Source organism: Osmerus mordax, chromosome 4 (assembly GCF_038355195.1).
Source record: "Osmerus mordax isolate fOsmMor3 chromosome 4, fOsmMor3.pri, whole genome shotgun sequence".
Classification (NCBI taxonomy): Eukaryota; Metazoa; Chordata; class Actinopteri; order Osmeriformes; family Osmeridae; genus Osmerus; species Osmerus mordax.
Genome location: NC_090053.1, coordinates 6596522 through 6733214, shown reverse-complemented (window position 1 = coordinate 6733214; position 136693 = coordinate 6596522). Strand labels below are relative to the sequence as shown.

Here is a 136693-nt window from a genome sequence, read left to right as displayed (position 1 = left end):
CCTCTCTATTTTCCTGTCCAATCCTTATCCTCGTTCTCCTTCCTTCTGTCCTGACATTGATGGTTAGAGTCCTTGTGTGGCAAGTCAAAACCTTGCAGCATGTTATATGACATGCAAATGATAAATTTACAGTATTGATTCACATAACTGGTTTTCTTCTTTGCTTCTGATGGTCTGTGCCAGCCCTTCGGTCATCAAGGACAAAGTTTTCACTTTCCTGTGCTGAGAGTTCAGCTGTGCAATGACTCCCAGAGAAAGAGCCAGGCCGTGACTCAGACTCAGACTCAGGTGGAGTCCAGTGGCCTTGAGCCATGGTGGAAACCAGGGTGTTTCTGTTCACCATGCATCCTGGTGTGATGACTCACACACACACATACTCACACACACACACAAAATCTTTTCTTCAGACTGTCCAGACTACCCACGTTGTTAGTCAGATTAATTGCAACTCACACACAGAGAGACGTATACAGGCACACTTTCACTCACCTCACACACACGTAGGAGATAACTCACTCTCTCAGTGTGCACAGCCCATTCTTCACAGGCCTTCACACTCTATGAAACATCTCACACAGACACAGGCTCACCATGAAGGGAGGGAATTGGATGGATGGAGTGGGAGTGTAGAGAATTAGAAAAAGGGGCAATAGAGAGATGGAGGTTTGGGGTGGTAGAAGAAAGGAGGAGAGAGGGATGGAGGTTTGGGGAGGTAGAAGAGAGGAGGAGAGAGGGATGGAGGTTTGGGGTGGTGGAAGAGAGGAGGAGAGAGGGATGGAGGTTTGGGGTGGTAGAAGAGAGGAGGAGAGAGGGATGGAGGTTTGGGGAGGTAGAAGAGAGGAGGAGAGAGGGATGGAGGTTTGGGGTGGTAGAAGAGAGGAGGAGAGAGGGATGGAGGTTTGGGGAGGTAGAAGAGAGGAGGAGAGAGGGATAGAGGTTTGGGGAGGTAGAAGAGAGGAGGAGAGAGGGATGGAGGTTTGGGGTGGTGGAAGAGAGGAGGAGAGAGGGATGGAGGTTTGGGGTTGTAGAAGAGAGGAGGAGAGAGGGATGGAGGTTTGGGGTGGTAGAAGAGAGGAGGAGAGAGGGATGGAGGTTTGGGGTGGTAGAAGAGAGGAGGAGAGAGGGATGGAGGTTTGGGGTGGTAGAACAGAGGAGGAGAGAGGGATGGAGGTTTGGGGAGGTAGAAGAGAGGAGGAGAGAGGGATGGAGGTTTGGGGAGGTAGAAGAGAGGAGGAGAGAGGGATGGAGGTTTGGGGTGGTAGAAGAGAGGAGGAGAGAGGGATGGAGGTTTAAGGAGGTAAAAGAGAGGAGGAGAGAGGGATGGAGGTTTGGGGAGGTAGAAGAGAGGAGGAGAGAGGGATGGAGGTTTGGGGTGGTAGAAGAGAGGAGGAGAGAGGGATGGAGGTTTGGGGAGGTAGAAGAGAGGAGGAGAGAGGGATGGAGGTTTGGGGAGGTAGAAGAGAGGAGGAGAGAGGGATGAGGTAGGTGGGTAGAGAGAGGAGGAGAGAGGGATGGAGGTTTAAGGGTAAGAGAGAGAGTGAGACGAGAGGATTGGAGGTTTGGGTGAGGTAGAGAGAGATGAGGGATGGAGGTTGTGAGTCGAGAGAGAGAGGAGGGGTGGTGGTTTAGGGAGGTTAAAGAGAGGAGGAGAGAGGGATGGAGGTTTGGGAGGTAGAAGAGAGGAGGAGAGATGGAGTGGAGGGTAGAAGGAGGTAGAAGAGAGGAGGGATGGAGGTGTGCACTCTGGTTGCCATGGTCCTGTGCTGTTTTTCTACTTGTGTCTCTCTCTCTCTCTTTCCCTTTGTTCACAATGCATTCAGTGTTCAAGGCCATGGTATGATTGCTTCATCATATTTAATGTAGCACAGTGCTTGCCTCTGTTGGTGTGTGTGTGTGTGTGTGTGTGTGTGTGTGTGTGTGTGTTGTGTGTGTGTGTGTGTTGTGTGTGTGTGTGTGTGTGTGTGTGTGTGTGTGTGTGTGTGTGTGCACCCATCTTTAACCTTTCCATAATTAATGTTTTCCTGGAGCACACGCCTCACAATCAATTAAAGTTCTGGTAGATTTGCATGGATCACTCTCCATTAAACACACACATGCTCTTTTACATACACAAACACACACACACACACACAACCTTAGACACGTATTTAGTTTCTTACGTATACCCTCACAGACAGGTTTAAATGAACGCCACAGTTCACCGTTGCTGTCACATGGGATTTCATGAAGTGCACCACCTCTGTCTCCCTCTGCTTCCAGCTCTCCTCTTTTTTCCTCTCTCTCTCTCTCTCTCTCTCTCTCTCTCTCTCTCTCTCTCTCTCTCTCTCTCACTCTCTCTCTCTCTCTCTCTCTCTATCTCTCTGTCTCTCTCTCTGTCTCTCTCTGTCAGTCTATCTGCCTGTCTGTCTGTCTGTCTGTCTGACTGTCGGTCTGTCTGTCTCTCTCTCTATATATTTGCTTTGTGTGTACAGCCAAGTGCATGTGACTTGAGTCTGATTGTGTGGCAGACCTGTGAGTGCTTGGGATGGTGATGAAGGCTAAAGTCTGTCATGACAGCAGCAGTTGCACTGGCAGCCACAGGCAGAAAAGGCTGGTGAAGTCAATAACAAATTATGTGACATAGTGTTGCTGGGTATGTGTGTGTGTTTTATTTTGCACCAGTAAGGATACATCACATAGGCGTTTGAGGATGACACACCTACTTATACACCTGTGCTATTCTCAAACCCTGACTCTCTCATTTGACCACTCTCTCTCTCTCCCTGTGTTCTCTTTCTTTCTCTCCCTGTGTTCTCTTTCTTTCTCTCTCTCTCTCTCTCTCTCTCTCTCTCTCTCTCTCTCTCTCTCTCTCTCTCTCTCTCTCTCTCTCTCTCTCTCTCTCTGTCTCTCTCTCTCTCTGCTCTCTCTCTCTCTCTCTCTCGCTCTCTTTCTCTCTCTGTCTGCATACAATGAGCCAAAACACCATGACCACCTGCCTAAAATGCTGATGGTCCTCCAGGTGCCCGCCAAAATGTCCACATGATTGGCCGGACACACGGTCTCCCGGCAGAACAGTATCACACTCCCTCCACCAGCTTGTCGATATCCCACAGTGCATCCTGGTGCTGTCACTTCCCCAGGTAAATGGTGCACGCAGGAACAGGCAACCTTCTTCTACTGCTCCGAACTTTAGTTCCGGTGCTCTTGTGCCCATTATAGGCACTTTTGACAGTTGACTGGGATCATCATGGACACTCTGACCGGGTTGTGGCTATGCATCTCCATATGCAACAGGGTGCAATGTATTGTGTGCTGCGATACATTTCTCCCATGACCATCATTAACATGATCTGTGACTTGTACCACAGTAGTTCTTCTGTCAGTTCATAACAGACAGGAAATCATTTATTGTTTATTATTATTCGCATAGATTTAATTTGCTCATCCGTGTCTATTTCTTTCTCCTCCCTTTGTTTTCTCTTTCTCTCCTCCCTCTGTTCTTCTCTCTTCCCTCTACCCTCTCTTATGCTCTCTCTCTCCTCCCTCTGCTCTCTCTCACTCTCTGTCTCTCTAACTCTCTCTCCTCACTCTGCTCTCTCTCATGCTCTCTCTCCCTCTCATCCCTCTGTTCTCTATTTTTCTCTCCACCCCATATTTTCTTTCTCTCTCTCATCCCTTTTCTCTCTCCCCCTCGATTTTCTCTCTCCTACCTCTCTTCTATTTCTTTCTATATGACAAACTGTGTACTATTAGACTAACATCTTGATTTTCTTATGCAGAACTAGCACTATCAGAACACTGTTGGCTTCAAATCTTGCTTTTAGCAGTGACAGAACTAGTCATCTTTCAGATTCTCAGCTAAACAGTCTTTAAGTGTCTTGTACCAGTTATTTATTCAGCAAATAATACTGCACAGTGTCTGTACGTTATCATAATCATATGCATTAATTTACATATTTGTGTAATAAAATATGAATATGATAATGAGAAGTTCATTATTCTCTGACCCCTGTTTACCCAAGCACTGCTGAACATGCAAATATGAATATCAGTCTAGGTTAATGTAATCGTTTTGATTGATTGGGATAATTGATTGATGTTCTTAGGGAGCAGATACCCGCCCACACATGTCACTTCCTGTCCTGTGCTCCTAGATATTCTATTCCCATGGCAACAAGAGGCAGCTGTGTTGTCATGGCAGATGTACATGATTGACAGAAGCAGGGCGGGGCCAAGTATTGAGGGAGGGTTGGGAATACGGAGTTGTGTCCCCTGCTCCCTGGCCTTGGTGTCAGCCTTTTATCTGGTGAATGGTAATGTGATTTATAAAAATTAATCATTTATATGCATGGGGCAAGGAGCACACGCACACACAACTATTCAATCATACACACACACACACACAATTCAACATGGTCTCACGCCACTCAGTGACACACCTGAACACCTACACCAACCACACTGATATATCCCATTTTAACCAGACTCAAACCAGAAAAGGAACTCAAACACACACCCATACACACACACAAACACTCCATGAAACTGCAACTCGTCTTGTTGATCATGTCGATCAGCTAAGTTTGAGATCATTGAGGCTAAGAACCTAGTATTCACACATACAGACACACACACACACGTATACCCACAGAAACACAAACCATGCATACTGACTCACTTGACTATGCATACAGCAATACGTATGCAAACACACACTATGTAGACAGACATACATACCAAGGACACCGTTTGCAGTGCCAGACACACACACCACCTCACATGGATATGCACACACAGTGTATGTAAGGGCACAACCATACGGACTCGTGGGAAGAAGAAGAGAGAATGTAGGGCAGTCTCATCCTGGCCCTACAGTTGTTCCAGGGTGAGCAGGCCACACGGAGTTGATTGAGTTTGCTGAGCAGAGCTCTAGGGAGGGGGAGAAAGATATGATCTTGATGAAATTACAACACAAATACACACACTGACACACTGACACACACACACACTCACACTTTAAATATATATATATATATAGACACTACCAATATATACAGGCTCTACATGCACATCGCCGTGTCTTTTTCTGTATTTTTGTGTCTGGAATTGTGTTCACCTGGTGTTATCGTTTACTCAGCTTCTGGGTACTGTGAAGAGGAGAACAAAACAGATGGGATTCATACAACTAGTGAATAGTGCCTGTGATGCAGTTGGTGATTAAGATGTCAGTGAAACACACAAATACAGATGACTTGTAGATAGGGCACAGTGCCCGCGATAATGTTGGTGACACACAAATATTTCTGGAATTATAGATAGACAGTGCAGTGCCTGTGATGCAGCTGGTGATGACAGTTCTTCTCAGTGGCTTTGGTACCTTTATTTCTCAAATCACAATTGACATTCTCTGTCATCTCTGAAGTACTTGTTTAACCTGCACATCATCTATTCTAGTCACTTATGCACATCATACAAGTAATTTCTCATTATTTTAAACAAATTGCCAATTATTATGTAGCCTTCATTTGTCTGCTGTTTCCTACGTTATCAATTGCTTATGTTATGTTGATTAAAATGTATTATATTGGTCCTGTTAAATTGTCTTACTTCTTATTTGGTCCATAACAGAAGTAATTACATGCACAATGGTTGAGCCTGTTGTCATAATTGTAGGCCTAATTGAATTAGGCTAATTCTCCATACACTTGTATGTACAGTTCTGCCTAAGTGTTTGCTATGTTTACACAGCAGTCAGCACTGTGCTAACCTGGCCATATCGGTTGTAAAAGTGAATTCACTTCTAATTAACAGTAGGCTGGGTACCCAAAAACGTATTTGTGAATTGTCAATTGAAATATTGTCCAGCTAGTGATGATGCCTAAAGCAACGGAAATCAAATCCCTGTTGTCTTTCAACGCTAAACCGTTGTGACTTTGTGTAGTCTACACAGCAACAATTGTAGCTAATAACCTCCCTCCCTCCCTCTCTCCCCTTCTCTCTCTCTCTCTCTCTCTCTCTCTCTCTCTCGTATTCTCTGTCTTTCTGTCTGTCCCTCCATTCATGCTAATTATGTATGCAAGAGAAAGAATGTGAGAACGTGTGAGTAAAAAACAGGTAGATAATAAAAGAGATGATGTGTTTGTGTGTGTATGTGTGCGTGCGTGTGTGATGTTTTTAATGGAGCCCCTCTTGGGAAGGTAATTGCAGCGTTCAGGTCATTTGCCAGAAAGCCCCCAATTAAAAGAATCACAGTGTCTTCCCTCTCCTCCTCTGTCCTTAGCCTGCATTTGATCAGCATCGCATTACTCCTCACATCTTTCCCTCTGTACTCCCGCTTCCTCTCTTCCACGGCTCTCTCTCTATTCCTCACTCCCTCATTCTCATTGTCTCTTCACTCTTCACAGTGATGCAAAGATAATGATTGTGTTTGAAGCAGGTATGAGCGTTGAGAGGACACTGCCTCTTGAGGGGAGGGGAGGGGAGGGGAGGGGAGGGGAGGGGAGGGGAGGGGAGGGGAGGGGAGGGGAGGGGAGGGGAGGGGAGGGGAGGGGAGGGGAGGAGAATGGGCCAGAGGGCTGGGTCATGACCCATGAGGAGTCTGGCAGTGATGAAGGGTGGTTTAGAATATTATAGTGCAATATTATACTTTATTGAGTCATGTAAACATCTTACGTAAAACATTTAGTTTTATCACTAGCTGGGATTGTAGTGGAATGTAGACATTATATTGTGATTTACATGTGATATTAGCAGTATTATGAGTATTAGCATTAGCCACCGTGACAGTTATAAAATAGGGAAAAGGAGAACTGCCTTCTAACCTTTTGTTGAAATTATATTTAAATGTGTTCATGACATGACTTGTAAATGTGGGCATTGGATTAATAGTAGGCCTATGTTTATTACTTTCTATGTTGTGTAATTAGGAAGTACTGTATCGTGCCCCATATGTACACAACACAAAACATCATAAATCCTGTCTATATATACAGCCTGTCTATGTATACATACAGTACATACTATACATATATACACACATTTATTAATTCATTCATTCAAATCTACACATTCCTCTCTCTCTCCCTGTCTCTCTCTCCCTGTCTCTCTCTCCCTGTCTCTCTCTCCCTGTCTCTCTCCCTGTCCTCAGTTTGGGGAGGTATAGAGGTTTGATGTGTAAAGGTGTACAGAGGTGAGAGCTGATGGTCACTCTCTCTGCCCTGTGTCCCTCTCTGCAGTTCCGCCCAGGAAATTGAATCAGCAGGCTGCGAGGTTCAGGGTGAGCGAGCCACTTCTGGAGCCAAACACAGGGTGATTTAATTGCGTGTGTGTCGGTGTGTGTGTGTGTGTGTGTGTGTGTGTGTGTGTGTGTGTGTACGTGTGGTCCCCTGACATCCAGACCAGCCTGCAGCCCAGCGGTGTGCTACTCTGGAGAGAGAGGGAGGGAGAGAGAGAGAGAGAGAGAGAGAGAGAGAGAGAGAGAGAGAGAGAGAGAGAGAGAGAGAGAGAGAGGAAGGGAGAGAGATGGAGGGTGACAGAGGAGAGAGAGGGAGGGAAAGAGACAAAGAGAGAGAAAGAGATAGATGAGCTGTGTGGGGTCAGCCACACAGCCAGGGGACACTCAAACCAGCACACACATAAACACACACGCACATAGACACACATGCACAACTACACTGTACTGTACAACATCACAGTTAGTTGAGAGAAGAGGGGGTAGAGTGTGGGAGACATATGGAGTGAGAAACAGAGAGAAATAGCAAGAGGAGAGGGGGATAGAGAGGTAAGGAGAGACAACAGAGAGAGGAGGGGGAGAGAGAGGTAAGGAGAGAGAACAGACAGAGGAGGGGGAGAGAGAGGTAAGGAGAGAGAGCAGAGAGAGGAGGGGGAGAGAGAGGTAAGGAGAGAGAGCAGAGAGAGGAGAATCTGTTGGAGTGTTTCTGACACTTCCAGCTGTTATATAAGCCAAACAAACAACAGGTGTCTGGGTTTGTAACGCTGTGTTCCCCCGGCTGGCACTAAATTGGACTTGACAGAGCTGTGAAGTTCAAAGGAAGGAAAACATTAAACAAAAGGTCCACATGAATGTGTGTGTGTTTGGAGTCTATGAGTAAAGGCACAGTTTAAGCTACAATTTGTGTCTTATTGGGACTGGCTAATGAAACCACACTTTAGCAGATCAGATGACTGAGGGAAGGAGAGTGTGAATGTGTTTACTGACAAACGTGTGAAGTGTGTAAACATAGCAATTTTCTGTGGTACTGGCAGTAGGGAAAGGAGTAGGTGTGTGTCGCAGTGTGTAGAGATATGTCTCAGGGCCTAGGAGTGGTGTACATACAGGTCAGCCCCTTCAGAGTGTGTGGATCCACAGGGCCAGGTGATGTGTGTTTGGAGGGACCTAGATGAGTGACAGTTGCATTGTGTGATGCCTCTTCAACAGGCCCGGACCAGGGACCTTTGCTGCATGTCTGTCCCAGGGAGAATGGGGTCCTGCTGGGCTGTGGAGGCTGGAGAGACCCCACCTCCCCTCGTTTGACTGCATGGGGCCTAGAAGACTGAAAGGACCCAACTATCAATCATTCAATCCCTTCATTCTTTTACTAATTTAACCTTCCATCCTTCTATATCCTCAAAATCCATCTTTCCAAACTCCCCTCCTCTTTCTCCCCTCCCCTGGTCCCCATCTGCTCGTACTGTTGGCCCTCCTCCCTCTCCTCCATCTCTCACCTTCTCCTCCATCCCCCTCCTCTCTCCCCTCCTCTCTCTTACTCTCCTTCTCTGTCCGCTCCTCTCTCACCTTTCACTCTCTCACTCCTCCCCTTTCCTAATCTCCCTCCATTCCTCTCCCCCCTCACTCTCCTCCTTCTCAATCTCCGTCCCATCTTCTGCTCTCTCATCTCTGTCCTCCATCCCTTTCCCCCTCCCCTTCTTCTCTCTCCCTTTTCCCCCTCCCCCTTTCTGCCCACAGCAGGTCCAGGGGACAGAATGTCAGAGCCACATTGACACTGCTTTTGCCCTTTTCTCCTCCCTCCCCTCTCTCATCTGTCCTTGATTCATTTTTCTGCTCCTCCGTCACTTGCTTGTCCTCCCCCACCTCCCCTCATTTCCTCTCCTTTCTCCTTCTCTGGTTTCCTTGGCCCAGTAAAGCTTGGTTCTGGCCGCTACGGTGCAGTCCAGCTCAGCTCAGTCCAGCTCAGCCCAGCCCAGTCCAGATCAGTCCAGCTCAGCCCAGCACAGTCCAGCTCAGCCCAGCACAGTCCAGCTCAGTCCAGCTCAGTCCAGCTCAGCCCAGCACAGTCCAGCTCAGCCCAGCACAGTCCAGCTCAGTCCAGCTCAGCCCAGCTCAGCCCAGCACAGCCCAGCCCAGTCCAGCTCAGTCCAGCTCAGCACCAGCACAGTCCAGCTCAGCCCAGCACAGTCCAGCTCAGTCCAGCACAGTCCAGCTCAGCCCAGCACAGCCCAGCCCAGTCCAGCTCAGTCCAGCTCAGCACCAGCTCAGTCCAGCTCAGCACCAGCACAGTCCAGCTCAGCCCAGCACAGTCCAGCTCAGTCCAGCTCAGCCCAGCACAGTCCAGCTCAGTCCAGCACAGTCCAGCTCAGTCCAGCACAGTCCAGCTCAGCCCAGCTCAGTCCAGCTCAGTCCAGCTCAGTCCAGCTCAGTCCAGCTCAGCCCAGCACAGAGCAGTCCAGCCCAAACCAAGCCATCAAGGCCCCGGCACAATCCTTCCCAACTCCGAACAGCCTGATACAGCACAGAGCAGGACATTGTTGATTACGTCTAATTAGGGGAAGATTTAGGAGGTTCTGGATGGTTTGCTGCAGAGCAGTCTGGGTAATTAGATTGGAGAGGAGAGTCATCTGTTCACAGGAGGAGGAGCAGAAGGAGAACCGTTACTGCTGCTATTTGCTGGCTGTCCTCAAAGCTCCCCTGTTTACTTTTCATACTCTCATCCCCACTCTAGAACCCTGATTACCTCTCCTACTCTCATCCTTACTCTAGAACCCTGATTACTTCTCCTACTCTCATCCCTACTCTAGAACCCTGATTACCTCCTCTACTCTCATCCCGCCTCTAGAACCCTGATTACCTCTCCTACTCTCATCCCTACTCTAGAACCCTGATTACCTCCTCTACTCTCATCCCGCCTCTAGAACCCTGATTACCTCTCCTAATCTCGTCCCGCCTCTAGAACCCTGATTACCTCTTATTGAAGATAATGTCATGTTTACTGTCTGTTTGCTCAACATGCATGCCAAGTGAGGTCAACTATCAAACAGAAGGAAAAAGCATGAGTGATCTTTCAGTAAAAAAATCAACCTAATTTAAAGTCTCTTTCCCTTCTAAGCAGTGTAATTCCCTTTTACAGTTGCTGAGTGTTTTCACCTTCAAAATGAAAATCTTTTCATTTTCATCGTTTTACTTTTCTTGCAGTATAAACTGCTCACCGGCTCAAGTCCTGACCTTCTGTCCAGACACCAGGCTCAGATCAGATCAGACTGATCACAATAAGACAGACAAGCCTCTCAGACATACGCTAGTCTCCCACTGGAAGAGTTACTCACACCTAATAACTCTTAAACTCCAAACAAGTGACACATCCTCTATACTTACACAGTTGGTAAGAATAGCTCTAACACCCAGGAGCCACACATACACACACACACACACACACACACGTGTGTGTTAATGGCAGTTTGATTCCTAGAGGTGCCATGAGGAGGTGTCATTCCAGGTTGTACTAAGAAAAGCTATCCCACAGGAATAGACACTCTTCCCCTCTATCCTTCTCTTCGTCTCTCTCTCCACCATGGATGTCTTCCCTCCCTCCTTCCATTTCTCCATTTGTCTATCTGTCTATCTCTCTATATCTCTCTATTTATTTATTTATTTACCTATTTATCAATCTATCTCTTTCTCTCTCTTTCTCTCTCTTTCTCCCTTTCTCTATCTATCTCTCGCTCTCCCGCTCTCTGTCAAATACATGTATTCTGTCTGGTAATGGTCTGTTGTATTCCACACAATCAATTCCATGGCCTTGTTTCTTTACCCATAATGTAAGGGCTTGGGTCGGCCCGCGACGCGTGACCTCACTCCCCTGTTGGAGATGCACATGATACTGGAACTCTTATCTACTTTCCTCATCTACTTTCCTTCTCTCCCTTCGGTCTCCCCCCCACCCCAACTCCCCTATCTCCACCTCGCTCCATCCGTCCCCTGTCCCTGTCTGTCAGCACTCCAGCAGGAGTGAATTTAAGCAGAAGTGACAGACGCAGTGGAGGGGGGGGGGGCACAGCCAAAACCAGCAGCACTGACACCTCCACTGTGATGGATGAAGTCTGTCTAAGCTGGGGATGGGGTGGGGGGGGGAGGATGTGGAGGGGGATGGAGGGGCCACCGTGCGGTGGGCAGAGGGCTTCTATATGTTCGGCTCCACCACTCACGGGTCTTCTGCCCCACTGCTGTCCCTATTGGTTACACGTTCAGGCCACACACAAAAAAACACACACAAATTCTGAAAGGAGTCGATTGCTTTATCACACCAGTTGGCATCCCCTGCTCCAATCCACAGCCGCTGACACGAAAACACGCACACAAATACACACATACGCACACTGCCACACGCAAACACACACGCAGTGATACGTACATACGTACCCATACAAATGTACAGAAATGTTGACACACACAAAGTGAGTACATTCAAAACTTGAATGTACAGAATGTTGTGAATGTACCTATCATGTCCCAAACAGGCTGTGACATTCAGAACCTCTGTAAGACTTAAGGTGAATGTTACAAATGACTCTGGCATGTTTCTTGTAGATCATGACCCTTCATGAAAACGTTATTTTACTTACAGTACCAATATGGGATGTAATCACGTACATTCAGGCAACTATTAAAACGTTACTAAATAATGTCATTTGGACCTTCAGAGGCCCCCACACTCCTACTCCTGTATAGACTTGGGACGTAACTTTCGTCAGCTGACACTACAGGTACGTAACCATGACTTTGTGGAGACAAAAATAACTTTGAGGTCACTTCCTGGAACATAATTTTATTATCTGTGTGGTGACCGAGCTGACAGAGGGTTAGGGTTAGGTAAAATGTGTTTTTAGAATTTAGGACATTGTGCTTACTCAGTAACTTAAAGGCTTGGCTTGGGGTCTGCAGGCGCACAAAGAAGTCCAACCAAACCACCTCCTTTACACTATTTACTCCATGGGGTTCACATGGCAGACACTATGGAGCTTACTAGACAGTATAATCAATACCTGTGTTTTTTCAGTTTATGTATGTAAAGTCGTGGTTAAGGTATACAACATGACAAAATATTTCTTCAGTTAGAGGAGTCAGGTGGCTGAGCGACCCAAGGACACAACGTCATTTTGCACAGCCGGGAATCGAACTGGCAACCTTCAGATTACTAGCCCGATTTCCTAACCGCTCAGCCACCTGACTCCTGTTAAAAACCTATATTTACTGTATTCCATTAATTTTAACAAAAATCACAGTTAAACAAACTGTTTATCATAAAAAATTTTATATGATTTCCTTGTCATTTTGAAATACAGGGAGAAAACAAATAGTGAGGATTTTTTTAATAAAAGCTTCTTTTTTACAGTGTACACACACTTGCTAGTTTGTCTCCTCGTTGTCACGGCTACGGCTCATCCTGGCCAGGCTTACAGAAAGTCGTCTCGGTCAAATTTCTCAGTTGCGATTTTCAGGCTCTGTCTTTATTTAATAATTTACATAACCTTTACTCATGTGCTTTGTGTGTCTTAGTTCTGATGCCAGACAGGGTTTAAGGCTGATCAGTGCAATGTCTGTACCAGTCTGTCTGATTCACTCACAAACACACACATTCTCTCTGCCTCCCTGTCTCCCTTTTTCTCACTCTGACTGTCTCTCTCTCTCTGTGTCTCCCTTTCTTTCTCTCCCCCCCCCTCTTTCTCACTCTGACTGTCTCTCTCTCTCTCTCTGTGTCTCTCTTTCTTTCTTCCCCCCCCCCCCTCTTTCTCACTCTGTCTCTCTCTCTCTCTTTTCTTTTATCCAGGCAGAATATCTTGCGTGGCAGAGGTTCCACAGCGTAGGAGGACTTGGCACACCCTTCCACTTTCACACACACACTCAGACACTCACAAACAACCCCCGTGCACAAGCACACAAGGATCCACACACTTTGGTAAAAAGAATTTCTGTGTCCTTCAACAGAGAGTGAATACAGTTGAAAGATTCCTTCAAACACCTTTATGTACCCTGCAAGAAACCCTGAAAGAAAACAGGCACATTCACACTCTAATTGAAAAGCAGCAGAATACCAGAGGTCAGTCACTTACTCTTTGAGACAGGATTCCAAGGGTACACACGCACCCACATATACCATAGATAAAGCACATACGTGCGCACAAACACGTATGCACATGTACAAACAGTTACACACCGGAGCACAAACACACACACATTCACACCATACAAGGCGCACATGCACGCACACACATACGCACACACACACACACACAAACCATTCAGCTAGATTTTGTTTGCTGACAGTCTGACAAAATGTGTATGTGTGCAACCCTCAGTGACCCCTGGTTGTCTGTCCTTGGGGAGAGCTAACTTTATTTGGCTGTAATCAAATTACAGCCAAGATTTAGCCCTGCATATTCAGCAGACCCTCTTCCCACCTCCTCCTCTGCACCCGTTTCCTTTTTACCCAGTCCCACCTCCCCCTCCACACTCCCCTCCCTCTTACCTCCTCTCCCTTACCTCCTCTCCCTTACCTCCCTCCCTCCCACCTCCCCCTCCACACTCTCCTCCCTCTTACATCCTCTCCCTTACCTCCCTCCCTCCCACCTCCCCCTCCACACTCTCCTCCCTCTTACATCCTCTCCCTTACCTCCCTCCCTCCCACCTCCCCCTCCACACTCCCCTCCCTCTTACCTCCTCTCCCTTACCTCCCTCCCTCCCACCTCCCCCTCCACACTCCCCTCCCTCTTACCTCCTCTCCCTTACCTCCCTCCCTCCCTCCCACTTCCTCCTCCACAACCTCCTCCTCACACCTCCTCCTCCACACTGTTACAAACTGGACCCAGGCGCAAAGGAAGGTTTTAACAAAACTAAATGTATTTACAAAACATACAAACTAAATGAACATAGCCCAAAGTATTGGCCGATGTCACTGAGTGTCAGTGTGTGTGCAGTGCATGGTTGGATGTGCATGTGCAGCATGAGTGTTGTCAGGTGACAAACCAAAATGAAGGTTTCCCCCCAAAGAACGGTCAGCTCAGGTGGCAAGAGACAGAGAGACTGCTGGAGCAGGTAACTTGAAGGCCTGGGACACACCGGGCCCTTGGGTAGTCAGGTAGCCCTCCCAAGCCACGCCCACCAGTCCTGAAAGCAACCACAAGCCCAAACAGAGGGGAGGGCCGTCACAACACCCTCTTCTCTCCAACCTCCTCCGCCACACCCTCCTGCTTGCCACCTCCTCCTCCAACCCTCCTTCACAACCTCTTCCCCTGCCACCTCTTCCCACACTCCTCATCCCATCACTTGAATAAAGACAGACAGGTTAGGAGTCTTTGTTTCTCCAAACAGACAAATGAGGGTTCACACATGTGTGAGACATCCAGATGACGGGGCACAGACAGCCTCCAGCTGTTAGCTCCTCCTGTTCTACAGCTTCTCATCTCTTTTTGCAATGTAACACAACCCGGTAACACCAGGCTGTTCTGAGACAGGGCTGCCATGGAGTACTGGGAGTGTGGAGGCTGGGTCAGGAGGCTGGGTTAGGGGGGCTGGGAGGACGCTGGGTTAAGGAGGCTGGGTTAGGGGGCTGGGAGGAGGGTGGAGGCTGGGTTAGGGGGCTGGGAGGAGGGTGGAGGCTGGGTTAGGGGGCTGGGAGGAGGGTGGAGGCTGGGCTAGGGTGCTGGGGTGCCAGGTTAGGGTTTGAGTTTGGGGGCTGGGAGGCTGAATTAGGGGTTGGGTTAGTGGGCTTGGAGGCTGAATTAGGGGTTGGGTTAGGGGGCTGGGAGGTTAAATTAGGGGTTGGGTTAGGGGGCTGGGAGGCTGAATTAGGGGTTGGGTTAGGGGGCTGGGAGGTTAAATTAGGGGTTGGGTTAGGGGGCTGGGAGGTTAAATTAGGGGTTGGGTTAGGGGGCTGGGAGGTTAAATTAGGGGTTGGGTTAGGGGGCTGGGAGGCTGAATTAGGGGTTGGATTAGGGGGCTGGGAGGCTGGGTGGGATGTGCAGGATTGAGGGGCTGTGCCAGTGTACTCCAGTGGGGACGGGCTGTGCTTTACTGAGAGGCAGAGATGTCCTGGGGGGTCTGGGAGTTATCTGTCTGTCTAAGATGGAGGCTTCGGCTCCTGCTCTGCTGCACTGCTTCTTATGAAGTTTTATTGGATCTCACACACTCCCTGAGGGAAAACGCTTTGAATGTCTCCGCAATTATACCTCTAATAACGCCTGAGTGTGTGTTTGTGTGTGTCTGTGTGTGTGTGTGTGTGTGTTGCTTCAAGGCCTGGTACTGACAGAGACTACAGGAAGTGAGAGTTACTCTGTCAGTCGTCAAGGCTATTAATCTCTGTCACCTGGGCTGGGAGGACAGAACAGAGAACAATGCAGTGTCCTGACCTCCACACACACTCACGCACTCACACACACTCACTCACACATACACACGGACAAGCACTCACACGCACACACTCTCACACACTCATGCTGATACACACCAGCCAGTCAGCAAGGGGACTGTTTTAGTCAACACGTCAGCATGCATCAGTGTAGATTCTGTCATGGTGACTCTGAGGTTTCTGCAGTGTGTGTGTGTGTGTCTGTTTGTGTGCGTGAGAGTGAGAGAGAGAGAGAGAGAGAGAGAGAGAGAGAGAGAGAGAGAGAGAGAGAGAGAGAGAGAGAGAGAGAGAGAGAGAGAGAGAGAGAGAGAGAAAGAGAGAGACAGAGAGACAGAGAGACAGAGAGAGAGAGTTTCCAAGAGAGCGAGAGAGCTAGAGAGATCCCAGAGGGACTCAGACTAATCAAACAATGAAAGTGGAGTTGATCATCTGCTCTATCCTCCGTTCCTCTTTCTGTCTCTACTCCTCTGCGCCCCACTCTCTCCCCAGTCCTCCATGTCTCCACCACCAGAAACAGAGGCCAGCCTCATGGCTGAGGGAGCACAATTGTGCCATGACAAGACTGTGGTTCTACCCAACCAACACTACAAAGTCATGAAAATGTCATCCACAATAGATGAGATGAATCAACAGGAACAAACATTACCCTTAACCCCCTCTGTCTCCCTTTCTCTCTCTCTTTCCCTCTCTCTCTCTCTCTCTCTCTCTCTCTCTCTCTCTCTCTTTCTCTCTTTCCCGCCTCTATTGTTGCTTTAGTAAAAGGCAACTCATCCTCTTTTTTTCAGGATCAAGTAATCATTGTGCCCTATCCTTCTGTCTCTTCCTTCGACCTTCTGCCTCCCCTCCTCCCATTCCCCCTCCATCCCTCTCTATGTTTGATGAAGGGAATAAGGCTGGAGATTGCCCCATGCTGGGATGCTTCTTTCAAATGTCTGGGTCACTCGCACACTGGGAACTGGCTCCCCGTATAGATGGTTCATGTGTGTCTGTGTGTGTGAGAAACACAGAGCTACAGGGAGCATGCAGCAGTGTGTCAGAGCGTGATGTGTGTGTGAATGTGTGTGTGTGCGCGTGTGCATCCTCGTGTGTGCGTGTGTGTGTGTGTGTGCGCGCGTGCGCGCGTGTGAATCGTCGAGCTGCAGGGAGTGGCAGGGATTGTGTCTTTGTTAGCATATCCTTCCTCCCTGCTCTTCCACACAGCTGTTCAAGTGGTCTCAGCCCCTGCTGCCTCAAGACGCCCTAACCCTCCCTCCCTCCACAGCAGAGAAAAAGTCCGCCCACAATGTTCCCAGCGCCGCCAGACCGGACACAGGACTCTGTTGGCGGAATGCCTCCTACAGGATCTGCACGTCATTCCTTTCCTCAACAAGTGATATTTGAGGTGAAGTCTGTCCACATTCAGAGTCCTGTACTGCACTGTACCTGTCACCCACTCCTCACCCAGGTCCAGTTCTGGATGGATCAGTGTTCACAAGCTCCAGTAGGGGTGAGGGGTTAAGAGGTGAGTGAACACTGCTCTGCGCCTTTTTCCGTGACCTTGCTGTTGATAACATAATTTTGTTGTTTTAGCTATTTAATTATGAGACAGGTAAAACAAGAAGCAAGTGAAAAGGAATAGACCTCATACCGTATATTGTAGACTTGGTATTGTATTGGCATTGTTCATTATTTTACGTTGCAACAAGGTGTGTGTATGTTTGTGGTGCGTGTGTTTGTGGGCATTTGTGCGTTAAGAAATGTATGTGTGAGCACTTTTGTGTGTGTGTGTGAGTGTGTGTGTGTGTGTGTGTGTGTGTGAGTGTGTGTGTGTGTGTGTGTGTGTCTGTATGTGTGTGACGCTCAGCAGATCTCCCGGAGGATGAGTTTCCCCAGCAGTGGATAGCAGCAGAGGATAGATCACCCAGCTCCACTGCTGCTGACAACTTTGTAGCTGTGTCGTCCGCCCTGCTCCCCTCACCATCATCTTGGCAGTAAAACATAAGTATATGTGCAACACGCGTGTGTGTCTGTAAGTGTGTACGTACGTGTGTGTGTGTGTAAGTCTTATCTCCAACACTGCTATTTGACTGCTGTGGTATAAACAGCATAAAGAACATCTCACTAACTCCTCCATTTACTGTCCTATCACTCCCTCCTCTCCTCCTCCTTTTACCCCCCCCCCTCCTCCTCCTCCCTCTCATCCACTCCTTCTACCGCCACTCCTTCTCTCTTTCTGGTTTGTTTTAACAACGCCTTTCCTTTATATCCTGCAAGAATGACATCTCTTCCTATTCATCCTCCTCATAAGCACCATTGCCATCCTCATCATAACCATCCCCTCTCTCTCTTTTTCTCTCTCTCTTTTCTTGCTCGCTCTTGCTCTCTCGCTCTCTGCGGCTGTCCGTATCTTCTTTCTTTTCTCCTATCTATTTGTTTTACTGTATTCCCATCAACCATGACCTGTCTCGTCTTAATCTCTACATCTCCTGCCTCTATCTCCCTGTCTCCCTTTTTCTATTTCACTTCAATGTTCTCCCTCTTTCTATCTCCATCATTTTCCTTCCCTTCTTCTGCACCCTCCTTTCTCTGCTTTTTTGCTCTAGATTTTCCGCATCTCCTTTCCCTTTCTCCTATCTCCTTCCATCTATCTCTCTCATTTCTCTCCCCTATATCCTTCCTTCTATTTCTCTCTTTCTATCTCTCTCCTTCTGAGTACCGTCCACTGGGTGTACTTCATCACTCCTGGCAGCACATACTTAAAAAGACGAGAATTTATGCAAATATATGGCTGAAAAATGAGCATTCACCTCCTTGCAAGGTGCAGGGAAAAGTAGCAACTCATTACAATATTCTCCCTTTGTTTTGAATCTGTGGAATAATAATTAAGAATGATTTGTGATCTGAACAAAACTGTGTTTCTTCCAGCAGTTAAAGAAAGTAGCAGTTTTTCATGGAGAGCCAAACTGTTTGATCAAATCTATTTAGCTCCTTCCCTCTCCCATTTTCACACTCTCTCTCTTTCTCTCTCCATATATCTCTCTCTCTCTCTCTCTTTCTCTCTCTCTCTCTCTCTCTCTCTCTCTCTCTCTCATTCTCTCTCTCTCTCTCTCTATGTCTCAGGGAGTCAGGTGGCTGAGCGGTTAGGGAAGCGGGCTGGTAATCTGAAGGTTGCCGGTTCGATTCTGGCCGTGTGACTGACGTTGTGTCCTTGGGCAAGGCACTTCACCCTACTTGCCTCGGGGGGAATGTCCCTGTACTTACTGTAAGTCGCTCTGGATAAGAGCATCTGCTAAATGACTAAATGTAAATGTCTCTCTCTCGCTCCTTCATTCAGTCTGCTCCAGAACTCATACTACTCAGCCAGAGGGGCACCTGCCAAAGTAAATACCATTAAAATAACAGACACTGAAGAGGAATGGATAAGTGGATGAGTGGTTGGATGAATGGATGAATAGACCAATGGATGGATGAATGGCTAGATGAGTATATGGATGGATGGATGGATGGATAAATAAATAAATAAATGAATGTATGGATGGATATGGATATACAGACGGATGGATTTTGGATGGATTACCCAATCCATTTTTTTCTCTTCTCTTCCCTCAGGACCCAGAGTCAAGCAGTTCTGACATCCATGACTGACACAGCATAGCCCTGCTCTCAGGGGTCAAAGATCAGGATAGAAAGGTCAGTCAGAGTCTAGTCCCTTGACAAACACGCAGACACACACAGAAACACACATTCACACCCCAACACCCAACACATACATAACAATAACAACACATTCTGTTTGTTTGTTTGTTTGTTTGTTTGAGCTCCCCTTCAGGCCAGAGAGAGGGTGGGGTGGGAAGAGAGAGAGAGAACGGAACACCTAGAGTGAGACTTCAGGTTCCATCAGGTGAGGCTCCTGTCAGACCGGCAACTTGAGAACATTGAGACTCTAAAGGCACTAACACCTACTGTTAACGTATCACCGGAGCTAATGAGCACACACACACACACACACTCTCTGACACACACACACGCACACTGACACACGCACAACTGTGATCAGCGTCTCGGTCGCTCCATACGATCATTAATAGACCGACAGAGGGCGGGTAAGAAACGGGGAGAAAGACAGAACGTGCTGGAACGGAGGGATAATAGCCAATTTAGTGCATGGTGGAGAGGATAGAGGGATGAGAGAGGAAGGGATGGGGTGACTATTTGGGGGTACCCTCCCTCCTCCACCTGCTGAGTCTGAAGAGGATAATGAGCAAAACGGAGAGAGTGTAACAGTCGCAGAAAGGAGAGAAAGAAGAATAAATAACATGAAATCATGGGGAGGAAGATGACGGTTAGGAAGGACTGCTTGTCCTCTCTTCAGTCTCCCTGTCTCATTCTCTCTTTCCTTTTGCCCTTCCTCTACTGTCAAACTCCATCAAACTCTCAACCTGTAGCTTTCTCCTATTTTACTATGCCTTGAATGAACCATAACCAAACCCAACCCCCTTACCTGCACACGCTAGCTCACTCGCACACACGTACAGACACACACTCACGAACGCACACTCGCCTCTCTCAATACCACAGATGCAAGTCCACTACACTTTAATGACCAGTTCCGTAATAAACGGTGCGTGTTACCGTGCATTCCAAGTATGTTGCTCACAGTTTAGTGTGTATGTGTGTGGTGTGTGTGTGCATGTGATGTGTGGTGTGTGAGCGGGTGGTATCTTTGTGCATTTGTGTGTGGGGTGCATGGGTGCATGCTTGCGTACGTGTGCGTTGCTGTGTGTATGTGTGGCGTGGCTCAGGTGACGAAGGGGTTAGAGGGGATCACCAGGGTTTATTCTGGGCCTGGTGATTGGGTCGTCTTCTGCAGGAAGAGGAAGAGACGGGGAAAACAGTGTAATTATTCACCGTGTGTTTGGGAGCCACCTGGGGACCTGTACAGAGTGTGTGTGCGCTGTGTGTGTTTCTGTGTGTGTGTGTTTGTGTGTGTGTGTGTGTGTATATGTGTGTGTGTGTGTGTGCCAGCTGGGGACCTCTTCAGCAGCACCAGCTAATTTATGGCTGCTCGGTGTTTCTTGGGACGCAGTCACCCCCCCCCCTCCCCCCCCCCCACTCCACCGCCCCACACATCCTCCCACCCCCCTCCCACACACCCCATCCCAGCCATCCTAAGAGACAGTGGAGCAAAAGGAAGGCGCTGAGACTCAAGACTCTTCTGAAAATGTGAGTTGACTGCTTAGCATTCATTCGCCTCCACCCCTCATCCTTCCTTTGTATCTTCCTTGCCCGCCTCCATCATCCCTGTACCCTCTGCAGTCCCTCCCCGAATATCCAGTCCTCCTCCCTCCATCTTCACAGCTCACCGCTAAATTGGTTGACATCAGACATTTACACCGAGGGTGGAAATATCACACCCAATAATAGCCTGACCTGTGGAGCCCTGCCTGGCCACGGGCACCGTCCCCCCTCTGTTCATCTGACACACAGAACAATATGGAGGCAGAGATACAGGGAAGGGGACGATCGCACGATGGAAAGAGCAGGTGTGTAATTTATTTTACTGTTGTTTTCCCTGTCTGTGTCCCCTCCCCTTCTCTCCTCCTTCTCTCTCTCACTCTCTCCCCCTCTCTATCTGTCTCTCTCCCCTTCTCCCTCTGTTTCTCTTTTGCTCTCCCTATCTAAATCCCCCTTTCTCTGGATAACCTATGCTACCATTAACAGCTCATTTGTTTGGGTGTTAAATCTCTCCTCCCCCCACCAGTCCCACCTACACTCAGGTCATTAACTCTTTAACAGCTCATTGGAAAACACAAACATAATGTCCCATTACACTCTGCACACCTAGCAACTAAACGCACTGTAGACCCAAATCACAACACACAAATCACTTCTCTACACATTACAATTGTACGCACACATCAATGCTTCACACACACCGGTATGCCACATTCTACACACTACAAATCTACAAACACACACACACACTCTGCGCATGGATCAGAGCTACACAAACATATGACAACCCCCCACTACTGTTATTTGTGCTTTTTCCTCTATCCTTAATTTCAGCAGTTCTGATACCAGGGCCAATGGTTGGCCATTGTGTGCTTGTGTGCCTGTTTGTGTTTGTGTGTGTTTGTATGGTGGGGGGTGGGGGGGAGACTGCATGGGGGGGGGGGGGGGCTGTGTGTGTCTGTGTGTCTGTGTGTCTGTGTGTGTTTGTGTCTGTGTGTCTGTGTGTCTGTGTGTGCCTGTGTGTCTGTGTGTCTGTGTGTCTGTGTGTCTGTGTGTCTGTGTGTCTGTGTGTCTGTGTGTGCCTGTGTGTCTGTGTGTCTGTGTGTCTGTGTGTCTGTGTGTCTGTGTGTCTGTGTGTCTGTGTGTGCCTGTGTGTCTGTGTGTCTGTGTGTCTGTGTGTGCCTGTGTGTCTGTGTGTCTGTGTGTCTGTGTGTCTGTGTGTCTGTGTGTGCCTGTGTGTCTGTGTGTCTGTGTGTGTTTGTGTCTGTGTGTCTGTGTGTCTGTGTGTGCCTGTGTGTCTGTGTGCCTGTGTGTCTGTGTGTCTGTGTGTCTGTGTGTGTTTGTGTCTGTGTGTCTGTGTGTCTGTGTGTCTGTGTGTCTGTGTGTCTGTGTGCCTGTGTGTCTGTGTGTCTGTGTGTCTGTGTGTGTTTGTGTCTGTGTGTCTGTGTGTCTGTGTGTCTGTGTGCCTGTGTGTCTGTGTGTCTGTGTGTCTGTGTGTGTTTGTGTCTGTGTGTCTGTGTGTCTGTGTGTCTGTGTGTCTGTGTGTCTGTGTGTCTGTGTGTGTTTGTGTCTGTGTGTCTGTGTGTCTGTGTGTCTGTGTGTCTGTGTGTCTGTGTGTCTGTGTGTCTGTGTGTGTTTGTGTCTGTGTGTCTGTGTGTCTGTGTGTCTGTGTGTGTTTGTGTCTGTGTGTCTGTGTGTCTGTGTGTCTGTGTGTCTGTGTGTCTGTGTGTCTGTGTGTCTGTGTGTCTGTGTGTGTTTGTGTCTGTGTGTCTGTGTGTCTGTGTGTCTGTGTGTCTGTGTGTCTGTGTGTCTGTGTGTCTGTGTGTCTGTGTGTGTCTGTGTGTCTGTGTGTCTGTGTGTCTGTGTGTCTGTGTGTCTGTGTGTCTGTGTGTCTGTGTGTCTGTGTGTGTTTGTGTCTGTGTGTCTGTGTGTCTGTGTGTGTTTGTGTCCCCAGGGAGTGGGAGCTTGTGCAACAGAACCACACACTGGTCGATAACCAACCTGAACAACTCCGAAAAACCTCTTAACCACAACTCAACAACTGCGGTCTCTCCCTCTCTCCTTCTGACTCTCTCTCCCTGGCAGTATTGATCCTTGTCTTATCTATCAGAAGTGATTGGTTCAGCGTGACATGGACAGCCAGACCAACATTTCCCACCAAGCCTCTGGCCATCTCCAGACTGGGGAAGCATGTCTAAACAAACTCCCTCAACCTATTTCCTCATCCTTCTCCTCTTCTCTCTTCTGCCTCTCCTCTGCCTAATCTTCATCATCCTTCATCTTCCCATCTTCATCCCCCTCGACTTCTTCTTCCTCAGATTACTTGTTCTTAAATGTTTGTGTACAAACCTTTGCTGACAGAATATTTTGACCAGTCTGGTTTGAAGGAAAAGCGAGCCCAGTTGACAGTTCTTTTGACCTGTATCTCTACTGTTTTTAAAATAGTGTGATACATAATCCATACAAAAATTGGCTGCCACCCCCTGGCACTGAACAGCTACTGCACTGTGTGTGTGTGTGTGTGTGTGTGTGTGTGTGTGTGTGTGTGTGTGTGTGTGTGTGTGTGTGTGTGTGTGTGTGTGTGTGTGTGTGTGTGTGTGTGTGTGTGTGTGGTGTGTGTGACCAGTCATTATGACCACAGACTGGCAACGATCCCCAAGTCCGTGGAAGGTTGATGGAAGAACACTGTACACATACTCTCACATACACACAGTCTCACATCCACAGACTGTCAGATACACAAACACCCTCTCTCACATACACAATCTCACATACCAGAGAACGGCAAGTGCATCCCATATGGTAATTGCGTTTCTCACACAAATGGTGTCACCATAAATAAATAGTCCAAAAACTCGAAAGGAACTTTTTCCTGGTCGAGAGATTATTCAGTGATTAAATCAGTCCTCCCGCCGGCTATATCTGTTGAGAGGTGGCAGAACAAGGTTATGCAAATGATACTTCAATTGTGCGAGAGTCTGCCTCTGCCCCGTCATGCCGTGCGCTCAAGCGTCCTTGTCTGGAGAGGCCCGTGCCTTTTGTCTCTGACCGGTGAAAGAGTCAACTCTCCGATGCACCCCCGTAGGCTGTCGGATCCACTGTCCATGCTGTTTCTCTCCCTGCTCGTTCTGGGGATGCCATACTTCCCTACCCCCCCCCCCCCCCACCCACACACACACACACCTGAAAGCTGGGGGTCACCAAACACGGCCCAGCAGTAGGGTTGGTAACACTTGCGATTGGCCTTGACCGGCGCTTCCTTGGCAAAAGGCTACAATACAGGGGCAGGCTTCACTTTGGTGGCCTTCCTTTCCTCCTTCGGGGAGAGTGATGAGGTCAGAGGCAGCGCCGGCAATCTCAGGTTGGTTTCTTTCTTAGCTGATGAAGGGGACGAGAGGGTCTGGATCGCTCTCGAAGGGCCTCTCGAAAATGGGCAGCCCCGCTTGATGAGGAGAGGGATCAGGATCCAGGCCTGTTCTCACGGTGAAGTTCCTCTTCAGGTTCTTTCCCTCAACGTGACAGTTGTGGTGAGCTTTGGAGTTGCCGTGGACACAGGAAACCAAGAGGATCTTCCACGGTCTTCCCTCTGCAAGCTCGGGTCTGATCAAGGTGACAATGCTTCCAGAGTCAAGGAATATGCAGGTGTCTTGGCCAGCCAGCCACGTGGCCAAATTTGGAGATAGATACTCTCACACACATACACACTCCCATGCACGAACACACAGAAAAAGCCAAATGTAAGCTCAGTACTGTGTCTGAAGGATAACAGACGATGATGATTCACAGGTGAGAATCACACACACTGACACACAAACACACACACAAGCACACACAGAGAGAGTTCACAGGTGAGAGTGTCCAGGTGTGGCTCTCCAATTATCTCTTCTAGTTTCCTGCGACCACTGGCTGCCGACTGACGCCCTCCCCTCCCCAACCCTTCATCTCTCTGTGTCTCTCAAGTACACAATTATCCTGCCTCTCTATGCCAGCACCTGGGCTCCAAAAGGGTGAGAGTGGAAGAGAAAAGGAAAGAGGGAGGAAGCGAGAGAGAGAGAGAGAGAGAGAGAGAGAGAGAGAGAGAGAGAGAGAGAGAGAGAGAGAGAGAGAGAGAGAGGAGGAGGAAGAGAGAGCTAGAAAAGGGAGGAGGATGTAAGAAAAGGGGGAGATCAATCACATTGGTATTGTCTTTTTCTTTGTCTGTTTTGATGCTGCATGCCAATGTCTGAAATGATTTGGCAGCGCAGATGTCCTATTTGCCATGCCAGTGATGCTATTTGACTTTGAAATGTGAATTTGGGAGAGAAGGGAAAAGGGATTGAATGACGGGTGTGGGTGAGAAAGAGAAACAAGAGACGGGAGAGGAGAGGCAAAAAAAAGAGAAAAGAATCTGTAAAACAAACAGAGAAAGTAATAACAGACACAGAACGAGCAAAAGAAGAAGATGAGGGGAGGAGAATATGAAAAGACAGGAGAGTGGGAGCGGATCAAAGCGAGTGAGGGATGAGAAATGAAATGATGAGATGAAAAGAGACGCTCTGAGAGTAACAAAGCAAACGATGGGGGGAGGAGGGAGGGGCTTCCCGGTGGGAGGTCAGGGGTCGTCCTATAGCTTCCTGTGGGCGGACTGACTGTGGTCTTTACCTGTCTGCATGTGTAGTATATTATATGCAGGTGTTCTGTCCAATTCTTCTCACATCTGCGCACATAACTCACACACATACCGTCCAGACACTCCTACACACTCTCTCTCTCTGTCTCTCTCGTTCTCTCTCACACACACACACACACATACTCTCTTTCTATCTCCTCCCCCATCTGATCTCCCCAGATGTATTTTTTGTAGTTTGTGGTGCTCATGTGTGTAATGTGTGTAAAGCCGCACTATTCAGGTAGGGAGCCTGCTTCAGTGGCCTGTTTAAGGAGGCTCTTGATCCTAACCACACCTCAATCCATGGGGGTGGGACATCTACATGTTGCAATGGTTATGGTGTGTGTGTGTGTGTGTGTGTGTGTGTTTGTGTGTGTGTGTGTGCCCCCAGATGCAGGTAACATCATTAGCGGAGGAGGTGTCGAAGCAGGTAAGTATGGCGGTCCATCTCTGTCACTTTAAGATTTCACCTGCTACCCCCTGCAAGGCACACACATTCACATTCACATGTACACACACATACATGCACACACACATTGTTGTAGCAAAATGCAAACTTTCCAACATGTGCCACACATACAGTATGAAGCCAGTCCAAAATGTACACACACACATACAAACATGATATAGCCTAAAATTCTGCTACGGAAGAGGTTAGGGGTACGTTTTAATTAGAAATGTTGTCTTTTGGCAGATGTTGTCATCCAGAGTGACTTTCAATTAGGAAAGGTGAAACAATCACACATCTGAAGTATTTGTGTGCGTGTGTGTGTATATGTGCATCTAAATATAATTGAGTGTATCATGACACATGAGAGTGTGTACTACATGTGACAATGAGGTGACATGTTTATAGGATCCAGATCTCTAGATTGTTGGCTAGATAGAGCAGACATGCATTTTCCTTCATACAAACACACACTCACAAACATCCATACCGTTCTCTTTACATTTTACCCAAAGACAGTCATTCAAGACAGCTCTAGAGTTTATCCAGTCAGCACACAAGCAACAGCATGCAGGCAAAGAAGCAGGCTGGCACTGAGTTAGGCTTGCCGCCAGCAAGCAACTGGGCAATCACGTAGGTAGACAAACAGCCTGCCAGTTAAAGCAGGCTGCCAGAAAAGCAGTCAGCCGGGCAGAAATGCAGGCTGGCGGAGTGGAGGAGTTAAATGTCATGAATTCTTAATGCTTAATGAGCCTATCAGCAGCGGAGGAAAGCAGCGCCGTAGCTCTTCAACTAATTAGCTTCTGTGGCTGGTCGCTCTCCCACTGAGGGTGGGGGGTGGGAGGGGGGGGGATTCCAAAGCTGGAGGGGTGGAAACACTGAGGGAAATAGGGGTATGGAGAATGAGAGAGAGATAGTGGGGGAGAGAAAGACAGGGGGAGAGAAGAGAGAGAGGGGGGGACAGAGGGAGAGAAGGTGGGGAAGGAGGAGAGAGAGTGAGTGGAGATAGACAGAGAGAGAGAGAGAGAGAGAGAGAGAGAGAGAGAGAGAGAGAGAGAGAGAGAGAGAGAGAGAGAGAGACAGAGAGAGAGAGAGAGAGAGAGAGAGAGAGAGAGCTGTGATCCACAGCATCAGAGTCAGCATGAAGAAAGAGTTTGTTCCACCATGAATGCATCTACTCTCCTGTTATTTGTTCCCTACACACACAGAAATTTAGAAAGAGAAAGGGAGAAAGAATGAGGGAGAGAGACTGAGATAATAGACGTTTTCCAAGTTGTTCAGAGCATAGAGGAGGGTATCCAATCAATGGAGTGATGTGCAGACAACATCGGCCAATGTATGAACAGTCCTCCCTTTTCTTGTCCATCTGTGTTTAATCTGTGAACATTGCCAGTCTGTTGTGCATGCTGAGAGGAGAGGGAGAACAACAGACCGAGGTCACACAGCATTGGCTTGATTGGCAAAATGGAGAAAACACAAATGACTGGATTTGCAATCCAATGTGACCCAGGTTTGCGGTACATTTTGTGCCTATTGGCAGTCCTTCCACCCCCCTCCTACCCCCCCCCCCCCCACACACACACACACACACACACACACATACACACACACGAGCACACACCCCATATCTTCCACTACACCCTCCCCTCAACGGGCATCGACTTGGATTTGGCAAAATTCCCTGTCCCTTCCCTCGCTGCAATTGGTAAGAGAAGCACAGAGACACACGCCACAATCCCCCCCTTAAACGATCACACACACATACAAACACACACACACATTAAAACAAACACACAGCACCTCTCTTGCTCCCTCTCTCTCTCTCTCTCTCTCTCTTGATCTCCTTCTCTCCATCTCTATCTGTTCCTCTCTCTGCACACTCCAGCCTCCCTCCTCCTGTGTTCTGTGTGCTTGTCCCTGCTCCATCACCAATTACCAGAGCAGTGCAGGAGCAGGGCCTAAATGTGAGTCCAGGCAGGAGAGGCATGTTTTCAGCTGTTGTCCTGTGGAGTCTGGCTTACCGCAGACCAAGGGCTCTGCAGGGGGTAGGAGGCAGGGGGCGTGGTCTGGGACAGGACAGAACCCTGGGGAACCTGGACGACACGCTACCTTGTAAAGCTAATGTCCCGCCCCCGCCACAAATCTCTCTTCCTCTTTTTCCTCCTCCCTGTATCTGTCTGTAATCCTCTAATTTTCTTTCTTTCCTCGGCTACCGTCGAGTCACGACACACCAACATGGAAGTGGGGTTGTAGCAGTAAAGAATGGTATATGTCCCACTGTGTACCACCAGAATATATGCCATATTGGCCAGTTTACACACTCGTTAAAGGATTGGTTGTTGTGTGTACAGAGAATCGTCAGGATGAGCTGTTTCTGTGTGTCATCCTTCCTTCAAGGCTGCAGCTCTTCTCTGCCTCAGAGCACAATGGCACACCGCTCTATCAGAGTGGCCTACACACAGCCCCAGCTGCCTTCCCACAATGCACCTGTACAAGAGCTGGTTTGGAACCACACTGTTGTGGTAAGATAGATGTAAGCAGGTCAAATCAAAAGCTCCTCCCTATCAAACAGGAGGATGCCATAAAAACACAACGTTAACACACACACACAGGCGTTAACAAGTTTATCTGCAGACAGCTTTGGTTTTGCTAACACTCACATATACACACACACACACACTCAGCCCTCCCTAGCAGATCATGTTGAGTGGGGAATAAATATGAAACCAGATAAAAGAGCAGGATCATGAATAAAACACCAGCAATAACTTTCATAATCCGGAGTGTTGATTTATGAATGTACAGAGTGGGATGGCCCGACCACCGAGTAAATATTCATGTGACGTGCGCTAAGCTGTGTTTAATTGTGATAAATGATGATGGGAAGAGGACGAAGCCCATAACTGCCAGCCTTCATCACACACAACCAGCTGAATTAGGATTCCACTTCCTGTTAAAACGCCCAGACAAAGTGTCCGTCTCCTATTGGATCACACACCACCTTAGGAAACATCAGTCATGATTCTCACCAGATGCAACATAAAGTCACAGACAGAGATGATCCTTCAGCATCCTGATGCACTGATGCTAACAGCATACGAAACATGGACACTTTTAAACGCTAATACAAAACCCTGAACACCACACTGCGTGCGCAGACACACACAATAACCTGAGGAAGTGACCCCTACAACTGTTTAGATTTGTATCTATTCACCCATTATTGTATCTTTTATCAGTATAAAAAAATATTATTGGGATTTTGTCCATCTGAAATCCCTGGTAAACAAGCACACATTCACATACACGGTCTTGAAATTATGGTATTTTTCAAAGTCGGTTCTCTTCTGTCTTGTTTAAGACATTTCTTCTTGCTGAGCTTTAATAAAGACTAAATTCTCCTGCTATGCGTGTCTGGACCTCAAATAATGAAAAATATTGATCTGAAACATTATTTAGTCAATAATACTCGCTGTCACAGGGAAATGGAGGAGGATGGATCTGAGGTCTTCCAGCCAGAGAGGGAAGAGTACCACCTAGTGGTACAAAATAAACACACATGTGTTGGGATGGGATCTAGTGCCAAAACGCACCCTACTGTCCAGGTGCAGCTGGAACAGAGGGAGCTGAGGTGGAAGGAGGAGAGCTGGGAAAGAGGGTGGGGCGGATATGGATGCAGGGTGGATCGATGGGGGTAGCTGAGTAAAAGAAGGGGAGAGAGAGGGATAGCTTGGGGGGGGGGGTATAGCTGAGGTGTGTGTGTGTGTGTGTGTGTGTGTGTGTGTGTGTGTGTGTGTGTGTGTGTGTGTGTGTGTGTGTGTGTGTGTGTGTGTGTGTGTGTGTGTGTGTGTGTGTGTGTGTGTGTGTGTGTGTTGAACGGTACTGTATAACAGCAGCCACCCACATAGCTCCCTTTAGTTCTCTTCTTTCCAAGGCCTCATAAGTCTCACAGTCTCTTCTTTGCTCGCTCTCTCCCTCCCTCTCTCTTTACCCACGCTCACAATACTGTCCATCTTTCACATAGGCCTATACAACCTGTTGCTGTCAGTTTGTTTTATAAATTAATTTCTATCAAGTGTCCTTTTTGTTTACTTAGATTAATACATTAGAACAGAAAAATAGCGATACAATTGTATTTCGACCACCCATCTTCTTAATTCATTGTAGCCTAAACGTATCCTTCTCCGCAAACATTTGGGCTTGTACTTAGCCAGAAGGGGATGCAATTGCATCCCCTTTTTTTTAACACTGCCTTTATGTCTAGCAAAAATGAACACTTAATCATCAGGAATTTCAGGCAGCTTATACAGCTATGGAAATGGTTTATTTTCGCTGAATATATCGTGCTTAGCGACATATCTTGAAAATATAGCAAATAATTAGATAAGATCAACCTCATGGATACCAAGATAAATAAACACATTGTCGTATTTTGATGACATCATCACTGGGACTTTCCGGGTAGCGTTGGGTTGTCATAGCTCTTAGCTTGCATGCAAAAGTTATCGAAGTACAATCCCTCATTGGCGTTTTTAACAGCATATGCTCGAGGAACACATGACAAGGGAACCATGAAGGATGGGAAAGATCCAAATGACACCGAATGGTTGATTTATTAAAAAGAGCTGAGACTAAGATATTCAAAAACAGAATGTCAACAACACGGCCCCTCCTCGGTATGAAGCGAATCACCGAGGTAACCTGTTCGGAACCGCCGGGAAATGGGCTGTCATCCTGCGCTAGCCACCAACAGCGAGAGACCGTGGACGAGTTTACGGTCCATGAAGACAAGCAAGAAGAGCTTAAATGTGCCAAGGCCAGAGTAGAAAAGGTTTTTAAGGTAGCTTTCACTATTATCGGCCTCTTGGATCACACTGGAGCCCACGGTAGTAAAGCATCACGGCAGATCTGGCTTCAGCTAAAAGGAAAGAGTGACGATGTATCGAAAGCAAAGGTACTGTAACATTGGCTGCCATTAGCTAAGCTACTCATTCATAATTCCAATTTGGCTGACTGTCGATTAAGATTGTGTTGAGGTTCAATAGTTAACTAGTTTTTGTGTGTATTTTTATTCTATGTAGCCTATTAAATTGTCAAAAATCCGACCCCCATCCAGTACGTAACCATGTTAGTAGTTTTTAGTATTAGCTAGCAAGTACAACGTTTGTGACAGGTGAGTGCAATTACAGATAATGCACTAGCACTAGCTAGTACAGTGTTGTACTAGCTAGTTATAGCACTTGTTGTTGTCGGGGAATGGTGGATAAAGAGTGTAACTTGCTCTCCGCTCAACGACACACTTTTATCTATTTTTTCTTGTTCCTGTTAGTTTTGGTTATGGAACTTAAGAGTAGAACTAGTTAGATGGTTTTACTTAACCTAATTCTCACTGACGTTTTGGTGAAAACTAGCAAGTTGAATGAAAGTGGCAATGTTTTCATAGTTGTACCATGAACCCAAATGTTTATGGGACATATCGGTATCAGAAATCTCATCACCACTTCTAAATCCTGGTACTTTCCCGTTCATTCAAAAACATGTCACACTTCTGTATGACGAGTTCCCCAATACATCATAGCTTATGATCTGAAATGTATGTCGAGTGAGAACCGGATTTGACAGTGGCATGTCACAAAGCGGAAACTATTAGCCTAGTCGGTACTAACTAGGTTACGCCTGTAAACCCGGGTATCCCCTCACTACATGGATACTTAGTGGATCGAAACGCGTCATTGTCATTGTTGAGCTGGTAACTTGTTATCTCCCCTTGTGACGTCCTATAATCACGTGTTGCTGTTGTACAGACTAAAAAGTTAGGAATGTGACTGTGCCATCTGGCAAATAGGTTGATATACATCACACCATCTATCACAAAATCTTGCTGATCATACCAACTAGCAGTTTAAGTGATTGTTTCAGTAGCCCATTAGACTTTCATTGAATTACGGGATTTAATCGATTAGAAGTCACTGAAGTGTGAAATAATAGGGTTTTTCAATCAGTTTTGTCAGAAAACTGGCTTACTTTATTGTTGCCATACTTTGTAGTTATTATGGTTGTTGTGGGGGGGAATGTCCCTGTACTTACTGTAAGTCGCTCTGGATAAGAGCGTCTGCTAAATGTAAAATGTTGTTGTTGCAGGAGTATCTGAAGGGACTGTGTGATCCTGAACTGCAGGAAGATGAGCGATACCCGGTAGACATGCATTGCATCTTTGCCGGTGCCCACGGCCTATTCTTGGACCGCCTATTGAGAGACACCAGCGCAGAGGTTTTGGTCCTGGAGCCGGGCCTGCTGCGGCTGGTAGGCCGGGCCGAGCCTGTTGTCATGGCGCAGAGCCGCGTGCAGCAGTTTGTGGCCCTATTCCAGGAGAAGCGAAGTCTGCCCGGCGACAGGGAGCCTGCGGTGAAGAGAAGCTTCAAGGCGTTTGTGGAGGAAAGAGACGACAAGTACACCATGGAGCTGCTGCTGCTGCCCAGTGCTCTGAAGGAGGAGCTGCTGGGACTGGCCAGCAGCCTCACGCAGACCCATCCCCAGACGCAAAGCCCCATCCCTGGGGGGGCGGACTCAGACCAGGACCGTTCGCAGAACAGCACGCCCGTCACGGAACTCTCCAACCGCATCCTGGACACCAGCTTCGATGAGAGCCCCCAGGTTGGGGCGGTGGCCATAGGGAGGGGTGGGACTGAAGCTGAGGGGAGGAGCGGCGCCAGGAGCGGGGCAGGCTCTGGCTCGGGGCTGGACACGGTCTTCCTGAACGGACGTCCCTCCCACAAGCGTCGCTCATCAGAGAGCGAGCTGAGAGACACTAAGAGGCAGTACTCCCTGGAGAGGAGGGAAGAGTCCCTGGAGAGGGAGAGGCGCGCCGGGGGTCACGGCGGCCAGGACGGCCGGTCTAAGACGCCTTCCGTCCCGTCGTCCACCGGCAGGGCCAGCTGCAGCCCCCTGGGCCCCCCTATCATGCTGGACAGCGACGTGTCGGACGAGGGCGAGGCGGTGAGCCCCGAGACCAACCTGCGTTGTCTGGTCAACTTCTTCCGGACCATGGGCTACCAGCAGGAGGTGGTGGAGCGCGTGGTGAGGAGGACTGGCCAGACGGAGGACACCTTCCTGCTGCTGGAGCGCATCGTGGAGGAGAGCCGGAGGGCGGAGGCCCAGGGTGGGGTGAGAGACAGGGAGGCCGACAGGGGAGGCGGGGGGGCCTCACCACGCACTACAGAGACGTCCTTTGCGCCCTCCTCCGCCCCTTTCTCCTCGACGCTCCCGAGCAGCAGGGAGAAGGAGCGGGGCCCAACCAGAAGCCTGGCAGACGTCCGTGCCAAGGAGAACATCAAGCCCTTGGGCAGCAGCTGCAGTAACGGCGTGGCCCAGCGGGGGCACAGTTGCGCTGTGAGGAGCAGCAGTGCCCAGGGCCGAGCCAACGATGTTATCACCATCGACGACGAGGACGCAGGCGATGAGGACATCCCCAAAATGGTGGACCACCTCAACAACCAATCCGGGTCCAGGATGGACTACCCGTCTAGGAGTGGAGGCCAGCTGGACTACCTATCCCGGGGCGGGTCTCAGACACTGGGGGCGGTTCGTGTGGAGAGTGTAACGGCTCTGCGCAGCGCTCCGCAGTGGTTGACCCAGACCACAGAACCCCGGCCAGGCTGCTCCTACCAGACCCTGGCCACCTCCAGACTGGAGCCCCCAGCCCCCCAGCCAGCTCCCCCTGTCACAGGGATGACTCGCTTCCAGCAGTCCCTGAAGACTCCTTATACCCTGACCCTGGCCAACCAGCCTGGCAGGCCTGACCTCAGACACATCGTTATAGACGGCAGCAACGTGGCCATGGCGTGAGTTACACACACACACACACACCATTACTCTCACCATCCCACGCTCATACACACTTACTGTATGTATCCACCCCCACAACAAAAGCCCAGTTACTGAATCTCCTCAGTAGGAGGATGTGAAATAAAGCAGAGCCCACATTCTCACTAAGAAACTTCTAGAAATGACAGAACCACCACCTGTGTGTGAGTGTCTTACTGGGTTGATGTTTGGGGGAATAAACCGTATGCAACTCCCCCGGCCTTTTCACGAGCTAACAGTAAAGAGTTCCTCTCTGCCAGTAAGAGAGTACTCTGTAAGAGTTCACTTTAAGTTGCACAATATCATTCATAGAATAAGATATTGATAGCTTTCCAGTACAGTGCTCTTTCCCAACCTATCAACTTCTATTGTTCCCTCATTTCTCTTTCTATTTCCCTCTCTTTCTCTATGGGCTTCCTTGTTTCTGTTAAGGCCATAAAATGATACTGGGGCACTAGAGATAAACAATCACAGGTGTTTTCATATTTGGGGGAAAGGGAAAAAAATCACTGGCATTGAACACACTTTTAGATTTTATCTAATGTATTTTTTGTAAAAAATGTTTGAATGGGTCTTTTTGTATTACCAGACTGGCACTGGACTTACTTTACTAGCCACATCATTTGCGCTGGTTTTTCTCGCTTTTCCTGTATTGAATACTTTCTCTTCTAAAGGGAACTTCCCTTTGGCTTTGCATAACACACAGTGGGTGTGGGTGTGTGTGTCATTCGATACGCAGGATTTCCTTTTGACCTTCAGTAACTTCACCTGTCTGTCTCGTCTGTCTGCATGTCCCTGTCTGTCTCTCGTGGTAGCGATCCCATCACCAGGGGACTCATTTTGGGCACGAAACCCTCGACTGACATGGGGAACTTCCTTCTCTCAACGATGTCTTGCCTGTTTTTGTTGATATTAGCGCCAGCAGACAGCATAAATGATCTGGGGCTTTCTGAATGACTCTATCTGGGTCATAACGTATGTACTGCGTATCTGCAGCCTGCAGCATGTAGTCTAGACTCACCCAGCGCTGACGTCCTTGGGGAGCATGTCTTCGATACTGCTGCAGCAGCCACCTGCATCAGGTTGGGTGAAGCCGTGATAAGAGAGACCGTGATAAGAGAGACCATGCGAGGGTTCACAGTCAGGAGGGAGCAGCAGTTGAGACTGGCTCCTCTCTGGTCCGGAGCAGTCATGGTTTGAACTCGTGTTTATCATCGTCATCAACAACAAGCGTCCCCTGAGCCATCTTTCCTGCCAGTCTCATGACCAAAGGTTCAACGAGAACGCTTGTCGTTGACTTCCTGCGTTGTCTACTTCCTGTTGTGCAGCCATGGCCTCCACCGGTTTTTCTCCTGCCGAGGCATCGCCATCGCCGTGGAGGCATTCTGGAGGCGGGGCCACCGAGAGATCACCGTCTTTGTCCCCCAATGGCGGCAGAAGAAGGACCGCTGCACCACAGGTCAGCTGATCGCTGGGTGTGTGTGTGCGCGCATGTGTGTGAGAGACGCTATGTGTCTGGTTGCTAACTCCAGTGCCGTCTTTCCTGCAGAGCAACACTTCCTAAACCAGTTGGAGGACCTCAGACTACTGTCATTCACCCCCTCCAGAGAGGTTTGTGGTCAGAGAATCTCCTCCCATGATGACAGGTACACACACACACACACTTTGTCTCTACCCCCTTAAAAGAAGTAGCCTATACTCACATTTTATACTGCCACCTCAAACTCAATGACGCAGAAATGGCAGACAGTTTTACCTACTTCCACTGTATACAGTATATCAACAAATGCATAAATAGACCTTACATAAAAGCTATGGCTACGTACATAATACCTACAGGAAAAATGCTGTGTACAGCCAATGAAATGGCTCCAACATACTATTCGTCAATGATTCTTTTATGTGAACACCTGCTTGGTAATAAAGCGGATTCTGATTGGTGACCAACTCGTCTTGCTTCTTGGGCCTGCAGGTTCCTTCTGCACCTGGCAGAGAAGACGGGCGGGGTCATCGTAACCAATGACAACCTGCGGGACTTTGTCAACACCTCAGAGGCATGGAGGAGGATCATCCAGACAAGGTGATTGGGTCAGCTTCCTCCAGGATACACGTCTGATAAACCAGTCCCACCCACTAAAGATAAATACCCTGGCTATTTTCTACTTGCCTTATTAGATGATTTGGTACTTTAGTCCACTTGTAGTGTGTTCCAGTAGCTTTAATCATGCTGAAAGGTAAGTGTGACTGGATGGGTTCTTTTAACAAGCCTTTACCCTTTGACTCCTGTCCTGGCCCTCGCCTGTGTCTCTAAATGCTGTGCACCCCTCTCTGTGTCTCTGCCCCCTGTGTCTCTGTTCCTGTGTCTTTGTCCCTGTGTCCTCTCTATGTCTTTGACCCTATGACTTTCCTCGTGTCTCTGACCCTGTCTCTGTGTCCTGTGCCAATACCTCTGTCCCAATATTTCTGTCCCTATGTCTCTGACCTGTGTCCGGTGTCTCTAGGCTGCTGCAGTTCACCTTTGTTGAAGACATCTTCATGATCCCTGACGACCCCCTGGGCAAGCATGGACCTCACCTGGAGGTCTTCCTACGCAAGGACAACAGGTAGGGCAGGGCTTCCCAAATGGCAGGAAAGATGAACTGTAGATGAACTCTTTTATATCTTGAGAGTAGGATATCTCTCAGTTCCCATCTGCTTCTGTTTGTTGGATTCTGTTCACAAATGAGAGAATGCACAAAGCAACTTTGGCCACAATTTGTCTGGATGAGCAGTTAGCCTCTTGTTCTGGCTCGCTCTGAGATCCACTGGTCCTTCAGACAGCTGCCGCTGTTCTGCTGCCGCTGTTCTGCTGCCGCTTATTCAAGTGAAATTCTAGAAAAAAAAAACTGTATTATTGACACCAGTAATGAACCATGCCTCTCTCTCTCCCCCTCTCGCCTAATCCTTCTCCTTCTCTTCCACATGGTCTCAGGAGGAGTCCTGTGACACCCCCTCCTCATCGGCCAGACTTCCGGCCCGTCCCCCCGGTCTACGTCCAAGCCGTCCAGTCTTCCCCTCGTCCCCCAGCGACTCCTGAGACGCAACCTCCCTCCCACCACTCGGTCTCCTATCCCCCGTCCACCCCCCAGCCTCGGGACCACCCCCACTGGCCCCACTCCGGGCCCCCCGGCTGGCATCCTCCTCGATCGTCGTCCTCCCCCCCGCCCCAGCGCTCCCCGGGGGAGACCATGGAGCTGAAGAGGAAGCTGTATGACATCTTCCCTGACCAGAAGCAACGCATCGACAGAATCCTAACAGACAACCCTTACATGAGGGACTTGAACGCACTGTCGGGACTGCTGCTGGGATGAAGTGACGCACACACACACACGGATGGCTGTTAATCGACAAAAGAGACAAAGGGAGAGGACATTGTGCTTTTTGGAGTTTTTGTTGTTTTTGATTAAAGACAAAATAAGAGGCATCCGTTCAATTACTTTGTTTAGAAGGAATCATTCACGCTCTCAGATCCTCCTTTATCCTATTCCCTAAAGATCAACACTAGTGTGAATTGAACATTATCAGCCACAAGCACAAACTGCACTTCTCACAGGTCTCACTTTATTTGGCATATTGAGAAAAAATATATATTGCTTGACCTCGGAAGACCACAAGCTGTCCAGAGGGCACATTTGATATGCACTTGTTTTTTGATGAAGATAATCATTTCCCCTCTAATTAGCTGTGCACAAAGTCTCTAAATTTTCTGATGGAAATGCCTGTTGCTAAAGGAAATTCCCTTGGCTTTCTTGTTGTATTATATTTACAGTTTTTATTCAATGGTTTGGGTTTTTTGTAAATACTGTGAAGGTTTTTGGCCATTGTTCAAATATGTTATTTTTGGTGAACAATCACATCAGTCTGTATAGGGGTATTTGTTGTGCATGATGGATATACATGACTTTGTTATTACCTGCCTGCCTTTTTATTCCAGTGTGTGAAATGTACACATTTACCAACAGTTACACAACATTCTCTACTAGCTATAGCACATACACACAGTATTTCAAGTACACTAAGACTTTAAAGTGGGATTATCTATTGATTGTGTTGGATTCCAGATTATTTTGTACACTGATTTGTCATAGTACATTACTATGGAGTTGACCTAATGTTGAGTGTGTCCTCTGCTGCCTGACAGCCCTTGAGACTCCCCAGTGATTCAGTCCAATTTAAAAATGCCAAGACCTAACTATCCATTGTTACTCAACTAGCTGCTGGAACAATTTGTACTGTCTCTTGTGCAATGCAATCTCTCTTTTATGCACATACGGCATAAACAGCCAACTCATGGTTGGTCAATTGAACCAGCATGGCCACTAGAGGGCAGTATAAACCAAGCTACTCTAACCCGACACAGCGTGATTGATTGGACCCCCTTTCGGCTTCAGAACTGCCTTCATTTAGGCTATTTAATACAATTAAACTGCACAGAGAATCGCCGTTTAGGTATTTTTGTAAACAACCAATATAACATTTTTTTGCTCTGATTGGTTTTATGTATCCAATTTTATCCTTCAAGAGGCATTTTAGTCTCCTCTGCACCTGTTGATAATGCCCCTTTATTTGGAAATGGAGAATTAGGTTAACTCAATGTCAAACTCATTGCTTTTGCGAATTTGTCTGACGATCAGGCTTGGTCAAGATGATCTGCTGGAGTTCAAACCAAGAATCAGAATGAGGAAGAAAGGTGATATAAATTACTTTGAGCGTGGCTATTGGTGTTGGTGCGAAATGTACTGGCTTGAGTGTTTAAGAAACCGCTGATCTACTGTAGCCATCATCGCCACCAGACCAATTTGATTAGATGTTTGCGTTAATGCGCAGTTGAACTAGTGTACCTAATGAAGTTGCCGGAGAGTGTATATGGGGCAGATTTCTTAGTTGTTTTTGCTATGTATCACACAGAGACAAATAAACTGTACAATTATCGCAGACATACAGATTTGTATATTGCTCTCTGGTGATGAGAAGTCACTGTGCTGTATCCTTGCTGTATAATTCATTCTCTTTTTGGAGATGTGTATCAGTCTGGTAAATGAGTGAGGTCACGTTTCAGTTTTGGGTGCATCTTAATAGTCTACAGTGGTTATCTTACCTCCCATTTCCTGTCTTTCTTTTGCACGTATATGACTGATTTCAATACGTGAAAGTGGATGCCTAGCAGGTGTTCACTGCACTAAAACCTGTCGTGTGATATTTAATCCGTTTACATTCAGTATAAACAATGGGATGTGTGTGGGAACACTTTAAAGTATTTAGATCCTGCCCCTCTGTCACAAAATAGTGTCTCTTTTCTCTTAATTTTATGATCAAATGGATGTGATGACTGTATGGTTTACATGGCTTTTCTTTCCAGGTTTCTCAGAGGTGGAGATTGAATGGTGTACAGTTGAATTGTGGGTATCTCACAGTCTGCTGACTGACTGACTCACTGTCTGACTGACAGGGTGTACATATTTCCGCTGGCTGGTTCACGTCAATAAAAACCATGTGTTTGTCATAGACAAGACCCTTCCCTTTGTTTTTACTTAACATACAACTGACTTTGCTCCACTGTCACCACACACCAGAGATACAGCCTCAATAATGCCCATGCATTCAGAGGTGTCAGTGAATGTTTGTAATGAAGAAGGGACACACTGAGACTTGATGGATGGACAGGACCTGAGGAAGGAAACAGATTGTATCTTCAGAAGTCATAGACAATTCTACTTGGTTGAGAGGGTAATGAATGGTACTTCCTGTTTTGAGCGAATGGGGTATGTAGTGTCCTTCCAGACATTTCCAAGAAAGCCCTGATCCCCAAGCTGTGGTACACCAGTAGACAGGAAGGTTTCGTAATTGCACTCACATCATCCGTTGATTGAAGGATAGTCTGATTAACAGTCACTCCAAAGAGTCCATATTCATAAAGTTCCAAGTGATGTGTTGTAGTGTACTGTGTGTCAAATTGTGCCGTGATGCGGTGGTAGTTCAAAAATGGTCTGCCAATCGGTTCCACCAAACATTTTCCATGCTCCCACTGTTTCAATGTTCCCTATGTTCTGCCTATTCTCCTAAAAGGAGCATAGAGGGCATGCTTATTCAAATTCTCCATGAAAATACAAATAAAAGGACCAGGTAAATGGAATACTGTTTTGCAAAAATATCACTGCTCAAATACCTCCAGAGAACCAATGAAATGGCTCCAACATGTAATGTTGGAGCCATTGTAAGCCAAATGTAAATTAGTTGATTACCTGCAACCTGGGTCATTAAGCAAACGTGTGCAGAGATGTCTCTTACCAACTGACCTGGAGAAAATAGAGACCAATACAGACCTCTGGAAAAGGCCATATGAATTCTTACAATAGTGACTTGTGGATGGGGTGAACTTTGTTGCTGAACACTGCAGGTCAATCCATACACCTAGTGCTGCAGATCTTTAGTGCCATGTTGACGACAGCATGATGGAACTGTAACTATTGCAGTGTTGGTGCTTCTGAAGACATAGTCTAAAGATTCCCTCAAACAACTGGGATCAGAATCTTATATTTAGCGCCCTCAGATTGCTTCAACAATGAAGGGTGCACAATGAATAACATTTATTATTACTTATTTTTATTGTCAAACAACTTTGTATTGGGAATATCCCTGAGGAGAAAGATCCCGTTTCCCTCTCTGTCTCCCCATTCTCTGCTTCTCCTTTTTGTTCCCGGCATGTTGTTCTGTGCAGTGAGGAATGTTCAAATTCCATCAACATTCCGGAACAGCTCAACATTCTCTGGGGTTCTGCTCTCCCCACAATACCCCCTCCCCTGCCTCTCTTATTCCACAACAGACCCCCTCTCTTCTCTCGTTTTCTCTTTCTGTCTCTTTTTCCTCTTTTGCCTCTCTTTCTCACCCAATCGGCAATCTGTTTTTCATCAGCTTTTTCATGTCCATCTCTTTTCTTCTCTTGCACTTACTTCCATGAACTTCCCTAGCCTTCTTGCCCTATCTCTCCCCCTTCCCACCTTCCACCTTCTGTGGCCCTGTATCTCCCTTTCTTTGTCCTCCACCCTACTCTATTATTCCCTGTCCCACACTCTCCCCGTTTCTCTCTCCCTCCCTCTCTCCCGGGGTACTGGTGTACAATGTGCTTACATAACCAGTGCTATAATCCCCTGCTGCTTGGCTAGCCCCTCCCCCACCCTTCAGTGCACTTCTCTGCCAGACTATCCTATCCAGCTCTGGGGAAAACCCCTGCTGGAAACCTGAAAGGTGACCCTGGAGAAAGCGATACTACATGACAGCTTAATCCTGTAATACACATTTGTAACAACATGCCTTTGTTTTAGTGGTTTTATGCACCTGCAGAAATAAATGACGGTCATAATGTCGGAGGAAAAGTTGGTATCTTCAGCTGGAAGAATTGTGTCGGTCAATATTTTATTTTAAATACATTTTGTCTGATCCTGTTGTATTCTGAAAATCATGTTGGCTCCTGAAATGCCTACCTGTGAATACTATTAGATCAGATCATCTGAAAGCTTCTCTAGAAATCGAGTCTACTTTGCATCTACACTCAGCCTTGCAGCAACTTTCACAACACACACACACACACACACACACACACACACACACACACACACACACACACATACATACAGACAGACATACAGACACACACGTGACTTTATGCAATGCAGTCTTTCTCATTGATGATCCCGGCTTGTAATAGTATCCAAGCAGAAGCACATGGCAAGTAAAGGTATCGTTTCGTTAATCCTAGACAGGGTCCCTGAATAATAAATAATTCAATGTACAAACTCTTAAATTGCAGACAGTGCAAAACTGCAAACGATAGTTAAAGATCTCAGCATCTCAGCACTTTACAACATATATTACATTTTCTAGTCCCATTGTTTTATGCGTTTCTGTAATCCCACAATTATTGCATTTGTGCAAAGCGCGCTCTTCCATCAACCTCAACAACTGTGCGCGGCACCGAGACCGGCGAGTGCTTAAAAACAGGCGTCTAGCTTTTGCTGTGCAGTACAGCAGCGCGAATGTGGAAACACCGAGCTAACGAGTGAAGGACGGTGAAGAGGGATCCCTTGTGGATTACTTCTCGAAAGCTAGTTAGCTAGCTGCAAATACTTTTAAAGGATATTTCCTATAAAGGTAAGGACTGGCTTGTGTGGATTTATTTGTTGTATTTCTTCGAAAAACAACAAGGACTACGGCACAGGCTAGCCTAACCTAGGTAGCTAGCCAGCCACCTACTGAGTACTGTGTAGCGCGATCGGGCGAAGGCCCTGTATACAGCCCTGTAGCTAGGCTACACCGGAGTTGCAATGTCGTTAGCAAGCTCTCTAGCTAGGCTAGCTTTTCTATCTTTGCAAGCCATCTAGTCTAGCTGTAGGCCTTCTCTTGCCAGACAAGGAAATATCCTAGCAAGCTACATGTATTTGTTTACATTTTGGTTTACGCTAGGGACGATTATCACACCTGTACAGTATTTGTAGCTTTTTGATTTATTCTGTTGCTAGCTACTGTACAGTAGTCGCCGTCGATGCAAGCTTGTTGTACTAGTACAGTACTGTAGTATAATCCTAGCTAGCCTACAATACTTGCTAGTTTGCAACAAGCGTAGACTGGCTTACAGCTATCTAGCTAAATGTTATCGATTGGACAGCCAGTTTTCCATTGTATCAGTCAGCGGTGCCAGCGCTGTGTTGGCTAGCTAACTGATTATGTCAGCCTAACGTTTATTTAGCTTAGCTAGATAACAACTGATTTGCTATACGATGAATTGACGTTAGTGAGCGGTCGTATCACTCTCTCTCGCTAACGCGCTAGCAAAACCTTTTTTACAGGGGTTCGACCGTTCTACTGTACTGTACCTGCTCATCAGAACAGCTGGCGTAAGTCTAGACAGAGCTAGAGTAGAGGGCTACTTGTCTAGTCTAGCTAACATTTATAGCTATTTTAGACTTGCAGTTCAGTGTTTAGCCCAAGCAGTCCCCGTCGAACAAGGTTACTCTAACCGAATAGGCTTTGAACTTGATATGTAACGTTAACGCGACTATGTTGTTAACTGCAGGGGCGACAGGCAGTTGGCTTATGTTATTTAGCTATTCATAAATGTCGATAAGTATATGGTTATTGATGATTTTCTGACCCTGTGTAAAAGTACAGTATGTGGACATCGGTCAACATCAACACAGCACTTTGTCAAAGATGGTTCGATTGCAAAAAGCCTGTCTGTGTAGGACCTATCACACTCTGGACCTTACGATGGTTTGTATGTCGGTGATGGATCTATAATAATGTTCTCTTGCAGATTTTATGTTGTTGAACTGGAATGGTGTTCGGAAACGTTGAACTCAGTGCGTCCGCAATGTGTAGTGTAGACAGTCTGGAACGAAACCCCAAGTTGTAATGTTGTCAAGATGGCGGGGAGGGTAAGCGAGATGGCTATCCCAAAACAGGGAAAGATTATCTAAACCCGGAGCTTTTCAGCCCTCAAAGTTCCGTATTAGGCAGCAGTATTTGTTCATTTTTGTGTCTCCATCTATCCACTTGAATATGAAACGTTGTATGGGCGTTTTGTAAAACGGTTCTCGTTTTATTGGTGCTATTGACGATTGTTGTTCTTTATTAGCCTATTTCTAGTGTCAGCTGTCTACTATCCTGAGACTTGTACTACCATGTGTTATTGTTTGTGCGTGTTTTATTTACACGATGCAAGATTGCCAGTGTTTCATTTCAGCGCCCTGGCCTTGTCTGGTTGTTGCTGTAAACAATGCACCATAGATTACCCACTCCATGGGCTTGTTTTGGCTCCGTTTTTATAAGTGAGAACTGTGACTGCTTCACCAGAGTAGCTAGCTGGCAGCTTGTCCTTTTGTCGCTCCGTGGCTCGCTGGCAGCTGCACATGCCCAATGAATAGAAGCCGGTCACCCCCAGAAAGTGACAGCTGTTTCTCTCTTAGCAGCAGGAGCTCCTGCAGGGTGACTCATTGGCCCTGTGGCAGTGAGGTAATTCTATCCTTCTTACCAGTGCTTGAGGGAGTCCCTGGCCTGCCGTTCACTTGCTCTTCTCTCATTGGGCCTGTTTGCCCTTTAGTCTGACAAGTGTTCCAGTGAATAGAAAAGAGAAATAATGTCAGTCACAATGAGCCACGTGATATTACTAGGTGTGGTGTCCCACTCTTGTGTGTATTTGAAGTGGTTAAGCAATTGGTGCTATTGGATGCTAATGTGGATATTTGCAAGTTGATGTTCTAACAAGCTCTGTTTCACCAGACAAGACATTCAGTAACTTTCTAGATGGCTCTCCACCCTGTGCCCACTCAGAAAGCCTGCATATTGTGGTATTTCTAAAGTTTTTATGGATATTTTAGTTGTTGCCTGCTTGCTTGTGTATGTTGCATCATTTTCAGCCGATATGTTGACACCTATGAGCTTTGAGAAATTCCACCAGCATCTGCTAATTACACTGTTTCAGATAAAACTGGAGACATTTTGCTTTTCTTTAAAACAACCCTTGAAACACCAAACTAGTTGTGACCGCTGGTGTCGTTTCTGCCCCTTTAGTAATCTTCTATTTCTTACTAATATTCTATTTCTTGATATCAAGAACTTTAATGTCGTCTCAATTTGCATCATCACAATCTTCGTGTTAATTCATGATATGTGGTGGTAGGTGTAGAGGGGTAAGGATCTATACGTTATTCTTCTCACTGCATGATTATGATTCCTTTTGTGTTTGTCTTTCTTTCCCACTTCCTCTCATTTCAGAGGTCCCCATATTTCAAGAGAAGAAGACAGCCTTATTGGGGAATCTTATGGACGAAGGTAAGCTACGTCTATGTTTGCTGCCTGTTCGAATGTCTGTTTGTCCGTGTAGTTTTGTCTGTGTTTCCATAACAGAGCAAGCAGGTCAGGAGCTAGGCATCCATAATGTATCATTAACCATAGTGTCATCACTGAAAAATATAAGTGCATAGTGGCTGTTGAATTTGTTATTGGTGGAAATTTCAATAAACAAATGGGCATCAGGGTAATTTTTATATTGGTGTTCCCTGCGTTTTAACTGGACAGATGTTTTGAAGAGAACATAAAAGATTGATGGGTGGGTGGTATAGAGAAAAAGCTTTATTCTCAGCTATCCTAGTAATAACCCTATGTCCATCTGGAGGTCTTATAGCTAACAGCCTAGCCTGCTCTAAACCTTCTGTGAACTGGATCCTTGTCCCTGGGATGGGTTCTATAGAAATCTGTATGCTGTGTGAGTTAGTAATGGTGCTGGCTGCTGGTAGGTTTGAGGCGGTTGCTGGACCAGCTCTGCACCCTGTTTCCTGAATGAAGGTGTGCCCAGTTCCAGAGTTTCCACTGACTGAGCCGAGCAGGACTTGCCTGCCTGCCCAACCCCCAGAGCCTGTTCTGCAGCAGAGCCATGGTCTGTCTACACATGGGCCTGGCCATGTGTGTTTCTCTCTGCTGAAACCCTTTCCTCTAACACACACACACACACACACACACACACACACACACACTCCTTGAAGTAGATAATGTTACTACCACCACTGCAGTCTGTTTCTGCTTGCAGACAAAAGCCCAATCACACTCTGCAGCTGGAGTAGATTGCACCTTAGCTATGTCACCGGGCTGCCTTCTAATCTTCACGTTGTCCTGCTCTAGATTTAGCCCTGTTCGATTTAGCCCTGCGTGTCGTGTGGGTGTTAGCCTTACCACTCATAGCCCCTCAGGCCAGTAGGTCAAGCAATGTGTGTACAGTAGGCAAGTTGTTTACTTATCCGTACAGCATGCTAGCACAAGCACTGACGCGTCAGTGCTAATTTTGATTGGTCACTGCAAGCAGACTGGTTTACAGTCGGCACACTGCTGGCCGGCTGCGGTGGTTGGATGACGAGAGCAGTTTGGCAAGCTAGGTTGGCGGGTGGATGGTGTGGACAATCTGTGCTGGTTTGGCTGACTGACTGACTGTGCTTGACTGGCTGAAAATACTATAAATAGCCAGAGCTTTATCTCAGCAGATGATGGCCAGAGCTTTATCTCAGCACATGTGTTTACAGTCCATCTCCCTGACACCTACAATACAGTCCTGCTACTGCTTCTCTTTCACCTTCACACACGTGCGGTGCTTGTATCGAAACAGCATCTGTGCCAGCGGGGGTGGGGTCACAGACACTAGACGGCACCAACCAGTTCCAGGGAGAGAACATCCATACATCCAGAGCCCTGCGGTCCTCATCTGCTCCACGAGCGATCCTGTGCCACCCCTCCCTTCCCTCAGCCCAAGCACCGGCCCAGTTACCACAGCAACGCAGGGCAGGACGGGAAGCGACACACATCTGAGTTTACTTTACTGTCTGGGCAGTTCTTTCTACTGCCATGAAAATCTCTGTACTTCTGTTCTCCCCTTGGGCCAAAAATAGACTTTCCATCCAAGCTCTGTGTGTGTGTTTATGCGTGTTAAGAATGTGTGTGTCTGTGCTGGACCTAATTCTTCGACAGAACGGTCGGTCTGTATGCCGTAGACAGCCCTCGCTATCTGCAGTCCTGAGTAGGAGAGGTCCAGCAGTGTCAGTTGTCAACAGCGACACGTGAAACAAGCACACATCCCCTCCACAAGGCGACATGCACCACTGTGCTGCATCACATGTTCTGGTGGTCTAGACGGGAGGGGGATGGTGCTAGATGACCATTTCTATCTGGATCTGCCTTCCTCCTACCCACATGGTTGCTATACTGGGTATCCTCTAGCCCCCTGCCAGCTCGCAATGCTCCCTAGCTTTAGTCAGCCAGTTATTCAACCATGGGGGATGTGTATAGCTCAGTGGTATAGCATTTGCATGCAGATCAAAAGGTCCCAGTTTCCAATCTCAGTTTTGGATCAAAGCGTCTGCTAAGTGAATGCATCAAATTCAAATGATGCTTGATAATGCTGTATGTTCTGTTTGTGTGTGTGTGGGAGAGAGGTAGTGTCTTTGTCTGTCATACACACCTCTTCATACTTCTAAGCTGTCTCTCTCTGTCCCTCCATCAGAAATGAGTCGCCAGACCGCTACCGCCCTGCCCACAGGAACCTCCAAGTGCCCCCCCTCCCAGCGTGTGCCCACCCTGTCAGGCACCACGGCCTCCAACAGCGACCTGGCCAGCCTGTTTGAGTGCCCTGTCTGCTTCGACTATGTGCTGCCCCCCATCCTGCAGTGCCAGAGCGGCCACCTGGTCTGCAGCAACTGCCGGCCCAAACTCACCTGCTGCCCCACCTGTCGAGGGCCGCTGGGCTCCATCCGCAACCTGGCCATGGAGAAGGTGGCTAACTCGGTCCTGTTCCCCTGCAAGTACGCCTCGTCCGGCTGCGAGGTGACGCTGCCCCACACGGACAAGGCGGAGCACGAGGAGCTGTGTGAGTTCCGGCCCTACTCCTGCCCGTGCCCGGGCGCCTCGTGCAAGTGGCAGGGCTCCCTGGATGCCGTCATGCCCCACCTGATGCACCAGCACAAGTCCATCACCACCCTGCAGGGCGAGGACATCGTGTTCCTGGCCACGGACATCAACCTGCCGGGCGCCGTGGACTGGGTGATGATGCAGAGCTGCTTCGGCTTCCACTTCATGCTGGTCCTGGAGAAGCAGGAGAAGTACGACGGCCACCAGCAGTTCTTCGCCATCGTGCAGCTCATCGGCACGCGCAAGCAGGCCGAGAACTTCGCCTACCGGCTGGAGCTCAACGGCCACCGCCGCCGGCTCACCTGGGAGGCCACGCCCCGCTCCATTCACGAGGGCATCGCCACGGCGATCATGAACAGCGACTGTCTGGTGTTTGACACGTCCATCGCCCAGCTTTTTGCGGAAAACGGCAATCTGGGTATTAATGTTACCATATCAATGTGCTGAGGCACAGGCTACCAGGACTTGCATATTGACTGGGGGGGGGGGGGGGGGGGCAGCCATATAGCTGGCACACACACACACACCACACACTCCTTTTTATTTGGACATGTCTTTCTGAAAGACTCACTGTCTTTCTGTCTCCCTCTCTGTCTGACACACACCAATCGAATAAACACTCCCTCATACTGTTCTCTCTCTCTCTCTCTCAAACATGTGCGCGTACATACACACATCCATACTGACGTTTCAGACACTACAGGGATCCTGGAGTTGTACTGTATGGGAGCTGTTTTAGGGGAGGGTGGGTATCCCAGGGTGCTTTACCTCAGTGGGGAAAAAGGTTGTGAAGCCCTTTGTCCAGAGAGCGCATTCTGTCGGGGAACCCTCTGACCAGACGCAGCGTTCTGCTGTGGAATCCTCTTGCAAGAATGCTTGTTCTTCAGTGGAACTCCTATCTAGAGATCCATGTTCTGCAGTGGAACCTACTGACCAGATATCTTCTGCAGTGGGAACCCTCTCTAGTGGAACTTGACCCCAGGGTTAGGAGTGGTTCTGTCTAAAGCGTTGGTCAAGCTCTACAGGATGACTGGGAACCGCCCAGGGTCTGTGACCTGAAGAGGGGACACTTCTGCAGGTGGGCTCAGCTGGCTACCTCCCCCTGGAGATCCTGCAACATGAAGGGTGCCAGGCTTGGGAGGAGCAAGGTGGACCAGAGACCCGGATGAAGACTGGGACTGGCGGGGCGGGCTAAATTAGGGGAGAAGGGGGATGGCAAACTTATTTCTTTTTATTTGAATTTTTTGAGAGGGGGGGGATAAACCGACATTTCAGTTGTCAGTGAAACGAACTTTTCTTTGAGTTATGTCATTGTTTTAAGTTGTTTCATTTGATTTTGTTGTCCTTGTTAAGTGTCCTCCCTGGCAGGAAGAGGGGACATGAGAGAACAGCTCCAGGGTGTGTGATTATGGACACATGGGCTGAGACCGAGCCTGACAGAACGGTCACAGTTCCAACCACTGAAATTCACACCTGGACAGACGGGGGGACTATTTCTACAAGCTAAAATATTATTGTTATTATTAAATGGAGATTATCATAATTATACTTTTTTTTTGTTTTTGTTTTTGTAATTACCGTTAATGAATGAAAAAGGCTGTTGTACCCTTGTGGCTAATCTTCAGTGTTTGTAGATAACAAAAAGAAAAACAAAGAAAAAAAAAAGTTCTCAGAATTTTACGTTTTAGTTTCTTTTTGTATGTTTGGTTTTCTTGTTGTTTGTCTGTTCTGTTTGTTGTGAGGGGAGGGCGAAGCAAGGCCAAACACCTGTGTGGATCCATAGTACTGTTGCTGGTCCCCATCTCTTTAGTTTTATTTTGGTTCTGTTTTATTTTGTCATTAAATAAATCTATCTTTTTCATACCTTGTGCAATCTCTTAACCTGTATTTTCTCTGCTCGATGAGTTGATGGCAACGAAGTAAGATGTAACAGCTGTGTATTTGTTAGTTTTCAAGTTCAGAGGGAGTGAGAGCGAGGCCTCGTTGACCCAGGCACAGCTGAGCCCTCGCCCACCATGTTCATGCTAACACTCCTGACGACATTACCCAGAAGCCCTAGGGCATCACTGGGAGTCTGGCGTCATGCCCACTTTGCTGGGAAATGCACCAACGTCCTCACCTCAACGTGTCTCGGTGGAGAACAAACACCTACCAGTCTCCAGCGATCAGACTAGTCTTTACCCACCTCATTAGTCCCCACCTATTGTGGGTTACAGCTTTGGGGTGGGTGGGGTTGCTAGGAGCAGACTAGCCTACTTCCTGAGGGCTCCCATCCCAGATGCCCCATGGACATGTCATCACTCCGTCTGTGGTGAGCCATCCTGCTGTAGCATCCTGAGGTCTGAATCCAGCCATCTCGTCCACTCGGGTAGGCCTTGTGACAGCCAGATAGCATGAAATATTTCATCTTTCAACACGCAATTTTTTCTCCCTGTTCTTCCTCTGTGCCCACTCCTCCTACATACACACATTTGATGAGACGGATGTAGAGGATCTATTATCAGTAGAGGAAACCACCATTAGTAATTGAGGAAATCATCTTTATTTTTGTCTATTAGCAATGCTTTCAGAAGCAACTGTATTACAGCTAGTTAAGAGACAATATTGCTGCATCTTAACAATATGCTAAATGTGCAATCACGCTCATGTCATTATGCACACATAGTTGTCTCGCTATAGGCAGATTGGTTAAACAGATAAGTAATGTTAATTTGTCTTTTCGTCTAGTTGATCCAATTGATACTGGATCTGCAGATTTTAGTTGATCTGCCTCTTGTGGACATACTCCAGCACTGTCTCTGACCCTGTCTGTGCTATAGTCTGTAAACCTGGAGCTTTGCCAAGCTCGAGGTGGAAGATGGGCCCTGTGTTGCCACGGCAACCCTGTCCTGAGCACAGTGGCCAAGCTGAGAGGAAGAGTTTATCCAGCATTCTATATGAACACTGCGTCTCGTCTCCCCTTGACCACCCCCAAACCAAGAGGCAAAACGGGTTATAAATCTGAAAAAAAGGCCATCTTAAAAAGGCCATGAACTCAACTCGGACGGGTGGAGGAGCCTATCACAGCTTGCTGACCAGATGGACGGGTGGAGGAGCCTATCACAGCTTGCTGACCAGGTGTGGTTGTGTCAGGGAGGCTACAGGGAACCCCCCATCGAAAGCAGCGTTCAGGACATCATCAAGATTGGCTGCAGTCACAAAGTCAAGCTCCGCCCTGATGTGGGCAGGGATCTCCTCCAGGTCCTTGTCATTGCGCTTGGGGATGATGAGACGTTTCAACCCTGCCCTATGGGCTGCCAGGACCTTGTCCTTGATCCCGCCCACCTGTTGAGTAAAAAATAACAGATCCTCTATGAGCTCATACTGTTTTAGGTAGAGCTTGAGTGTGTGTGTGTTTGTGTACACCTTACCGGAAGCACCAGTCCTCTTAGTGTGATCTCTCCCGTCATGGCAACATCTGACCTGACCAGGCGGCCGCTGAACAGAGACGCTAGGCACGTTACCATGGTGACGCCAGCGGAGGGGCCATCCTTAGTGACCGCGCCCGCTGGGAAATGCAGATGGATGTCTGTCCCCTCCAGAGGATCTGAACCCCCCACCACTGCAGAACACACACACACATCAAAATGTTTTCTGGATGTAATTGCGTCCCGTGTGTGTTTGTTTGTAAGCGTTCTCACTGTTGGTGAGCTGGTAGGTCTTGGCGTTGCTGCGTAGCCAGCTGATGGCGAGCTGGGCCGACTCCTTCATGACGTCACCCAGCTGGCCGGTGAGAGTCAGCTGCCCCTCTCCCTCCGTGCGGCTGGCCTCCACAAACATGATCTCCCCGCCCAGCGGCGTCCAAGCTAGACCGATCGCCACTCCCGGCAGGGTCAGCCGTTCAGACACCTGCCATGAAATGGAACACAACGTTAGAATGACGCACGTGGACCAGTACAAACATGACCACAGTACAGCCCCCCCCTACCCCCAACCACCTGCCCCTCCCACTGAGAAAGACCAGGAACACCTCTCCCCTCTCCACCCCCACCTTCCGTGACCGTACTGACGTCGCAATAACAGCAACCATCAATGTGGCTGAGTAGCACACCCACTATTCAAGGCTACGTACGAGAAGCCGTTTCGGTGGCGGGACCAGCTCACCTCCATGTCAAAGAGGGGAGGCCCCAGAATGTCCTTCAGGGCGATGTGGTCGATCACTATGGGCATCTCCGGGGGCACTGCCATGTCTGAGCACACAGAAACAACAGAGCGAATGCCACGTTTAAGAAGAGAGATGTCATGCATGTGCATCCAGATGTCTGAGTGCGTGTGTGGAGGACAGAAGGAAAAGAGAGAGAAAGAGAGACACAGAGTGGGATATACTGTGGCGCGCCAGACCTCCTATGCACATGCCAATGACCGCCCACTGATCATGTGATGTGACTACTAATGACCCCTGTGTTCTATTCAACACTGGCCATTGACAACACACAAACACATACAAGCGCACACACACACACACACACACACACACACACAGAGGAAGGAAGGGAGGACAGAGCAGGACAGACAAACAGATGTGATCCATCAAACTAGTCATTTGGCATCTGTTACCAACTGGGAGTTCTAGGGCATCAGCTCATAATACACATGCACACAAACAAGCACGCATCCTTGTCTTCACACACAAACAACACCACCAGCACACACCTCTTTTCAATGTGTACCACTATGTCTGCCGACAATGTTGCGGTTACCTGGCAACAAAAAGACACGCACAAAGGACCAGAGGAGGAGTTAAAAGACTTCTCCTTCTGCCTCTGCATCGTCTCTCCTTTCATCCTCATCTGCTCTTCTATTCATGACTCTCTTCATCATCTCCCTTTCTCTGCTCAGCTGGTTCATGTGCTCCCGCCTGGGCAGGCTGACTAAAGACTGGAGAGGAGGTGACAGCAGAGTTTGTGCGTGCGTGCGTGTTGCCTTGGGGCTGCGGGGCGTCTTTTCCTATTTCAAAAGGGAAACTGCTGCAGGGCCATAAAACCCCTCTGTTCTCTTCCCTCCCTCCTCCTCCTCTACTCCCCCCCCCCCACGACTGGCTGTATTAACTGGCCGGGTCATTTCTCCTGTTACACAAGAGCAGCTGCACAGACACCCAGGGAGGGAGGAGGAGGGTGTGTGTGTGTGGGGGGGGGGGGGCGCGGGGGGCAGGGGGCTTAGCCCCTGAGAAGGCCTCTTATTCAGAAGGCGGATGGCGTGTGTGTGTGTTTTTGCATTTGCGTGTGTGTGTGTGTTCAAGCGTGCCTGTATGTTTGTGAGCGAGCACTCTGCAGAGGTCAGCAGTCTTCTGGCGCCATCGACTCACAGCTTACGGAGAGTACATGATGTGTATGTCTGTGATGAGCGTAGGTGTGTGTGTTGATCCTATTCAAAAGGGTGGGGTAGGTTTAGGGGCAGTTCAGCAGCCTGGCGGTCTAGTCAGATTTGGGAGCGAGTGTGGATGGAGTGGGTTTCGTGGTCAGTGTGCGTCCTACTCCTGGGGTGGTCTCATTTAGGTCCTCCTACCTCCATCCTGCACTCCCTGAGATGCTCCCTCAGCCACCGAGGCTTCTGACTTCATGACCTCGTGACCCTCAGCGACCTTCACTGCCACGGCTCGACAGATCGCCCCGATCTTCCTCTCCAGGGAGCGCACGCCTGCCTCACGGGTGTACCTAAACACACACATCATTTATCTATGAATTCATTTCACGGTGTATCAAATCTATTTGTGTGGCCCTTTGCAAGCAATGTCACAAATGCACACCTTAACTAACCTAAACCCCTCACAGAACCCAAGGACTATGTAATGTACATGCTATACCAGTCAGTCTTATGGTCTGACAGTCTATCTGGTTTGTAACTGTGTCTGTCAATGGGCATTTCCGTGTCTGTCAGGATGAATTTGTCTGTGTTTTGGGCTTGTCAACATGTATATGTGTGTGTTTGTTTATGTGTGTGTGTGAGGGTTAACTCAGTTAACCTGTCTAGTCTCAGAGTAATCCTAACCCCCGTCCCCTCTCAAGCCCCTGTCTAACCCCAGCTAGCCTTTAGAATCCTTAGATAATCAGAAGACCTCCGTCTGTCTGGACGTACCGGCTGGTCATCTCCAGCGTGGTGTCCTGGGGGATCTGGAGCTGCTGGGGGGTGAGGCCATGCTGCTCCAGCTGGTGAGGGATCAGGTGACGGTGGGCGATCTCCACCTTCTCCTCCTGGGTGTAGCCTAGGATAGCGTACCACATGGGGGGGGGGAAATCAATACACGCACGTGCGTAAATACAGTAGGTCCATCCACACACACAATCTACATAGAGTTCCTTTGTGGCCTCTGTCTACGCGATCACATGTCCTATTCATGTGGGAATAAGCGAGGCTGCATCCATTTAAACTTCATCAATATCACAGACATCCTCAGTTCCCCGTCTGCTGCCCCGCCTGACCCCTGCCCTCTGACCTGGCACCTGCAGAACCTCCATCCTGTCCAGCAGAGCCGGGGGGATGGTGGTGGTGGTGTTTGCCGTGGCAATGAACAGAACCTGGGAGAGGTCGAAAGGTACGTTGAGGTAGTGGTCGGTGAAGCTGTGGTTCTGTTCTGGGTCCAGAACCTAGACACATGGACACAAGGTTTATAGATCAGAACATAGTCATGGGTATCATAGATCAGTACCTAGACACATAGACACAGGGTTTATAGATCAGAACATAGTCACTGGTATCATAGATCAGTACCTAGACACAGGGTTTATAGATCAGAACATAGTCAAGGGTATCATAGTACCTAAAGACATACACAGGGTTTATAGTAGTAGTAGTAGTTTATTGGGTGGGGGGGAATCGATTAACTTATGAATTGCAATTCAGTCTTCTAGCGATTCACATCGATTCAGAAATGTCAAAAATCGATTTTCAATTATTTATTATTTTATTCATTTATTTATGAGGCTGTACATTTCTGTTTAATATTTAACCGTGTTGCAGAAATAAATAAGTCTATTCAAGAAAAGTCTACTTATCGTCACTGTATTTCGTGAACGAGTTCAGAGAAATCCTTCAGCAAACTTTTACTTGTTTTGTAAGTATGATTTGGAGGCAGAATATTCTGTATTATAAATTGGCATTTAGTAGTGTCATAAGGGCAACTGTCTTGTAGAAAGTTACTTTGCAGGAACTCTCTGTGGCTCAGTGGGTAAGCATGTGTACCATCGAGTCTACTGCCAAAAACAGTACCCCTGGTTCTAATCTTGCTCAAACCAATTGAAGATTCATTTAACTGATATCAGTTAAGTAATATATATGTTAGTTCCAAGTATATAGAAGGGGGACCCCATGGTGTAGTGGGTTGAGAACAACAACCTGGGTTCAAAACCAGCACAGAGCGTAGTGCCAAACACATCCATGGGCCCAGATCCCTGTAACCGCAGCACTACTCCCCGACTGTCCAGATCCCCTCCCAACTGTCTTTCCAGGTACCCAACTGTCAAATCAAATCAAATTTATTTGTATAGCCCTTTTTACACGCAAGCATGTCACAGAGGGCTTCACATATGCCCATAGAACTGCCCCTCAACCAACTGTCCCACTGGGAAAGGCTCAAAAGAGTCTAATAAATGTACCTTTTATAAGTTTTATTTATACGTTTTGTTTGTTGTTTGTTTTCATAAAATAAAAATAAAGAAAGTGAATCGATTTTTAATCGAATCGTGACCCCAAGAATCGAATCGAGAAGTACCAAAAGAAACAAAGTCTGGATTATAGACTGTAGTAATTATCCAGGTCCAGAACTCCTACTGGTTAATGGCCATAGTGGATACGGGGGGACTCACCTCCAGCAGAGCGGCTGCAGGGTCTCCCTGCAGACTCTTGCCCAGCTTGTCCACCTCGTCCAATAGGAACACAGGATTGTTGACCCCCACTGTCTTCAGGCCGTTGATGATGCGTCCGGGCATGCTGCCCACGTAGGTGCGCCTAAGAGAGAGAGGGAAGGATAGAGAGGGGAGGGGGAGCGAGGGAAGGAGGAGGAATGGGGGGGGGGGGGGGGCAGGGAGGGAAAGAGAGGGGGAGGTAGAGAGAGGGGAACATGAGAAGAAAGGGGGAGGAATGAGAAGGGAAGGACACGAGAAAGAAGAAAGCTGTGTGTGTGTGTGTGTGTGTGGCGGTGGTGGCTGGTAAGGTTTGAACAAAGAGACCCACATGGGACCTGCTTGAGCCTGATGGTGATGTTGTCATTCCCCTTCATCTCCATAGTGACAGCAGATCAAAATAGTGACATCATGTTCTAACTCCCAGAGATCCTCTCATGTTGATATATGTTACCAAAAACCCAGGGAGAAGGGTGTGTGTTTGTGTACGTGTATGTTAGTGTCAGACAGACCTGATCTTCCTGAACTGACAGTTGACCTAGATTTGATTTGGATCAACCCTTAATGGTTTACATAAGGAAAATCATTTGTAGTGACTAACAGCCAAGGTATTTTTTCAGGCGGTTTAGAACTTACCTGTGGCCGCGGATGTCAGACTGGTCACAGACCCCCCCCAGGGAGATGCGGTGGAACTCCCTCCCCAGGGTCCGGGCCACGGAGCGGCCCACGCTGGTCTTGCCCACCCCCGGCGGCCCCACGAAGCACAAGATGGGGCCCTTGAGGTTACTCTTCAGCTGCCGCACAGCCAGGTACTCCAGGACACGCCTCTTCAGTTTCTCCATGGCGTAATGGTCGTTGTCCAATAGGACACGAGCAGCATGGATGTCCAGGCAGTCTGGAGAGGAGGGGAAGGGATGGGGAGGGAAGGTGAGCGGAGAGAGTACAGTTATTATTGGCTGTCCATAGTTATGGAGGTGCTAACATCCCACAGAAACCCACAGTCAAATTCCCCAAACACTTCTAGATGGGGGCTAAGCGCAGTACAGTGAACTGCTCCCTCTGGTGGCAGAGAGGGTAGACAGAGAACAGTGTCAGACAGCGCCCTCAAGTGTCAGAGGTCAGTAGTGTCACGCTGCAGGAAGGTGGACTTGAACAGGGGGACAGAACTCCCTGTTCTGTCAGTAGTACCTGTGGTCTGCTTACTCCAGGGCAGCTCCACCATCAGGTCCAGGTAGTTACGGGTGAGGGCGGACTCTGGCATCGACTGGGGCATCTTCTTCAGTCTGGGGAGGCCAGCACACAGGAAGTATTAGTGCGGGAATTATCACACAGCATAGGATGCCACTATGTCTATAATACATACACACAGGCACACACACACACCTACCTCTTGAGTTCTTTAAGACAGACTTTGAGGGCGGGTTCTGGCATGTTGGCTCCTTTCACCTTCCTCTCTAGAGAAGCTGTGTCATCAGCATCCTCTTCCTCCCCCTCCTCTTCCAGAGAGAACTGTCGCCCTGGAAACATTCCTCCCTTACGCACTGCCAACACCTGGGGTAGAGAGGTATGGAAGCAGTAAAAGAAAGGTTAAAAATTGTTTTCATTTAGCAGACGCTTTTATCCAAAGCAAATATTACAATACAAATAGTACAACATAAATACATAATAAAATTGAGTTATACATTAATAATTAACATCATTAAAAAATAAAATCATTAATTTTTTTTTTTTGAATAACTCAAGTTATGCAGACTTGATGTCTGTTTGAATAGAGGGTCAGATCTTTCTAGTAAACGTCTCTGTTAGTCTCCACAGAGGCCAAAGGGGACACCAGAGGTCAAGGTTTGAATTACGATGCCAGGATGTCCTACCCTCTTGTTGTCGTCAGGTCGTACTTTCCTGGTTTTGTGCAGCAGTTTCAGCCCTTCGATCTGCCTGGTCAGCATGGGCAGGGCCCTCTTAAAGCGCTCCTCCAGATCCACCGCATCCAGGACCTGAGTGTGTGTGTGTGTGTGTGTGTAGAGAGGGACCCGATATAAAATAAAAAAAAGATTACTTTGAGGTGAGGCTATTTCCACACACACAACAACGTTACAGTAATCCAAAATATAGGACTCTCTGTCTGTCTCTCTACCGGTCTCCCATACACCCACACACAGCTGCACCTGCAGTTTCTCCTTGTTGGTGGTGCGTATCATGGAGGCCAGGATGTCAGGAAGGGTCTCTCTCGGAAGACTGTCCAAGAGTCGCCTCAGTTTGGCCACCACAGGCACAGACATGTCCAACATCCCCACCAGCTGAAACACACACAGAAGAGTTGATTCCTTTTCCTCTTGATGGGAAAAGGTCTGTACACCTTATAAAACAGAAAATGCACAAAAACATTCATACACTAGCTGCATGTACATATCCAGAAGCTACTGTGTGCTTACGTACATGTTTGAGGGTATGTATGCATGCACACCAGCACAGAGGACACAAGGTTTATGAACTTCAACACTTCAGAGAGCTGGGTTGAATAGCTAACCAATGAAAAGGAAGTAGGGCACAAGGACATGTGAAACAGAGTGGCAGGGCCATGAACACAGCACCGTTGATAGGATGCAGACAGACAGTATGGCTGGGTATATGTAAACATGACCTAATACACAGAGACAGGGGATAAAGGGTAGAAAACAGGCCCTAACCAGCAGGGTCTCATGTGGCTGAGCCTGAGCAACACTTTACTACTAGGATCAAAGACTGACAGATGACTTTATAGTGTATTTGTGTTGCAAGTTTGATGGGGTGACTTTTAACACTTAGTTCTTACCTAAGACTGAATTACGTGTACTCTAAATCCTAAATCAAGCTCCAGGAGTATTCACGGGGATGCTAGGTCAAGCACACCTAAGCACTGAGAAAGACCAAATATCATTCCTAATGTATGACAATCCTTCTCCAGCACACCCACCCACCTGCACTGCAGCCTGGTAGAACATCTGAGACAGGTCTCTCAGCTCGCCGTCCTCCCTGATGGCCCCTGCTGCCCCGCCCGTCCCGGCGGCCCCTCCAGGGGTGGTGTACTGCTCCAACAGCTCCAGCTGCTCCACCTCTGCCACTGGGAAGGGATGCTCCTTCAGGAGCCCCACCAGGCGGAAGCGACACACACCAGTAATCAGGAGGGTGTAGTGGGGCTTTGGCCAATTACTGCCCACCACCTGCACCGCCATGCCCGCTACCCCGATACTGGGGAGAGAGATTAGAGATCAACAGAGAGAGAGGATGAGTGGAGGGCTGGATTAATTTCGATGAAGCAGGTGAATTCTATAATTATCATTCCCTAATTCTAGGAAAGCACGGAGCAGATTCATAACGTTGCCAGTTAGTAATCATAGTGAATTGTTGACCAGATGAATTATGGATTCAGGGTTAAAGTCCATATGTGGACCTGCCATTCTGTGAACTTTTCTAGAATAACTGACAATTGGCAGTTTCCACGACTGTAGAAAGGTTTATACTGTATCTCAATATAAAAAAAACTTGAAATATTCATTTTACACTTTACATGTCACAAACCATTTTTGCACATTTGCAAATTATGTAAGATTAATTGCAATGTTTATTATTCAGTATTTATGTTTATTAGCTAGGTAAAAACACGTTGACAATAGTAACATTGTTTGACATTTTAAGTTAAAATGATCCTACTAGATACCTAGCTGAGGATAGTTAGTTAACTTACTGTTAAGCTAGCTACTGTACTGCAACGTTAGCATGCTAGCGTTACATCACAACTACTGCCCTGTCAAAAACTAAAGGGTATGGGAACCGACTCTCCATGTATCTATAATAACCTGTGTAGAGATGGTAGATTCTCGGTGTCGTTTTCGGGGTCTCTTGTGTTGGGGATCACCCCTATGATGGTGCTTTTCAATGAAGTCCCCTTCAACAACCTGCTCTTTACGAGTTGCATGTTTCTCGGGGTGTCCACGCTTATTCGCATCGTAGAGCCCGGTAAAAGCACGCCTTCGTGGGTCAACAGCAACGGTAGGCGGGTGGGGATCTGAATTCCGTTGTTAGAAGACATTGTTGGAAGTTGTAGCTCTAATCTAATTCAGTGTTACGTGTGTTCCATCGGCGAACAAAATGTACTTTACTGTGTCAAACGTCAGAGTACAGAAGGACTAATGAAAACATTTTGAACTACGGAACGCAACATGGGACAAGTGGTAAAGAGATACGCTTCCCTGACAATCACCTGTGCACAAACGTCACTTGTTTTGCAGTATGTAACCGTCTTCAGAAGTCTGCGTATGTGGTCTGAGAAGCTGTGAATAGCATACCTCGTAGAAACTCTCTGAAGTAATGGTAATCTCAAATTTGGCCTGAATTGGTATAAATGAACACATAAATGTCAAATGGACTACATAATAACCTGTACCTTTGATAATGAAACCATTATCATCAAATGTGTATAACGCAGCAACACTTCAGGAAGATGTAAAGCTGCTAAATGCATAAATCTAAATGTAATGTATCACACAATATTGCTTATTTATGCATCAGCTTAGCGTTGCGCAATGCTTTTTATTAATTGACAAACACACCAATGCGTCACTCATAAGATCATGGTTAAGGTTCAATAATGTCGGACAGTAACGGTAAGCATTACAATGAACACAATTGGTAAACAGTAACACACTTTTTAGAATTTTGTCATATACAATAAGCATAACACATAATATGCCTAAATAAATAACGTCAATATTATAACAATCTAAATCTCATGTATAAAAACATTCCATTTTATGTTAAGCCACAATCCAACTCGTACTACTGACAAGGTGTAGTATCTCTCAGATCCTCGAACTTTAGGGGTGATGGAGCTCAAGCTCAACTCTCTCCTATCCCAGGAATCTGTTTTGGCATTCATTCACTAACTTATCCAGCAAGTCAGTGCAATATATGTATGTAAGCTCTAAAAACAAAGAGTCAAAACACATGATCACATTGCTGCTTCATCAAAATATGTACCCATTTAAAACATAAACAAGCTTACTTCTATAAAAATTGCATTGCTTTGATCAAGATTAGCATGAAAAACAATTGTTCCCTGAATAGCAAACACCATTGGTTGACCAAAAAAATAAAAGGACTGCAAGTCATTAATTATCTCTTGTTAAGCAAATAACCAACTGCAGTAAATTGCTGATTAAGAATTCACCTTGAAAATACACTGACTGTACATTGGATAAGACAGACTTTCATATGATAAATACAGGTGAGAGCTTTGTCTCTGGAGAAGTGCGAGGAACATCAATACGAGGAATGATGGTGAGGAGGACAAAGACGATGGTGAACATGATGCTGCGTACTGGTTGATTGTTAAGTGGAGGTAACGGTTATAAGCCCTTACGCGGTCACTAGAGGGAACCATAGGCACTGGAGACAAGGAACAGTGTAACAGCACCCCCCTCATGTCTGGTGCTCGCTCTTGTGCCTTAGCCAATGAGAAACATTACAATCTGAAAGATGGAAACAACAGAGGATAATGTGTCAGTGTTTGTCTGTCTTAACAGTTCCGTATATCCCTCTTGATACACTGCGTGTGTTATGGTTCATGGAAAACGGAGAACACTCGCTCCAACTCACTCAAATGACATTCAGGTCAGTGGATTGATGAGTTTGGATGGTAAACGCTTGACCCTAACCTAGACTCACAAGCATGTGTCTGACACCAGTGCTGTTTCTGGACCGTATCACATGTTGTGGTTGAAATGGAGCACCTTGGGATGACAGCCCAGAGTGAGGACCGAGCTAAACTGTTAAGCAGCATAGGCTGTCCGTCAGGGTTAATTTTTACCCATAATCCTACAGCTGTGATCCGCTGGGCTCTGTGTAGATGGTTGAGGTTGGTTAGAGTTTGAGATGTGAATCGGACAGAGAGGAGCCTGGGCTATTTCAGGACACTAAGAGCCAATAGCCAGCAGCGAAGTCCTGAGGAACACTGCATCCAAGTTAATTAATACACTTGGTTCCACCACACATGAAAGATCACAGCAACAGTGTGTGCCCTGATTGACACAGCTAAATCAGTCCAGTGACTTTGTCATACAAGACAAATGCACAGTGTCTTGTTACATCCTCCTTTCACTTGTGGCATATAATTACAGACTGGATTTCATGTCGCAGGAGACCTTATTACAGTGATATATATCAACTAAAACAACTAACACATAAACCTGGATAAGTACTGGATTTACAGGAAGACTAGGTAGACACATGGGTGGAATTTCAGCTATGGATGTTGTATAATATGTTTTTCGATACACTTTCTATAGACTTTTTAGTAAAACAGCTCATGACAAAACTACACTTGGAGGAGAACAGAGTTGTAGTGTGGGGACATAGAAAAAAAGTACAAAGCCTGAAGTAGATTGAACAATCAATTCTTTTAAGATAAGGTCTAGATGTATAGAAGTACTGTATAGTGTATAGGTGCTAGGCTGTACAGTATGTGTGTGTTGTTTTCTCACAGTTAGGTTCCTCAGGGTACTGGATGGAGAAGCAGTCGGAGAACAGGCAGCGCATGGAGCGGTAAAAGTTGTCCAGCAGAGACTTGGGTGTGATGAATGTCCAGCCAGGATAGTCAGGGTCCTTTATCCTGTCACATATCTCCTGGATACGTTCCGGTGGCTCCCACTATCACAAATAAAACAAAATTCAACTTGGTTTGTTCAGTCCTTTTTTTTCTTTTTTTTTTTACAAGCAATGTCACTAAAGGCTCCACATGAAGCCCACACAAATTCACAAACATCCACAAGTGCAGGTGTGTTCTCAATATGTATTGGCTGAGAAATGGCTCTAATATGTGTGGGATGAAAGAATGCTTGGATGATCACAGATAGAAAGTCAGGTGAGGAGAAGAGATTTTAATTACAGAGTGCTGCAGCAAATAGTTTCACTGGGTTTGATATATCAGGCATGTCTCTTACTGAAGATGAGTGTGGGAAGATGTGAAAAGGTAGCAAGGTGCACTGGGGGTCTGTCCTGAGTGGCCTACCTCATCAGGGGAGGGCAACATCTGCTGCACCTTCAGGAAAAGGTCTTCCAGGCTAAACGTGTAGCGATACGACGGGTGACGCTCAGGGAGGACACGGAGAATGTGCTTGAGAACTTCCTTGTTCACCAACAGCCACACCTCCTGGAGGTCTTTGTCCTCTAACCCTTCTACTTGTGACTTCTGAGAGGAGAGGAACATTGAAAAGATTGAATATACCACTATACAAATATCCAAAAGGTGACTTAGATGTAAGCACCATCTTGTGAGCACTCACCAGTCGAGTTATGTTCCGAGGTTTGAAGACCTCCTCATAATGAACCCGGATAGTATAATTTATTGGAAAATTATATTTCTGTTAGAAAGGGAATATATTTCCATGTCAAACACCAAGATGTGCTGTATTATGTGGAAGTTTACTGTGTTTTCAAAAGTCTTTGTCCTACCATGTAGCGCCGCCGTTGTGTGAGGTTGGTATTCAGAGTCCTCAGTGAGGTACACAGCGTTGGTGACGACGGGGCAATCAGGACTGGCAGTACCCACACACACCCTAAAGCGGGCGCAACAAAGGCTGTTGGTTATCATGGCTGAGTTAGAATAGTCTATATGCATGCCCACTTCCGCATTTCAACTGAGCCTGCTTGCTTACTTCCAGACACAGTTACCTGGTAGCATATTTGGCATGGCATTCTTTCATCCCATATGGGGTGAAATTCACCCTCTGCATAGCGATGATCCATTGCTTTCTCGTTTCCAAAGCGGACGGAAAACGCATGAAAACTAAGTATACTTACTAGACGCCTGACACATTGGCACACAGCAATGTTCACATGTTGAACTATCAGTTTGTTGAAATGTAAACCTTTTTTTGGTGACATGTTCGTAACACATTAAATCTATCCGATAGAAAGTCATATCTGTATACAAAACAGGGACAGCGGGAGTAACACAGACGACTGAGATTCTACCAGAAGGATGTCAGCACCACCGTGTGCATACAGGCTATGGCCAACGCTGTCAACACACAACCTGTGATGTGACAACGTCTGACCACCGGTGAGGATGTTTTGGAGACACTGAAGAATAATGCGTGATGACACAGACACAGTCATACCTGAATAGTCATGCATGGGCCAGACTGGCAGTTAGGAACAGATGCCAAACAGAGACAGCATTATGGTATGGGTTGAGGATTATACCACAGAGATGTTTCTCCTCTGAGTGTGTGTGTGTGTGTGTGTGTGTAGCCTGCTGTTTCCATCAGACTCATCTTGATAAGTATCAAACTCATCTAGCAGAGAGGCTTGGCTCAGACAGATTATGACACACACCTTCATCTATGTACATAGAAAATCTCAGTCTAATTTCCATAATAACCTAAGAGACTCCATCGGAGTAATCTGTATTTGATTTAGGTTGGCCAGCAGCTAATCCATTCCTCAGTCGGCCAGATGAGGTCCGGAGAGCATTCATGCTCTTCTGCTGGGAAAGGAGCATTGTAATTGGGTCCTACGGTTGGGCCCCAGATCGACACAAGACATGAGCAGCCAAGTAGCTAAGCTGTGACTGTACTGTACACAGCCTTAAGGCTTTGGTGGTGGTGGCTATCCACAGCTGTCTATCGGCCTGAGTGCCCGTCAGTAGTAGATGTCAGGCTGGTTGGAAGCAGTGTTTGGAGGCTGTGGTTAGAGGCTGTGGTTCAGGCCTGGTCCCCAGAGGGCTGCATAAGTATCAGTGTTCTCTGACCTCCTACTCTCACGATCGAACCCACTTCAGACAGAGGAATGCCGCACTCAGCAGAGACAGGGGCCGACAGACAATATCTACAGTATATAGCCCTCCAGACGTGTTTCCACTTTTTAAAATTCTTCTTCCTTTATTGCCATGACGAACATACTTTTACTCTCTTGGTCGTTTCCTCTTAGTCGTTCTCTCTTTCTCAGGTCCTTTCTGATGTCCCGATGCTATTATCTAGCTATACTTCTGTCACTCTTTCTAAACGGATGTGGTTGAGTACACACTCACAAACAGCTACATCTCACTTTCATTTCAACAGAAACATGCCATAGGCAGAATATCTCAAACTACCCCACAGATACAGTTGCATCTCTCTGTCTCTCTCTAAAAGGAATTCAGATCGGACTAATGAGCTTTATTGCAATTTGCCTTTGTTCTAAGAGCATTTTAAACTACAGAACATTGTGACCATCCATCATGCTAACTCCAGAGACTGGATCCATTGATATTAATCTGTTACTGTGGTGGATATTTTAACAGTACACAGTCCCTCTATTGGCTGATTTAGAATGACACGACACACTCTTGACACAATCTGTCCATTCTTAGGAAACTTCTGTGGCACAGTGACTGAACATGTTCTATTGGAATCCCATTGCTGTCCACACACAGCTGTGACTCCTCAGCTGAAGGAACCTCTTAGATCAGGGCTGGTGGGCGGGCTGATGGGCGGGCGGGCGGGAGTGGAGAAGTGGGTACGGCAACTACCCCAGCCTGCTGCCACACACCCAGAGCTGCTGACTCACTCGCCTGGGAGCCAGGGAGGGAGCTCCAGAAGGAGAGATGTAAGTCGAGGAACACAATCCTTTACAGCGGCCCACAGCTGGGGCAGTGAGCATTTCTCTTTCCAGACCAGCGTGAGACGACACTGCCTCATCATCAGACCCTGACCCCTATTTTTAGGCACCCCTCTTTCCAATCTCCCCCCCAAGGCCTGCTCTTACCTAACAGCCCCCAGAAGAGGAGGGCACAGGGGGACGTCTGTACCATCATGCTGTGCTCTGGCCTCTGTGGTTGGTCACAGGAACTGTCACTTGACAGGAGAACACACAGGCTGCTAGCAGGAAACGGTTCTTTCTCTGTGACCTGTGTCCCCCTGCAGGAAAATACAGACAAACAAGACAGACAGAAATATAGAGAGATAGAAAGGCAGAGACAGTCATGCTCATGTCCATGTGCTCTGTGAGGCAACAATCCAAAAGTACTGTACAATACAGCATTCATGGTCAGAAAGATTTGATTGATGCTTGCATTACTAGGCAAATTATTTTTTATCAAAACCGTTTGGCACAGTTTCTTCCCACCCGAACCATCATTTACCCAACTCGTGAGTGACTTACCAGATAAATATTCTTCTTATCCTCTTCAATTTACACTTTTCTTCTAATCTTTTATTATTCTGGATATGATTACTACGGAGCAAATAAGAATTTAGTTAAAAACTGAAGTCACATTCGTAACAAAAATGCCTACCGATGTTCTACTGCATAAATGCATTTGGAAAATATAGCTGAGGCCTAATGAATAACTTCAATTAGGCTAATCTGATAAATAAATTGCTGCTACTGGCATAACCCGGCCAGATCCAGACGTTTTATAAACATTAAAAAAGTAAAACTTCACAATTTTCCACCATCTCTTGGTTTTTGAGACAGTTGTGTAGCCTATAGGTCTATTTAAATGACCCTAAGTAGAGGACTAGGCGATGATTATCCTAACAAAAATTAGGCTTTTAAATCAAACTGCGCGTACATCTGCTGTTACTTAACACTTCTATAACATCCCTGTATGCCCCATAATCAGTGGTTTTATATTAGAAATAGGCCAAACTGTAGCTACACAAAATCAACAATCTACTGTTGAGTCCTTAGATTGCAAATACACAGTGGCAGCATAACCAGATTAAAATTCAGATTATAAACAAGAGTTAAGATTTGAGTCTCACATATTCTGACATCATTTTGAGATTCACACACCTGTAGCTCCATCGAGGGTCGTAACGTCCGTAAGCTGTTCGGTGACTGGGCGGAAAGTGTCTGCTTTCTCCTAGCACGGTGGCGCAAAACACATGGCCATTGCGCACACACCCACAGACATAGCCTAAAGTTTCAGTTAGGTACAGTTTATGTCCCACGCGACCTGTGTCCTGTATAGATAATCCGGTACGGCAACACACAATTAAATCGCACTATCAATAAAAGAAATCCACGTGACAATGCACAATTAATGCAAGCTGGCAAGACCAACGCAAAACTGATGCTTCTCTATCGAAGAACTGATCTTTTGTAGTCTTGTAGCCTTGCCTGTCCTCGAATGCGGGACTATGGTAGAAGGGTGCGCAGAAGGCAGTGATGTCACGGATATGGTTCCAAAGCCCTATTTTACTTTCACTTTAGACGTAGCCTTGCTCCTAATATGTTATGTTGCCAAATTGGTGGGCTATAGCCTGGGTTTGCAACTCGAATATAAATATGTAATTCGACTACTTCCAAAAAAACTCCAGACAGGCCACGACTGTAAACCAAATTTGAAAATGTTATGACTTATGTTCGCCACAAAGTTCAGCGGACCCCACAGGTGAGCTACACATCGCACTAGTGCTTTGCCAGCGCTCTCGTTAGGCCACGGGTCAGGGGCACTGACGGTATACCAAAATGTAATTTTCGAACTTGAAGCTGCATGGCGAATACATATTTCTTTTGTGATATGATCGGCTGCCCGTTGCAGTGTTGCAATTGAGTTTGGTTATGTGATACAACCAACCTGTCGCCTCGCACGATTAGGTTTGATCAATATGTATAATCAGCACATCAACATAACATATTAATTTTGCGTTCATGACACTTCACCCAAAGCGACGTAGGCTACATTAGAACCTGGCGACATTGCATTTACATTTAGTCATTTAGCAGACGCTCTTATCCAGAGTGACTTACAGCAAGTACAGGGACATTCTCCCCGAGGCAAGTAGGGTGAAGTGCCTTTCCCAAGTACACAACGTCAAATGACGAGGCCGGGAAATCGAACCTGCAACCTTCTGATTACTAGTCCGATTCCCTAACCGCTCAGCCACCTGACCGGTGATACATTTTACAGGTAATCACAATAACTGGGCAATGGAAAATACTTCACCTGTGGTAACACATTAATGACAATCATTCTTATGGGGTTACGGAGGGGGATTCCGGAAAACAAAACCACGTCACAACACCATGGCCGGGGGTGACATCCGATGGGAAATCCCGGAGGGGATGTTGGACTCTATGAAGGGCCAGGGGTTAGCGCTGGCTGCCAAAAAAATACTTGCCATCCATCCCACTTTGAACATAGGTCAAATAATACTTTAACCACTACCTATAACATGCATATCTAGATGGTCATCTCCTATGCACACCACAGCAGTCAAGGACTTCCTGCTCACTGGAAGTCAGTGTGGTTGGCATTAAGGATGCCAATGCTTGTGGTCATATACCACTGTTTCTAAGGCAACCAATGTAATAACCACAAACCACTGGCATGGTACACCAGTCACACAGATACAAATAAACAACCTCAGGACATGACTTTAAAAAACGTATCTTTCTCCCTCCATGCCTACCTAGGTCTGAAAATGACTGTCACTAAACATCGGACTCTACGAGAACACCCTTAACGGTCCTGTCTTCACATGCACAGTTGTCACTCCAAGAAGAGATGGCTCATGTTCTGTAGGCCACACAGCTGGAGCATTCTGTGTATCTGACTGTCACAGGGTCAGAGTAGGTCAGAAGAATGACATCAGATCCCACAACAATCACTTGTCCCTGCTCTGCTCTCGTGATGTGCATGCGGAAATCAACAGATGAGTCATGTCCTTGAAGACAGCAGGGCCTAGGTCGTTACTGTGAACCTTCTGGAAGCATAGAAGAAGAAGCCAATTAACGGTCCATCAGACATATCCCTGGACTTTGGTTGAGCCGGGCACAAGCAGCCACTTTGTTTGGTCCTGGAAGCTCATTAACAGGATGGCGCTGTTCTGAAGCGCAGGGTTAGATCACAAACAGTGACATCCTTAATATCTGCCAAGGGCAAGAAGAAGAAATGAGTCGCTTGTCGCCAATTAACCAGCTACCCCTCCCGACATGCATTGCGAAGCTAAGGATTATTATTATTATTATTTTTTTTAAACATACTTTTACAGCAGGCTTCATCTACATGGATCAACCTGTTGAGTTCCACTCAGGTTCCAACATGAGTCGCAAAGCCGTACAAGGTAAAAAAGAAAAACTTTATTTACAAAACTGCTCTTTTCCCATGACACGGGTGGAATGCGGCTGGTCTGTCCTGTGAGCGTGGCTGAGGTTGGGACTTTACAGGATTGAGGAGGGTCAGACAGCACAGAGCCACAAGGTCGAAAACACCCCACCCTCTGCTGATGCACACCACAGTTCACACACTACAGACCTAGCACTGCTTAGACTATTGCATATGGTTAGACGGCCTGTCCAACTCACATTTACTTAAAGCTTGTAGCAGGTGTTAGAAGACCAGGCTAGAAAATCACATCGATTCATACCAAATGACAATATTTCCATTTTACACGTGGCACAGAGTACAAAATACTCAAGAAGGAAGGAAATAAAAACAGTTGATGCAAATAGGCAATGCAAGGAAAGTAGTGGGCTATCCCCACCCATAGCTAACATTATTATTCACCTCACACATTTAAAAATGTCTCTTGCTCTAGACACAGGCAGTTGAAACACATTTCCTTTCTGTGGAACATCATTTAAGCCACAGAAAATCTCACGCTCTTAAGCATCAACTTAGCTGTTTACCGAACGTCACAGGGACTGAGGTGTGATGAGCATACAGGGTGCCATTGGGGCTCTAGCAGTCCAGAGACAGTGAGAAAATCTGACAGGAAGCTGCAGAGAAAGATGTCATTGCTTCTCTCACACCATCATCTTGTCACTTTAACCGGGGGGGGGGGGGGGGGGGGGGGGGGGGGAGGAGGAGGTGTGACTTCTCACAGCAAAGTTGATGTATGTTTTCCGAAAAACCTGTGTGTGTGTGTGAAACGTGTGTATGATTTTAGGTGTCCATCCCAGAGTGCTCTAGAAGGCGTATCGAGTGCGGATGTCCTCCAGCTTCTTGGACACCTCGGGCGGGGTTCTGTCGAGCTCCTCGGCCACACTCTTCTGCTTGTGAGGGTCCATGGAGTTAAACTGCTCACACAGGTCTCCATCGATCACATTCTGAACACACAACACAAAATATACATGGTATTGATACAACATATTAACAACAATTATTAACTTAAATAACGACAATTATTAACCTGCATATGTGCAGCCTTTGCACTGTTCCAAGGCTCACCACACTGGGTTCACCATTGAATACAGGCATGTCATAGCCTCTGAGCCCCTATGGAGCTTTAGAGAACACTTAATAAGTGTTCAGCAGCAGCACGTTGGGATGTGTCAGTTTTTCTGTGTTTCTATTGGTTGGCTGAACCCACCTTGACGGGGAAGTAGTAGGAGCGGAAGCTGAGGTGGTCTCGACCGCACAGCGGGGGGAACTCGGAGCGCATGTGCATCTCCAGGTGCTGGAAAAAGTCATGGTCCTGGAGACAGAACACACGAGGGTCACGCTTCAGTTCATACACTGTACGGTGGACGTCTCAGCACCACAGAGGGAAGTGTGTGTGCGCATGGAAAAATGAGAGAGAGAGACAGAGTGTGTGTGTGTGTTACCTCGTGTGAGGTGAAGGGCACCAAAATGCCTATGCCCCCAGACAGGGTGGTGTAGACGAGGGACTCGGACCCCCCAGGGATCAGGGTGGTCTTCTGCAGGGACAGGACGGTCTCTCCTATGTGGTAGTTCATGATCACCTCCGCCTGACGAGAAGGAAGGAGGCAAAGAGACGTGAAGAGAGAAGAGGGTGAAAAGGAGGCAAGGTGAAATTTGGAAACTCTTACCTCAAACAAACAAGTCAGACACCCACCCACACAAACATAAAACACAGCAGAACATTCTAACTCCACACAAAAACAGAAATTGCTTACATGCACTCTTTTGCACAAAAGTAATTAGACAGGAGGAAAGTACACATGGGGACTTTCCGTGTTGCGTCTACCTCAACATCTAGAGGCTGTTAACCCAGACACCAGGCTGAGCTGGTAGCATGCTATGCAGGGAGGATTAGGAAACTTAAAAGACCGGACAAAGAAAACTCAAACACACGCCCACAAATAAACAGAGTCCGGAACGTTCACTCTAAACCACACATGCACACAAACACGAGTGCGGACAGCCATGTCAGTTTCCCCCCCGGCTTGTACGTCTTCAGTACACTCTAATTTAACAGGACAAAATACAGGAGAGAAAAAGAGAAGGAGAGAGAAAGATGGACAGACACATGGGGGGGGGGGGACATAGTACCTTCTGGGAGGCTCCATTCAGAAGACCTCTATCCCACAAGGCCTTGTTCCCAGTGGGGTCCTCATCTACATCGTCACTGGTGTTGGGGGGCAGACGCACCTAGGAGGGGGGAGGTCATATCAAGTCATTACCTTCTATTCATTTATGTTAAGGTTTTTGTGTGTGCAGAAAGCAGTATATTCTGACCAGGGCCATTTGACCGCCCCAACACACATGCACACTTTTCAACTTACAATGCTGATGTTGCCGAACTTGTCGGCTGAGGCCATGGTGTCGTAGTCCAGCAGGCAGGCGGCGGTCACCCAGCGGGGGTGGGTGTCGTCAGCGAAGATGATCAGCTGGTTCTCGTTGCGCTTGTAGCGGACCCAGAAGAGGCTCTCTTGGACATCGGTCACGATGACACGCTGCCCGATGGTGTGGATGCCAGTCACTAGGTTGGGCACGTGCTGTGGATAGAAGACAGGGCAGGGGGGGGGGGGGGGGATTGGTCAAATATGTCGTCCAATACTGGAGGCACGCACACGCACGGTCGTCTTCTTAATCTGGATGCTTGAGTCTGGAAACCAGCCCTTGGTAATGCTAGTCTGTACATGCAACAGGGCTCCATAATAAAGCAGACTTTTGTATGTCTGCGGTTAGAAGTGTAACTCCTTCCCTCATTGCCCAGGTCGTTGTGCTGGAGGGCTCCAGCACAACCCCAGGATCTGGAAGCTAAATGCCACTGAGTTAACCAGCTACACTGGTTCTACATACCACATGTCTACCTCACACTTTCTACATCTGATGCAGCAGCCCTCCAATGTTTACCCTGCAGTCACCAGACAGCCCTAATCTCCGTCACAGCTCTCTATAATCTCTCTGACCTCTCTATGCCCATTGACAGAATAGATAAGACCATCTACATCTGCATCGATTTGGGGTTATTGAATGAACAACACTAGCCTTTCCATGTGAAAAGCCTTGAAAACCCTTAAGAATGACTTATTGCTTAAAACACACTGCTTTTGCACTGCACCACAACATGGTATCTTGTACATTTGTATTTTTTGTAATATTTGTATTTTTGTATTTTTATATTGTAATTTACGGCAACTTATATTTATCCCACTTAGTACTGCTAGTTTATGTACCCTTAGTATAGTTAGTCCACATATTTAAATTTTAGGTATATGTTTATTGTATGCACCTTCCTGCCAAAGCAAATTCCTTGTCTGTGCAAACTTTCATGGCGAATAAATCCCTTTCTGATTCTGATTCTGAAGAAACCAATTCGTTTTAAAACCTTGTGAATGGCAATTATGTTGCTATAACTGTTTCCCAACCCCAGGGTTTTTCCTGCATAGAGAAAATGTTGGCGCGCGCCAAAGCCATTTCCTGAGCGCCAATGACAAATCCTGAGCGCCAAAGGCAAAAAAAAGTGTGATAAAAAAATAAAAGCTGGGTTCATCACGCGTGCAATGCATGTCAGCGAATTGGTTCTCAATAGTATGTTTCAAGTACCATAAGCTGAACCCTCGTTCTGTTTTGATCAATAGTAATCGAGTTGATAAGCGTGTCTTCTTGTCTGATCAAGACGCAACTGTGAGGTGCGCGAATGGACAGAACGGCTGCGAGGGCCAGCCCGACGTGCACGAATACACCTGTACAAATGCAAATGAAATTTCCACTCAAAATGCTGACAAAAGTTAGATTTACGATTTCCAACGCAGCCTCCATTGGTATTCTTAACCTGGAATGATAATATATAGTGCAGTGTTTCCTCTATGGCAAAGTTTCTGCTGCCACGGTATCAGAAATCAGGCTGTACAAAATTTTTGGCTGTCTATCAGCAGTGATTGTTAGAGTGCATGTCGGAGAATAGCACGGACACGCGCTTCACACCGCACGCTTCACACCGCACGCTTCACACCGCACGCTTCACACCGCACGCTTCACACCGCACGCTTCACACCGCACGCTTCACACCGCACGCTTCACACCGCAGTTGAGATTGCGTGTGTGCGTCCTTGAGAACTGTAAGTCGTATAACTTATGTTGTCAGTTCATTTAAGCCTGTTATTGTATAAGTTTATAGTTCTTGCAAATTTAAATCAAGTTAACTGGTGATTTTCGTTGTTTGTATTCTTCCCCTGCTAGCTAAATTGCACGTCTGTTGATTCGATAGCGATTGCTGCCCTTGCTCACGTTTGTATTTTAGGTGCATTATTATGCTGAAGTAGTTTTAATTAATAAAAAGTGGGTTTATTGTTATTATTTGCTACAGAATGCTTAGCCTATCAAGATCAAATGAAGCAGGCAGTGTACATGCTTCAGAGTGGCCTACCTTGGCTAGGCTACTGACCATTTACAATAAGTTGTTACGTCAATTATTAATTGGCAGCATTTTTGCCATTTAGAACATACTTTGAGTGTAAGGTGTCTTTAACCCTTGTGTTATCTTCGGGTCATTCTGACCCATCAGTCATTGTGACCCACCGTCGTATTGCAACAACTTTACCGCATACAAAAACAAAGTGAAGCATTTTCTTTTAACCGTTGGGCTGTCTCAGACCCCCCACATTGCAAAGGTTAAAAGAAAATAATTTTTTATTTGTTTTTGTATTGGGTAAAATTGGGATAACACAACGATGGTTCGTTATGAACCTTTGGGTCATGTGACCCGAAGGCAGCACAAGGGTTAAGTAGCCTAACTTCATTGCTTTAGGGGAAATAGGACGACTGTGCAATATTACATTAGCTATTAGATTAGATTTATTTCAATGTATTTATTCACCTTTGAATAAATACATTAGAAAAAAGAAGAAAAAAAGAACACACTTTTTTTTTTTGCACCGAAGACCCATTTTGACCCAGGAAAAACCCTGAACCCTGGTCCTCGGGACCCATGACACTGCATGTTTGAGATGTTTCCATGCTCCAACACACCTGACTGAAATGAATGGGCACTAATCAGGCTCCTGCTGAGCTTCATAACCACCCATTCATTAGAATCAGGTGTGTTGGAGCAGGGAAACACTGCTCTAACCACTAAGGTTTTCCCTCCCTTGTGTTTCCCCAGAACGGTTATGACCCAAGACCTGACATTTACTTAAGTCATTCTACAAATATTGACATTTTAGAACCCCACAACAATGGCTTTTGAATGTACTGATCCCCTAGAGAAATAGATAGGCCATTAATTGGCAGAAAACACAGGCCAGCCTATCAGGCAGCTATCCCCATCAGGCCCAGACTAGTCTCTGATTTGGTACGTTCCAAACCCTCCTGAGTTCTTGCTTCATAGAACATGTCTCAGTGTTTCCAGTGTTCTCCACCCACGCCCAATAAGCCCCCAACATACCTTATTTTCACACTTGCGTAGCAGCTTTCTCTTTCCCAGGTCATAGATTCGCAGCAGTTTTCCTACCCCCACCAACACCCGCCCCTGGAAGGGAGCGATTGCCAGAGGGACATCCTCCACAGGAGTCTGCCAATCAAAACACCACAGTGAGTCAGTTTTGACCAAATGAAAGATCCATTAACTCTCAGCCAATCCAAACAATTAATTTCTGATCCATGTACCAATGACCTGATCTAGATGAGGTTTTTCTGTCCAGCGTGTGCATCTAATGCACACCTGCATTAGCATTTGTTGTAGATCATTTAGTCAGATATGCTATCAGTCTTCTGCACACAAAGCATACCTATGACACAATGATTTGCAGCAGAATCCAAATATACGTTTTTTTTGTGTGTGTGTGTGTGTGTGGGGGGGGGGGGGGTCTCATGGTGGAATTAACATAGGTTAGCGACCCATTTCCTGCGCAAATTATTGGAAGTCAAATTAGGTTATAAGATATACATACAGTATACATACAAATCCTGTCTCTGATCTTAAGAGCAGAAAACATCAATCAATTGCGGTACACGAAACACAACGTATCGCAAAGCGCATTTGGTGTGGGTTGGGTGTGAAAGCCAGCATTCAGGTGGGGGGGAGGGGGAGACGGTATCTCTATGCTTCTAGCTTCTTTGTTTAACCCATGTGAAAGCATTGGCTGTTCAGGAGTCAGAAACCCACTGAGGAAATACCCCAACAATATCACACCTGTTGCCATAATGTATGTGCGTGTGTGTGTGAGAAGTATATTTTTGATAATGGCTAGAATTTCAGAAAAAATTGTGTTGGTGTAAAAAGTGATGTCATGATGATGTTTGTGCATTCTGCAGAGGCCGGTGGATCAAAGGACAAACATGCAACTAAAATGGTAACTCTTACCAAATATTCCCTAGGACTTTAACTGTTTGTGTGTGCGAGAGAGGGGGGGGGGGGGAGAGAGAGAGAGAGACAGTACTCCCATAGGTCAGTGATGAACAGTTCTAAAATAAGTCAGGAAATTCCCAAAAACTCAGTCATGGTCCAACCACAACCAAAAACCAAAATTAGTCACTTCCTTTGTCAATCACTCACCTTGTGTAAGAATCCCCCCCCAAAACCCCCTTTTTAAAAGCCACCCATCTCTACCAACAGTCTATGCTGAGATCAGAGGTGTTGTAGTTCTCTCCAGTGATTATCAGTCAGAGAAGAGACATGGGAAACTCATCACTTCAACAGCATCTAAGCACTCACCCTCACTTCCTCTGTCAATCACACTCACCTTGTGCATGAACTCCAGCTTTTCCCCACCCCCTGTCAGCCTATAGGTGTAGATGAAACCACCAGCCACAGAGCGGGGATTGAGGATCATGTCTCTGGCCACGCCCACCAGAACGTACCAATCATCACCGCCGCTGGCGAAACGACACACGGTGACACTGCAGAGGGAGAGAGCAGGATGTGAGTAATGGTCTTACAACCTGGAGTACACAATAGACCTACAGTATCCATACCAAACTAGGACTGGTCAATATAGCTACAAACTTTTTTCATTTATTGATGAAATACCTATTTTTGATTAAGAACAGGATTATTATACATTTTACCCACTTTACTTAGAATTTCACCATTGTATTTATCAAGGGACACAGTTAAGTTTCAACATGAACAACAATGAACAAGCGCAAATTGAAACAGCAGTGACCACAGACGTGAGCAATTTAATGCATTTAAGTGAAAATATCGAACATTGTATTGAGCAATTTTCCTATGGCTATTGCTACATTTTGCTCTTGTTTTATTGCCATGGAATATACCAAATGATGATACACTTGCTTGGTGCATGTGTGTGCCTATCTTTGCTGAGATCAGAGGTGTTGTAGTTCTCTCCATACATTCAGTCAGAGAAGAGACATGGGAAACTCATCATTTCAACAGCATCTGACAAGTCTTCCTCCATAACCCCTTCTCCTCCTCACGTTAGCCTGTTTTGTCTGTACCCCTCTCATCCCTCTCTCTGTGCCTCCAACCCTCCCATCCCAATCCATCTCCATTTTCCCCAGGTCCTCTGCTCCCTACATCTTGCCCTGCTTGGGTAGAACTTTCCTCCTCTCCAACCACCACTTGCTTCTCCACTCTTCACCCACCCCTCCTCCTCTTGCTGCCCCCCCCTCACCTGAAGGCAGCTTCGTTCTGTTCCAGCTGGACCAGGTCGAGGGTGGTGCCCTGGATGGGGTTGACCAGCCGCACCAGAGAGGCCCACTGCCCAGACCCAGCCTTCGGGGCTCCAAATATGGCCTCGGGCAGGTTCTCGTTCAGGAAGGCGGCCGCCATCTCTGCCGCCAGCTCTCTCTCATCCTCCCCTGCAGCCTCCACCATCTCCTGCAGGAAGCACCACGTAGAACAAGGGAATCAGCTGAACATCAAACCGCACACACCTGCCTGACCTGTGTGTTTCTGTGTGTCCACGCTGAGATCAGAGGTGTTGTAGTTCTCTCCATTCGTATTCAGTCAGAGAAGAGACATGAGAAACTCATCACTTCAACAGCATCTAAACACCCACCCCCCTCCTCTGGTGACTAGGGACGGGGATCGTTAATTTTGATCGATACAATTTTTGAGACTGCTTAACGATCCGAGTCTTTATCGATACCACTATCGATACTTTTCTGGGGTGTGCTTGAGCTAACCACCATCGAAATGAATGAATTTGGCAAATGTTAAACATATAGCAGCACCCACACAACCCACGCCACACTTTATGTAAACAAGATTACTGAACAACATTTATAACAATAACTTAAGTAAAACAGATGTCAAATAGAACAAGGGGAACGTGTTGCTGTCAGGAGGAGGCTGGATAAAAGGAGCACATATTGGGACAATGGATCCTGGCTCTGGCTCAATCTACAATTGTCCACTACGGATGTACTAACCACAACATGGATGAGTAACTAGTATAAATGACTGGTTGGTTGACAAAATGTGACATTGACAAGCCGTCATTGTTCAACACGTTATGAAAAGTTTAACACGTTTCAACAAAAGGCACCCGATATAGCTAAATGACCAACTAACCAAACCCAACCCTTCTTTATCTCATCCCTGTTATTGTTTAACAAGACGCTTAAGCAGCCCACAGAGCCATGCTCCCGGTGACGTTATGTGAATATATGTTTTGAATGATCAGCAGCGGGGCGGAGGAGGCTAGTCTTTACTCACACTGATTGTGTTCGTAAATCATTTTTCCGGTTTGCGCACGCATCACATTTTAGGGGCATATGCGAGTGAAATAGTTGCACTGTAGAGCCCTCCCTGGCTCTTATTTTTAAGGCTTATTATTGTCAACGATGGATACTTGCTACGAAGTTGGGGTGCACTGACTGCGCTCACCATGCATTCCGTGGGTGGAGGAGGAGGGTTGTCCAGCTGGAGTTAGCACCGTTGCTTCTCGAAGACAGTTGAACGTACTGCATTTTACCTTTAGCTGATGCACAACGTTGGTGCTTATTCATTGCAACAGTGTTCCTTACAGGAAATTATCTTCGAACATATTACACGTCGCTTCGTCCTTATCTTTGGCTTTATTAAAATGTAGCCAAGCCTTTGACCGCTTAGTACGTTCAGCCATCGTAGCTAGCAACAACATTAGAAATGTAGCGAAGTAGGGCGTGAGCCAATTAAATTCTTCTTCTTTTAGTTTTAAGGCGGTTGGCAGGCCATTTAATTGAATTTAGCAATTTTATTAGACAATCGATGTATGTTTGTGCACCAGTGATTTGATTTAAATGACCTGACTTATCTCTCGAGACATATATTACCTATAGTCTCGATAGCGGTATCGATAAGCTCAGACCTTATTGATCTTCGGGTTTTGAGAAATTTGAAACCGGGTCCTTACAGAACCGGGTATCGATCCCCATACCTACTGGTGACTCTCCCACACAACGCTGCGGAGGGGTGAAAAAGCTTCACGTGCCCCACCCCCACAGCGCCCCCTGCTGTTGTTGAGGCCCTACCTCGGCCATCTGCTGCTTGCGCTGGGCCTTGGTGGCTTCGGTGTAGGCGTTGTGGTCCGTCTCGATCAGGACCAGGTTGTTGGTCTCTGGGTGGATCACAAACTTCCTGGGCGTGTACTGGAGGGGGAACGCCACCTGGTTGAAGACGGCACCCAGCTTCTCCAACGCCAGGATCCTGGGAGGAGAAGGAGGGTAGAACGAGTGATGGAGACAGGGTAGACCAAAAAGATGTATTTCTTATGAAATAATTGAGTTTCAGTAGGCTAAATACATCAAGATTTGGGTGGATGGAATGTGAGGATGCGGTTAAAAAGAGTGAGGGAATATAATGAATGGGGAGCTGATGTTGGGAGATAAACATGTATGTGCTCTGACATGAAGTCTTCCCTCTATTGGAAGAGAATACATGAGGAACCCATACCTTCCAGAGAGGAGAGAAAGGGCTCCATGACTCCCTGCCCCCCCCCACCCCCCCTTTGTTTTATGCCACCCATCTCTACCAACTGTCTATGCTGAGATCAGAGGGTTGAAAGTTCTCTCCATTGATTTTCAGTCAGAGAAGAGACATGAGAAACTCATCACTTCAACAGCATTGAAGCACTTTACCTCCCTAACCCCACTCACTCTCCTATCAGCCTGCTTAAGTCTTCCTCCCTTCACTTGTCCCTCTCCCTGTAAGCTCTACCCTGGCTGTACCTCCACCCGTCCAGCTTTCTCTCCAGCTTTTCGTTTGCCTACTCCCCTGCCCACACTGTGCTCACCCCGCTGAGCCCAGCTCCTCCTTGTTTACTTGCTTCTCCACCCTCAACCCACTATGTATCTTTGCTCAGATAAGTGTTTGATGTAGAAAATACATCAGGACCCCATCCCTTCATCAATGTGTGCTCAGTGTGTGCGTGTGTGTGTGCGTGTGTCCACACCTAAGTGTGTTGGTGGAGATGGCCACGATGCCCTCAGGGCACTGTTCCGAGGCGAAGCCGGAAGCGTACTCCAGGGTCTCGTAGGACAGCGGCGTGAGGTGGAACCGAGACTGGTAGGAGTAGCTGAGCCAGGAGCGGCTGGACATGGCCAGCACCTGCAAGGGGCCACACAGAGGTCATGTCCCGGTCAGCCCACTGTGAGCCTGAACTGTAGGAATCATAGAGGACTAGACAAGTGTAGGTAACAGGAGGGAAAAGCCAATCAGCACTGTGCTGACACACATCCGACTCCTTCAGATCTCTGTAAGAGCACCGATCTGACCAGGACCACTTACAGCTTCCTGTCCCTGCATCCTGACCCGGAAGAGCTTGACGGGTCGTGACCCCAGGTAGCGGGTGCGGGTGTCAGACAGGTCTCCTGTGACCGGGTCCAGGACGGTTCGGAGCAGCACGCCGTTCTGAGGGGAGAAGAGAGAAGCTTGACAAGCAGCCAAAGCTTGACCACACAGCAGGATCCAGCCATCGTTACGACAGGTCAGGATCTAGTATTGACACCACCTACTGATGGAGACCTGCCTAGTCTAACAATCATCAGCCTTGTCCTTCACTTCAGATCTGAAGAGAAGGCATACCGGTGTAAAAGATTGAGACCCAGCAGTCGGTGTATGCGTGTGTGTGTGTACCTGGAGTCCTATGTTGAGGTAGAGGAAGCCGATGGTTCCCTTCTCCCCCAGCTCGTCCTGCTTCTCCACCCCGCCCATCTCCACGATACACAGAGACTCCGGCTGGGCGGGCAGGGCCTGCATGCTGAGGGGCTGCAGGCAGTCCTGCAGAACACACACACACACACAGTTAGGATACATCCCACACACGCTGCACTCGTACCCGACATGCAATTGGGCGTTTTGCGTGGCCTAGAAGTTACATCTGGATTAGGTTCTGGTAGTCATGACAGCCACACCAGGGAGCCGGGTCGAGCCAAATAAACTCTTGGCCTCATCATCATGATCTGCTCCAAGAACACATAGTACCGGTAGCTCTTAAGCATCCACAGAAAACTGGAGTGCTCTGTGTGTTTATTTCGGTCTACGCTGAGATCAGAGGTGTTGTAGTTCTCTCCATTAGTATTTAGTCAGAGAAGAGACATGAGAAACTCATCACTTCCACAGCAGAACACGACACCCACATCCATCGACACGGTGAGTGTGTGTGTGACATCTGTATAACGTGCGTGTGTGTGCGTCGTACCGAGGGGTCGAGGGAGATGATGCGGACGGTGTTGTCGACCAGGCCGACGGCGAGGAAGCGCGAGCGCTGCTCCCCAGGAGGCACGTTGGCCAGACTCATACACACCACGTCAGCAGACATCTCCTTCCTCTCCGTGTACTCATTCAACTGTCCTGACTGGAGGCAGGGAGGGAGGCATGGACGACAGGGAGGCAGGGATGGACGACAGGGAGGCAGGGAGGGAGGCATGGACGACAGGGAGGCAGGGAGGGAGGGAGGGACGACAGGGAGGCAGGGAGGGAGGGAGGGACGACAGGGAGGCAGGGAGGGAGGGAGGGACGACAGGGAGGAAGGGAGGGAGGCATGGACGACAGGGAGGAAGGGAGGGAGGCATGGACGACAGGGAGGCATGGACGACAGGGAGGCAGGGAGGGAGGCATGGACGACAGGGAGGCAGGGAGGGAGGGAGGGACGACAGGGAGGCAGGGAGGGAGGGAGGGACGACAGGGAGGAAGGGAGGGAGGCATGGACGACAGGGAGGAAGGGAGGGAGGCATGGACGACAGGGAGGCATGGACGACAGGGAGGCAGGGAGGGAGGGAGGGAGGCAGGGAGAGGATCAGGTTAGAAGAATACCGGTGATAAGTCACTTTGAACAGGAGAGCTTCCTGTCCCAAGCTCAGGTGCCACCAGTCTCATGTCACTAAAATACAGAGCACAGTTCACATCGGTGACAAAGTATGTGGCAGAAACAGCCTCCAGCGTGACAGAAGACTAGATTTATGGTCAAACTCAGATTGATGGACTTGAACTGGCGTCACATGACAGTGGAACCCTCCCAGGTCCCAGAGGGAGCAGGTACTGACCGGGTCCATCTCGAAGTACACCAGTTCGCCCCCGGTGAGGGCGATGACCACCTGCCTCTGGTTGACGGCACAGCGGACGATCGTCTTCTTCCCGGGGGTCTTCCACTCATTCACACGCTTGTCTGCTCGGATATGGCGGATACCGTCGGGGTACACCTGGAGAGGAGGAAGAGAGGGGGAGGAGACAAGTTAGACAGAGTAAAGAGGAGGAGATGGAGAGAAATTAAGAGTTTGATATAGGGGGGGGGGGGGGGGGGTAGAACAGTGTGAAAACTGTAGAAGGAGATCACTATAAGAGTGAGGTTGGGGGAGGGGAGACCAATGTAAGGGTGAGGTTAGGGGTGAGGCTGACCTGGACGAGGGCGTCCTCCCCCAGCAGGGAGCAGGAGAGGGTAGGCGTGGTCCCCAGGAAGCCAGAATCCGTCACTTCCTCTACCGTCTCTCCAATGGACAACACCAGAGTGGCGTTGACGAAAGACACGATGATGTAGGCGTCAAACTCATCTGTCAAACACACAGGACAGAGTCAGGTACACATCCTGTCTACAGGACAGGCAGCAGGCACCAGCCCAGTCTAATAAACACAGCAGGAGCACTGACGGAGGAAGAACAGAGCCAGCCGAGCCAGGGAATCAGTGTGTTTTAGAATTTAAACAGTGATGATGGTGCATGGTCATGTGACTGCATTGTGGTTATTTCTCTGGGTTTTGGAAGTGTGCTCTATCCACCCAAGAAAAGAACAAATAGTGAGAGTGAAATATTCTGACACCCACACCCGAGCTAGCTTGTCTCAACCAGCTGCAGTGGAACTCAGCCACTGAACGGTTCATATGACTTCTGGGAAACTGCTGGCAGGGGACACAATTCAAACAAAGTGCAGCATGCTCCCAACAGGGGAGACACATTCCACAGTTGGAACGGGAAGGATATGTCAAGTCAGAAAAGTGAATGGAACTGAAACCAACAATGTGTGACCAACATGTTAGGACTGCTATCTAGTAGTGAACGAGAGAAAGTGAGTAGTGAACGAGAGAAAGTGAGTAGTGAACGAGAGAAAGTGAGTAGTGAACGAGAGAAAGTGAGTAGTGAACGAGGGAAAGTGAGTAGTGAACGAGAGAAAGTGAGTAGTGAACGAGAGAAAGTGAGTAGTGAACGAGAGAAAGTGAGTAGTGAACGAGAGAAAGTGAGTAGTGAACGAGAGAAAGTGAGTAGTGAACGAGGGAAAGTGAGTAGTGAACGAGAGAAAGTGAGTAGTGAACGAGAGAAAGTGAGTAGTGAACGAGAGAAAGTGAGTAGTGAACGAGAGAAAGTGAGTAGTGAACGAGGGAAAGTGAGTAGTGAACGAGAGAAAGTGAGTAGTGAACGAGAGAAAGTGAGTAGTGAACGAGGGAAAGTGAGTAGTGAACGAGGGAAAGTGAGTAGTGAACGAGAGAAAGTGAGTAGTGAACGAGAGAAAGTGAGTAGTGAACGAGAGAAAGTGAGTGCGAGAGAAATACCTTCGATGTGTCTGCGTACAGTCCAGACAGCATTGGGGTTACCAGGCAGCTCAGACACAGCCATCTCTGACACCTGCGGAAAATAATGAGACAATGTTCACACACGCACGCAAACATGAACCTCATTACCTCTCCAGTCCAAGTCCCAAGTAGAGAGCTTGAGGAGCTTGAGTACAGATCCAGGGATTCCCACAGCACTTTTCAGTTAAGGTGGCCGCCTAAGCATCACACGCCTGCCGCCTTTACTACGTTGGTTTGTTTTTCTTATAGCGATATCTGCCGTTGTCCTGTTTTCTCCCTTCCATTCCATTCCAAACAGTGACCAACGGGCAGTCTCCCTTCTCTGCAGAACGCATTGGAAGAAAAACTTTGTGCCTCCGCCCTCTCCGCCCTAATCCCGGCAAACCCCCCCCCGCGTACGCACGCGCGCTCTGCCGGCAAAGCCCGCACTACCACCTTAACTAACACATTTTCTGCTGGAAACCCTGAGATCCCAAGCTTTACAACAGACACACTTCCCTAGGTGCTGCGTACAGTCGAAGTGTGTTGTGTGTATGGTATCTGTAGCCTCCAGTATGTACTGGAGGCCGACCTTGGTTCCAAACCTACCTCCAGTCCATGTCGGAGCACTCTGAGGGTGGACTTGGGGCCCCGCCCACAGGCCACGTACAGCTGTGGTGTGTCCTCATTGGCCAGATCAGCTATCTGTCACATACATAACGAGAGGGGGCAGGAAATCAGGATGATGGGCGGATCTCTAAACAAAGCAAGTAATGATCAAGTTACTGCCTAGACATGCACGGTGAAAAAGTGTGAGTGTCTATGCTGAGATCAGAGGGTTGAAAGTTCTCTCCATTGGTTTTCCAGTCAGAGAAGAGACATGAGAAACTCATCACTTCAACAGCAGATCTGGTGGCACACACATTCCCTCCTTCTCCCTCCACACACATACAAACACACACCTGGCAGGACATGATAGGCGACAGGTTCTCCTGCTCATCCACCAGAACCAGGTTCTTAAGTGGGCGGGGCTGGAAGAAGAAGGTATCCCCCTCCTCCAATGGCATAGCAGACGAGAACTCTGGCTCTTCATCATCATCCCCCAGGTGGGCTATCTGGTACAGGTAACTACGGACAAGAGAGAGAGAGGCCGATCATAACATCACCAAATGAGGATGGAGAGACACAAAGTAGCAATGTTTGTTTGTGAGTGTGAGGAAAGAATAAGGCTTACTGATTGCCGAACTCGGAGGCGACAAAGAGGAAGCCAGTTTTCAGCACACACATGGCTGTTGCCACAGGAATGGTGTCAAAATACTTCATTCGGATCTCTGTTACCTAAGATACAAAACATGAAGGCATGAACATCCAATAGCAGCCCTCCTCACCCAGACCTGTTTGTGTGTATGACAGCTCAACTGTCTCCTGTCATCAATCCATCTGTGGTCTCGAGGTAAGGTTTGAAATCAGATAAGTGAGCCGAGAAACAGTCCGTCCCTCCCTTCCTTTCTTGACCACTACTCCTCTTACCATTTCCTCGTCTGTCTCCAGGGTGACCTTGAAGATGTCTCCTTGCTCTGTTTGAGCCAGGAAGAAGAACATGGACTTGGTCTTATGAGTGGCTGAGCACACGAAGATCATCCCTCGTTCTGGGTCGTCCAGGTCATTCTGAAATACAGCAGAGCGTGTTGGCATCAGCACTGACCTTTACTCCTCCACATGCAGACAGCATTTCACTCAAAGGCTTTCGGCCTTCATATAAAAGCTGACAGAAGCATGAAAGTAGAAGACAAAAGCTTATTTGGTGCTAGAGATCAGTCACAAAGTCCTAGGTTTAATATTTTTACAATTAAAAAAAGTTGTACTATAATTTCTCCAGTCATATCAACGCTGTTCAATAGTGACAGGCATTCAAATAAGTGTATATATGTGTGTAGATATATAGGCAATCTTGGAGAAGCATGTTCTTACCCTGCGTCTGGGGATGGGGCAGCGGATGTCAGGCTGGTCTCCAAAGTTTTTATAGGTGATGTAGTTTTCTGAGCAGATCAGAACCCCACTAGGCCCATCAGAACCTCCAGGAACTGAAAAAGACAGGTGTTTTTATTGAGCTTTTATTTTAATTTTTTGTGTTTTTAATGTGTGAGTGAGAGTGAGTCGAGTTACCTGTTATGAGGAAGTTTCCATGCTCCTCCAGAGCCTCGCTGTACTTGCGGACCACATGGTTAAGACCCAAGTCCAGCTCGTAGAAGGTCAGGGTCTGCTGGGTGTTGGCAGCCGCTTCACCTGTTGGATCGTTGTCAGCTTCCTGTGACGGTCAGAGGTTAGGAAACTTTAGTTTCGTTTTTTTTATGGCAGGAAAGCCAATTTCCCACCACCACAGGGGCCACAGATAAGAGTGCTGGCTTTTACCTCATAGTCCATCTCCAGGCAGGCAAACATGGGGTTTTCAAAACCCACGTCGACTCCGACGAGGTGGTAGACCAGGGTGTTGGCCTTGTGGGCCTCCAGGGGAGAAGAGATAGTGAGGCGGGCAGCTGCATCTCTATTGAGGATGTACACCAGCTTCTGCTTCTCAATGGCACCTGGAGATACAACACCACACCCGACTAGAGTTAAAGTACTGTAAATGCATGGGTCACATACCTTTAAAGCCACATACAGAAGTCTTATAAGAAAGCATGACATCAAGAATTCAATACAGTCCAACTGCATCTGAGTCTTGCTGAGATCAGAGGTGTTGTAGTTCTCTCCAGTGATTATCAGTCAGAGAAGAGACATGGGAAACTCATCACTTCAACAGCATTAATAAAAATCTATGTTCACGCCTTTGCCCGTGTGTGTGCATCTCATAGTCCCCGTACCTATCATGACAGCCCTGCCCTTGGGGTCGACCGCCAGGAACTGCCCAGGAACAATGCGCCTGCAGCCACTCTTCCCAAAGGTCTCCTGGTGGATCTTCTCAAACATGTTCTTTGAGGAGTGATACTCCAGGATCACGATACGCCCCGAGTCACTGCCCACGACAATGTAGTCTGGAGGAAGAGGAGAGATGGTCGGATATCAGTTCATGTCTCTAACTCACAGACGCACAATAAAACTGTGTACAAGCCTTCTTGACTGGCTTTAACTTGTTTTCTCTCCAACACGGGCGCACGCGCACACACACACACCTTTAGTTCCTCCCGTGAGCCTGAAGGCCATGAGAGAGCGGATGATGCCGAACACCTCCATGGTGAGGAGCGTGTGGACCTTCCCCGTGTTGGCGTCCGGACGCAGCAGCTCCAGGGTCTTTCCCCGGGAGACAACAATCTCCTGCATCTTGGTACCTGTCCAAGGACATCATGTTGCAGAGTTAAGTCAGTTCATCCGCCATGGTTTATGTTAAGCTGTAATGTATGCGTGTGCTTTAATACTGAATTGATCAGAGGTTTTTAAGATATCTCCACTGATTTCTTGTCAGAGAAGAGACATGATAGACTCATCACTTCCAAAGCACTTAACCTAGAATAGTCAGGATGGGAGACCATGACATCCAAACATCCCTTACCTGAGAAATTGCCATGGATGGCGTGCGTGATGCCGGTGGCTCGTTGCAAGGTGAGGTTGTAGAGAAACATGGCTGCTGTTTGTCTCTAGGACCTTGAGGTGCAGGTCAGAGGGCCCACAGAGGCACCTGGATCTGAAGGGAACACCGCGTTAGATAACTCAGGAAAGTTTCAAAGCAGCTAACCATTGATTTAGCTTGATAGCTTGATGCGCTGGTTGCACGTTAACAGCTGACTTAACTGTAGCGCCTATTAATCAATCTCTACGACATACAACCAGCTAACCCAAAACGTGCATAGTGCTGTGTCCCGGATTTAAATGTAGACAGTCGGGCATTGCTGGTAAGACAAACACATTGAGTCGCAACTAGACTACATTAACTAGCAAGCTCGCTACGTAGCACTCGCCTCAGTGCTAGCTAGCTAGCATTAAAAGTGGTCAATATTGAGAACAAGTCCAGTATTTAACTAGTTAGCTACAGTTTCAAACACATCTACTCGGGCACTCAATATTACCCCTACACATTACACAATAAAAGAAATGCATTTATAAATAGGAAGCCATCATTCATTAGCAGCGTGGTAGATACTACACTAGCTAGCTTTGCAGATGTAATCTCATTCATACAAAGGTCGGCAAACTGCCACCCTAATCATTTGTCATGTATCAAAATGCATAGGGATATAGCAATTATTGTGTTTGTGTTTGAATGCGGATACTAAATTTAAATGTTTTACCGGTGTGACGATCAAGATGGTAAGGATATCGTTTGGATACAGAAACTATTTCAAACGATAAATATTTTAAAACTTCGTACACAGAACGTAGGACTGCAGGGTCGCGGTTTTGTCAACGTTCTAGCGTCACATCCTTTGCCTGGTTGCCAAGTAATTTCTAACACCCCTAACAATCCCCTATCATGGTCATCAACACAAAGATGGCTTCCAAAACGAAATAAGTACATTGGATGTGTACATTACTACATAAATATATATAATACATGTATGCGAATGAGTTAAATTCACATAAACACATTTGTTTTGCTATACTGTGATTTGTGTGGGTCGTTTGTTTTATACGATTGTTTTACAAATCTGGCATCCCCAAAACGCAGTAGAAACTGTGATGTTTACGTTTTGTTCCCGTAGGGGGTGACAAAGCACATGATTAGTGATCGGCTTTCTAACTTGATAAAAAAAAGTTGTTCGCCTGCCTGTGTTGTTTTATCCATAGATATATATATAAAGGCCTTTATATATAGCCTTTATATATATCTACGGTTTTATCAATGTCCTGGAAAACAAGCAAGCAAGATTCTAGAAAAAGATGCTTGATGCCATTTTCTTTCTTCTGCAACTGTCGCTGTGGTAACCGTAGCGTCTGGGCGTCTGCTAGATGCGTCGTGTTCAGACCTTCTGATTGGACCGAGGCAGAGCGTAATGTATCATGGGAAACGAAAGTTGTTTGCAAGCACAACTTGGATTTATTTCTAGAAGACACTTGCAAGATAATAATCCTTACGATATTGCAAAATCGAATATTGGTCAAAGTAGAGCATAGCCTGACATGTTTTAGGTAATCCTCGTTCAGCAAAGCAGAGAATTGCAAGGTCAGTTAACAAGAAGCTGAAGTAACTACCTTGCGAGATTAGCTAACCAACAATTTGACTCTTTGTTGTCGGCTAGTAAAGTCTGCAAAGAACTAAAACATTATTGAATTGCTTGTTGATGACATGAGATGCTGCCAATTCATCAATTAACCAAATTAACTTGTAATTCAGGTGAAAAGATGACAACGTTCCCCACCTCGGCCTCGAAGAGTTTCAGCTCGACCCCATTGAAGAAGCAAAGCACTGGCACAGATTTACACAGATCTAAAAGTGTGGACGCTGACTCACCACACGGCTCCACGTACTCCCTGCTCTCGCCCATCTATCATGACAGCTTTGACAGTGATGAGGAAGGCCTGAGTCCTGCAACAGGTCGTCTCATAGACACCTCTGCAACACAGAGCGAAGATGCAAGACCCGTCTCCCCTGCCAGGTCTGACTGGTGATCAATTCTAGCACGGCGAGGGTGTAATCTGGGCTTCATGACGTTCAAATGTTATTTTAAACATTTGGATAGCATTTAATTATCAGGGATTGGTCAGAAGCAAAACTGTTTTCAGGCAAAGATGAAGGCTAACCTGGACTAGACAGAATAGGAGGATTTCTGACTCCATTGTAGAGGATTATTGTCTTTGTTAGTCTAGAGGGATTAGGATTACACTAAGTAACAGCCATTTCATTAGGGGAAAACAAGGTTTGTTTCAATGGAAACACGTCTGACTATTACACTACCAAGCGTGAAGATGTCATCCTACACAATGAAAATACTTACATTTAAAGCTGAAAGTTCTAGGTTTGTATGTGATTGTGTTTGTGTTTCTCATTTGTGTCACATTTGTGAGTATTAACACACATGTTTTATGTGTTACAGAGTGGAACTGCCTCGGAAACCTCCTCAGAGCACCCGGACTGAAGGCGATGACCCTACAGCGTCTCTCAATGCCTGGGAGCGATGGCTGGTTTGCAAAGCCAAAGATGAGAGAATCAGAATGGAGAGGAAATTAGAGGAGGTGCACAGCCGTTTACGACTTCACTCGTCTATTTGGGGGTTTAAAAGACTGAAATAGTTGTTGACGTTGCTGTTTGTTTTTATTTTATTTTTTTGTATGTTCTACTCTCACTGAAATGTCTATATATGTCATTACACATGTGATCAAATGTCAGGATTTGAGATTTCTAATCACATTTTCTTGGACAACTGAGAATGGCTGACAGGCTTTTGCGTTATGATCTAGGAGCGCATAGAGAAAGAGAAACAAGAGAAGCAGGAGATAGAGCAACATAGAAAGAAGATGGTTGTGGAGGAAAAGATCCAAGAGTGGCTGAAAATGAAAAGAGAGCAGGTACAGAACTTTCTGTTTGTCATGAAATGACCTTAAAGGCTTTACACATTGCATATTCTTAGCCTAGAGCTAACACTGGGGCTAAGAAGGTGCTAAAAATGCTTTTAGCTCTAGGCTAAGTGCAGTGTGAAAAGCCGACTAGAGTCCCTGAGGAGATTCCTTTTCTAAAACCTACCTAACTGTCATGTGAATGTATGGTTCCCGCTGACAAGCAAATGGAAGGCATCCTGCCTGATTCGAGAATCCAATTTGTGGATGCACTGATCTCAATGGCAGCGTTGGGGGTGCTTTTCATGCAGTGCTGTGAGACCTGGTTTCTGTTCCCCAGGAGAAGCAGGAGAAACAGCAGAAGCAGAGCAGACGGCAGGAGGAGATGCAGAAGCAGCAACAGAAGCAGAGGGACGTGGAACAGAAAGCCCAGCAGAAGTACAGAGAGTGGCTTCGGAGGAAGAACCAGGAGAAAATGGAAAAGGAGATCAGAGAGAAGGTGGGTTTACTCCTACACCGAGTAATCTATACTCGCACACAAACAATTTTGACCATGCACCAAACACTCTTCACACAATAATGACCATGTTTTTTCATAGAAACCATTCTTAGGTAGTGATATTAACAGTTTTTTTTGTTTTTCAGGAGGAGGTGGAAAAGAAAGATGCTCAAGAGAGGGAGAGGAGACAGAGAGCAGAGGAGAAGTTTAAGGAATGGCTAGCCAGTGCCCATGACAAGAGCCAACCATGTCCCAAGACAGCAGGTTGCTGCAGAGGTAAGAAGACGTTAATGTTTAAAATTGATAAGACCTTTCGTCATACAACAATCAAATTGCATACAAATTAAAAAAAGTTATGCCACAAGATCACACCTGCTGACATACTGTTGTTCTGATGCTGCTCCCCATAGGTGTCTATGACACCACATCCTACCCGTCTCCCAGCTTCTACAATCCAATCCCATGGAAGCCCATCCATGTTCCACCTCCAGAGAAACCACCAAAGAAGAAAACATCCCATAGAAAAGTGCAAAGTCAGCCTAAATACCAGCATAGTCCCAGGATGGCCTTCAGACTGAGAGACACAGTGAGCTCAGCTCATCTGCAGACTAGGAGATGACACAGGACAAGGTGCGACAATTTTGCTAATACAGTGGAAACACTGGAAACAACTGCACATTAAGTCCTACAGTTGCTGGTAGCTTTACAGCAGGTATATGTGTTTTACAAATGAGTTGCCAGACAGTGGCTTATAACAATTTCAGTATCTGTATACATTTGTATATTCTACTTTTTATAAATATGTTCTGGATTTTGTAAATGTTTCCACTTGAGTCATTGACACCTATACATTAAAACCATCACTGATACTTGATACTTTTCTTAATTTCGATTTAACAGGATGCATAGACAGCCTGCCTAAATGTTATGTTAAAAGAAAACATTCCTTTAGCAAATCCTTTAGTTCTAGCTCCTGATGTGGAAACATCATGTGACTTCACACACACAGACACAAACTTATCCATTGACTGTCTCCCTTTCTCCCAAACACATTCTCTCTCACACTCTCTACTTCTCTCTCTCTCTTGCTCTCTGAGCAGAGAAAGATGGTGGCTGTGGGGCCAAAGATAGGCCAAGCATGGTGCGCCCATCACACTCACACATTGTTCTTTGTCCAGCTGGGGCTTGTGCTTTGGTGGGCTGAGATGACGACAGACAGCCTGTGTGGGAGGAGAGAGGGAGCGGGGAGAGGAGTAGAGAGTGAGGGTCTCACACGACAGCAGTCGAGACCTCATCACACCACTTAACATCTTACTGAGAGGTCAATGTATGAAGCCTGAGGTAAAGCTGTTTTTCTTACAAGTGTAAATTAACTTAATCATTATTCCCCAAGAATACCTGTAGTTGTATTTTATCGTGTTGTCCCGTTTCTTGAATGTAAATGTGTATTCTATACTTAGTCATTGTCACGTGTTATCGACTGCCATGGAATGTGTCAGTTGAATGTAGTTGTGAGGCTAGAGATAATGGGAAACGATCAACCCAAGGCTCTATTTACATGTGTGTTATTGTTGTCTTTATGACAGCTCTCCAGGGTCCAAAGGACACCTGTTTAGACAAAAGAAACAAGTGTATTGTTTACATTTAAACTACAGGCAGCCTAACTTAATAAGGAGTGGCTCAGTCTGTTTGTCAAAGGATGTGTACACAGCAAGCTTTCACAGCACTGAAGAAGAAGCCTTACTGATAATGAATAGCTCCAGCAACAACCACACCTCTGACTCCCTTGTGATATAAATCTAGAGGAAAAGTTACATGAGAATATGACAGGAATTTCAGTTAAGCAATGTGGAATTTAATGTCGGTTTCCACAATTTCTGCTCTATTCTTAATACACGTAATTACATTAAGTTCAAAGTCAAAGGGCTTTAGGTTTGTGTCTTGTCAGGGTATAACCTTGTACTGTATAATACATATCTGAGTGATGGATGCCACCACTTTCTTATTAATATCAGAGACTGTACTGTACCAAGAAACTACAACTCCCAAGATGCAGTGGAGCAAGTGGGTTGGCAGCTGGAAATCACACCTACCAAGACAGGTAGGGGGAGCTTTAGTTGTCCTATAGCAAGTCAAGGTGGGGAAAGGTTGACTGAAAAAGAGAGGACGTGCAGTGTAAAGGGCATAAGTACACTGGCTGGGCTAGAGTTATTTGCCTAAACAACATTTGAAGTGAGATCATTCTGTGGCTGGGGAATGGAGAGATGGATGCCGGGGGAGCTGGGAGATAGATCCTCTTGAGTGAACCTGATACACCCTTGGCATGGAGAAAGGAATCCTTGGTTATTTCCTTCAACATTATCCACGCAGGATAAGGAAACTGTTTTGCCTCTTTGCTGGGTTACTGGCATCTAATGAGCACCTGTTGGCAGGATGAAGTTCTCCTGTTCTTTGTTAAGAGGAACAAGCTCCTGATGGCAATAGTGGGCTAAATAGTGGTGAGATCTATGTTGAGCTATAGCTAGCTCCATTGGTGTCATTTTGGTGACAAGTGGATTATTTTCTGTTTTTTGTTTTTGTTTGTTTTTTACTAACTGATGGAATGTCTGTATTTTGTGACAAGGCTGTAATCATCTCTGTCATCAGTCACAATCATTACTGACGTAGCTCAGGCAAAACGCAAAAACAGTTATAGTCTTTAAGTTAAAGGAGTTGGAGTGTTGCTTCAGTCTGGTCTACTCCTGTGTGGCCACACACCATGCAGCCCTCGGGACCCGGGCAGGATGACTCCTTTGACTTCCTGTTCAAGATCATCCTAGTTGGTGACTCAGATGTGGGAAAGACCTGCGTGGTCCAGAGCTTCAAGTCTGGGATGTTTTCAGAAAAACAGCAGAACACCATTGGGGTGGACTTTACTGTTCGCACCATGAATATTGATGGCAAGAAAGTGAAGGTACGTAACACCCTATTTCTCATTCCCTATGGTGGCAGGGTTCTGTTGAATTTTGTTATTGCTTTCATTTCACCATGCATTTTGAAAAATGGCCTGTATATTTACAGGAAAGCTAGGAAATTGCAGAGAAGAGTGTTTCAACCTGAATTAGATGACTATTTGGCATTAGATTAGTGACCTATTTGAGAACTATGCCAGCACAGTATACATTAAGTTATACCTTGTAAAACAAGTTGTGCAGAATTATATCTTAAATGTTACATTATGGGACCATGTCAACCTTGTTCAGTAAACTCTCTGACTAGCCTCCTAAGCAAATACGTTTAGGCTTGTTCACTGCTGTTAGCATTCCTTCAAACAAACAGGAGTGTGCCTCAGATCATGTGTGTGCCCCCTGGCTGTGTGACTTGGTCTTTTGAAGGAGCACCTATTATTGTCTTGTGCCTTTCAAAGTACAGCTACAATAGTGCCAACTGCCATCTGAACCACATTCAGTATATCTTCTTGTGTGTCTGTGTGTGTGTGGTGTATAGTTGCAGGTGTGGGACACAGCAGGGCAGGAACGATTTCGCACCATCACCCAGAGTTACTACCGCAGCGCTCATGGAGCCATGGTGGCCTATGACATCACACGCCGCACCACCTTTGACTCTGTGACCAACTGGATCAATGAAGTGCAGCAGTACGGGGCAGCCGGCGTGGTGCTCATCCTCATTGGTGGGTCGGAGAAAACTCAGCGGCCCTGACTCTCGTTAGAACACAGCTGCAGAACTCCATGATGTGATCACTCTCATTGGAGATCCTCATTGGAGATCTGATTTGTGATTAATTTCCTCTTTCCACTCTCACACAGGTAACAAGTCAGACCTGGAGTCCCGAAGACAGGTGCTTTTTGAGGATGCATGCACCCTGGCGGAGGAGAGGGGAGCGCTGGCCGCCCTAGAGACCTCAGCCAAGCAGGCTCAGAATGTCGAAGCTGCCTTCAGTCTGATGGCCCGGGAGCTGCTAGCACGCAACGGCATGACCGTGACTGACGAACCTTCACAGGCCCTGCCGCACTTCCTGCTCGGCACCAACTCTCATCCAATCCACGGCCCTGTTTCATCAGATAAGAAGTCATGTGATTGTAAAGGAGCCTAAGGAGGAGATGAAAGGAATGAGAAGGATGGTTGGTGATACTGATGGCTGACCAGTCAATCTAAACGTGTAGTTCCCGAGAGCAGGGGGAGAGGAGGGAAGCTGTGCTACAGAAACTGTATGTGTGAGGCTGTATGTTGGGATTAAGACCAATACAATGTAGTAAAACATTTCTCTGTTGAAAGTGACTATCAGTGTTAGTTAGTGACGTGATATGCAGTAGTACTTTTCACAATAATCACGGCCAGTAAGACTCATAATATTTTATCAAAGTTTAATAAATGAGTAAAAGTGGTATTTTATTTGAAATAGTCTTGAAGTGACTTTCCTTTCATGTTTTATTGCTCATGATTATTCCATTCAATATATTTGGTCAACTTCACAGTTTCACACATGCAATGGCAGATGTACATTCTGTAAAACATTTTCTGGTAAAAACAATTTGTCAATTAAATAAAACGTTAATGCTGTAATTTCTTCTCCCAGTCTTGAAATACAGGATGTGTCTCGTAAACAATTATCCACAAATATAACTTCTAAAGATACAGCACAAATTTTATCAGTACAGTAAATCGGTTATTAATCGGATATTTTGCAATAGAGACAAAGAAAAACAAACACAATTTCAAAAGCTACAAACAACTATACCTTAATTATTTTGAATGCATCGGTCCACTTTGGTTTGATAATATTGACCAATAATCGTAATAAAACAGTTCACAAAAACCACATACTGTAACTTTCTTTAAAAATCAAGACACTTTACAGTAATGAAAGTGACAAATCTCAGTGGCAGCTTGACAAAAGTCTGTGGAAGTTATGTTGTTCAGTTGTTCTTCTTTGCTAGGTGATCTGTGGAACAAGGACATGTCAGAGTGGACAGAAATGTTTCAGTTCAGTGCATAGGCTGAGGGAGAGAGTTAAGGAAGTCTCAACCCAAGTCTCAAATAAGTAGTCATCATGACATGAACTGTTTGTTGGGTGTAGATTCCTCTTCTGAGTAGTAGCTAAATCACAGTCTGTCCCAATGATGCAGTTAAATTACATATAAAAAAACAGAAAAGACTTACTATTGGTGTAGTGTACTTCATTGGGGTATCACATAATTGACAATAATCAATTGTCAATCCCAATAATGACATATAGATTTAGCAGATTTCAAGCGGACGTCTTGCAGTCTCTAGGCACTTATTACAGATATGTATGGCAGGATAGGAGTTAAAAGTATGGTAACTGTGCTAACTTTCTTGTTGAGAGGCAAACATATTGTTTGTTGTAAGTACACCTATCCTATCCTAAGTCCCTGACAGTATGTTGTACTGATTATCAATACACAGCAGCAGTGAGAATAAGAAGGTGACTCAGCAGGACGGAGATTGAGGTGTGTGAAGGGGGGGTCAGACAGGTTCTACTCCAGGGGAAAGCCCTCCTTCTGGAACACCAGCCCCACTGCCTCCCTGACATCCTCCACCAAGAAGGACGGCTGGGTCAGGCTGGGGTCGAAACGGAAGTCCCTGTGGCCGTGAAAGATGCGGTGCTCTGTGACAGTGTGGTGGGGGTCTGGGGGCAGCTCCTCCTCGTCCTGGCTGTACACGCCCGTACATACCAAGATAGAGACACAAGCCTCGGGCTGGTTCTCTTTCACCGCATACACACCAGAACCCCCGCCCAGCTCTGTGGAGGTCATGCCGGGGCTGTCCTCCAGTGCCTCCCCCTGGGACTCTCCTCCTCCGCACCCCTGGTGGGCCTGCAGCTGTGCCCTGGCCCGCCTCGTGGCCTGGAGGTAGCGGTTATAGAGGTTGGCACCATAGATGTCTGACATGGGGTTGTCACTGAGGAAGACATGGTAAAAAAAACAGAATTAGAAGAGAATATTCCTATTGATGATTCTTTTTTATAAGCATGTTTTTTAAGGGATCAACACAGTGATACAGCACCAGGGGAGGTTCATGTCTACACCCACACATCGACATCACTTCCTTCTCAGAAACAACATTGACAGGCCTTCTCCATTCTTGGTTTTGATGCAATACTAGGTACTACAGTGTGTAGTGTCATTCGAAATCCTCCAAGTGAAAGGGACCTACCCGATGGCGTAGAGCCGCTTCACGGGATGGGTCCAGCCCAGGCTGTCAGCCTGCTGTTTCACAAGCAGCTCTGCGTAATTATACGTCACCATGCTGGGCTTCCCTATCAGAGCCTCATACTTCAGCTCACAGCCTGTGATCTTCTTATACAGACTTTCCAGGCACACTAGAAACATGCCATGGCCAAATCTACAACACACAAAACGTTTAGTTAGTCTGAATCAGATGTTTAACTTGTTCTGAGTTATACGTGATAATAATAATAGTCTATTATCTGTCCATGAGCATATAGAGATTCAGAGTAGAGAATGTGGTGTGTGTATAGATATATTTGTGTGTGTGTGTGTGTTTTTGTATGTGCAGACCGAGGATTTTTCGCCTCTGCCATCCACAAGAGGTCCATATTACAGGCCAGCACTGGTATGTGAGGGTATTTCAGCGATGTCACGGTACTCCCTGGTTGCCCATTGGTTAGGAGGACGTCAATAATCAGCTGGAGGTTAGTCTCCCATCTGACTGGCTCACCAAACAGAATGATTGCTGTGGAATGTTACAATAGCAGAGCATGTTAATATATGTAAATCTCTTTTGGCTGTCGGTCCAGTCCAGTTGGTTTAGAAACTTACCATCTATAGGTGGTAGATATTTAGTCGATGGAACCTGCAAAATATATCACCTAGTTTCACATTTATTTTCTGACCAAACAAAAAAAGGCCTTTGTTTTACATGATGACCTACGACTTTTTGAAGTGTCCCTGGACACTTACATTGTATTTCGGTCTCCTATTATGATCCACCACATCAAGCAAAGGATACGCCTCTCTCAGCATATCAACGGTCACAACGTTCTGGAACCCTAGCCTGGAGTCGGACTGGTTAAGGTCAACAAAATGATGATCCTATCATGTCTGCTCTGTTGTGGCATAGTCTGGCATTTCGAGTACAGCCTATGTTTGAGGCCCATGCTCTGTTATTACAGGATGACTGTGAGGGTAATAAGGATACTTGTGAGCCACCTCTACGACTTGGCCCTGTCCTGACACCAGCACACACATGTTGTGGAACTGGCTGAACATACGCAGAGGACTGTGGGACAGCATCACCTGGTCTGGGGACACCTAAGAAGAAAAAGAAAACTCAAGTCAAGTTCAAAAGCATACATTACCAAACTGGTTAGTATTTGACCTGTACACCAGTCAATCACAGATTGGCTTGAAGCTCACCTCAACTTCCAGCAGGTGTGATAGTTGCTCAGCCTTGGCCTGCCTCATACAGTTTCCTGCATTGGTCACAAACACCACAGGAACCTTGTACTTTCCATTCCGGTCTACCAGGTTCCTGAAGCACTGTTTGGCAGCAGGGATAGGCGTCCTACCCCTCACCAGCACCCCATCAATGTCAAACAATAGTCCAAAAGACTTGTAGACCTGCTGGAACCAGGTTGAGGGTGATTTAAAATGTTATGTTTACAAACTAGAATAAGCAATAGAGCTAGCCTGCAAATGGTAAGATGTATATGTGGATTATCTGTATAGAGTCTAGAAGGGACACAGCTGTAGTTTTATTGAGGGCAGACGTTGTTGTGATAGGCTACAGCTCATGGTTTCAGCAGGTAAAATAGACTAAGACTATAAGATAAAGATAGAGGCAACGGCTCAGACAAGCGTCTTACACATACTAAAGTACACTTCCTAGAGCGAAGTTTGACGTCACTTTAAAGACACCGAAGCAGCGATGTGTCTTCATTTTTCATATTTATCTCTGATTCAGTGGCCAGTTGCTGAAGAACCGCTCGTGGGGCAAGGGGCTGTCCTGGTAAAAGACTGGTTCATGCAGCTCAGACCACAAACAGACCATGGACGGAGCTAGGCAGCTGGGCAGTCTGTCATGTAAGACACACTCGACACTTAAAACAGTAACTTTACCCACTAGAATGCTTACACAGACGACGAGGAAGATGAGAAAACTTACTGTCCATTAAATTGACATAGGCCTACAATAGAACTAATAATGAAAGTCCCACAAGGCATTTTACGGCACTTAGAGTAGGGTATGATATTAATGACAGACTAACTAATTAAGCTAAAACACCGTAGCGTACAGTAGTAGCAATATGAATATTGTCTGCAAACATTACTTACATTGCTGTACTTCCGTGATGTTGGAAACGAATCAAGTTTTCCAAGTAGTCGCCAACCACTTTTTAAAATACTGAATCTTTGCAAAAATTCTGCCATTTTCCAAGTAAAAAATTATCAAAGTAGACACAAGCTGCGGTAAGATAGCATTATCAACTGGCTCTCGCTGGACTACACATACAGGCTACTCAAATAGAAACGCAGTGCGCCTTTCATTTGTCCTTATCAATAACTAACTACCATGCGGGTCAACACAGCTCTGTAGGCTACAGTACAATAAGCTAAAATGATCCCGCCTGTTTTTTTGATGGTTTCGATTTATTAGAAGTTGAATTCATAACTACTGTAAAAGATCCCGCCCCTTCCTCTCGCTTTTCTGTACCATAAGTTACGTAACAGAAGTCGATCTAATTTTCATCGTCTAAATTAAAATCTCCCGCGAACGAGACATTTTTTGATAGAAAGATTCCTGTAGAGATCTAAATCAACAATAAAGGTCTGTTTAACACAGGCTTATAATATGCAACAGGGCCTACATACGTATGGTAGTGGTGGGTGGAACATTCCTTGTGAAGCTTTTGAGTTTTCTTCCGGTTTGTGACTGATCTGAAAGCTATGCAGGACCTCTACACCAGAGCCATAGAAACTCGCTGTCACTGGACGACACCTACAATATGGGCTACTCAAATAGCAACCCAGTGTGCCTTTCATTAGTTAGCCTTATAAATAACTAATACTGTACAATTCTATGGCTCTGCTCTACACCAATAGCTGTAAGAAGGCATGCTGCATCATCACCTAGCTACCACTCCCAGTCATAATCAGTTTGACCTGCTACTCCTGTATGGCAAACCATACTGGAGTTTCTGGAAGACCAGAACCAACAGGTTTTGCTACAGTTTCTTCTCTCTTGACATGACTGCTGATATCCACATGGTCAAAACACCCACAAACTTTCCTCTGTTTCTCAGCCAGTCACTCAGCCCATTTACAGTTATTTTAAATGTTTACAATAAACCCCTCATCGCACCACTCACCTTTTGTACTTGTGTTTATTCAATTTTATATGACAAAGGTTTCTCATATGAGTCTATATTTCATCAATACAGTACACTGATTACATCAAAGTTGCAGTTGTATTTATATTTACTACTCTGACTGCACAAAAGGGGAAGCCACAAAGTCGAGCATCCATTTCTGAGTTCATATGAGATTTAAACTGCATTTTATTTTATTAACAGACATTTAAAATCAAGAGAAATTAGTATCGCAGTTTGTATAGACGTGAGTGAGGCTTAACATCCAAAAGCTGAAGTTTCTATTTCTGCAAAGAGTAATGATTGAGGAATCACAGAATGTTCTTTGATGACAAATACAGAAAACAATCTGAAAGTCATTCCATATACTTTGGTATGCATCCGTCCAGTTCAATCATCTCTGGCCAGCCGTCATATTTGTTTGTTCCTAGTTTGTTTTTAATGAGCTGGAAGACAAATTATATCCAAGTCAGTTTCAGGAATAAGCTATATTAAAACTCAAGACTAAAACAAAAGGGCATATCTGGAAAAAATATATGTATAATCCTTGGCCGGGTTTCCTAGATTCGTTAAGAAGCTCTTAACGCTAAGAGCTTCTTAGGAACGTTCTAAGAACGCTCTAGAACGCTCTTAGAACGCTCCTAAGAAGCTCATAGCATTAAGAGCTTCTTAACGAATCTGGGAAACCTGGCCCTTGTCATTAATCACTTAAATTGTTTGGTGAATTGCATTAAAACAGTAAGGGGCCCAGTAGAATACTTGAATTCCTTGTTACAACTGATTGCTACAGACACATATTTGGTGAGACCATTAAGAGGCTCTGTACGTTATGAATATGTGCAGTCTATTACTACCTTCTCCATGTGGCTGCTTGTTAATCCTTTTCCTCCTACAAAGACCCAGTTGTCTCTGAAGCCAATTGAATTGATGGCAGAGCTGCCAAGATCTGAAATCAACTTTCGGGCTTCACTGTTAAGTCTGTGAAACAATTCAGCTGGTCAGTATTTTTTACACAGCCTTATGTCCACCACTGTCCTACCATTAACATGGATATGGAGAATTATAAGCAGGACTGTTACAGTGAGATACAGAGGGTGTAGTCGCCAACCACTTTTTAAAATTCTGAATCTTTGCCAAAATTCTGCAATTTTCCAAGTAAAAAATGATCACAGTAGACACAAGCTGTGGTAAGATAGCAAACGCAGAAACTCAGGCAGGATCATAAAAACCCAAACTATTCTACAAAAAGAATCACGAGGAACTGCTCACACGTACAACGACAAGGAGATGACAAAGAGTAACTAGGGAAGGAACCCAAATTACACAAGGACCAAACCAGACCCAGGTGAAACCAACAACAACAAACTGAAAACTTAACGTAGACACTTAACAAGTAATCGCGCAGACACAGAGAAAACTGGGAAAACACTGTACAGACAAATTATGCTATAAAAACTGGTAAAATGTTTTATTACTTGGTTGCTGGTTCATCAAATGATGCAATCAACACCACAGATCCTTTCTCAATGGTCTGTATAAACTTTATCAAAGGCTCAATGTCTGCAAAAGAAGAAAAACAGTTAAACTTTTCAAGCGATCAGCTCCTTGCTGCATCAAGTTTTTATAATACAAATTTTCAATGCACAATATGGTGTTCATGTTTCCAGAATGAAAACATTACATTTTGATATTGTTTGTTGAAAGATCTTCTACTGTCTTTAATAGTATATGTATTGAAAAGCCTATAGTAGGCTACAACTAAAACAGCATCCCAAGTTTAACTTATATCATGTTGGTCACCTCATCACCTCATCCAACAAAGTCTGGGGTCATGAATATCCTTACCGCCACCATACATATCAAAGTTTCCAGTGTTTTGTACTTGTCCTGTCTTTCCTGTTTGAGGAACAGGGTTCATTAAAAATATGTAGAGAGACACTTTAACATAATATCTAAAAGATGATTACAAAAAAATATGCAGCCTGGCAGAAATATCTGATTGCTAATGTTTTTTTTACAATATGTCAGACTAACAGGTTTTGTGCACTTTCACTTGATTTCTGTCTTGACTTTTACTAAATACACCAGTGCATAATAAATGTGGACGTTTTACCATGATGTGTGAAATGAATGTTTAATTGAGTTGTAATACTTTACCGTTTACAACAGCAATGTTAATTCCTACACCGGCATTTTTGTTAATATTTCCAAGAATCCTGTAGTACATAAATAGTATGGTCTTTCGATCATATTCATATCCATGAACATAATATTTCCAGACTTTTCATGGTCGTTAAAGACAACCTCCTACTTTGAAGTACACCACTACATATGTCAATTTGTTACTCACAGTTGGTTCTGTAGGCAGATTTTTGGCTGCACCACACTGGCTGCTCCACTGGAGATGTAAAAACTAAACTGGTCATCAGGGCACAACTTCAGCTCGCCACATGGATCTACTGTGGGATTTTAGACATGTTAATCAACACACACACGTATATATTTATATATATGCTTATTAGTACTTACTTGTCACTATTGTCACTGTGTTTAACTGTGGAACAGGCAACTCTCTAGGAAAGAATACGCCTGTACACATAAAATATCATTACTGTTAGCCTGCTTTACACAATAAATCAAGAACCATTTTTGACAATACATCATTGACAACTTGACTTTAGCATTTAATTTATTTAAATTCACATAGGCGTGATTCAGATTCAGTTAAGTCTGGCACAAACATTACCTTTGTTGAAGTCAGACGCTTTCAGTACAAATGCAGCGATGACAAAGACAGCAAACCATATCATGCACAGACCCCCTGTAACATAATAACAATAACCCGTGTATAGTTAATATTGGTGTTTGATGGAGTTTGGAGCAATTTCTCGTGTCTCCTCAAAGCTAAAAAAAAAGTTACGCAAAGTTGATCGAAAAAACTCGGGGAGTCCATTAAGAACAAACAAGTTTGTGAAGCAACTTACGTTTAACTGCATAACTTGTTTGCAGTCGACCTTTAAGAAAATACGTTATAGTTAGGCCTAAGTATTCACTTTGAGTTAATATTGAGAAATATAGGCTATATTGAGACTTACCCATGCTGACGCTTGACACGTACGTCTAAACAGGAATTAGGCTATACCTGTTCGAAGGAAGTTCTTGGCTACTGCTTGATTCACTTTCAAGTGACATTCAGTGGTAGCCTATACCTGGCTTGCTTCAAGACCCCTCAACAAATGTTTGATCAGTAGTCAGTTGAAGGGATGAAAGCCCGTTTCTGCCACATAAAAAATAATAAAGCGAAATGTTTTGCAAGGCAGAAAGCGAAAGTAACGACACAATGCCACCTGCTCAACCTCCTCCAGTCTCAGTGAGGAATAGGCGGAGATCAACCATCAGTCACACAGTATTCCTGATAGAATTATGCCGGGGAATGGTTCGAAAAGAAACATGGAAATATGCGAAAGGCCGAAAGTCCTTTGTCTGTAGGACATTTCACTGTAACAGTGTTACAGTGAAATACCACTGGCATTCCTCAATATATTTTGTTACATGGATTAAAAAGATATAACAGAGTTAGTAAACTATTAAACTAATAAGAGGCCACCATACACATTAAATGTCTGACATGTTTATCCACTGTTTAGAAGAACAGCATTTTATAGAAACAATGAACAGATAATGGTCCATTTATTGTAGACTGCACACATTTGTTGATGAGTGTCTTTTCTTGAAAAAATATTCTGTCACAATTCACACAAGCATGAGCTTTGGTCATATCTTGACTTGATGTTTCAAAAAGGTATTTTTGAGCAGCCATTTACAAGTACATATAGATACAAAGGAGATAACCATGATTTCCACAGTTTACACATTTCTAACCAATGACTGCTGTGCTACAAAATTTATGTGATATACGAGAATGCAGTAGCCTGAAATTCCATAGCCTACCATTAGTAAATGCGCTGGAGTAGTCTGGAACCTCTCAGTTTATCATTACCAAGGGACTTTATCAATGGGCCCAAACCAAAACCAGTGCAACCAAACGTCATCTTAGTCGATTACGAAGATGCATGAACAGCGCTCTGCTGTTCAGTCGCCGTGTTAGTTCTGCCCCATATCAGATACAGGCCCAGTAGTTTTGACACTGGCCGCAGCCAACCTTGCAGATCGGTCTGGTTCCCAGGCTAAGAATACAGTAAAATGATAAAAGATACAAACTACTTTTTTAAGGCTTTAAGATGTTTGCAAGAAAACAAATTGACGGGCAATTCCCGTGTCTTTGAAAACAAGTTCACATTATATAAACTACAGATTTTTTTTTTTTAACAAGTGATCGATTGGGATAGACAATAGCCTATGGTTTTGAAAGCATTGTTCACCAATACAACAGCATCAGCACTTTCCAACTCAACTAGTGTGTGAAACTGGTCTGATTAAGTGAAAACATGCTGTATAAAGTTTTTGTATTAGGGTACTTTCACACCTAGCCTGTTTGATCCGTTTTCTCTGTAAGTCCGGTTCGTCTGAAGGTGAGAACACGCATTCGAATTCTGGTGCGGATAAAACAACCGAACCATGGTCCCCCTAAAAAGACAGGACTCGGTCTGGTTCGATGTGAACCATGTTTCGGTTCGCTTTAGGTGTGAATGTAGTCGGATTTAAGACTTAATATAATATCCTAACCCTACATTATCGGAAGCAAACCAACATGTAGTGCATTGCGGGTTGAAGAAGGATGTTGACACTTGGCAGACAGCTGCGCCGCTCATAAGCAGCATGATGAGTCGATGGAAAATATTATAAAAACTTGATGCAGCAAGGAGCTGATGGATTGAAAAGTTTAACTGTTTTTCTTACTACTGAAGTTACTTAAGTTTCGAACTTTCAGAAATTCACTGAAAATAGTTTGAAGTGAATATGAGGAAACTAAAGGCTGTGCAACATGTATGCATAGTCAATGAACACTCTGAAACAGCCGCCTGCAACCTGCAGCCGCCTGCAGCCCGGCTGATTTGAAGCAGCCAATGGCGTTCTCAGCTTGGCGCCGCCAGCGCATGAAGTCGAACACCGCTACTGTGATTGACAGGAAGTGATTTTCCCTCACAGATTTTCTGTCCAATGGATAAACGACCATGTGAACACTAACCGGACCTAATGAAAAATGCAACAAAGTAACAACTCATCGACTGATTCGGACCAAGGAAACGGTCTAGGTGTGAAAGCACCCTTCTCCATACTTTTTTTATATTTCCACAATACTGTACATTAGCATATTCCATTGATTGACAACAACCCATTCCTCTTTCTTCAGGTTGCCTGCTTGAGCAATCCGATGCTCCAATTCACAGTTTTATTTCTCCCCCCCAAACAGGAAAGATGTATCTACATTCCCATCGCAGAGTTGATGTGTCCTGCGTGCACCACTGTAACCGTGTTCATCATCATCGCTCTCTCACTTTCGAAAGCCTCTCTCTCTCTGCCTAGTGCCACTCTGTCGTGTTCGAACGCCAGTCTGTCTCTCTGGAGCGCCGCTCGCTCCCTCTCCAGCCACAGCCTCTCCGCCTGCACCACCGCCCTCTCCCGCTCCACGGCCGCCCTCTCCCTCTCCAGAATCTCCCACTCCCTCTCCAGAGCCGGCCCTTTGTTCGCGGGACCCGCGGGGCCCCTTCCTAAACGCTCCTCCCTGAGGGCTCTCTCGCATTCAGCAGAAGCTCTCTGGCATTCGTCGGCGGTGTGCTCGGCGTACATCTCCTGCTCAAAGTCGGAGGCACTGGCTCGATTCTCCTGTTGGGGGGGCGGTGGTGCAGGTGGCCGTGACCTGGACACGCGGGGCGAGGGCGAGGGGTGCTGGTCATCCTCCTGTGTGATGGGGGTGAGGACAGGGGCGCAGGAGGACAAGCGGCCCTCCATGGCTTCGTTCATGAGGTGGAACCAGGGCCAGGAGGCAGCATTGTCTGCCATGCTCTCCATGCCTACCGGAGGGTACTTCAAGTCCTGGTTTCAGGGGGCAAGAAGGCATAATGCAGTTAGGCCCAGTCCCACATTTCCCAGAAATGTAGGTAAGCTAATAACAAATGTGCATGCTACGTGCGAACACATACTTGTATATGATTTGTGCCTCAAAGTAGTAAACGTGGAAACCATTACCTTATATCGTCTCTTTAAATTGTCCCACTTTTTGGACACCTGGTAAGTGGATACCTTTCCAAGGAGACCCAACTCCTTTAAAATGGCCCTGCAAAAAAAGGTTATATATATCTAAAGTCTTGTGGATAGTAAATCTTGTCATATTTGTCTTTTCCTCGAAAAACAGGAAATATCAAGACTGTAAAGACAAGGAGATGCTGACTCACTTCCATGCGGCCTTGGCTGCATTTCGCCTCCCAGTGAAAAGAACCTCATTTGCAGCGCGCAGCTTGATCAGCTTCCTCGTGTCCTGTTCCGTCACTGTAAACAAAACCATAAGAAAGTTTAAGAAAATAGTCAAGTTTGTGACTGCTTCAACAGCACCACCAATTCACAAATAGTATCAACCATGCCAAAACAATTTCCCGGCACAACGATTACATTCACCCTGGAACTTCCTCAGGATTGCTGTCCCACAATAAAAAGAAAAATCCTCATGTCGAGGATAGCTACCCACTCTTGTAGGAGAAATCCGTGGGTGTTGTACACTCTTCACCGCTGGCGTCAATGTAAGTCACAGTTCCCTCCCCCTCTGTGTCTGCTGCCGCCATGCTTTCCTCCAACTCTGAAACTCCGCCCCTCTCTGGAGGGGGTGGAGAGGACGCGTACATGTTGTCTTCCTCGCTCACCCACAACGGCGTTAGTTTTGGGGCCTTTCCCACCAGACGTCCCTCTAAGGCGTCGTTCATCAGCTGGAACCAAGGCCAGGAGGCAGGGTTGGTCTGGTTCTCCATGCCCTGCGGTGGGTACTTCAAGTCCTGAAGGGTGGCGAGATGGATAAATACAGAGTGGGACACGTTCTTTGGATCTCCCTAACCACATCAGATCCACACACATACATACAGTCATTATAAAGAGTATGTTACCTTGAATTTAGTCTTCAAGTTGTCCCACTTTTTGCCAACCTGGTCTGGGGTCAACTTTCCTGCAAGGCCCATCTCTTTTACAATGGCTCTGCAGAAACAGTAGGGATTTTACATGGCCGGTTACAGAGAGCAGACTGCAGCACTTGAGCAAACTGGACCAAAACTTCAACAAGATGAGAGAACTCACCTCCAGGCAGGCTTGGCTGTGTTTCTCCGCCCAGTGAACAGAGCCTCGTTTGCAGCGCGTAGTTCTATCAACCTCCTTGTGTCTTCCTCTGTCACTGTCAAACAAGACAGGATCAACAGCAGATAAATAGCCATAGCTATCCTTAACTAGATAGTGACACGATCTGGGGGCTTTGTATGAACAGAAGCAATGTTTTGAAGTCTGTAATTGTACAGCAAATCATGATCTGATTCAAAAGTGGGCAATAGCCTCCCTGTTGTAATTGTAAAGGTACCATACAACAACAAAAACATAAATGTCGGATGGAATATTAAGCAGCAACAAACAAGCAGAGAGCCGCTTACACTTATAGGAGAATTCAGTCATTTTGTGAAACTCCAAGGACGCTCCGTTCCTGTCCTCTGTTTCCACCAGCAGATCCATCTCCGACTCAGTCAGGAACTCGGACATTCCTCCCCTTCCCGGCGTTCGGCGAGCCCGCTTCCTGGCCGGGGGTGGTGAAGGCTCGCACTCGTCGTCTCCCTCCTCCACCATGGGCGCGAGGACGGGGGCGGAGCCGGCAAAGCGGCCCTCCATGGCGTCGTTCATGCGGTAGAACCATGGCCAGGAGTTTGGGTTGCTCTCGATGCCTCGAGCTGGAAATTTAAGCTCCTGGACAAAGAAAAAACGAATCAGTCGGCATTTACTGTCCATGCTTTGACGCATCTCAACACTGTTTTCCCTCCGTTACAACTGTTGAATATTTATAAAACCCTACCTTATATCTCCTCTTCAGGTTGTCCCACTTTTTAGCAAGCTGGTCTGTAGTCACCTTTCCTTGAAGTCCCAACTCATACAAAATCGCTCTAAAAGAAGTAAAAGGTTGTAAGAGACAGAGATTATGCTGCATTTGGGCCTAATATATTTGTCACTAAAGAAACATGATATTGCATCATATCAGTGGCCCTAACAATATATGAACTTTGTTTGTAAAAATCCTATGTGCATAACATACAGTAGTGTTTAACAGGTAGGTGCAAATACAAACAGATATCAACTTGAATTCCTGTCCATTATTAATCACTTGTAGTGCTGTAATATGGCAAATTGTCACTACTGACCTCCACGCAGGTTTGGCAGTATGCTTCCTGCCAGTGAAGAGAGCCTCGTTGACAGCACGCAACTTGATCATTCTCTCAGTCTCAGGCTCAGTCACTGTGTCATACACAATATCAGATAAATTACGAAATGGAACTGGAGGCAAAAAAATCTGAGGTCAATACACTGAAGATTCAGAGATGGGGGATATAATTGTCCATTAAAGGTTTTATTCAAAAATTGTACAGCAAAAAAAAAGAAGCATACTTTTGTAGGTGCATTCTGACATCCTTCGCCACCCTATAGGGATGCCTTCAGTGGGAGTTCCAGCAGTCCGGCCTGTTCCACCACCCTCCACATTCTCAGTCCCACCGCTGTCTTCCATCTCTGTTTTTATCAGAAACTCCAAAATATCCGTATTTTCTTGGTTCTCGTTCTCCCTCCCTGACTCATTGGGTAACGGGGAGGAAACTCCTGGGGTGTCGACACCGACTGACTCGGGCACCAGAGTCAAGTTGGCATTGAAAAGGCGACCCTGCATGGCTTCGTTCATAAGGTGGAACCACGGCCAAGAGTCCATTCCCCCTGGCTCCTGGCCATTATGAGGATGTTTCAAATCCTGAAATAGAAACATAACATCACTTTTACAACAACAACACATGCATACTCACACAGTTAGGTATGTTTGGGAGTCAGGTGGCTGAGCGGTTAGGGAATCGGGCTAGTAATCTGAAGGTTGCTGGTTCGATTCAAAGTGTCCTTGAGCAAGGCACTTCACCCTACTTGCCTTGTCGCTGTACTGCTAAATGACTAAATGTTTAACACAAAATATTGTTGTGCTTACACAAGGGCCCTCCAGTGGAAGATCATCTAATGTTTTTGCAGATGAAGCAGATTCCAACCAAACAAGACAAACATTTTACCTTGTACTTTGTTCGAAGGTTGTCCCATTTTTTAGCAATCTGGTCAGCGGTGAGTTTACCTTGAAGACCCAATCCTCTCAAAATAGTACTGTAAAAACAGAAAAAGACGGTTGTAAGTGAGATACATAGAAAATAAACACACAGAATGTTAGTCATGTACTTTGATGGACAAAATTGTTCTGGTGACATACTTCCAGGCTATCTTTGCAGAATTCCTCTTTCCTGTAAACAGCGCATCATTGGAAGCCCGAAATTCGATCAACCTTTTGACGTCCTCCTCAGTCACTGTAATTAGCAAACACAGGTTTATTTTACGTTAACAGTGGCCCCAATTCTTGTCTGAACTTGGCGCTTTCCTCCAGCTCGAGCTAGATTGACAGTGGTTTCATAAAAATAATGATATATAGCGGGACAAGTTATCCCTTATTTCTCACCGTGAGAAATATAAGGTGTTGTGTGAGAGCGTGAGAAATGGATGAAATGCGTGAGTCTCACGGCAAATGCGTGAGACTTCTGAGCCCTGGTACATACGTTGATATAGCAAACAAGCAAAGCTAAGTACACCCACCAACACGCCCACAAGCGGCCAGCCATAGTTTAGAACTTTCAGTGGATCCCAGCCATAGTGCAGTGGCCGCTGGAGGCGAACGCGTGAATATTTATTTATCGCGAGATCCATGGCTCCATAACTTGCAGAAACGCGTCTATACATTTATGCTAATTAGTTGCAAATTGCTTATCAAAACAACGTCACACGCGTCACAGCACGTCCTTGGGTCCTGAGCAATATACCTTGCGAATATCGACATCATACAGTGCCCGATTCGCGAGATAATAGAACCACAGATACACACACAGATAAATACAGATTCCTGCCTTTAAAGCTACATTTAAAACAGGCCCCAATACCCGAGGCAGTGTCACATTTACTACGTTGGGATCAGTGTTTTTGCTTACAATGTTAGTACTAACTACCATTAGTTGACAAGCTAGAAAAACAACAGCTCTGCTGACTGCAAGCTAGCTGCTGGTAGCTCCTACTAGCTAGCTACCAGATAGCCATTAACGCGAACCAGCAAACCAACCCTCTGTTTTACATACATTTAATACTAACGCAATAAGAAATAGTTAACTTAGTAACGAACTGCACATCGTAATCGAATGGCGAACGAGTACCGTTACTCACTTTTATATGAGCCTTCCATTGCATTAGGCGTTGTGTCCATGGCTGACTCCATTTCGAACATGAATTCCGCAGGAGATGGACTTATCCACTCCACTTCAGGAAGGAAGCGTGCTCGTGCACAACAGGATTTTCAGGCCGACAGTTGTATCCTGTATCCGCTAATGTTGTCAGTTTGTTATAACTTTACGTCTCCCTCAACAGGAAGTGTGTATTTGTTCATTTCCCTAAAGAGAGGGCAGATTTTTGGATACTCCCTAGCTTTCAAGTAGCAATGTAGCTTGCTAGCAATCCCCATTATTTGTTTTCGGTGAAGTATGATTGGTGTTCACCATCCGGGGTATGAAGAGTGATGACACATGGACAAGATCCAAGGAATACGATTGGTTCATCGTTGCATATATAAATACAGTAACAAACATTACTTCGCATTTATTTCCGCAATACAGTCAGATGCGGTTTGCGCGAATTATATCCCAAATTTAATTTGACTTTTGGGTTTAAATATATTTTACTTGTGGCTACTAGCTTCTCTTATACTTTTTTTACGAAGCCACATAACTGTCCTGTATAGTGACATCTCCGGCAATACGTCTGGATTTTTTGTTTCAACTTGTTCAACTACCATTCTGTTTGCTCAAGCCTAGCGTTGCTAGGAATGTGTTTAAGTGCAATGGATTTTTGCAAAACGGATGAAGAATTGAACTCTTCCTGTCGTCAGATTATAGCTAAAAGACGGAGCTATAATCAGAGAAAACGAAAGGTTCTGACGGTGTACGAAAAACTTCGAATACGGAAACGTCTGGCCACGAGAGCAATTTCAAGAAAATACAGACCGAGAAGTGGACATCGACGAAGAATGTCAGAGCGATGTGTTGCTGTTCGTAGTGGGGGAATGGGCGTGCAGTACGTGCCAACCTCGCCTCTTGGAGCAATGGCCCCGGGCAACACAACACAATACTTAATGAACTTGGTGTACCAGGATTTTTGCGCTTCTGAAAGATTGACTGCATTTCAACCAGCAGGTTACTCGCCAATGGACATGCAGACATCATTGGACAATGATGCATATGACTTGTCTTTGGACTTTCAACAAAGGGACTTTGAATCAATGCTTTGTCTCATAAGTGGATGTTGTGCTTGCTGACCCATCTCCCATAGCCCAATAATGTGGACGTAAGCTGGCTCCAAACAAACCTCGAGTCCGTTGGCTTGAAAGGTGTGAGGAAATTATACATCGTTTTTTGGAAATGATAACCCAATACATTTAAAGTTATGTTGTGTGAATTGCATGAACTTAAAACCTTCCATGCAAACACCTATGCTCATTCCAATCGTATCTGGTTTCAAAAGAGACCATGTTTCGTGTTCTTTAAATACACATTCTGTTCAGAGGACTTTGAATCATCTTGGTGATTTCTCCTGTCTCACAGCGGTGCTGCCACAGCCCTGCCGCTTGCCTCGCTGCCCGGCGCTAACTTCCACGTCACTACCTGTTGCTACCAGGTAAACGTGTCACATCACGCCAGTAACAGGTATCATGGTGGCATTTCTTATTATTCCGGTGTTTTTTTTATTTTTTTTTACTAAAGACGGTATCAAATGTTTAGACAAGAATCACTGGTGTGATGCGACCTTGTCCTCTAAATTGTCTCAAGTATCTCTCAGGCACTGCTGTCCACGACCAACGAGAAGCATAGCAACCAGCTGTTATCTCATGTCAGTCATTGCCTAACAGACTCTTAAAAGGTCATTGGTGTTGAGTCGACATGTCCCAATGTAGTTTCAGTGACCTGTTTGCTTGTGCAGGTTTTTTCAGAGCCTTGGACTGGACATGAGACTGGCCAATAAACCTGTAAGTGGTGTGACCAACTCCACAATGTGCTTTGGTTTTCAGGTAACCGATTAAAGTTACCTTTTTGACTTCTGATTGGAAGTGTCGTGTTTCGATATGGATCATGTTTACGATGAGAACATAATGGACTACATAAACAAAGTGCAGATGGGAAACTGTTTGGCATAAATGTAGGGTAAATAAATTGACTAAAGTATGTACTTGTTTCATTTTGTCATTTAAAACCTAACTACATTATACCGTAGCCATGAAGAAAACTGACATGAAAAAGAAGGTACTTCAATCTGGGGGAAGGACCTAAAGTGACATGGGACATGGGTATCAAAGACATGAAACTCAAAAGGTGGGGTTTAATACCAGAAAGGAACGACTAGTTGACGCGCCCAGTCATACAATATTTGACATATCCTGAATATTAGTACTATAGCTTAGGAAACATTCCCATCATTGTGTCTACATTGTCATAAAGGATTATCTAATTAAACATTTGTGTGTTTTAATTTTTATACTAAAAGCATATAATCAGATATAAAACCGGAGGATAGATGCTGTATGGAATCCTGTACTTGTTTATTATGTCAAAGTCTGTATGGAACCTTTATTCAGATGGTTCCTCTTTAGTAACGTTTGGAGTAAAATAATGAAACATCTGAGGAGCAGTGGAAGAGTGCATAACATTACAGAAGTAGACAACTATTTTAATAACAATACCACACAGATATAGCACAAAGACAAGCACAAGATATAGCAGGCATTGCCCAAAGCACCAGCAATTGTGACACATTCTAGACAGGAAAATTGAATGTCAAAGCAAAGTTTTCTTTGATATAGAGATGCACATAGCAGTTGGAATAAATATTTGAAACTGAATTGTTGAAAGGGAGGCTTTTATCCTTTTGAGGCATAAAAAATATTTTGTTCATGATGTATGGTCACCTACAGTTACATTGTCGTGTTTTTTGAGTCATAACTCAAAGCTTGTCAATGAGTTTCTCAAATAACAAAAACATTCTTTCTCTCCTCTCAGACCTGGCCGAGTCCATCTCGCATTCAGTGGAGCCGTTGCTCTGAGCGATCCTGCTTTGCATGAAGGACTCCCGTTCTCTCACCAGTTCTGCCCTTTCCCTCTCGATTAAAGCCTTATCCCTGTCCAGGACAGCTCGGTCTCTGTCCAGCACTGCCCGCTCCCGGTCTATGGACGCCCTGTCGTTCTCCAACGTCGCTCTGCCACGCTCGAGAGTCTCCCTCTCACTGCGCAACACCTCCCTCTCTCTCTCCATCAACAGCCTGTCCCGGTCAAAGTCTGCCTGCTCCCTCTCCAGAATCTCCCTCTCTTTCTCCAACTCGGCTATCTGTCGCTCCAATTCGACCATCTCCCTGTCAATGTTTCTGCTGGCATTGACCATGACAGGCCGTTCATTGTTAGCCACCTCGTGTTTGCGTTCAATGCTCTCCACTGCTACCTCACTGTCAGACACACTAATCGCATACTCGGTTTCCTCAGTTTCAGTCTCAACGGCCTTGTCTGTTGACACTTCTCTTTGCAAGGCCATTTCACACTCGGCGGAGGCCCTTCGAATCTCAGTAGCCGCACTGTTGTAAGAAGTGCTTCTGTCCCCTTTCGTGTTCTCTGCCTCACAACCCACCCCAAGTTGAGCCTTGGCCCAAAATTCGAAAATGTTGACTCCTTCTTCTGGCTTCAGACATATTCTTTTGATGGGTACAGTTGGAGATCCAGTCTCCTCCTCCATGTCGAACAGTGAAGGGTTCAGTATTTGGGCCGTCCCAGCTAGCTGGCCCGTCATGGCTTGATCCATGAGATGAAACCAGCGCCAGGAGTTTGGGTTGACCTTGGTGTCCATACCAAGTGGAGGGTTCTTGAAATCCTAAATAAACAGAACAGTTGGCAATGCATATGACATTTTATTTTTTACACTGAAAATCACATACCTTATTGCAGTTCCTGCTTTTCAAGACTTGGAAAATGTATCTGATTACACACCAAATTGATTTGACCATCTGAAGTGTCATCCAGAAAGTCCACGAGTCATTTTCCATAGTTAAAACAAAGGTAAAAGAAGCCAGAGTCTACTCTCCCATATTGAACTACCTTATATTTCATCTTCATATTTTCCCATTTCTTCTTCAACTGCAGAGCTGTGATTCTTCCTTGGAGGCCCAACTCCTTCAACATGGCTCTGAATGAAAACAAAGTAAAATCAATGTGTTTTCTTTTAACCGTCTAAATGCATGTATTTATTAATTTGTATATAGAAGTGGCATTTTGTCATTAGACAAAAGGTTAAACGATTATTGTGGTTGCAAAGATAAAACTCGAATACTGAGGGGATGACAAACAAACATTAAAGAACTTCCCGTGAGTAGCCTACAATGTTCCCAGAAAAGCAGCATCATAAATGAAATCTAACCTCCAAGCAGGCATCGCAGAATTTCTTTTACCCGTGAAAATTGCATCATTTGTCGCACGTAACTTTATTAATCCCGTAATGTCATTCTCCGTCACTAAAAGGAATAAATACAATAATACCGAATCATTAGAAAACTACAGCAATAAACTATCTCGATATATTCTAATGCAACAACAGTTTTTCCACATTTTATTTTATAATAATAAATGACTTGACTATATCGGCAGCAATATTCTTAGTGAGAACTTACTTTTGTAATTGCATTCAACACCAATCGGTCTTGGATCCATAGGTTCCATCCTTCACATGAACATACAAACAAGGGTACTAAAATGAAGGGTGCTAGCAGTACACACTAGCTAGATGTCCATACCACGGTGAGAGCAAATATGGCGGCGGCGACAGCAGCTTGTTCTTCCCCTCATGCAAACTACATAACTACCCAAAACCCGTTCACCACATTCAATGAAGACGAATCTGATTTATCAAATTGTCACGACGTATGAAAAACAACGGTGGTTAAACGTCATTAAACCGCGAGCCACTTTTCCTGCTTTGACACTGAACAAGTATCGTACTAGGTAGTAGTTAGGGCACGTGTGAAACAGTGTTCTCGTGAAGGCTGAGTGTAGCGAAGGCAGCGTCAGGGAATGGGCGTATTTGATTGGAGTGTTTTTTGTACAATTTTTATGTAGGCTACTTCGCCAAATAATGCACTAGATCTACCTGTTGAAGGTTAGCTCCAGAGCCATAGCTCTATTGGTAGGAGGTGTAGGCAACTCAGGGGGACCTAGATTAAACAGATAAATTGATTACTGTTTTGGAATTGTCTTTTGGAAGCATGTCGAGGACAAAGATAAAACATGATTATTTTAAGTTGAATTGGAAGGGCATATATCTAGATGTTTACAGTACACAGTTTTATCACTATAGCATATTATTTTATTGTGTGTGACTCCAAGAGTCTACTATGTGGCATGAAGGAGGTTGCAATTGGAAATGTTGGGTACAATAAGGACAGGGAAAAATGCCAGAGTCCTGATAACTCGACTGGATTTTATGGGCAAAGGCAAAAGTGATTCTGTGTACACTGTACAGAATGCCCAAGTTGGACAATTTGCCTTTTAAACATTGTGATGTGTCATGACCACTAGATGGCAGCATTTACATTTTACATTTTATTCATTTAGCAGACGCTCTTATCCAGAGCGACTTACAGTAAGTAAGTGCCCAAGGACACAACATAATTTGCACGGCAGGGAATCAAACTGGCAACCTTCAGATTACTAGCCCGATTCCCTAACCGCTCAGCCGCCTGACTCCCTTAAGCAGCACAGTCTGAGTCTGTTTTGAACAAAACTACAGAGTGCACACGCACAAGATAAAGGATAAACTATTAACATCCTTTCTGTATTCACTGTGCAATAATAGTGGATTTCCCCAAATAACTACTTTCCCAAGTTAAATAAAAAAAACTTTCAGATGTGTGGAAAGTTGATGCGAAGCTTTGCGCACGCGCAGATTGGTAAAAAGTCTGTCCACTAACTGCGACTGCGCAGTGCATAACAACATGAGTGCGAACACACAAGCAATCAGTTGTATTTCCATGATTTTTAGAAGCAGGTAGACAAACCTCTTATCTTACAAACAACAACTTGAGAAGTAAAAATGTGGTATGCGTTTGGTTTCAATGGATTTAATCAAATAATGTCCAAAGAGGAGTGTGCTGGAGAAAGTAGCGACATCGTCAAAGTTACAGTCCCTACAAAAATCCAATGCTGCAAGTTCCAAGGGAAACCTGTCACAAACAACGAACAGAGCTATGTGGGGACAAATACAAGACGAATCAGAGCGAGTTGGAGTCGACGAGCGACACTACATGATGCTGAAGGTAGGATAATCCATTAGTCGCCACTTTTCACAGTTTTAACTCCGAAATTGTAACAGAATTGAATAGCTGAGTGCATCCGCAATGTTTGCAGGTGAAGATGGACGTGTATGCTTGTCAGGTTTTGGGGAAGGGCCCCTTCACCAGGCTTGCTGTGGGAGTTGCCTGCAGGACAGCCGCGGGTGCAGAGATGCAGACATCAGTGAAGGTTTTTTGACCTTGGCTTTCTCAGACAGAGTGAAGTGCTGGGATTTGAACCGCAATGACACAAAACCAGTGTGGAGCATGGAGATAAAGACTTCAGATGAAGCAGGTATTGCCTCGAATACTGGTGTTGTAATTGGGGAGAGTGAGAGTACAGTCAGTGCGCTATCAGAATTAGAAACAGGTTCAATGCGCTCAAAAGACTTCATTACCAAGGCAAGGGCAATGGGTCTTCAAGTTCAAGTCTTTTATGGTCAGATGCACAGAACAACACAAGATCAGACTGGACACTAAAAGTCATTTAGTCATTGAGTCCTGTGGTCAGAGGGATTATCACATACAATTTCCCATTTATCTCTTACCCTTCTTTTATTATGTCATTTATCTATGTGTAGGACAACAACTTGCATTTCCGTTAGTTCCAGGAGGATACATATCCTCTAAACCTCCATTCTACCATTCCCTCTCACCACAACTGCGGGCCCGGAGCCTCGTTGTGGGGACAGAGCACGTCATACTATTGACTGCCTCCGGAGCTGTCTACACCTGGGGCTATGGCAGGTAAAGGTTGTTCTTGACTGCCCTAGACTCTCTCCATCTCAGTCAGATAGCACCAGGTGCTGCCCAAACTAGGTTAATTCCAACATAATGATATGGTTTTAGATTAATGTTAAGTTCACCTGACAGTTAAGACTGCTGTGGTTAATGCCATGGTGTGTCATTTCGTTGGCAGCCACGGTCAGCTGGGTCATGGAGAGTTGAGTGCAGAGGAGGAACCCAGAGCAGTGGAGGCTTTATGGGGGCTGCCTATGAGCAGCGTGGCTGCTGGGGGTTGGCACTCTGCTGGCATCAGTGGTAAGGTTAAGGAACAGGTCTGAATATATCTCTTGGAGGCTATACCTAGGTCAAGCAGCCCTTCCTATGCTTTAACAACAGAAAATATCCGCAATAGCATGCACAGTGATGTCTGGCCTTGTCCACAACAGTTGGGGGTGATCTGTATGTGTGGGGCTGGAATGAGAGCGGCCAGTTGGGTCTGCCAGCACAGGCACTGAGAGGAAAGAAGCAGAGGACCAGGCAACACACAGGTGAGACGAAACCGTGTTTATTTACCCTGATTCATTTACATTTGTGATAGTACACAAGTACAAAGTACACAATAGTTGATGGAAAGTAAAATTTGACTTTGCATAATAGAAGCTCAGTGGCAAGTCTAAGAATCATAAGTAGGCATATACAGTGTGTTTTCATAATTCACATTGAGTTGATGTGTAGGTGCTAGCACGTCCACATGTGTGGAGACTGAAGAAGGAGAGAAGAGTGTGGAGGTGTTCATATCTATCCAGGCTTTCCCTGGCCTGCTTGACATCACAGAGTCATGTGACATCAGCATGGTTAGCTGTGGGTCACGCCACACGGCAGCTGTTACAAGTAAGAACCATGCTACTAAAACAAACCAATGTAATGACTTTTGTTTCAAGTAAGTCAAACACAAGGCAACTGTGAATTTGTTTTATGTTTCAGGCACAGGTGATCTCTACACTTGGGGCTGGGGTAAGAGTCCAATTACTATCTACATTTTTGGGGGTAGGGTTGGGAATTTAAATACTTTTAGCCATGCCTTGATTTACTAATGGTGAATCACTATATCGGCCAAACTGATTGAAAAAGCGTCACTTAGCTGTAAGCATTATAACCATATTCATAGATATACTTGTGACACTTTCAGGTGAATATGGCCAGCTTGGAGATGGTACTTTAAGGAGTTCAGACGAGCCAGGAAGGCTAGACTTCTTCAAAGACAAGGGTTTACATGTGGTGGACATAGTGTGTGGACCATGGAATACTTTTGTGGGTGTTAAAGAGGAAAGGACTCCCCCCTTCAAATCAATATAACTGGCTGTGAAACTGAGGACTCTAATGACTTAAACAACAAATCGAAATGGTTTATCTTGGAGGTACTGTATTTGTAAAATATATAAACGGTTATTTTTTCTAACAGATTATATAAAAGGTCTACATTCTAAAAATATACGTTTTAATTTTTCTATAAATACGTTATTTTACTTATTTATACAATACAGTGAAAAGTATTATTGCACAGACAATCTGTAAAAGACAATAGCTCATTCACACAGAATTGGAAAAGCTACCAAATGGAGAATGTATAAATTAAGGCAATTTAAATGTATTCATCAAGAATAAAAAATTGCAGAAATATGATATTTGCAGAGGAGTTTTCATGTCCTGGTGTAGACCTTACAACACAATCTTGAAAGAACTGGAGAAAAATATAAATAAACATAATTAGATACCATCACAGTGACCATCATGGATAGGCTAGTGAAATATCTACTCACCTGACAAAATCAGGTGATCTTGAGATGACATGCTGGAACTCTGAGAGATTCACGGTTCCATCTTTGTCGATGTCAGATTCTTCAAGAATCTGTAATTTTCAAAATGACTTGAACATATTCTATTCATCAGCACCCTTAAAGCATAGCCAAGCAAATTTCGCTCTCACTTTATTTAGTTGATCATGAGACGGTAAACTCACATTGTTGATGAGTTGTCTCATCTCCTCAGGAGTAAGCCGTGTTTCATCTGTTTCACCTGTCAGGCAGTTCACCAGCTTTTCAAGGTCTCCACCATCCAGTGTGCCATCGTCATCAAAGTCTCATCACACAAATCATTGAAAGAAGGATTTTTACATACCCATTAGATTGTAATCAAATGTATTGACAATCAAACACTGTCCCGCATAAAGTTGTCAATCAGTAATTCTATTACCGAAAATCCGGAACGCGTAGTGGGACTTGATCTCCAGGGTAGCTGAATCACTGAAGGCACTTAGGAGATCGAGAAAGTCCTCGAAGGTCAGACTTCCATCTTTGATATCAGACGTGGAGAAAACTTGACAAATCCTCTTCCTAAATGGGTTTGACTAGAGGAGGTGGTAAGAGGATGTACATAATATTGTTATAACAGTTTAACTAGGGCAATTATCAAGTTCCTACAATTAATAACATTAAGAGTTTCAGTAATCTTCACCTTGAGCTCTGGTATGGTTAGGATTTTGTCCATGGGTACTCTGGAATTGGAATGGTTTCGCTCTTCTTTTGAGAGCAGTTCACAGAATCTCTTGTGAGCACTGAGAACAATTTTCAAAGCAGCCATAAAATCAATAACCATTGTGCCACATGCAGGCTCAAGCTTTAAAATGGCCAAGGAGTTGAAAGTTCATTTTACGAGGAAGTTTGAGTTAATTATTCACTGCAGTGTAAAAAAAGAAAGAAAAAGGTAGACAGAACAAACATAAATGCAATACAGATAATATCAGCCAACTAAATACTTACAGTAGAATTTCTTGTTTTGTTAAAAATGTCAGCTCCTGCATGAGGAAAAACTTGTTAAACTTTGAACTTCCACAACCCCAACTTTTAAGAATACAAATATAACAAAGGGAATACGAAGAAGTAGTTTGTTTAAAGGGGTACATTGACTATTTTGGTCAGGTTTTGAGGTTTGATTTGATTCAATTCGAGTATCTTGTTATCTTAGCTAACCTAGGCTAACATTAGCTACTAAACTAACTTAAAACATCTGGAGATCTTACCTGGTATTCGGAGAGTACATCCTTACGTAGTTGACTTGCGGTTGTTCCCATGTTGTTACTTTAAGAGGTTTTATTAGTTTACACTGTATTCAACAACACCTGTTGTTTTCGCCGTCAACTGGGAGGAGAAATTTTGTTCTGCTTCGATAACTTTTCTAACTACTTCCCTTTCCTGTCTTGTTGTGTTCCCCTAGTAACACACTAGTATGGTGGCACACTCCCAACAGCAGGTGGCGTACACCCCTAATGTAGCCAAAAAAGATGAAACCGATGAAAATACAAGAGAATGTCTGAAAATACATTTAGCATTTGTGTGGTGTGTGCTATCCGTATTGGATTTTTTGGTAGCTAGCAGTTTACATGAAGCCTGTGCTTCTATCTTATTCTATGCTGTTGGTAAATAAACATTTGACTGACCTAGTCTAGTTTTAAGGCATGACAGAGTTTACGGGGGATGTGAGTCTCATTAAAACTTTCTCGCTGAAATTGCGCCTGTTGCCAACAACATTACCGGATCCCAAATATGGAAGTCCGTGAGTCCTCTGCCATACGTTTGGTATACTGCAACCAGGATTTTGTGGATGATGTTTGTCGGCCGAATATACTTGATGACAAAAAGGCCATCCCGTCGTCTTTTGACACAATGTTGAAAGCTGCCTGGTCCGACAGAATGCGAAAAGGGGTTTTTCGTTATCACCTTGGTGACTTGCAGACACGGATTCTACCTGGCCCGTCTAGGTATGTCGCCCAACTGAATGTTAAACGAGGAATAGAGAGAAGAAAGCCCGAGGAAATATTGAATATTAAGCAAAACTATAACCCTGAGCAGTTCAACTTCAACAAAATAAAACCGGAAGAAGTCATATTTGAGATGACTCATCACGAGCAATTCAATGAGAGTGAATTGGGTAGAATAATGGTTATCGTTAATGTTAGCCCCTTGGAGTTTGGACATTGCTTATTTATTCCTGAGCCCAGCAGCTGCTTTCCACAGGTTTTGACGCCTTCAGCCATTCGGACTGGGATTGAGGCCTTGCTTCTGAGCTCTGATCCCGGTTTTCGGGTCGGATTCAACAGTCTCGGAGCATTTGCTTCCGTCAACCATCTACACCTCCACGGTTATTATTTGGACCACGAGCTTCAGGTCGAATGTGCCTCAGTCCGGCCTTTAATTCCTGAAAAGGGATTATATTGCTTAACACATTTTCCTGTTGGATTTTTATTCTACACGGAAATAGATCACCTGGATAATGTTGTACGTGCTATTAGTCAGGTCACTGACTACTTGTTGGAGGGGAACCAGGCCCACAACTTGTTCTTCACCCGAGGATGCCCACCGGGGGACACCCACGTGGGTTCACGGCGCGGCGTGCGCATTGTTGTGTGGCCCAGGATATCCTGCTTTGGTGCTAAAGAAGAATCTGCCTTCAACGTGGCTCTTTGTGAGCTGGCAGGACATTTGCCATTTAAAAACAAACAAGATTATGACAGTAGCACAGAGGACGAAGTAAAGTCTATCATTCAGAAGTATCTCATTCCTCACGAGGAATTTCTTCAGTTGGAAAAACAAGTAATCGCCCATTTGCGGATGGATTTATGCCCTTGATTTATGCAGTGTCTTGTAACAATGTAAAGCCTGTAGAAGCCTGAATTATATAGGCCTATATCTACACAGATGTACCACTGTATAGATTAACTTTACACGGATTGAAACGTATTGAATTTGTGGATGACTTAACTTTAAATATGAAATAAAATATGTATTTGTAATCACAGTATATATGTCTATTATTCTAAATTGCCATCGAATATAATGCCAATCCAGTAGCATTTATTTCGAATGCAAGAAAAGAACTTCTTTGGAATGTGTCGCCAAGGTAACGATTGTTCAGTGGTAGCAGCTTCAAGATGTCACACGGGCATATCTGCAAGAGGGAGGCCAAACAAATAACATGCCGACTTTGTGTTAGGGAACTGCGAGATGAAAATCACAGTCTGTAATGCAAAACATTTCAATTTCATGTAGGGAATCCTCAGAAATTCAAATGACTACTACTGAGAAAGACAGTGCTAAAGAGGTGAGCCAACGTGGATGTAAACAGTACGACAATGACGGTGCTAAAAGTAACGTATTGGAGAGTGAAGAGCCCCCCCTATCGGACTTCAAAAGGAAAAGGAGGTCAAGGTATTATTACTACACTCGAGATGTCTTCTCTTTTTATTTTATCTATCAGAAAATTGGTTCTGTCGGTCTCCTAATTGTGGTTGTTATATTATCAGGCCACCTGGAATAAATCTCATAAACTGCAAATATGAGTGTGGTAAGATTTTGCTTTAGGCTACTGTCACAGTTTGTCTTATTTGTCATCGGGGATACAGAACAACAGTTGATTTTAGTGCATTATCATTAATACACATTCACAACACAACGAGCAGGCGTGTCACTTGTGATGTGTGTGTGACCAGTGAGGCGAGCAGCCCTGGAGGTTGGTCTACGGGAGGTTGGGGAGATGGAGGACTGGGTCATCTACTGGACTGACTGTTCTGTGTCTTTGGACCGTATTATGGACATTAAGCGGTACCAGGTGGGGGCAGTCATTACAATGTTTGTTTTTTTCCTTCTTTTTTTTAACCTATTAAAATAATTGGTGTTTGTCACATATCTCAATGCACATTACATCAATGAAATGGGGTGTCATGGTTTTACACCTTGGTCACCACGCCCCTCTCAAACCAAAGAATCATGGAGAGAGAGGATTTATTAGAAATCCTACACCTATAATGGCTTAACCCCCTCAAGCCTATCTTATTGGTTCATATTTTATAACTTTTGTCGAGTGCCTCCAGAAACATAAGCAATAAAAAGAAAGTGATTACAGCCTTGTGTGTATTTGCTGTCATGGCGTATATAGAAAATCAACCACTTTCCTGGGATGAATGAGATCTGTCGGAAGGATCTGCTGGCCAGGAACATGAACAAAATGCTCCGTCTCTTCCCAAAAGAGTACCACATCTTCCCTAAGACCTGGTGCTTGCCTGCAGAGTAAGAGCTCAAACTCTTGACTGGCAACATCCACACATAAAAATACATTTAAAAATACTTTGATTAGGAATGGATGTTCATAGAGTTGAATGACATCACCCACATCTGTTTCAGTTATGTTGACTTCCAAGGTTACTGTCGGATGTGGAAACACAAAACCTTCATCTGCAAACCTGACAACAGTTGCCAGGGTAAAGGGATCTACATCACCCGTCAGCCCCGTGACATTGACCCTGAGGAGCACATCATCTGCCAGAGCTACATCTCCAAGGTAACCAGGCACCAGGGCAACTATAGCAGAGCAAACATTGCCTGCCTGTTCACCCATGACCTGGAGCCCTGCAGGGTTGCCACTCAGTCGAGTGAAGGAAATTACACAAAGTTGTGAAAGTATCTCAAGTTTGCTCTGTACTCATCGTTAATGATTGATTTTGATTCTTCATTGTTATCTACCTGTCACAGCCATTCATTATCGATGGCTTTAAGTTTGACCTTAGACTTTATGTGCTGGTGACATCATGTGACCCCCTGAGGATATTCCTTTACAATGAGGGTCTGATGCGCTTTGCTACATCGAAATACAAGCTCCCTCACAGCAACAACCTGGTAAAAAGCACCGTCTAATCATGCACATCATCCTTTAATAAACTTTCAGCTTCACAATGCAGAAATGTTACGCTTGGTTTTCCGGTATGTGCTTCTGTCTATAGGATGACATCTGCATGCATCTCACCAACTATGCGATCAACAAGCACAACAACAATTTTGACCGTGACGTTGAATCTGGCAGTAAAAGGTAGTCTAATATCAGATATATAACTATACAATAAAGTAGACTCACCGTCTGGTTCACCTTAAAAATGGTCTTTTAAATACCTTCTTTCTAATAGGTCAAACATTTGGTGCTCTAAACACCTGTTAATCAATCTATTCTGCTTCTCAGGAAACTGTCATCCTTCAGGTCATGGTTGTCCCAACACACATATGACCCCATGGTGGTGTGGAGCGACATGGAGGAAGTGATCATCAAAACCCTAATCACAGCCCAGCCCACCTTGAAGCAGAACTACCGCATAGGCTTCCCCAGCCAGGTGGGCCCCAGCTCCTGCTTTGAGATCCTGGGCTTCGACATCTTACTGGACTTCAAGCTCAAGCCCTGGCTTCTGGAGGTGGGTGAAATAGAAGTCAGAGGACACACCAGACAAATAGCTCTGATGTAGGATTATCTTCTTTCTATTTGCTGAGGTAAATCACACCTGCAGAGGTTATAACTCTGTGCTCTCTGCAGGTAAACCACTCTCCCAGCTTTGCCACTGACTCCCCCCTGGACTGGGAGGTGAAAGAGGCCCTGCTGACTGATGCCCTGACCCTGCTGAACCTGGGGGCGATTGACCGCAGGAGAGTCCTTGAGGAGGACAAGCGCATGGTCAAGGAACGCCTCCTGCAGAAACACCAGCCTTGCCCCAAAACACGGTCAGCAATCATAGTGTGGAGTTGGATGTATTTGTATTATTAGACTGTTGTTCGTATTCCCCACGTTAATCTTTTTATTGGCCGACTTGTACCATCTTTTTTGGTCACGTTTTAGTTTTTGCCCAAAGAGGGCAGACTTTTACCATGTATTCAGCTGGATCTGGATCTGAAGTAGACTCAAACCTTGTTGAACGAGTCTTTCAGGGTGCACTTCCCTATCCTGACCACAGGAGAGAGCAGCTGCTGAGTAGCCAGGCGTGCTGGATGGCTGAACTGGAGAAGTATGAGCAGGAGCACTGCGGGGGCTTTCTCCGGATCTACCCCAGAGACGACTCCCAGAAATACGACAGGTTCCTCCAACAGTCCGGCCTGCTCTACCAGGAGAACGTGGCATCCAAAGCCAGGGAGGAATGCTCCAGGTAAGGGAACAGGCTCCATTCCAACACCCTGATAATGGGGCCTGCGGGTTCTGTGGGGAGGACAGAAGGCTGGAGGGTGTCATCTCTCCCTCACGCTTGTCCCTCTCAGAAAGATGCTTAGGGAGATGCAAATGAAGGAGGAGCTGGCGGGTCGCACCCGGTTGCAAGGGAAACGCTGGAGTCGGGGCGAGGCCCGAGGTCTACAAGGGGAGTCGCAGGGGGAGAGGAGCTGCAGCCAGATAGCAGAGAAGACCGATGTGGCCCTCAAAGACCCTGCAGGTGTAAGGAAAACATGTGGTTTTGTCCAGCTCAATCCCAGTCACATTTGGGTATTACGATTTTGAACGAGACTCGTCCTGTGCGATTTCTGTGGTGTGTGTATGAAGGGTGAGATGGAGAACTCGAGGCTTCCGGGTCAAATCGTGGAGGAGGAGGAAGTAGAGCGTCTGAAGAGTTTGGAGCTGAGGGAGATCTTGCTGAGAAAGCTGGGGGTGGTGGACTTCATTTACAGCCTCCTCATTCCCACCCCTGGACCCAAGAAGGTCTTCTTTCCACCCTGCCATCGACTGGTAGGCACCAACAACAGCTCTGCAGACTCTCAAGGCTGTCCTACAACATTTTCCATGAGGGTTTTCTGCAGTGTAATTATAGAGTTGTGTATTGTATTGCTTTGCGAGGCTTTGGTTCAGTTGCTCAGTCTAAAGAGCCCTCTCCTGTTTCCTCCTCAGGAGTATCGGTCAAGGAAGCAATTTCACCCAGTCCTACGAGTCATGGGCAAGCCCTCCGCAGCAAAAGTAGGCCACCTTCAGCCCTTATTAAGGTCCCCTTGCTGGAGCAAAGACCACAAGTACAGACAGCTGTCTATGAGGGTCATCAAACTCGGCCTCCCAGCTCAGGTTGAGCAGGGCTTCTGCAAACGACTCTGTAAGACTGATCACATTTAGTGGTGGCTGTTAGGTATAGATCGACTGAAGTTATTGTGTTCTAATGTATTTATTAGTATAATTAGTTACCATTCATATATATGGAGCCAGTTATTTAATTGATACTTTTTTGCTACAAGAACAGAAAGGGTAGATGTACAGTAATGTGTGGTAAATATGTGTTAGAATGTGGGTACAAACTTTGCTTCACTGCTATGTTTTCTCCTTCCAGCGGGCTTTACTGAAAACTGGCGGGACCCAGGATTCCTGACTGGGGAGAGGGGGGAGCACAGTGACTCCACTGAGGACAAGCAGGGCCACTGCCTTACCTCCCGCCCAACGGGCCCCCAGTGGAGGGTAGGTCAGTTGTCCACTCGCTCCACCCCTAGCATTGAGGAGACCACATTACCCCCCCTCACCCCTGGCCAAGCAAAGTGGGTGAGGGGACTTCGGAAGTAACATTTCTACTAACTATTACTGGACTGTATTCTTGTTTTGAATTGGCTTGAAATGCTTGATGAATTCCTCATGATATTTTCAGCAGAAGATCAATCTGGCCCAAAAGTTTATACTTGATACTTTTTTGTTTTCTCCTAAGTTCCTGGAATTGCAATGTAAACTGTAATTCTAAAAGTGCTTGGTTTTCATACTTTCTACTATTCACATACAGGCAACATGATAGTGACATTACTTTAAGGCAAAAATCCTATACAGATATGGGAATGTTTACACACTGTTTATTTTGTGAAATCATCAACTTAGCAATAACACATTCAAACTTAACCAACATATTTATGATGAAATAGACATGAAAGATCGATTGACCAGAGATATTGTATCTTCACCCAATAATAAGTGTGATTCACATAGTGTCTCTTATGCTCACACTTATGTCCTCACAACAACATTGTTACCAAATGTCAGAGAAGGCAAGACACTGCTTATAGATATATATTTCATCCCTGTCGCAACTCCAGGGTGTGTGCTTGTGACCATGCCTGGATTCTGTAATCTACCTCCATGATGGTTGACAGAGTAAAACCTGTCATGCATCTTTCTGATTCCTCAAGAGGCCTGTGAGCAGGGCCACGCATTGTTAACTCTTAATGCTTGACAGGATAAACAGACTGAGTAATGGGCAGCACTAAGCACAGACTGAGTGACGACCAGACCGGTTCTATATTATATATATTAGATATCGTATATATATATTTTGTGTTTGCCTGTAATAGCACACAAACACATTTAACTCAGAGTTTTCTTTTGCCAAAATGATTTGGGAACAGCATAATGTTTACATTCTACATGTTATGCCCATGTGATGAGAATTGTGTTCTTCAGGTTAAAGTGCTGTGTAAACACATGTAGAACATATTGGTGTGTGTACACTAAGAACAGGACATGACTACAAACTACAAACACTGAGCAAAGGTTGTAGAGAATTGGAATTTATACTAATATACTAAGAACAGTAATAAAAGGAAAGGAATAACACACAGTACAGTAACATTTAAAACGATCAAGTCCAACAGCAGAGTAACGTTCTAGTTCATTCTAGCCTGCATGGAAATATGAGTAGAGAGCAGTCAGGAGGAGGGTCAAGGGCTGTACCGAGTAAACACGCCTTCACACACACCTCCACACACACCTCCACACACACCTCCACACACACCCAAGATGCTGAGACCCGTTAAATCTCCTGTCATCCCAACTTCCAGAGCAGTTTAGTACTGACACGGAACCAGAGAAAGCAGCTTTGTCACTCCACATCTTTCACAATGGGCTGCATCCAAAGCTTCAGACAGTGCTGTGACCGGCCGAAAAATACCAATGTTCGGATCAGTCTTCCAGCGGTGTGTTTTGTGTGGCAAATCGCAATGATCATCTTGTTTGGGGTGTTCGTACGTTACAACGCGGAATCAGACACACACTGGGTGGAAGAGAAAAAAAAATTAAACGTGACTGATGCTGAAAATGATTTCTATTTCAGATATCCAAGTAAGTATCCTCCTTTCATGTTCTCCTCTTTATAACAGGATGCCATCTTTACTCAATTACACATTAATTCATTTATATGTATTATCATACTTACAAAGGCTGTTAGGAAGTTGATAAAGAAATTGAAAAGAATATTTGTTGTTATCTTATTTTGCTCATAGAATAAGTGTAAGTACTTTGAATGCCTGTTATATATCTATATGTATATACTGTGCATTCAGACCAGTCATTTGTGGACAGGAACGTTTTCTGCTATAAAACAAGATTATAAAACTTAAGATATTTAATGACCTTTCAATGAAAACTCCCAGGTTACAATATTGGGCAGTGTTTGGGGTAGTTGTATTATGAGCAGACATGATGAGTTCAGGTTCCAGACTAGGCATGATTTTGGGGGCCGGTCCTGGCTCAGATCACGAGCTCTCCCACGAGTATTTTCATATGACGACGAGGCTCAGAGACAGTGTGTTTCAGGGCACAGTGTGTGTGTCCTAGAGGCTTCATGTTCCCTCAAGTTTCCTTCACTACCACCTTTCTACGTCAGAAGAGCAGATGGCCACTAAATGTGGTCACCTATTTAAACAATTTCTTTGTCAATTATTTCCACAGCTGTTTTGTGAAGCCGTTAATGACAGACTGTATATAGGAGTGCATATGCGTGTGTTCATGTGTCTTGAGACTTTTTTTGTTTTAATAACAATATGATTGTAAACCTGGCACTGTTCCAAGCCATATTGAATGTCAGTGTCTGTGGGTGTGGTTGCGGTTGTGTTCGGCTTCATTGCACACACCGGGTGTCTTTGACAAGACTATCACCAGGCCATCGCTAGAAAGGTTTTGAATGTCAATCGATGAATCTATTTTTTTGACAGTGTTCTCAAGAAACAGATCAAGCTTCCAACGTACAGTATAGCGTTTCCATGGAATGTGTCACTCTACAAAGAGCATCATTTGACTCCTGTATGCCAGCACGGGGGGAGCTGAACTGGGAATAGGGCCACGTTGTGTACAAAGACGTGATGTTCAAAAACACAGCCTGCAGTGACATGCTTATACAATACTTTAGGTTATTGTCTTTCTATTGTAGGTATATCTCATATTTCTCTGTGCGTTAGAAGGGGCCTTTGTTAAGTGGAATTTCCCTGACTGCTGTGGCTGCTGTACATGATAATAGTGGCTAGCTGCGGGTCTTCATTCATTTACAGTGGCATGTTCTGCCTTTGACCAATATACTGTAGTTCCATGATGAACCCTTATGGAGGCTGGGGGAATGAAAATGATGGGTCATCCTTACGGGGAAGTGTTGATCTCTTCCTCTAGACGTGTCCTCAAGAAAGTCCTACGTCACCCTCATTTTCTGAGTTTGTGTTGTGAAATCAATCAGTGAGTGCCTTGACCTTCTCTGACAAGTTATTCTCAGTCCTTGAGTTCCAGTGTCTGTATGTGACTAGCTACAAGCAGCTGTTAGTGTAAACAGCAGATCACGCTGAGAGGCCTGTGGGGCCCCACAGTTGTGTTTAATAGTATTATTTGACAGTTATGTTTGACAGAAATATTTGACTAACATTGTACAGGTTCAGGGGCTACAACCAAGCTGTCATCAGACAGATTAACTGGAGTCTCACACCTGCAGAGGGAACATGGATGAACTGATGAATGCTTGATGCTAATCTCTACTTGATTTCCCTCAAATTCAAGAATTTTCACATTTCTCTACATGTGAATTCTTAATTTTATGTAAATTGCTGTGGGGTGTATATAGACCGGGAGGACTGTACACAACCTACAACATAAAACATTACATTTTGTTTGAATATATAAATATACATTTGGTGATATAACTTCTCCTCCTCCTCTGGCCTCTACAACCTTCAATGTTGATCTACATCTTCATCTTACCTCATTCTCTTTCCCCTATCCACCATCCCGTCCTCCCCTGTCCTCCCTTCATCCTCACCATTCTTGCCACCCCATCCTCTTCCCCCCTCTCTCCCTCCTCCTCTCCCTCCAGGTTTCCAGGATGTCCACGTGATGATCTTTGTGGGTTTTGGTTTCCTCATGACCTTCCTGAAGCGCTACAGCTTTGGCGCCGTGGGCTTCAACTTCCTGGTTGCCGCCTTCGGCATCCAGTGGGCCCTGCTCATGCAGGGTTGGTTCCACTCTCTGGGCGAGGATGGCAAGATCAGAATTGGCATTGAGAGGTACATTTTGGTTCTATTTTCACATTTGTTTGTATTTCATACAAGATTTAAATTAAAATTTAAATTAGTCAGTGGAACACGTATTACAGAAATCCATTTTACATATGGATTTAATGGATGTTGGATATACAATGTTCTCAGGAAGGAGTCTGGTGGAGAAACCTGTCTTTGTGAAAATACTGCTGATAAATCTGCTTCTGCTGATGCTCATCTGCCCATCTGTGGACACAGTAATCTGAGGAGAAACATAAACACATTAGTGCAAGTCACACACTATCATACTGCTGCGGGTCAGCGATGATACTGTACAGTAAGTGTGCACGCGTGCATGAAAGAGAAATGGTTTCAAACCAGTTCCGTACCCAGGGATTCCAGGAAGAATCATGGAGGCAAGATAAGAGAGAGACTAGTCGACAGTGTGTTATGTCAATTAAGCAATCTTCCAGTATCGGAAACACCAAATGTCCAGTCTCGGATGCAGTCACCAATACTGCTGCTCTCCCTCAACCAAAACCGTTTGCCTTAGGATTGCTGTTTTTTCATTTTTGTATCAAACATCTTTATTCTCCCCTTTTCTCCATTCTTTTTGTCTTCTCCATTCTTTTCCCTCCCTCAGTCTGATCAATGCAGACTTCTGTGTGGCCGGGTGCCTGATTGCATACGGTGCAGTTCTGGGGAAAGTTAGCCCGGTCCAGCTGATGGTTATGACCCTGTTTGGTATCACCCTGTTTGCTGTAGAGGAGTACATTATCCTCAATCTCATCCATGTGAGTCAATGGCTGATATCCCTTTCCTGGGCCCTCAGGGATTGGTTTTCATGTGTTTGCCATTTTGTGTATTTTTGCTAACATGTAGGACCATAATAATAAAAAGGCACACACACGTTTCATATCTTTTTCTCACTTCTAGGCCAGAGATGCTGGAGGCTCCATGGTGATCCACACATTTGGGGCTTATTATGGTCTGTCCATTTCGTGGATGCTCTATCGCCCAAACCTGCACCAGAGCCAGACTCTCCAGGGGTCTGTCTACCACTCTGATGTCTTCGCCATGATTGGTGGGTCATCAGGAAACACAATGACAGCATATATGATGTAATTTGTTACATGGTTTGCTGCATGTCTTAATCTGGTGCCCAACCCTTCTCCTGTAGGAACCCTGTTCTTGTGGATGTTCTGGCCCAGCTTCAACTCAGCCATCACGGACCATGGGGATGGTCAGCACCGGGCCGCCATCAACACCTACCTGGCCCTGACCTCCACCGTGCTCACCACAATTGCCATCTCCAGCCTCTACAACAAGCATGGCAAGCTGGACATGGTAAAGGCCTCTAGTCTAAGTTGAGTGTTGGAACATGATGTATTGTTGTAGTAGAAGTTGAGCAGAACATGCTTGTGAGAGGCGGTATTTGTTGGATCTTGCCTGGGTTTGTGTTAGGGTGAGGAAAACCCAAGTGAAGTTAATGGTTGTGGGGCTTGTGAGGCTTTTGATGCTTGTTACCATCTTTAACTTATTTTTTTATAAAAAACTTTCAGGTTATTGTGGTTTCTGACACAATGCACCTGCCTGTTGTATTCATGTCGCTTTCTGCTGCTCCCGCTCTCAAGGTCCACATTCAGAACTCCACGCTGGCTGGGGGCGTTGCCGTGGGAACGGCCGCAGAGTTCATGCTAATGCCGTACGGGTCTCTGATCGTGGGGTTCTGCTGCGGAGTCATCTCCACCTTGGGATACATCTATATCTCGGTAACCATGGCAGCAGGGTCACATGGCCTCCTGGCTGGCTCACACTGACTGATCTAAACTCTCTGGTTCTATCTATCAACGTTTTATGTTAAGCATGTGGTTACGGTCAGGTTCAGGCTCATAGATGAAGGTTGGTATGGTTTGCTTTGTTCGTTTTGGGTAGGTTATAGGTTGAGCAGGGTAGGATAGGTTTGGTTTGGTTATTGTGTGCTTCACAGCCCCCACAGTTATTTTTACTGACTGTCCAAAAGAAGTCTCTCAAAGCAACGTGTAACTGCCGTATCTGTGTTATTAGCCAGGAACTGATGACATCCTTTGTTATTTCTATTAGAAGTGGAGATCATTTGTTTACTCTTCTTTAGAAAGTGCTTTCATCATTCATCTGCCATGTTTGCAGTGACTCAGACCAGTGTGTTGACATCAAATAACTCAATGGCTTAATGTATTTGTGTTCAGGCTTCAGTGTTTAATTGTCCTCAAAGAAATCAATAGACTCTTCCCAAAATGCTTTTTTCATGTTCCCAAGCCGCACCTATCTGACTCTCCAGACACAAGCAACTGGTGAGGTGTTTGAGAAGATTTCAGATATGGTTTTGAAGCACTGGCCTGTGTCTTTCTTTCCCTCCAGCCCTTCCTGGAGAAGACACTGAAGATCCAGGACACCTGTGGCGTCCACAACCTCCACGCCATGCCTGGGGTCATAGGGGGCATTGTGGGTGCCATTACTGCTGCTGCCGCCTCTGAGTCTGTCTACGGAAAGGAGGGGTGAGTTGACATGACCAATAGAGGAGCCAGCACCAGGTGCTAACATGGATGCTGCACCAATACAGAGAGAATGGTGTCAGAAAGTAAAGAAGTAAAAAAAAAGAAAGAAAAGATGGACGTCCCTCACAGAAAATGTCTCGTAACATATCATGTATAAAATGTGTGGTTTGAATTGACGATACGTCGTCACGAGAAGCTGATGTGCCTTCCACTGTTCACGCATTGAATCTGTGTCTTTGTTTTGAAGGTTGATCAACACATTTGACTTTGTTGGTGACTGGAAATACATGACACCCTCGCGTCAAGGTGGACACCAGGCAGCTGGGCTCTGTGTGGCTCTCTGTTTTGGAATCGGGGGAGGAATCCTTGTTGGTGAGGACATGCTCATGAATACTTATTGGTAAAACACTGTCACTGTGTTATCGTTGTGGCATCGTAACATTGTAGCGTTGTAAAATTGTTTCGCATTGTAACTTAGTGGCATTGCGATTATAACATTGTAGCATGACACCATTGCACTGTACCCTTCCATTAGCATTTTGATTGCTGTGTAAACATGGTGGTAGGGTTTCGACGCAAGGTTTGTTGGTTTGCCTTTTGGCAAGTTTGCATGTGAAACACTGTACTTTCACTTTGCATAAATGCCAAGGATTGTAGGGCTGGTGTTGTAGGATATGCTTGTACAATAGCTTGTGTTTGTGTTTCGGACTGAGTGTTCAGTGATCCCGTCTGTCCACTGTTTTCAGGCACCGTCCTCAGATTGCCTATCTGGGGCGATCCCTCGGATGACAACTGCTTTGACGACGAGGCCTACTGGGAAGTGAGTGACACACAACAGCTTTCTAAAGCTGTGTCCAGTCATGACAAAAACACATGTAACACTTTATTTCTGAAAAAAAGAGCATGTATCGAACAATTCATGAAACAGCCAACTATCTACAACACAATGTTTTTGCACATGGAAAGTAATCTACGACTCTTGGTGAGGGGTGGGGTATGATGTATATTGAAGGTTGGTTCCCACTCTCAGGTACCTGAGGAGGAGGAGAGCGTTCCCCCTGTCATGGCATACAACAACCACATGCGAAACAAGGATGTGTAAGTCTCTGCTTTACCTCATCAGTAGAATGGCATTAGCGTGTAAGCTACCTCACCCCCCCTTCCCCTCATACCTCTTGGTACAGTCCAAACCCACACACAGATGAACCAGAGTCCTTTGTTCTTGTGAGATAGGGTACAGTTGAATCCTCTAGATGGCAGTAAGATTCTATATTATAAGGAAGCATGCATTACATCCACTGGTTCCTTCTTGTTCAGGCCAATACAAAAATGATCGGATAATGATCTGTACATGCATGTTGATGGTGCAGACAGTAAGGCATCATTTTAAGTGTCCTTTCCCCTCCGACTGTTTATAGTGATAGTTTCAGTTGGAAAGGCTGCCATGCACCATCTCTTGTCTGTTGATGCAGGTGTCTGTCAGCTCTGCATGCCTGCTGGCTGAAAGTCACCTTGATGTTACACTGCGGCTATTGTATTGGTCTGAAAAGAATATGCTTCTGTAACAAAGATAGGAAAATGTCCCTGACTGGGTTGGATGGATATTATTTTTTTTAACCCTTGTGTTATCTTCGGGTCATTCTGACCCATCATTCATTGTGACCCACCGTCGTATTGCGACAACTTTACCGCATACAAAAACAAGTGAAGCATTTTCTTTTACCGTTGGGCTGTCTCAGACCCCCCACATTGCAAAGGTTAAAAGAAAATTATTTGTATTTGTTTTTGTATTGGGTAAAATTGGGTAAACACAACGATGATTCGTTATGAACCTTTGGGTCATGTGACCCGAAGGCAGCACAAGGGTTAAAGTAGCACCCACTTTGTAATTTTTTATATTTGTATCACTTGCGTCAACTTAATTTGCGACATTGTCACTTACAGGGGAATCTCCAACTTCTCTGTGGAACATAACTGAAGCTAGATCAAAAGTTCTTCCATCTCATCTGCGTCTGACAACCCCACCTAACTCCTGCTGGGCAAACTCAACAACTTTCCACTGCCGTCTTACTAATCATTCTGAGATAGTACTTCAAAGTACTACACAGTTCTAGATGATACTGCACGGTACTACAGAAAAGGTACTACAAGGTACTAAACAATACTACACAATTACTTAATTTTTTTTCCTTCACTGTCCTACACAGCACTGCACAGTGCTAGACAGTCCTAGCTAGTCTTGCATAGTCATACGCAGCTTACGCAGAATACCAGACTACATCTCATGACTGCTTACTTTGCGTCGTAGCAGACATTTCCTGCAAAGCAGTGGCTAATGTTGGAAAGAGAACTTAGCTTACCAAAACTGAATGAACATGAGTCAGCCCTGTTATGTGTGCCATTGTAACTGGTAAACCTAGTATGTCAAACCTAATATTTAGAAAGAGATTGTTTTGTTTTTGCAAATGACGATTTTTATGTATATTTCTTATTAAGATTATAAATATTGTGCAAGGAATCATGTTTTAAATATGTAATGCAAGTACACTTACATTTGTCTTTGGAAGCCACATCCATATTTCAATTAAGTTGTGTTTGTATCACCAAAGTATTCACTTGCACTAGAAAGAGATAGATTATAGGTGCTTGAATGGTGTGAGTGTAATCATCTTACTGAGGCTCTGCATACCAGTGTGGAGAAACTTTACTGTCAATTCAACTTAATTAGATTTCAATGTAGACCATTCCCATTTTATCATAGATAATATTGACATTACAAATTTTTAGGGTGATTTATTATACATTCACTGTTATCAAATCAACTTATTTTATTAAAAGAAATACTTAACTACTTACATACTTCTTACATACTACGTTTTACATAATAGAGAAGATTCTTTATGATCATTTCTCAATGAAGATTGTAATACATTTGCACATGATTGTTATGCACAATCATGTGCATAACAATCAACCAAAGTACAGACTTCCTTTGCAAATTATGGCTACAATGTACAGTATTAGGCTGGGATTGCTTTGTTTGAACTTAAAACAGTGAACCAGTCACACACAACACAATTCACCCTCTGACTTGTTGTGGGATCACATATGTAGGTGGTCAGCAATGTTTTACATGTCTAGAGTTGATTTACCACAAACTAACCAATGAACGTGGCTCAGACATAATGAACACACCATGTGCCAGCTCCACATACGTGTCGAGCTCATCCAAATGTAAGCACTCAGACCACTGCTTGCCCTGACCCCAACCTCCCTCGGACCACTCTCCAGAAAGATCAGACAGGGGTGAAGGATGAGAGGTCAATCCCTGTTGCTCTCATGGGAGACCAGGGTGACTGCAGGGGACAACATACACATTAAGACCGTTCTTCATGACCGTGACCTAAGGTCAAAGGTTAAACAATTAGGAGGTTCATAGCTCGGCAGGTAGAATTGACCAACTGAAACCAATCTCTTGATGCTGCATTGAGAAAAAGATGGGATGGGAAAAAGATTTCACTCGAGACATTAAACAAACAAATGTGTTTTTCGTTTGTTCAAACAAAATACTTTCAAGCTATTTATATTTAGGGAATAGTATTGCCTCATAGCAAGCTGTACAGAATCCATAATCCATAATATGTGTATAGTACGTGCCTACATTACATCAATGTCATTCAGCTCATCAACCATTTTCCCCAAAAAATGTGTACATGAAAAGAAAAAACTGGGATTCTATAAAAAATCATCGTCTTTATTTATATTATCCTGGCCTGGGAGTGAGTCTTCCTATAGGGGTATGGTATGGTTGATTCCCACAGCAGCATTACACAGGAATCTGTTCTCTACTCTCCCCCTGAACAAAAGCCGGCTTAGGGCTGTTTTCTTTTGTCATCTGTAACGCGTCGGAGTAAAGGAGGTAATGGTGCCACAAGTGCTCCAATTAAACGAGATGCAGCCCTGCTGTGAATAAGGGAACACCACTCCCCCTTCAGATGTCAGCCCTTCCCCCCTCTACACACACAGACACACACACAGACACAGCCTCCAGTTCTTTACCCTAAACTTTCCTCATGTATATTCATCAGCCACTTAGAGGGCGGATACGGCGGCCTGTTAAAACTAAATCAGAGACCTTCTTTATGGTCCTGTTCCTCCCCTCCGGGGTCAGGGAGGCCTTTGGTGAGGGGGGGCCTGGACCCTGGGAGAGAGAAGCAGCAGCTCTGGGGCCCCGGACCACCACTCTGTCTCTACTGAGACACTGACCTGAGGGATGGTCCTGCTGACTGGGAGAGGGGAAGGCTGGGGAATGTAGAGGAGAGGGAGGATCATTCATCTGAAAGAGAGAGAGAGAGAGCAGGAGGAGAGGTACTGTGTACAGTACAGAGGACTGAGTGAGTATTGAGAGGGTGCGCTCGAAGAGACATGGGGCCATGCGGAGAGGGAGGGGCAGGGAGAAGTGTGAGGCCTCGCTTTTTAGAAACAACGACTGACTGCCTGCCTCCTGAGGTCAATCAGCACCTCTGATTGACAGGTCTAGCGAAGAAGAGGGTGGGAAAGAGTACCCAGGATGGAAGCTTAGAATGGAAGCCATACAAAGCATGCTCATAAAGGGAGGCCAGTGAGACCCTCACTCATGATAAAGGACGAACCTACAGCTGTAGGTTTCGTCTCCACATAGTGGTTGTGAACTTTTATTGGTTTGTAATGTGCAATTCCATAACACAAAAAGCTTTTGATGTCCAGTACCTGTATTTCACATTTGGTTATTGGCTTTGACGATTTAAGGTTACTCACGTGTAGTACATCCCTTCATACAATAGCTAGGTGACAGTATGTGGCCGGAGGGATGGTACGTTGTGGTTATGCTGTCGTATTTGCATCAGGGTAAGGGATCAGGGTTTCCTGATCCCTTTCTATATGCCATCACCAGCCTCTGATCCAGGGTGTTAACTTTACAGTCTTCAGGAGATGTGTGGGGATATGTTTAGTGTAATGGGGCGTTCAGGCCTGGGTGTTCATTTACTCCTAAAAACCCTTGTAAAAACAGACTGTGAAAGCATCCACAAG

The 136693-nt window shown here is 45.7% G+C and overlaps 15 protein-coding genes and 1 long non-coding RNA gene across 22 annotated transcripts; 9 read left to right on the top strand and 7 right to left on the bottom strand.

The window, feature by feature from the left end:
* The first annotated feature begins 30404 nt into the window (after nucleotides 1–30404).
* Nucleotides 30405–39339, top strand: n4bp1 (nedd4 binding protein 1). Its single transcript, XM_067235204.1, has 7 exons — nucleotides 30405–30881; nucleotides 32069–33768; nucleotides 35119–35249; nucleotides 35340–35436; nucleotides 35763–35870; nucleotides 36292–36393; nucleotides 36762–39339. Exons 1-7 carry the CDS (start codon nucleotides 30531–30533, stop codon nucleotides 37138–37140), a joined length of 2868 nt encoding a protein of 955 aa, XP_067091305.1. The 5' UTR covers nucleotides 30405–30530; the 3' UTR covers nucleotides 37141–39339.
* A 2509-nt stretch (nucleotides 39340–41848) lies between these two features.
* Nucleotides 41849–49143, top strand: siah1 (siah E3 ubiquitin protein ligase 1). 2 transcript variants are annotated; one of them, XM_067234590.1, is made up of 3 exons: nucleotides 41849–41977; nucleotides 44600–44656; nucleotides 46872–49143. In XM_067234590.1, the coding sequence occupies exons 2-3, from the start codon at nucleotides 44647–44649 to the stop codon at nucleotides 47720–47722; spliced, it is 861 nt and encodes a 286-aa protein (XP_067090691.1). In that variant the 5' UTR covers nucleotides 41849–41977; nucleotides 44600–44646; the 3' UTR covers nucleotides 47723–49143. The 2 variants fall into 2 exon arrangements, with proteins under 2 accessions (XP_067090691.1, XP_067090693.1); XM_067234592.1 differs by lacking the exon at nucleotides 44600–44656 and having other exon boundaries at nucleotides 41881–41977.
* Nucleotides 49144–49798: 655 nt separating this feature from the next.
* lonp2 (lon peptidase 2, peroxisomal) lies at nucleotides 49799–59275 on the bottom strand. Its single transcript, XM_067234442.1, has 15 exons — nucleotides 58989–59275; nucleotides 58110–58380; nucleotides 57318–57449; nucleotides 57024–57146; nucleotides 56540–56703; nucleotides 56341–56435; nucleotides 55789–56047; nucleotides 55117–55258; nucleotides 53748–53898; nucleotides 53390–53516; nucleotides 52820–52968; nucleotides 51419–51504; nucleotides 50956–51163; nucleotides 50686–50876; nucleotides 49799–50599 (listed from the first exon to the last, which is right to left on the bottom strand). The coding sequence occupies exons 1-15, from the start codon at nucleotides 59219–59221 to the stop codon at nucleotides 50375–50377; spliced, it is 2556 nt and encodes an 851-aa protein (XP_067090543.1). The 5' UTR covers nucleotides 59222–59275; the 3' UTR covers nucleotides 49799–50374.
* Nucleotides 59276–59681: 406 nt separating this feature from the next.
* On the bottom strand, nucleotides 59682–66267 carry il34 (interleukin 34). Of its 2 annotated transcripts, none has more exons than XM_067234986.1 (8): nucleotides 65968–66267; nucleotides 65332–65403; nucleotides 64936–65087; nucleotides 62641–62744; nucleotides 62472–62549; nucleotides 62198–62377; nucleotides 61671–61836; nucleotides 59682–60659 (listed from the first exon to the last, which is right to left on the bottom strand). In XM_067234986.1, exons 3-8 carry the CDS (start codon nucleotides 64982–64984, stop codon nucleotides 60610–60612), a joined length of 627 nt encoding a protein of 208 aa, XP_067091087.1. In that variant the 5' UTR covers nucleotides 64985–65087; nucleotides 65332–65403; nucleotides 65968–66267; the 3' UTR covers nucleotides 59682–60609. The 2 variants fall into 2 exon arrangements, with proteins under 2 accessions (XP_067091087.1, XP_067091088.1); XM_067234987.1 differs by having other exon boundaries at nucleotides 62472–62501.
* A 2716-nt stretch (nucleotides 66268–68983) lies between these two features.
* sf3b3 (splicing factor 3b, subunit 3) lies at nucleotides 68984–86681 on the bottom strand. The gene is made up of 27 exons (XM_067234717.1): nucleotides 86583–86681; nucleotides 85847–85978; nucleotides 85470–85625; nucleotides 85161–85331; nucleotides 84709–84881; nucleotides 84463–84604; nucleotides 84268–84380; nucleotides 83827–83964; nucleotides 83531–83634; nucleotides 83259–83424; nucleotides 82906–83001; nucleotides 82297–82369; nucleotides 81153–81304; nucleotides 80801–80956; nucleotides 79957–80112; nucleotides 79392–79535; nucleotides 79044–79166; nucleotides 78709–78863; nucleotides 77789–77963; nucleotides 75946–76151; nucleotides 75052–75208; nucleotides 73755–73880; nucleotides 70648–70860; nucleotides 70415–70513; nucleotides 69727–69870; nucleotides 69492–69596; nucleotides 68984–69228 (listed from the first exon to the last, which is right to left on the bottom strand). The coding sequence occupies exons 2-27, from the start codon at nucleotides 85914–85916 to the stop codon at nucleotides 69088–69090; spliced, it is 3654 nt and encodes a 1217-aa protein (XP_067090818.1). The 5' UTR covers nucleotides 85917–85978; nucleotides 86583–86681; the 3' UTR covers nucleotides 68984–69087.
* A 627-nt stretch (nucleotides 86682–87308) lies between these two features.
* ccdc34 (coiled-coil domain containing 34) lies at nucleotides 87309–90499 on the top strand. Of its 3 annotated transcripts, XM_067234719.1 has the most exons (8): nucleotides 87309–87454; nucleotides 87626–87887; nucleotides 88326–88464; nucleotides 88690–88797; nucleotides 89126–89284; nucleotides 89431–89560; nucleotides 89695–89914; nucleotides 90463–90499. In XM_067234719.1, the coding sequence occupies exons 2-7, from the start codon at nucleotides 87634–87636 to the stop codon at nucleotides 89901–89903; spliced, it is 999 nt and encodes a 332-aa protein (XP_067090820.1). In that variant the 5' UTR covers nucleotides 87309–87454; nucleotides 87626–87633; the 3' UTR covers nucleotides 89904–89914; nucleotides 90463–90499. The 3 variants fall into 3 exon arrangements, with proteins under 3 accessions (XP_067090820.1, XP_067090819.1, XP_067090821.1); XM_067234718.1 differs by lacking the exon at nucleotides 90463–90499 and having other exon boundaries at nucleotides 89695–90120; XM_067234720.1 differs by lacking the exon at nucleotides 90463–90499 and having other exon boundaries at nucleotides 87356–87454; nucleotides 89434–89560; nucleotides 89695–90120.
* Nucleotides 90500–91312: 813 nt separating this feature from the next.
* LOC136941797 (ras-related protein Rab-19-like) lies at nucleotides 91313–93608 on the top strand. The gene is made up of 4 exons (XM_067234397.1): nucleotides 91313–91385; nucleotides 92049–92237; nucleotides 92771–92954; nucleotides 93091–93608. Exons 1-4 carry the CDS (start codon nucleotides 91335–91337, stop codon nucleotides 93375–93377), a joined length of 711 nt encoding a protein of 236 aa, XP_067090498.1. The 5' UTR covers nucleotides 91313–91334; the 3' UTR covers nucleotides 93378–93608.
* A 1158-nt stretch (nucleotides 93609–94766) lies between these two features.
* On the bottom strand, nucleotides 94767–98068 carry hdhd5 (haloacid dehalogenase like hydrolase domain containing 5). Of its 2 annotated transcripts, none has more exons than XM_067234394.1 (8): nucleotides 97603–98068; nucleotides 96685–96891; nucleotides 96467–96579; nucleotides 96229–96322; nucleotides 96088–96121; nucleotides 95827–96001; nucleotides 95462–95650; nucleotides 94767–95206 (listed from the first exon to the last, which is right to left on the bottom strand). In XM_067234394.1, exons 1-8 carry the CDS (start codon nucleotides 97696–97698, stop codon nucleotides 94783–94785), a joined length of 1332 nt encoding a protein of 443 aa, XP_067090495.1. In that variant the 5' UTR covers nucleotides 97699–98068; the 3' UTR covers nucleotides 94767–94782. The 2 variants fall into 2 exon arrangements, with proteins under 2 accessions (XP_067090495.1, XP_067090496.1); XM_067234395.1 differs by having other exon boundaries at nucleotides 96685–96888.
* Nucleotides 98069–98633: 565 nt separating this feature from the next.
* On the bottom strand, nucleotides 98634–102008 carry LOC136942034 (protein FAM3C-like). 2 transcript variants are annotated; one of them, XM_067234773.1, is made up of 10 exons: nucleotides 101732–102008; nucleotides 101621–101650; nucleotides 101383–101457; nucleotides 101166–101225; nucleotides 100987–101095; nucleotides 100794–100852; nucleotides 100482–100532; nucleotides 100112–100196; nucleotides 99491–99614; nucleotides 98634–99082 (listed from the first exon to the last, which is right to left on the bottom strand). In XM_067234773.1, exons 1-10 carry the CDS (start codon nucleotides 101733–101735, stop codon nucleotides 98993–98995), a joined length of 687 nt encoding a protein of 228 aa, XP_067090874.1. In that variant the 5' UTR covers nucleotides 101736–102008; the 3' UTR covers nucleotides 98634–98992. The 2 variants fall into 2 exon arrangements, with proteins under 2 accessions (XP_067090874.1, XP_067090875.1); XM_067234774.1 differs by having other exon boundaries at nucleotides 100987–101092; nucleotides 101732–101865.
* Nucleotides 102009–103549: 1541 nt separating this feature from the next.
* On the bottom strand, nucleotides 103550–113929 carry LOC136941656 (uncharacterized). The gene is made up of 17 exons (XM_067234196.1): nucleotides 113596–113929; nucleotides 113346–113439; nucleotides 113027–113114; nucleotides 111890–112802; nucleotides 109065–109157; nucleotides 108070–108163; nucleotides 107879–107966; nucleotides 107223–107574; nucleotides 106979–107072; nucleotides 106636–106723; nucleotides 106223–106529; nucleotides 105879–105972; nucleotides 105692–105779; nucleotides 105283–105583; nucleotides 104993–105086; nucleotides 104787–104874; nucleotides 103550–104633 (listed from the first exon to the last, which is right to left on the bottom strand). The coding sequence occupies exons 1-17, from the start codon at nucleotides 113642–113644 to the stop codon at nucleotides 104022–104024; spliced, it is 3537 nt and encodes a 1178-aa protein (XP_067090297.1). The 5' UTR covers nucleotides 113645–113929; the 3' UTR covers nucleotides 103550–104021.
* Nucleotides 109511–111400, top strand: LOC136941904 (uncharacterized). Its single transcript, XR_010876561.1, has 2 exons — nucleotides 109511–110280; nucleotides 110495–111400. It is a non-coding gene; the product is annotated as an uncharacterized lncRNA (long non-coding RNA).
* A 1004-nt stretch (nucleotides 113930–114933) lies between the features above and the next one.
* Nucleotides 114934–117333, top strand: LOC136941906 (RCC1 domain-containing protein 1-like). Its single transcript, XM_067234560.1, has 8 exons — nucleotides 114934–115236; nucleotides 115328–115546; nucleotides 115833–115998; nucleotides 116171–116292; nucleotides 116424–116525; nucleotides 116713–116868; nucleotides 116962–116991; nucleotides 117167–117333. Exons 1-8 carry the CDS (start codon nucleotides 115014–115016, stop codon nucleotides 117331–117333), a joined length of 1185 nt encoding a protein of 394 aa, XP_067090661.1. The 5' UTR covers nucleotides 114934–115013.
* A 247-nt stretch (nucleotides 117334–117580) lies between these two features.
* LOC136941908 (calcium and integrin-binding protein 1-like) lies at nucleotides 117581–119290 on the bottom strand. Its single transcript, XM_067234562.1, has 7 exons — nucleotides 119057–119290; nucleotides 118797–118831; nucleotides 118492–118591; nucleotides 118231–118384; nucleotides 117998–118116; nucleotides 117798–117886; nucleotides 117581–117718 (listed from the first exon to the last, which is right to left on the bottom strand). The coding sequence occupies exons 1-7, from the start codon at nucleotides 119105–119107 to the stop codon at nucleotides 117697–117699; spliced, it is 570 nt and encodes a 189-aa protein (XP_067090663.1). The 5' UTR covers nucleotides 119108–119290; the 3' UTR covers nucleotides 117581–117696.
* A 28-nt stretch (nucleotides 119291–119318) lies between these two features.
* Nucleotides 119319–120834, top strand: gdpgp1 (GDP-D-glucose phosphorylase 1). The gene has a single exon (XM_067234561.1). It carries the CDS (start codon nucleotides 119580–119582, stop codon nucleotides 120660–120662), a length of 1083 nt encoding a protein of 360 aa, XP_067090662.1. The 5' UTR covers nucleotides 119319–119579; the 3' UTR covers nucleotides 120663–120834.
* A 717-nt stretch (nucleotides 120835–121551) lies between these two features.
* LOC136942407 (tubulin polyglutamylase ttll6-like) lies at nucleotides 121552–125373 on the top strand. The gene is made up of 12 exons (XM_067235300.1): nucleotides 121552–121641; nucleotides 121969–122099; nucleotides 122214–122370; nucleotides 122562–122705; nucleotides 122810–122895; nucleotides 123043–123268; nucleotides 123388–123572; nucleotides 123803–123991; nucleotides 124101–124272; nucleotides 124378–124560; nucleotides 124720–124915; nucleotides 125147–125373. The coding sequence occupies exons 1-12, from the start codon at nucleotides 121567–121569 to the stop codon at nucleotides 125371–125373; spliced, it is 1971 nt and encodes a 656-aa protein (XP_067091401.1). The 5' UTR covers nucleotides 121552–121566.
* Nucleotides 125374–126682: 1309 nt separating this feature from the next.
* rhcgb (Rh family, C glycoprotein b) lies at nucleotides 126683–134404 on the top strand. The gene is made up of 11 exons (XM_067233869.1): nucleotides 126683–126912; nucleotides 128924–129113; nucleotides 129730–129880; nucleotides 130023–130170; nucleotides 130267–130433; nucleotides 130721–130858; nucleotides 131487–131623; nucleotides 131871–131995; nucleotides 132370–132443; nucleotides 132654–132721; nucleotides 133568–134404. Exons 1-11 carry the CDS (start codon nucleotides 126693–126695, stop codon nucleotides 133599–133601), a joined length of 1452 nt encoding a protein of 483 aa, XP_067089970.1. The 5' UTR covers nucleotides 126683–126692; the 3' UTR covers nucleotides 133602–134404.
* Nucleotides 134405–136693: the final 2289 nt, after the last annotated feature.

Excerpts from the sequence above, each read along its gene's own strand:
- n4bp1 (XM_067235204.1), top strand. The coding sequence starts at position 30,531 with ATGGTTGATTTATTAAAAAGAGCTGAGACTAAGATATTCAAAAACAGA. Across the intron at positions 35,437-35,762 it reads ATCTCCTCCCATGATGACAG|GTTCCTTCTGCACCTGGCAG; the intron begins GTACACACACAC and ends TTGGGCCTGCAG. Across the intron at positions 35,871-36,291 it reads AGGAGGATCATCCAGACAAG|GCTGCTGCAGTTCACCTTTG; the intron begins GTGATTGGGTCA and ends CGGTGTCTCTAG.
- lonp2 (XM_067234442.1), bottom strand. The coding sequence starts at position 59,221 with ATGTCTTCTAACAACGGAATTCAGATCCCCACCCGCCTACCGTTGCTG. Across the intron at positions 56,436-56,539 it reads TGTCTTAAAGAACTCAAGAG|ACTGAAGAAGATGCCCCAGT; the intron begins GTAGGTGTGTGT and ends TGGCCTCCCCAG. Across the intron at positions 51,505-52,819 it reads TCAGGGAGTGCAGGATGGAG|ACATGGCAGTGCCCCCGGAG; the intron begins GTAGGAGGACCT and ends CTGTGTGCTCAG.
- il34 (XM_067234986.1), bottom strand. The coding sequence starts at position 64,984 with ATGATGGTACAGACGTCCCCCTGTGCCCTCCTCTTCTGGGGGCTGTTA. Across the intron at positions 61,837-62,197 it reads TGTTGCCCTCCCCTGATGAG|TGGGAGCCACCGGAACGTAT; the intron begins GTAGGCCACTCA and ends TATTTGTGATAG. Across the intron at positions 60,660-61,670 it reads GTACCCTGAGGAACCTAACT|ATTGTAATGTTTCTCATTGG; the intron begins GTGAGAAAACAA and ends TCCATCTTTCAG.
- sf3b3 (XM_067234717.1), bottom strand. The coding sequence starts at position 85,916 with ATGTTTCTCTACAACCTCACCTTGCAACGAGCCACCGGCATCACGCAC. Across the intron at positions 84,882-85,160 it reads GGGCAGGGCTGTCATGATAG|GTGCCATTGAGAAGCAGAAG; the intron begins GTACGGGGACTA and ends TTGTATCTCCAG. Across the intron at positions 69,597-69,726 it reads TGCCCTTCACCTCACACGAG|GACCATGACTTTTTCCAGCA; the intron begins GTAACACACACA and ends TTCTGTCTCCAG.
- ccdc34 (XM_067234719.1), top strand. The coding sequence starts at position 87,634 with ATGACAACGTTCCCCACCTCGGCCTCGAAGAGTTTCAGCTCGACCCCA. Across the intron at positions 88,465-88,689 it reads TGGAGAGGAAATTAGAGGAG|GAGCGCATAGAGAAAGAGAA; the intron begins GTGCACAGCCGT and ends GTTATGATCTAG. Across the intron at positions 88,798-89,125 it reads TGAAAATGAAAAGAGAGCAG|GAGAAGCAGGAGAAACAGCA; the intron begins GTACAGAACTTT and ends TCTGTTCCCCAG.
- LOC136941797 (XM_067234397.1), top strand. The coding sequence starts at position 91,335 with ATGCAGTGGAGCAAGTGGGTTGGCAGCTGGAAATCACACCTACCAAGA. Across the intron at positions 91,386-92,048 it reads AATCACACCTACCAAGACAG|CCCTCGGGACCCGGGCAGGA; the intron begins GTAGGGGGAGCT and ends CACACCATGCAG. Across the intron at positions 92,238-92,770 it reads TTGATGGCAAGAAAGTGAAG|TTGCAGGTGTGGGACACAGC; the intron begins GTACGTAACACC and ends TGTGGTGTATAG.
- hdhd5 (XM_067234394.1), bottom strand. The coding sequence starts at position 97,698 with ATGGCAGAATTTTTGCAAAGATTCAGTATTTTAAAAAGTGGTTGGCGA. Across the intron at positions 96,580-96,684 it reads CACACCTGCTGGAAGTTGAG|GTGTCCCCAGACCAGGTGAT; the intron begins GTGAGCTTCAAG and ends TTTTCTTCTTAG. Across the intron at positions 96,122-96,228 it reads ATAGGAGACCGAAATACAAT|GTTCCATCGACTAAATATCT; the intron begins GTAAGTGTCCAG and ends TATATTTTGCAG.
- LOC136942034 (XM_067234773.1), bottom strand. Across the intron at positions 100,197-100,481 it reads CTTTGATATGTATGGTGGCG|ACATTGAGCCTTTGATAAAG; the intron begins GTAAGGATATTC and ends CTTCTTTTGCAG. Across the intron at positions 99,615-100,111 it reads TTTGATGAACCAGCAACCAA|ACTTAACAGTGAAGCCCGAA; the intron begins GTAATAAAACAT and ends ATTGTTTCACAG.
- LOC136941656 (XM_067234196.1), bottom strand. The coding sequence starts at position 113,644 with ATGGAACCTATGGATCCAAGACCGATTGGTGTTGAATGCAATTACAAA. Across the intron at positions 113,440-113,595 it reads TGTTGAATGCAATTACAAAA|TGACGGAGAATGACATTACG; the intron begins GTAAGTTCTCAC and ends TATTCCTTTTAG. Across the intron at positions 107,073-107,222 it reads GTCAGAATGCACCTACAAAA|TGACTGAGCCTGAGACTGAG; the intron begins GTATGCTTCTTT and ends TGTATGACACAG.
- LOC136941906 (XM_067234560.1), top strand. The coding sequence starts at position 115,014 with ATGTGGTATGCGTTTGGTTTCAATGGATTTAATCAAATAATGTCCAAA. Across the intron at positions 115,547-115,832 it reads AAAGACTTCAGATGAAGCAG|GACAACAACTTGCATTTCCG; the intron begins GTATTGCCTCGA and ends ATCTATGTGTAG. Across the intron at positions 116,869-116,961 it reads CCACACGGCAGCTGTTACAA|GCACAGGTGATCTCTACACT; the intron begins GTAAGAACCATG and ends TTTATGTTTCAG.
- LOC136941908 (XM_067234562.1), bottom strand. The coding sequence starts at position 119,107 with ATGGGAACAACCGCAAGTCAACTACGTAAGGATGTACTCTCCGAATAC. Across the intron at positions 117,887-117,997 it reads TGAGACAACTCATCAACAAT|ATTCTTGAAGAATCTGACAT; the intron begins GTGAGTTTACCG and ends TGAAAATTACAG. Across the intron at positions 117,719-117,797 it reads AGATCACCTGATTTTGTCAG|TTCTTTCAAGATTGTGTTGT; the intron begins GTGAGTAGATAT and ends ATTTTTCTCCAG.
- gdpgp1 (XM_067234561.1), top strand. The coding sequence starts at position 119,580 with ATGGAAGTCCGTGAGTCCTCTGCCATACGTTTGGTATACTGCAACCAG.
- LOC136942407 (XM_067235300.1), top strand. The coding sequence starts at position 121,567 with ATGGAGGACTGGGTCATCTACTGGACTGACTGTTCTGTGTCTTTGGAC. Across the intron at positions 123,269-123,387 it reads TCAAGCCCTGGCTTCTGGAG|GTAAACCACTCTCCCAGCTT; the intron begins GTGGGTGAAATA and ends TGCTCTCTGCAG. Across the intron at positions 124,916-125,146 it reads GGGCTTCTGCAAACGACTCT|CGGGCTTTACTGAAAACTGG; the intron begins GTAAGACTGATC and ends TTCTCCTTCCAG.
- rhcgb (XM_067233869.1), top strand. The coding sequence starts at position 126,693 with ATGGGCTGCATCCAAAGCTTCAGACAGTGCTGTGACCGGCCGAAAAAT. Across the intron at positions 130,859-131,486 it reads TGGGATACATCTATATCTCG|CCCTTCCTGGAGAAGACACT; the intron begins GTAACCATGGCA and ends CTTTCCCTCCAG. Across the intron at positions 131,624-131,870 it reads TCTGTCTACGGAAAGGAGGG|GTTGATCAACACATTTGACT; the intron begins GTGAGTTGACAT and ends TTTGTTTTGAAG.